Source organism: Equus przewalskii, chromosome 1 (genome assembly GCF_037783145.1).
Source record: "Equus przewalskii isolate Varuska chromosome 1, EquPr2, whole genome shotgun sequence".
NCBI classification, from domain to species: Eukaryota; Metazoa; Chordata; class Mammalia; order Perissodactyla; family Equidae; genus Equus; species Equus przewalskii.
Window position 1 is genome coordinate 156,487,058 of NC_091831.1, and position 144,179 is coordinate 156,631,236.

The 144,179-nt window shown below is 35.9% G+C and overlaps 7 protein-coding genes, 1 long non-coding RNA gene and 4 pseudogenes across 8 annotated transcripts; 5 read left to right on the forward strand and 7 right to left on the reverse strand.

The window, feature by feature from the left end:
- The first annotated feature begins 3,718 nt into the window (after positions 1 to 3,718).
- Positions 3,719 to 4,654, forward strand: LOC103541860 (olfactory receptor 11G2-like). The gene has a single exon (XM_008508754.2). The coding sequence runs from the start codon at positions 3,719 to 3,721 to the stop codon at positions 4,652 to 4,654; it is 936 nt and encodes a 311-aa protein (XP_008506976.2).
- Positions 4,655 to 23,028: 18,374 nt separating this feature from the next.
- Positions 23,029 to 24,005, forward strand: LOC103541859 (olfactory receptor 11H6-like; annotated as a pseudogene).
- Positions 24,006 to 36,886: 12,881 nt separating this feature from the next.
- On the forward strand, positions 36,887 to 37,417 carry LOC139082526 (olfactory receptor 11H2-like). The gene has a single exon (XM_070614371.1). The coding sequence runs from the start codon at positions 36,887 to 36,889 to the stop codon at positions 37,415 to 37,417; it is 531 nt and encodes a 176-aa protein (XP_070470472.1).
- Positions 37,418 to 50,622: 13,205 nt separating this feature from the next.
- LOC103541857 (olfactory receptor 4F3/4F16/4F29-like) lies at positions 50,623 to 51,560 on the forward strand. The gene is given in 2 exon segments (XM_008508752.2): positions 50,623 to 51,520; positions 51,523 to 51,560. Coding segments are annotated over 2 exon segments (936 nt in total).
- Positions 51,561 to 55,990: 4,430 nt separating this feature from the next.
- LOC103541856 (olfactory receptor 4F3/4F16/4F29-like) lies at positions 55,991 to 56,928 on the forward strand (annotated as a pseudogene).
- Positions 56,929 to 72,535: 15,607 nt separating this feature from the next.
- LOC139082549 (uncharacterized) lies at positions 72,536 to 82,944 on the reverse strand. Its single transcript, XR_011538665.1, has 5 exons — positions 82,858 to 82,944; positions 82,548 to 82,610; positions 80,951 to 80,985; positions 80,234 to 80,389; positions 72,536 to 72,772 (listed from the first exon to the last, which is right to left on the reverse strand). It is a non-coding gene; the product is annotated as an uncharacterized lncRNA (long non-coding RNA).
- On the reverse strand, positions 75,938 to 76,922 carry LOC103545731 (olfactory receptor 4K15-like; annotated as a pseudogene).
- Positions 78,653 to 79,964, reverse strand: LOC103544831 (olfactory receptor 4K3-like). Its single transcript, XM_070589431.1, is given in 2 exon segments — positions 78,653 to 79,590; positions 79,886 to 79,964. Coding segments are annotated over 2 exon segments (1,017 nt in total).
- Positions 82,945 to 93,390: 10,446 nt separating the features above from the next.
- On the reverse strand, positions 93,391 to 95,605 carry LOC103542660 (olfactory receptor 4K1). Its single transcript, XM_008509598.2, has one exon. The coding sequence runs from the start codon at positions 94,559 to 94,561 to the stop codon at positions 93,626 to 93,628; it is 936 nt and encodes a 311-aa protein (XP_008507820.1). The 5' UTR covers positions 94,562 to 95,605; the 3' UTR covers positions 93,391 to 93,625.
- A 9,435-nt stretch (positions 95,606 to 105,040) lies between these two features.
- Positions 105,041 to 106,023, reverse strand: LOC103542659 (olfactory receptor 4K5). The gene has a single exon (XM_070614757.1). The coding sequence runs from the start codon at positions 106,010 to 106,012 to the stop codon at positions 105,041 to 105,043; it is 972 nt and encodes a 323-aa protein (XP_070470858.1). The 5' UTR covers positions 106,013 to 106,023.
- Positions 106,024 to 119,502: 13,479 nt separating this feature from the next.
- On the reverse strand, positions 119,503 to 120,448 carry LOC103542661 (olfactory receptor 4K15-like; annotated as a pseudogene).
- Positions 120,449 to 139,212: 18,764 nt separating this feature from the next.
- LOC103542662 (olfactory receptor 4K2) lies at positions 139,213 to 140,166 on the reverse strand. Its single transcript, XM_008509599.1, has one exon. It carries the CDS (start codon positions 140,164 to 140,166, stop codon positions 139,213 to 139,215), a length of 954 nt encoding a protein of 317 aa, XP_008507821.1.
- Positions 140,167 to 144,179: the final 4,013 nt, after the last annotated feature.

Genomic DNA, 144,179 nt, shown 5'->3' on the forward strand with positions numbered 1-144,179 from the left:
CCTCTAGAGCCACTAAGCACCTTTGTTGCAATGCTGAATCTAGAATTTCCATCCTGCATTCTCTCCTACTTCAATATCCAGAGGTGTGGGACCATAGTTATCTTTAGTAGTCAGAGAGGAAACCATCTTGGGTGGGACATGTTCTGCCACCTACAACTTTCAATCTCCCATCACTTCCTTTGAATGGAATTCCTCTCATGTCTGGGCCAACGCTCTGGTAGCTTCAGGTCATTTGGAGCCTTTCCTGTATATTTCCTTTCCTAAAATTTCATCTTACAGGTTTTTTAAAGTTTAAGTGAAGTAATTGGTAAACATCTATCTAGTATCAATCTATATTATCTCTAACAGTGTAGACAACCATTTCTTTCACAAATATTTACAAAATACCTACAATCTGCATCAGGCTGCACTGGGCACTGGGGATAAAGAGTGAACAGGAAGGACAACAAAAGCACAGACCCTGAACCAGGAAAGTACCTAGCCATTTCTAGAAACTAACAGAAGTCTAATGTTGTATTACTGAACTGTTGTGTGGAGAAGGGAAGGTGTGCATGCATGAGTGTCTGTGTGTGTGTGTGTGCGTTAAGACAGAGAGAGAGAGGCAAATCCTGATTGTTGTGGATGCTCATTTTTGTAATTTGGCTGAAAGCTTATCCAACAAATCAGTTAGCTAAGCAGAAAAACAGGCTGATTCCAGGTGCTGACTTCTGGAGGTCCCCTTCCTTTCTAATAAGGTCACTTGCTGGACCAAGAAGCCCCCATTGTTCCACAGTCAAATGGATGGTCCTTCCTTTCCCTGCCCTATAATTGCATAGAGCTGGGTTCAGCAAAGTATGGCCAATGGGCCAAATCTGGTCTACTAACTGCTTTTGGAGGGCCAGTGAGACAAGAATTTTTACATTTTTAATTTAAATTAAAAATCAATAGAAGAATCACATTCTGTGACACATGAAAGTTACATGAAATTCAAATTTCAGCAGACATAAAGATTTATTGGAATACAGCTATGCACATTCATTTCACAAAACAGCAGAGGTGAGTAGCTGTGACAGAGACTAGATGGCCTGCAAACATAAAATATTTTCAAAAATGTTTGCTGCCCTCTGGTGTAGAGGATTACAGAAGCAGGTTCCTCTCTAATGAAATGCTTGCTAGTGTCGGTATAGTCCAAATACACACACCTCCCAGTGGGATCAGGAGAGCACATGGATGGTGTACACTCTCCTACCCCTCTGCTTCTCAAAATTTATTTTATATTGGCAGTGTTTGAGTTAGTGGAGTATGTGTGCCTCCTTTGCACAACAGTGTGTGTTTGTGTGTGTGTGAGACAGTGAGTGAGAATGTGTATATTTGATTAATAGAATTATGAGATGAGGTTGGAGGTGTTAAGAGGAGTCAAATCAAAGACCCAAGTTTGGAGATTTTATTCTGTTCTCGGTGCATTTGGAAGCTAATTGAAGTCTGTGTGCAAGGGAAGGAACTGATCTGGCTTTCTTTTTCAAACAGTCTCTCTGGCTGTGGCATGCATAACAGGTTGTAGAGAGGCCATGGTGGAAACAGGAACCAGTTAGGACAGCATCACAGTGGTCCGGGGAAGAAAAGATGATGGCTTGAACTAGAGAGAAGTGAGTGGACATGAGACTTATTTTGGAGACAAACTAACAGAAATTTCTGATGAATTAGATGTGAGGGTAAAGAAAAGAGAGAAACTATGACACTGAAATAAGTTTCACCAGAAAAAATAAAGAAAGAAAATTCTTGACGCTTAATCCAAATACTAGATTGTCAAGCAGATTCGCCTTACTCCTAAAAGGAAATTTCAAGAACGCCAGCAAAAGAACCCTGGTCAAAAATATCTAATCATTATTAGTAACAATTGTTGTTAATTTACCATCATAAAGTTTCCTTCCTGTGAGTTGGTACTAGATTTATAGTCTTAATCTTTTGTAGAATCCATCAAGGACATTTACATCTAGCAAAATTCTTCTTTTGTGTCCCTATTTTTATACATTAGCAATCAATGGGCTCACATGACTTCAACATAACATTGAAAACACACCACAAAGGCCAGGACATGCTGCAAAAAAGGCTAAACACCTATTGTCTTTGATCATGAGTGAAGCTTCTACACAGGGACCTTAAAAAAATGTTAGACTATTCTGCTGTCTGCTTTCTACTCCTCTTTCTGAAAGATAAATATGTGGTTTCAGAAATTTATTGGGCCCCTTGACAAATGACTTCTTTAAAAGCAGAAAAGAAAAAGATTTATAGGAAATGGAAGTTCATAGTGCAGGTACCAGAACCCAACCCACCACCACCCCATCAACAGAGGAGTCCATTAAACCCTATTCCAGTTATGTACATTAAGAGAGTCTGAGAGATCTGTGAAGTTTGATTGGCCCCAAGAATCCCTCATGCCTTGTGAATCAGGGAATCTTGAATTTAAAATGACCAGAAAGGGTTTGGGGGGAATATGAATTGTGTCATAGTTACTCCCCTAACCTCATCCCCCTGCCACATGAACAAAATTGTATTCCTCCCCCAACACAACATTCTAAGCACTCTCACCTATACTTGAGAAGTGGTGTCAGCTTACTGCTGCAATCTTTTTGTCTTGCTCCTACAGGTTTCTCAGAACTTGAATATTACTAGTAAGAAATTCTTAGACTCCCTGGGTCCCCACACCAAATTTCAAAGGCAAATACGGGTAACATAGAAGCCAGGGTATGTGTGGGGGGACACAGACTCTCTTTATGTTGTTCATTTTACAGTTATTTACAGAGGGTTCTAATGATTCCATGGCCTGAGTGCATAGTTTAACAAACGTAGTCTAACTTATTTAGAACAAAAGAGATGCATCATGCAGATGTTCAATCTTTAAAAGCCACTGGGCCTTATGATTCTCCCAAGTAGTTACTGGGGAATGGAGTAAAGTTTTAGTTTTCTATTCCCTACAAGTCCACTGTTATTTAATAACTCTATGTTGTCAATAATCCGCATGGTGTGTATTATTGGAATAGAATTATATCTATAACTATAGACTGGGCAAATTCATGCCTCTTTTCCAGGTAAGCACAGACCTGTTTTAGCATGGCCTATTAATAATTCTTTCACCTTGGTCTACTGTGGATACCTAGGATTGCTATTTTTAGACAACAGAAACTAAGCCTAACTTCTTCCTGTTGATTTGAGTGTTTTATACATGAAATTGGTATATAATATTATTAAATTGGTAAGTTAATCATTGAGTTTGAAATAAGGCCAGTTTCAAAAGTCATGTAAAAGAAGGAATTCAAAAAGTTCTCTGAGCTCTTGTTACATAGCTACTTAGTTTGACTCAGTTTCTGCCACAACTGCAGTGATGTCACCTCTTCTGAAAATGGTAGAAATACCATTTTTGTGAGAATGGATAGATAGGTACAGAGATAGTTGATAAATAGATACTCTATTAATTGTGAAGTCTAATATAATCTTCAAACACCTCTACAACACTCCTTCAAGAACTTATCACTTCCCGTCAAAAGTTATTTGAGTCGTAATGAAACTGTAATTGAGAATAAAGAAGCAATCCAGGTCAATATTTCAGTTTTAAAGAAAAAACTAGCTATTGATATGTCTTTATTTTCTATCTTAAGATGGTTTAAATATAAATCTTGTTCTCCATCTGTTTATACAGAGCCATATGATATTTGCTGGCCCTTACACAGCTCACAGACACATGAAAATCTCCAACAGTCTCAGCAACTCCAGCACTATCACTGGCTTCATCCTCCTGGGCTTCCCTTGCCCCAGGGAGGGGCAGATCCTCCTCTTTCTGCTCTTCTCTGTTGTCTACCTCCTGACCCTCATGGGCAATGGTTCCATCATCTGTGCTGTGCGCTGGGATCAGAGACTCCACACCCCCATGTACACCCTGCTCGCCAACTTCTCCTTCCTGGAGATCTGCTACGTCACCTCCACTGTCCCCAACATGTTGGCTAACTTCCTCTCTGATGCCAAGGTCATCTCCTTCTCTGGATGCTTTCTGCAGTTCTACTTTTTCTTCTCCTTGGGTTCTACAGAATGCTTTTTCTTGGCTATTATGGCATTTGATCGATACCTTGCCATCTGCTGGCCTCTACATTACCCCACTCTGATGACTGGACGTCTCTGCACCAATCTTGTGGTCAGCTGCTGGGTACTTGGTTTCCTCTGGTTCTTGATTCCCATCATCATCACCTCCCAGATGTCCTTCTGTGGATCTAGGATTATTGACCACTTCCTTTGTGACCCAGGTCCTCTAATGTCACTCACTTGCAGGAAAGCTCCTATGGTAGAGCTTGTCTTCTCCATGTTAAGTCCTCTGCCCCTCATCATTCCCTTCCTCTGTATCATGTGTTCCTATGCTCTGGTCCTCCGAGCTGTATTGAAAGTCCCTTCAGCAGCTGGGAGAAGAAAGGCTTTCTCCACCTGTGGGTCTCATCTGGCTGTGGTTTCACTGTTCTATGGCTCAGTACTGGTCATGTATGGGAGCCCAACAACTGAGCATGAAGCTGGAACACAGAAGATTGTGACTCTGTTTTATTCTGTTGTGACCCCACTCCTTAACCCTGTGATATATAGTCTTAGGAACAAAGAGATGAAAAAGGCCCTGGAGAAATTTCTGGGGATATGAAAAGTGTTGACCAAAAAGGCTCTTCAGGGGCTGACCTGGTGGCATAGTGGTTGAGTTCAAATGCTCTGCTTCAGCGGCCTGGACTTCATGGGTTCGCATCCTGGGTGCAGACCTACACATGGCTCATCAAGCTATGTTGTGGCAGCATCCCACATATAAAATAGAGGAAGATTGCCACAGATGTTAGCTCAACAAAAATCTTCCTCAAGCAAAAAGCGGAAGATTGGCAACAGATGTTAGTTGAGAGCCAATCTTCCTCATAAAGAAAAAAAGGCTCTGGGCAATTAGAGCCCACAATTGTATTTAACTTACTTACAAACATTTACAAAAATTGTATTTAATTTATTTTCTGGTTAGAACAAATTGGTTTTATTAAGATAATTGTTCATCCTAGTATTGACTAAAATCTCAATCACCTGTGAGTATGTGTCTGTTATTTATTTCTTCTCTTGGTTCTTGATTATCTATCCTTTTTCCCACCGTGCCTCAATTTTTTTAATTGAAGGCTGAACGTTATATTTTAAGAATCCTGAAGAAAACGGCTTTAGTAACTCAACAAATGTAAAGTTTTCTTCTAGCAATAGATAGAAGTAGACCACTTTGAACTCATGTGAGGACTATTTTTAGATCTTGTAAAAGTAGTCTATGTCAGTCTTATGCTTATTTCTGGAAGATGCCCCTTACTCCAGTGTAACTATTGACCCTCCAGGACCAGTTCAACTGACCCTATCTTATCAAGAGAGTAATTAGAAATTTTCCTTCAGAAAATTCGCAAAGTCACCCGCCAGAGCACACACAGCAGAAGAAGTCTCGACCTGAATTGACCACAAAATCAAAGATTCTCCCCCTCACAGAACCAAAGGACTGGGTCATGACCCTAACTTAAAAGTTGGACTCAACAGAAATGAGCAATCCATTATTCAGGAAGATTTGGTCTTAAAATTCCTTCCCCATCATACCATAAAGTTTTAGAATCTTACCATAAATGCTTCAAGCCCTCCAATCAAAACCTGTCCATGTGCCAACCTGTTATCCCTAACCTCTTAAATGCCACCCCAAATCTTGAATTGGGGAGACAGAGTTGAGGGCACACACCCTGTCTCCCTGCAGATTCATCTCACAGAATAAACCTGGTTACTTTTCCAAAAGCTGATGCCATAATCAATTTTTTTATGTGCATCGAGTAAGAGAACCCCAATTTTGGGTGGTAAAAAATTTTGGTGACCATGAAGGGACAAAGTCCTGTGACCACCTGCCTGAAGATTTGGAACCCCCAGCAAGGTGCAGGGTTTTTTCATAGACCCTAAGTAGGCTGCCTAGACAGTTCTAGCCAGAGGCTTAGCTGATTGGATTCCTGTTTTCCTCTGTGGTGCTCCAGGCTGTAAGGTGTTTTATTTTTCTTTTGGGAGAAGAAAAAGCTTCTGGATCAAGATGTCTCTGGGCTCTAGGTGAGTAACTTTAAGAAAGCAACTGTCTTTTACCTTGTATCTCTGGTTTGATTTCTAGAAATATAAGTTTAGCTTGTATACTGGGAAATCCTGTTAGGCTAAGTCCTGAGCCTCTGGCCTGAACTCTGCAACTTAATTAGAGGCAGGATAAAAGGTTCACTCATGAAGTTGCTTCTGGGATCTAGGTAACTCCTGGCACTGGTTCTGAGCAACTCCTTGGAAACTAGCTGGTATTCGGGTCTGTGTTATGTGTAGAATTGTATTGTGTGTTAATGATTGTCTAAATTGAAATCGGCTGTTTGGGGACAAGTTTCTCAGTGACTATAACTCTCTTTAGAAATTGTCTTGTTTGTTGTGGACACCTTGGAAAGAGCCTCATGAAATAGGAATAACTGTAAACAACTGGAACGATACCCCAGGATATGCTAAAACTACAGTGCCCACTTCAGGCTCCTTTTGAGATGCTGAACTGAGAAACAAAGATTATTTATAGAGTCAAGTACTCCACCTTCTGACCTAAAGTTTCCAGAAGCTATAAGTGTTTACAAAGAACTGCAGAATCTTATCAAACTTGCTTAGTTTCCTGAGGGCTTGGCTTAATAATTGTCAGCTTGGAGGTCCCAAAAATACTGTTGGACAAAAATGCAGTTGCATCCCATTTTGCAGTAAGAGATGATTGCATGGGAATGTAGTTTGAAATCCTTTTTGCAGCTAAGGGTCACACCGAACTGCCATCAGCCTCAGGGGAATTACTTTGGCCATTAGAAGGAACTTCCCAGATAAGATAACATCATTTAAAAGTGCGCTTAAAAGTAAAGACTTCAAAATCCCAAAGTAACTTTAGTGAAAGCTTTGTTGGAAAAAGCTAATAGAAAATTAAGTTATAAAAGGTACACAAAAGAAAAACATATTAGGCCATGGCTTTACAAACCTATGTACTCTACTTCCAGAGTTAATGAGACTCTGAGAGACTGGGAGACTGCTGTTCAATACTGCCACATATAGTTACTGTTTGTCCCAGCTGAAATATGACAAGACGTTTGAAAGGATTTAGCAGTTTCTGAACAGAAATTTGGGTAAACTGGAAGCTGATATTCAGAGCCCGATAGGAATTTTCTTTGCAGGTCTTCTTCCCTGAGTTACAATAAAAGTAAGCACCGAGAGAGAAAGAAGCAGATTAGGGATAATGTAGTTGAACAAGTAGATCAACCTATAATGTCTTTTAAGTTATAACCCAACTTCTGAGAAATTAAGGGCACTTGTCCTTAAAAAAAATCCTTGCAAGACTGGAAAAAGCAGCTATAGAGGCAGTTCAGATTCTACTCATTTCCCTTACCTTCCAAAGTTCATGAATTCTCCAGGAACCATCTAGCCCATCACCAATTTCTAAAAGACTGAAGGGAAAAAAAAAGGAGAAAAGGAAAGAAAAATGACCATAAAAGTGCTTTCACCCAAAACCTATCATCTTGAGTGACTTCTCCACTGACATTAGTAAAACAGTTTAACACATAATTTGGATTCATAGAGGAGCCTTGTATTACTGTACCTGATTCATGGCAGTGATTTTAAAACAATAGCTGTAGAGTGTATGTGTGTGTGTGTATCTCTAAGTATATGTGTGTGTGATATATTATCCTCTAGATGGTATAATTTATAAAGAGGTCTATTCAATTTGCTTAAAATAAGCACTTATGTAAATATTTCTAAGTGTAATAGAAACTAACCCAAATGTCCTTCTAGTTAACATGACACAAATTAATCTTTGGTAAAGGAAAGCTTATTAAAGATTGCTGATTTGACTAAAATGGACGTGTCCTCAAAGACATCAGCACTGGATATGATGCAGACATGCAGCCTTTATTCTGATGTTTATTAGCCAAATAAGCTGATGTTATCTGTTACAGAACTGATTAACAAAAATAATAACAAAATTATAGCTCATTTTGTCTAATGTCTCGCAAAGTTTTATAGGGAATCTAAATAATTATTGGGAACAAGTAACCTAAATTGATGTGAAAAAGATAAAAAATTTGAATGAACTTAGTAACAATAATTATGTGTTATGGTGTGTGTATTTATAAACTTGCCAAGCCAAAGAATGATAATGTAAAAAAAACAGTTAATAATTGCCTCCTCTTAGTTTTCACTAAAAATGAAGGACTGTAAGGGTTAAGAGTTTTAATTTATGTATGTAATTAAAGCTACTAAAAATTAATAGCAATACGTAACTGAACCAAGTAAATTATACATAATGCTTTCAGTAAGAAGGTATAAAAGATGGAAATATTTTTTGTTTTATTAAAAAAAATAAAATTTTCCTAATAAGGAAAGAAGGCATGGGACAAATTCTGAATATAAAAAGAAAATTATAGAAAGTTTGTGGAAGAGGAACCCTGAGGAAAGAATTTCATGCATGGTCAAGTTGGCTAAGTTTACAATGAATTTAAGTAAGTAAATGAATTTTAATAGCAAAAGTAAGCTGAACAATTAAATTAAAAAGGTGCAAAATTAAATTTGATTTTCTCCCTCTTAAAAGCATAATTTCCTTAACCTTTTAGTTTGCTTTTGATTAAGAGATTATACTAGATTTTTCTTTATTTTTCAGTAAGTCTACCTGAAAGAAAGATATCCTGCATTTTGTCAAAATCTCTTATGTGCTAAAAGGCTGAAATCTCTCTATTAAGAGAATGAAATTTGTTTGTTTTTTTCAATTTATTAGCTCTATAAGTTTGCCTTTAACATCTTCTGTTGTCATTTTGGTTAAATGGATAAACAAGCATTATTTCACAGTAAGCACTGTTTCCTATTTGACCAAATGTTTTAAAATCTTTTGATACTTTTGACAAATTTCCCCAAAAGTCAAACTTTGAGAATTTCCAAAGGGGCCCTGGGACTTCTCAAAGAATTTATTCCCTCTTTCTATAAAGAGAGAGATATTAAACTAATTAGGCATCTTTAATATGTTAAATTATATGAGAAGCACTGTCAAACAAAGATGATAAACCTTCTCTTTTTTTTTTTTTTTGAGGAAGATTAACCCTGAGCTAACTGCCAATCCTCCTCTTTTTGCTGAGGAAGCCTGGCCTTGAGCTAACATCCATGCCCATCTTCCTCCACTTTATACATGAGACGCTTACCATAGCATGGCTTTTGCCAAGTGGTGCCATGTCTGCACCTGGGATCTGTCCTGTACTTGGTTCAGTTAGTATTGCTGTGGAACGTGTGAACTTAACCACTGTGCCACCAGGCTGGCCCCCTTAACCTTCTTAAGATATACTATGTGAGCAAATGTTATTGATGTAAGTGTTTTAAAATTATATAACTTTCTTAAAATTCTGATCTTTCCTTGTTACCAGCCAGAATTCTAGTTATCATTTTGAAGTATTATATGTCACAGAAATAGAAGTTTCTTTGTCAATTGCCTTTTTCAAGTCTTCCGTCATTTGCAGATAGCTGTTATTTTACTCTGATGTTTTGAAGATGTATTTCATCGTCAGAGAGATTCATGGAGAGGACTCTAACATTCTAGAATACAGGTTTCTGATAAATTTTCAGATCATAAAACCAAACTGGGTAAGAAGTTAAAGAACAGTAATATAGAAACTGATGACTTCATTAAACTGCTAAGAAAAGATCAAGAGTTGGTTACATGAAACTGAATGAACTTATGAGGATGATCATACTTTTTATGACTTCTCATTTGAAATATTGCTCATTTTTAATATTTTATTTTTCTAGATTTAAGGAAAGGTTTTTCTCTTAAGCAAACCGACTTATAGCAACTTGGTAAATTATACCTTTGAAAGCAGAATTGAAGCATTTATCTTTTTCTTCCTACCTGATACCTCCAGAATTTGGAAACACTTTGTGAGTAAGTCTTATAAGTTTCATGACAATATAGTTACTTGTATAAGCTTAATAAGAACCTTATCTCCTTATAGCAGGGCACGATAGGAAATATTGATCATATTACCAAGGCTTTGACAGGAGTGTCATATTTGAGAGAAACATGCGTAGACTCAGATGACCAGACAGCTTTGAGGAACAAACATGGGACTTTATGGAATAAAACCGCTTGGAAATATTGGCCTGGTACCTTGCTTACAGGGCTCCTATAAACCTTACCAAGTGTGTAAAGAAAGTCACTTCCTGGAAGGTACAAACAACCACAGGATATATTTGGGGAACCTCAAGAGAAGAGAGGAATCCACCCAAATCTATAGGTATTGTAGTCAAAGTCTAATCCTTAGCTGATATTTCCTGGCTGTAGGAGGACTTTAAAGTTCAATCTGAGATTCCTCATAAAAATTTCCAACAAGGCAGATTTGAAAGAGCCTATATGATCAATTACTATTCTTGATGTATTCATATAAGTAATTGAGCCAAGTTTATTGAAACTAGACATTTTGCAAACCAATAAGTCTTAATTTAGCTATCTTTGGTAAAAATGAGGGTGATTTAGGGAGAAAAAATATGTTTCAATTAAAACTATAGTACACATTCATGGATATTAGATTCTAGTTCTGCTAATTCTTTAAGGTTTTTGTTTTCTATCTGCAGGCTGAACTGGATCCTGAATTCTTCTATTCTCCTGAAATATCTGTCTACAAATCTCCAAACTAATGTTTTCAATTTTTTCCATCATTTTCATTTGGAATCATTGAGAACAGAAACCAACCTTTTTCCTGAAGCCCTGAAAATTGAAGCTGGAAAGCTTGCTATAAACTTAAGAGAGATTCATGTGCACTGCTCTATAAACCACTCAGAAAGATACCTGAATACTAGATGATATCATCAGAAACATTTCAAACTGAAAAATATTATTTGACCCTGACATCTAGAAATCTTTTTTAACTGACATCCCCCTGGTCTCAGAAACTAGTTTATAATTTGCTCCAACCATTAACTTTGTTTTTTCTTTCCATTTCTCTAAAAATGCCTCTTATTACATACCTGGTTAGTTGCTTACACAATATAGGCCTAACTTTGGGAGCCCACCTGCATCACTGTCTTACTAAGAGATTGATTCAAAGAGATGGAACAACCTATTCGCTTTATCAGGAGGAAGAAGCTAGAGCAGTCATGGCATTATATCCCTCAAGATTGATGAATGAACAACAAAAATGGGAGATTTGTAAATGCAGGCCCTCCAGGGCAAGTTCAATTGATGCCATCTTATCAATTGAGTAACTAAGATATTGTCTTCAAAAAATTTGAAAGTCACTAGCCAGAGCATGCACAGAAGAAGAAATCTTGACCTGAAACGATCACAGAGCCAAACATTCTCTACCCACAGAACCAAATGACCAGGACACGACCTGAGCTTAAAATTTGGATCCTTATCAGAAGTGAGGGGTCTGTTAATCAGGAAGATTTGGTGTTAAAATTCCTTCTCCACCTGACCATAAATGTTTAGAACCTCGTCATAAATGTTCAGAACCTTACCATAAATTCTTCAACCTCACCAATCAAAACCTTTTATTCCAGCATTTCCACATGCCAGTTTGTTCTCCCAACCTCTTGAATTTCATCCCAAAGCCTGAATTGAGGTGAGAGGTCTGAAGCCACATGCACCCATCTCCTTGCAGATTAATCTCACAGAGTAAAGCTGATGTCTTTTCCCAAGAGCTGATGCCATAACAAATTGGGGGATTTTTTGTATGTGCATTGGGCAAAAGAACCTCAATTTTGTGTTATAACATCAGGAACATGGCCTTTCAGAGATCCTGTAAGCCTGGACTGCTTCAGGACCCCTCCACCTTAATCAACCTGACTTCCTATTTCTGTACTCCTTGAACCCCATGAATCCTGAAACCTCTGCTCAGCTCTTCAGATGCCCAATTTCTGTATTCTGCTAGATTTCTTGAAATCTCTTCTTGCACATGAATGGCTTAGAAACCCCAAAAATGCCTTGAACAGATATTACCTCATATTTTGAGCCTCATATCTCTGTGGTCCTCCTCTCTGCAAGAATTGGTTCTCAAAATCCAGTAGTTTTGAGAGCCTCAAACACCAAATCCTTTATTTCCACAGTTCAGTGAAAATAGTGGTTTCTGCTAAGACTTTATTTTGCCTTCCCCCATTCTTTTCTGCATGCCTCCATATGCCCATACTCCCTAGACCCAGTGAATTGTCAAATGTCTTCAGGGAAAAACACCCAACATGAATGTGGACTTCATCTCCTTCACTCTCCCTTCTTGGAATTGTAGCCCCTAGAGTCTTGCCTGTGTTAATTAGTCTCTAGTGCCTTCAAATGGTTGCTTTATCTATTTTGTCCAGATTTTACACTTACTTTTGATGGAAGACTTAGTGTAAGACAAGCTGCTCAGTTATGACCATACCAGAAATTCTTTCCATTATATCTGAATTCCATACATTCTCACTTTTTCCTTCACTTTCAGTAGATTATCTGCTGCCATAACCATGCAAAAACCCATAAATCAGAGACAAGTGGATACAGGGACTCATATAAACACAAGTCTGAGATGTAGACCTGATTTTCTTTTCATTGCAAACAGCTCCAGATTTCTGAGGATTCCACCTTTCCAAGTGAGGTGGGGGTGTGGGGATTGCTTTCAGTAAAATAAGAAGTAAAACCAGGACCACAGAGAATAGATTTAGGCCATATCTATATAATTTTTAATGGGAGACATTCAGAAGTTGTAGATGAGTGAACTTACTCAGCATTTGTTTTAGTGCCTTGGGCTAGTTCTCCTTGAACTCCCTCCTTGGTCCTGAATGAAAGGTCATCCTATTATTGAAGTGTATTTACCATTTCAACTACTGGATTCTGCAGATGAAGAAAATGAGGATTGGGAATCAGGAGTGATTTTCCAAGAATAGTAACTTTAATGGTAAAAAAAAAAATTGCTATCTATCACCTTTTTAACTAGCCCACGTTGCTTTTTATTTACTAACTAATCCTATATTTCTATCCTTAAGACTTCTCAATTATTGGCCCATCAGTGACGTAGGACTTCTCAAGTATTTACCAGTTAAACAATGTTTGTTTCCCTAATATACATAAAGCTCTGTAAACAGTAAGATAAAGCAACATCTCAGCAGGAAAATAAGTAAAAAAATATAAACGCATAACATAAAGAAACACTCAAACATATGGAAAGAACACTAATTCATTCATTTAAAAAAGGCATGAAAACTATAACGGTGATAACAGGGAGACAATGGGCCAAAAATAGATTCACTTGTTTTAGGCTTTGGGGTAGCAAACCAATCCGTATTACCTAACCTAATTACAGTTTTAACTTCCCTCAGATATGTGGCATTTAACCAGCCAATCTGAAATTTCCTGAGAAAAGAAAGATTGGTTCCTTCTGTAGCTGTACAGCCCTCTGTGCCTGAGGTCTCATCACATCTCCACCCCATCTCTAGTTCTGGAAAATCAGAGAAGGTTCTGTTCCAAAAACCCCTAAGTGGAGCCAGCCACATGGCATAGTGGTTGGGTTTGTGCACTCTGCTTCAGTGGCCCGGGGATCTCGAGTTCAGATCCCAAGCATGGACCTATGCACCACTTAGCAAGCCACGCTATGGCAGGTGTCCCACATATAAAACAGAGGAAGATGAACACAGATGTTAGCTCAGGGCCAATCTTCCTCAGCAAAAAGAGGACGATTGGCAGTGGAGGTTAGCTCAGGGCTAATTTTCCTCAAAAAAAGCACAACAGCTCATAATTGACTCCACTCACTAGAGGTCCAGTGAGTAGCTTTCTGCATCACAGCCGCCACACCCTGTGTTACTTTAATAAGCTTTTCCTTGGACTCCTGGTAGGCACCCTGAGTGGGCTTGAAGAATGATTAAATCTCGTGCTGCCCCTGAGAAATTTGGGAAAGCTAATATTTTTCTACTCTACTGAAAACAAAGGCAGTAGGCATCTGGGTCTCCAGAATAGGCAGGCCCCAGGGAAAGGGAAGAAGTAACACAAAACAGTCTCCTGACGCTCTTCTCCTTCTAGAGGTGGTAAATCGATCCTCATGGAGCAGAGCTCACTCCCTGGAGACTCTTCTTATAATCCTTCCATCCTCAAGCAAACACCGAGAAATCTTCATTCTGTATCTAGTCCTTCACTCCTCGATGATTATTGTAGAGGAGACCACCTCTCCTCTCCAGGAAGATCAGATTCTGTCACAGAAACTTCAGGTTTGGATTCCCCTCTTGTCCATGAAAGGAGATGATATAATTCTTAGAGGAGAAAATAAACATTAAAGAGCTAGAAAAATGCCTATCCTCTAAATAAGGCTCCCTTTTCTTTGCTGAAACAATATATTATATGGCTAACAATCCTAAGCATTACTGTGTGCCAGGACCTACATAAGCACTTCCACATGTGTTATCTCATTCAGAGTTCTCTATCCTTTGGTAAAAGTATTAAGGTGCCCATTTTGCAGTTGAAGCAACTGGGAAATAGTTTATATAATTGACCTGACAAAGTTTTCACAACTGGTGGTAAGGTATGAGTTAGAATTCAAACCTAGGTTCCTTACTCCAAATCCTTTGTTTTTCTACTATTCCTTAGTTGTCTACAACTTCTCATAAATGGGAAAGTTGTTCTTATTTTCAAGAGCTTTGCAGAAATGGGACAGGTGTGATCTAATATTCAGTTAAAATAGATCAGATGGATGTGCTCCAGTGGAACCAGGCCAATAATACTTCCACACCATTGTACCTTCTTGGACTAGCCTTGAGGAAAAAGTAAAATATCAGAGAAATGTCCTTCTCTCATCTTGTGCTTTGTAGCTGGCTAACCTAGATTGGGTCTCTTCCAAAATTTCCAAGATATAATGGAGGTGGGGGTGTAGTTTACTTTGTTTGGGTTTGTTAATTAACCAAGTCTAAGCATCCTGTAAACCTAACACAGCCTTGACACCATTGTATCCGTATTCATACTCTCTCTGCCACAGAGCTTTCTGCAACTGATTCAGGAGAATCTTCCTGCTACTTTGGACAGCTCCAGCTTAGCCTTGTGCCAGGTGAACATCACTGCAGCTTTCGGCACAGAGGAGCCAAGGCATAAAAGGTGAGTAACATGGTCTTGTTAGAAATCTCTTTTTTCTCACCTACTGTTAAAATAGGTCAAACATGAAATGGTGATGGCACACAGAGAATCATTTTTCACACTCATCTTGTTTTCTAGGACAGCCTTGTCAGATCTTGAAGTTGGAGAATTATCCTGAGAGAGAGGTGGCCTGGATCTTTTGGCTTCGTGTATAATTAAGAAACTATCCAACTGTTGTTTCCATCTGAGAGATAGATGTAACTAAAATATCAACCCTATATCTATAAAGTTTTGATATCATGTGTACTTGGGGTATACGTAGAATAGAAGTAAGCATTTTAAAATGAAAAGTAGTTACAAAACATATAGTCCTACTCTCTTTTGATATAAAGAAAACAAAGCTAATAGAGGTTAAAAGACTCCGCTAGATCCACTAAGCAACTTTTTCGCAAGGTTGAATCTAGAATTTCCATCCAACTCTCTCTCCTACTTCAACATTCAGATCTTTGGGGCCACATTTATCTTTAATAGACAGAGAGGAAACCAGCTGGGTTGGAAGATGATCTATCACCCAGAACATTCAACCTCTCATTACTTCTTTTGAGTGGAATTCCTCTCAAGTCTGGCCCAACACTCCAGTACCCTCAGGTCATTTGGAGCCTTGTATATTTTATTGCCAAAAATTTCATCTCATAGGTTTTCTGAAGTTCAAATGAAGTAATTGGTACACATCTATCTGTCTATCATCTCTCTATATCTTTCATGTTTGTAACAGTATAGACAATCATTTCTTTGACAAATATTTACAAAATGCCTAGTATCTGCCTCACACTGTGCTGGGTACTGGGAATAGAGTGAACATGAAGGACAACAAGAGCATAGACTCTGAATCAGGAAAGTACTTGGCCATTTCTAGAAACTAAAAGAAGGCCAGTGTTATATTACTGAACTGTTGTGTGGAGAAGGAAAGGTGTGCATGCGTGGGTCAGTGGGTGTGTGTTTGTGTGTGTGTGTCTGTGAGAGTAGACAGAGAGAGAGGCAAATCTTGATGGCTTTGAACACTCATTTTGTAATTTATCTGAAAGCTGGCCTAACAAATCAGTTAGTTCAGTAGAAGAAGAGGCCAATTCCAGCTGCTAACTTCTAGAGGCCCTCTCCTTTGTAACAAGGTCACTTGCAGGACCAAGAAGCTTCCATCGTTCCACAGTCAAATGGATGGTCCTTGCTTTTCTCTCCCTGTAAATGCATAGAGCTAGATTTAGCAAACTATGGCCAATGGTCCAAATCTGGCCTACTGCCTGGTTTTTATGGCCAGCAAGCCAAGAATTTTTACATTTTAAGTATATGTTAAAAATCCATATAAGAATCATATTCTGTGACACGTGAAAGTTATGTGAAATTTAAGTTTCAGTGGACATGAAGTTTTATTGGAATACAGCTATGCACATTCATTTAGGTGTTGTCTATGGCTGCTTTCACACAATAGCAGAGGTGGGTAGTTGTGACAGAGACTATATGCCCTGAAAACATAAAATTATATTTAAGAAGAAGCTTGCTGACCTCTGATACAGAGCATTACAGAATCAAGTCCCTCTCTACTGAAATATTGGCTAGTGTTGGTATAGTCCAAATACACAAAGCTCCCAGTGGGATCAGCAGAGCACAGGGGGTGGTGTACACCTTGCTATCCATTGCTTGTCAAACTGTATTTTATATTTGCAGTGCTTATGTTAGTGGAGTGTATGTGCCTCCTTTGCAACACAGAGTGTATGTTTGTGTGTGTATGTGTGTGTTTGTGACAGAAGGACTGTGTGTATTTGATTAATAGAATCATGAGATGAGGTTGGAGATGTTAAGAAAGGTTAAATCAAAGACCCTAGTTTGGAGATTTTATTCTGTTCTAAGTGTATTGGGAAGCTAATTGAAGTCTGTGTGCAAGGGAAGGAACTGATCTGATTTTCTTTTTTAAAGAGTCTCCCCGGCAGTTGCATGGATAACAGGCTGCAGAGTCCAGGTTGGAAAGAGGAACCAGTTAGGACAGCATCACAGTGGTTCAGGAGAGAAAAGATGACAGCTTGACCTAGAAAATGAGAGGACATGAGACTTATTTTGGAAACAAACTAGCAAATAACTGATGAATTAGATGTGACAGTAAAGGAAAGGGGAAATATGACACTGAAATAAGTTCCACCGGTAAAAAAACCAAACATTCTTAACATTTAATCCAAGGGTTCAGCTGTTACATTGTCCAGCAGATGCTTGCTCCTAAAAGGAAATTTCAAGGAGATCAGCAAAACAACCCTGGTCAAAAATGCCTAATCATTGTTAGTAACAATTGTTGTTAATTGATCGTGATAAAGTTTCCTTCCTCTGAGTTGCTACTAGATTTATAGACTTAATCGTGTGTAGAATCCATCAAGGACGTTTACATATAGCAAAATTCTTCTTTTGTGCCTGTTTTTATACATTAACAATCAATGGGCTCTCACGACTCCAACTTAACATTGAAAACGCACTATACAGGCCAGGATATGCTGCAAAAAAAGGCTAAATGCCTAATGTCCTTCAACATCAGTGAACCTGCTACACAGGGACTCTAAAAAAATGTTAGGCTCTTCTCCTGTCTGCTTTCAACTCCCCTCTATGAAAGATAGATATGTGGTCTCAGAAGTTTACTGAGTCCCTAGACAAATGACTTTCAAAGCAGAAAAGAGAAAGATTACAGGAAATGGAAATTCTTCATGCAGGTACCAGAACCCAGCCTACCTTCCCCACTAACAGTGGAGTCCACTAAATAGGTTCCAGTTATGTGTACATTAAAATAGAGTCTGGCAGATCTGTGAAGATTTTATTGGCTGCAAGCATCCCTCATGCTATGGGAATCACAGAATCTTGAATTGAAAATGACCCAGAAATGATTTTAAAAGAACAACGTATTATGTTATAATTAGTCCCCCAGTCTTCTCGCCCCAAACCACCAAAATTGTATTCTTCCTCCAATTACATGATGAAATGGAACAAATTGACTTGCTCTGTTAAATGGTTACCCTTCCTTTTATCCGATAGAGTCTTTTGTTATTCAATTTCAGTATCCCAGCTCCATCCACTGTTACTCATTTTCCATACTTCTAAACCCCTTAAGTTGCTTTCCTCCAAATTCACCACAGTTTACCCATGTACATCTTAAATTATGTGATCCAGAACTTTTGAAGAGCTCTATATCTGATCTCTGTAGAATCAAAGAAGATTCCATCATAACCTCCATTTATATATTCATAGCTAGAGAGAAGTCAATGCCTGGCTTCAAAGCTTCAAAGGACAGTCTGACTCTTTTATTGGGGCCTAATGCAACTGGTGACTTTAAGTTGAAGCCAATGCTCATTTACCGTTTTGAAAATCCTAGAGCCCTTAAAAATTATGCTAAATCTACTCTGCCTGTGCTCTATAAATGGAACAGCAAAGCCTGGATGACAGCACATCCGTTTACCACATGTTTTACTGAATATTTTCAGCCCACTGTTGAAACTTACTGCCCCCCCAAAAAAGATTCCTTTCAAAGTATTACTGCTCATTGACAATGCCCTTGGTCACCCAAGAACTCTGATGGAGATATATGAGGTTAATCTTTTCATGCCTGCTGACACAACATCCGTTCTGCAGCCCATGGGTCAGGGAGTAATTTTGACTTTCAAGTCTTACCATTTAAGAAATATATTTTGTAAGGCTATGTCTGCCATAGATAGCGATTTCTCTGATGGATCTGGGCAAAGTAAATTGAAAACCTTCTGGAAAGTATTCATCATTCTAGATGCCATTAAGAGCATTAGTGATTCAGGGGCAGAGGTCAAAATATGAACATTAACAGGAGTTTAGAAGAAGTTGATTCCAACCCTCATGGATGACTTTGAGGGGTCAATACTTCAGTGGAGGAAGTAATTACAGATGTGGTAGAAATAGCAAGAGAAGTAGAATTAGAAGTGGAGCCTAAAGATGTGACTGAATTGCTGCAATCTTATGATAAAACTCCAACAGATGAGGGTTGGCTTCTTATGAATGAGCAAAGAAAGTGGTTTCTTGAGATGGAAACTACTCCTGGTGAAAATGCTGTGAAGACTATGGAGATGACAACAAAGGATTTAGAATATTGCATAAACTTAGTTGATAAAGGAGCAGCAGGAGGGTTTGAGAGGATTGACTCCAATTTTGAAAGAAATTCTGCTGTGGGTAAAACACCATTAAACAGTATCGCATGCCACAGAGAAATCGGTCACGAAAGGAAGAGTCAATAGATGCAGCAAACCTCACTATTGTCTTATTTGAATAAATTGTCACGCCACCCCGACGTTCAGCAACCGCCACTCTGATCAGTCAGCAGCCATCAACATCGAGGCAAGACCCTCCACCAGTCAAAAGATTATGACTTGTTGAAGGCTCAGATGATGGTTAGCATTTTTAGTAATAAAGCATTTTGTAATTAAGGCCTGTGAATTGTTTTTTTAGACATAATGCTGTTGCACACTTAATAGACTACAATGTAGTGTAAACATAACTTACATATGAACTGGGAAACCAAAAAATTTGTGTGACTCGCTTTATTGCAATATTTGCTTTATTGCAGGGGTCTGGAACCAAATCCACAATATCTCCAAGGTATGCCTGTATTTAATATTCTGATCCACAGCTTAAGCCCAACTTATTCTTCAGCTTAGACCCAGGTCCCATCATCTTTCCCTTTTCCCCTAGAGGTTGGACCAATTTAGACCTCAGTTAAAGAAATACTTTCTGAGATCTGGCCAAAGCTTTCTCATTGTTATCCCTAGATGAGGCCACTGGGAAAAGCTGGGCAACATGGGAGGGTCAGAAAGAAACCTTGGTACATTTATTAAAAAGTGTACAGGGGACTGTAGCCCAGTGGTAAGGCCCGAGTGCACACATGGAGTGCTCTGGATCACCCGCTGCAAGATGGGCTGTTGAGGACAATGGCCACGGCTCAGAATGTGTTTGCTATATACTCTCCTTTAGAGACAGGAGTATAATTGATCCTTCTCAAATCAGGAAAGACCATAGTGTCCTTTACAACTGCAGGTAACCACCTTTCAAGCTGTTTAAGCAATATACCCATTGTCGGGGCTTCAAATAAAGGCTATACTTGATAAGATTACCTTCCAACTCTCTCCCCCTTTTAGAGGCCTTCTGAGAAACTTGGAGGTGAGCATCACTGTGTTTGGCTTTGCTGCACACTTTCTCCTGCTGAAATGAGAGAACAAAGAGTTGAGGCTGACTGCATACTCCAGGAGAGAGAAACCTAAATTCGGATGTCTGCCCTCCACCAGATTCTGTAATTCTCACACAACAGCTTCAGGTAAAGTTCAGCTCAGATTTCTTGTGATGTCATCTTTACTTCCATTTCACTCATCTAACCCTATGTTGTATTTTCTCCAAAAGAAAATTTAAATGAGAATAGCTTCCTCATAATGGAAATGGGTCTGATTCTCGACTATATAGCATAGCCTCCAGCATGAGAACTGGTCTAAATAAATGTTAGGTTAAATATATTTTATTTATAAATATGTAAGTAAATTTATTTAATAAAAATAACAATATTTTACTGAAATTGAGGTGTTAGCTGAGCCACAAACCATATGGGCCAGGAACAAATTGTGAAATGACAACTTTATTCTATACCTTATTACGTATTCAAAGTCACATATACGAGATTTCCTCACCCTGAATATGGAGCAGAAGAAAATATTAGGCAGTAAGAGAAGAACATTTTTCAATTAAAGCATACTGACTACCACATAGGGAAAAAATATCAGTTACAGACTATGAACACATTTTCTTTAAGAGGGAGAAATCTAAAGCAGTTCACTTACCTCTTTAAAAATAAGATGAAAAGATTACAAAAGACATTCAAAAAATCATTTAAGGCTATGGAGAATTAGATACAGAAACAGACTGAGAGAGAAACAGTAAAATCAGCGTGTGTCCACACATACACACACTTAGAGCATGATTGTAACTTAGGAGCAATAGGAAAGCACAGGGCACAAAGCAGAGTAGACGAAGAGGGCGTAAAGAAAGATGAAGCAATTCAAAGCGAGGCAGCTTTGATGGAGCTGTCTTGGGGAGGCTCCTGTCATGGAGATCCTCCTATTTACTTGCACAGAGAGTGTATCCCCATAACAAATAAATCCTTGTTGTCTTGCTTTTGTTTTTAGCAAACTAGAAATTGCAATCTTTTCATTCTTTTTTCACTTTTTTCCTTGACTACAAGCAATTGTTTCCTAATCGGTTACTCTTAGGGCATGTCTGTTGATTGAAACAACAAATATTTAATGTGCACCTATAATACACTGGACACCATCCTAGATGCGGGAACACATCAGTGAGCAAAATAACATCCTCCTCTTGTATTCAGGTGATTTAGACAGAAAATATGTACTAAGTTTATAATACAATGCCAGGTAGTGACATGTGCTTCAAAGAAAACTGAGGCAGAATTGGGAAACAGAGTCGCAAAGACTGGGTAAATTAAGGAAGGCCTCTCTAAGTCTCTGATTTTTACCAGAAATCTGAATGAAGCGACAAATTAAGGTACGGGAATATTTGCGAGGGAAAGAGACAGACATCCCAGGCCTTGACACGGGTCACATGTGGCATAATCTAGTTCCCCCATTAGCTTGGGGGAATAACTTCCAAGACCCCCAGTGGATGCCTGAAACTGCAAATAATACTGAACACTGTATGTGCTATGGTTTTTTCTATATATATATATATATATATATATATATATCTACTATAAAGTTTAATTTATAGATTAGGTACGGTAAGAGATTAACAACAATAATAATAAAATAGGGCAAATATTAATAATATACTATAATAAAAGTTAATGTATATCTTAGCAACCTCAGCATACAATTTTTTTCTTTCTTTATTAAGTCGAGAACTTCCACCTCTTCACTTAAAGGAAGCACTTTATGACTTCTCTTCAGCATATCCAAATTGCCAGCATCACTTCTCTTGTGCTTTGGGGACATTATTAAGTAAAATAAGGGTTTTTTCAACATATGCACCATGATAACCCACGAGTCAATCTGATAACTGAGAGGGCTACTGAGTGACTAAAATGCAAGTAGCATGTACAGCATGGATTTGTTGGACAAAGGGAAGATTCATGTCTCAGGTGGGACAGAGCAGGACAGCGTAAGATTTCATCACACTACTTAGAACAGCATACAATTTAAAATTTATGAATTGTTTATTTCTGGAATTTTCTATTTAATATTTTCAGGTTGCAGTTCACCATGGATAATTGAAATCACAAAGGCGAAATCATGGATAAGGCAGGACTACTCTATCAGCGTGGTTTGTGTGGCATCAGTAGAGCGAAGAGTAGTAGGAAATGAGGGCATGTAAGAAGGCCTCATTGGTCATATAAGTTGTGGTAAGGAATTTGGGGTTTATGTTAAGCGTGTTTAAAAGATTGAGAGTAGGTAGATGATATGATGAGACTTTAGCTACTATGTGGGTAACAAATGTCTCTAACATTTAAAAATGGAAACAGGCAATTTAAGAGCCTTCTGTAGTTAAGTGAGAATTTCACAGTACCATTGACTAGGGTGAAAGCTGATGGGAATACTGAATATTTGGAACTTAATGCCTGGAGGCTTTGTTGATGGTTTGGATGTAAAGTATTGAGAGGGGTGGTAAGGTGTGGCCAAAGTTTACGTCCTGAACAAATGAGTAAATGGACGTGTCATTTAGTGATAATGCCGAAAATCTTTAATCTAAAACTATGCTGTTAATTGAATTGTAAGTAAATTCAGAGAATATCTTAATGAGATAACTTCTGTAGAGTCATTTGTAACATGAAAATGTCTTGTTATTGCAGTTTCAGGAAAGAAGAAATGAAAAGCCCAGGAGGGAATAATCACTCTGACCCTGTGACTGAATTCATTCTTCTCGGATTCCCTTGTACCTGGGAGACTCAGATCCTCCTCTTCTCACTCTTCTCTGTGATCTATGTCCTGACGGTAATGGGAAACCTGTGCATTATCTGTGCAGTGTGGTGGGACCACCATCTCCACATCCCCATGTACATCCTGCTGGCCAATTTTTCCTTCCTAGAGATCTGGTATGTCACTTCTACTGTCCCAAACATGCTGCCAATTTTCTCTCTGAAGCCAACTCCATTTCCTTCTCTGGCTGCTTCCTCCAGTTTTACTTCTTCTTCTCCATGGGCACCAGTGAGACCTTACTCTTGTCTGCCATGGCCTTTGACAGGTACCTTGCTATCTGCAGGCCCCTGCACTACCCCTCTGTCATGACAGTTCAACGCTGCATCAGAATGGGAGTTTGCTGCTTGGTGTGTGGCTTTTCCTGTATTCTCCTCCCAGTTTATCTCATCTCTCAGCTTCCTTTTTGTGGTCCCAATACTATTAATCAATTTTTATATGACCCAGGATCCCTTATGAAGTTTTCCTGTGTGCCAGCCACTGAGATCATCAGTGCCATCTTTAACTTAGTCCTAATTTCCTCTACTTTCCTCTTCATTACCAGCACCTAAATCTTGGTGATGAGAGCCATGTTGAGGGTCCCCTCAGCAGAAGGCCAGCAGAAGGCTTTCTCCACATGTGGCACTCACGTGGCCATAATGTCCCTGTTCTTTGGCTCCATCATGCTGATGTATGTGAGACAAACAGCAGGCAATCCAGCAGGAGTTCAGAAAATTGTAACTTTATTTCATTCTGTGATGACTCCACTTTTCAATCCCTTGATCTACAGCCTCCAGAATAAGGAGATGAAAGAGGCCTTGAGAAAGCTGTTTAGGATTAAAAATTGGTCAAAGACAGCCTCTGAAGAACTAGAATCCATAGACATGTAGGACACATAGTGATATAAAATTATAGGAGGTTAATGATCTTAAGTAAGTTTTAGAGACAAATATATATTCTCAAATATTTTTAAGGATGCATTTCAATGAAGCAAATAGCAAATAAGATCTTACAGGAACTTGCATAAATCATTTCTGCTCAGGCTTTGTTATATTAATATCCCTGTATATATGCATGGAAACAAGAAAATGCCAGACATTCTCAGGCATTTTTGAAGAAAAAAACATGCAACCCAGATGTCAACTGATCAGTCTCTATCTTTTTCAGATTTAGGTAAATTTGTCTCTGACCCCCAATTTTGTAGTGATTAGATGTCTGGAGTCCCCACTGTTATCTCCCTATAACTCACAGACCATACAAACATGTTCCTGCATGCCTCTCTCCTCCCACTCCGAATCCACCTGCTGTCTTGTTTTGTTTACATCAACCTGGATGTGAGACTCATCTCCTTCAATATTTTATCCAAAACCAAACTCATTCAAGCTTAGTGTAGGTTTATTAACCTGACTACATGCTGGAGTTAGGGAGAATCAGAGGAAGCGTCACCGTGCTGGACACCCAATCAATCTCTCTTATTATACCTGGTGCTGCATCTTTCTCTTCCTTCTTCATCTTCCTCCCACCACCCACAAGAGTGACCAGAACACCTTTCTCATTCTTATTCAGAATAATTTTGTCCATGTGTAGGCCCTTTGTGCTTTGAGATTCTTCCTCAAGTGGGCTTGCCAAAAAATTTCTTCTCAGAAAAGTTAATTCTTGAACAGGATGTTGAGAAAATAGTTTTCTCCAGCTGGTTACTTTTTGAGTTGTTTTAGGTTCTTGCAACTTGATATATTCCTTCTTTATCTTAGTACCACCCAGGAGCACTCAAGGCAAAAGAATAAATGCACTGAAACAGAACAGAGGTGAGACCTGGAAACAAGATTACTCTGGAAAAACTTAATGAAACAACAATAATTCATATTTTAAGTGCTTCATGCTTTTTAAAGTAGTTTTCTCCGTGTATGTGTTACAATGAACCCTAACCATACAGAAAGGATAGTGTGTGTGAGTCTGAGGATGGAAATAAGATAGTATGGCCAACATCTGAAATGAAGTCTATCACTCTCCAGTTAATTTTCAGACTCTCCTGGAATTATCATATTTCATCTTAGTAAACAAATCTTACTCTGAGCGGGCACAATCTCATCTATAGGGAAATTGTGCCCAGATCCATAGGAACACAAAAAAAATCAGATTTGCTTGTGTATCTTCATTTTAGTTATGCAAGGCAGGTGAAAGCCAGGCTCGATGTTGGGTGACAGTGTGACTTTAGTTTAAAGCTTGCATGCAGGGCCAAGGCTAGTCTATGAAGCCCTTTGCATAGATCACAAGATCATAAAGCAGCCCCTCAGCTGTGGGTCTTGATCAGAAGTGCTTTTATACACCCCCTTCCTCAGGAAGGACCTGCACACACATCATGGTGCACATTTCTGCTCCATGTCACAAGCTGGTTGACAGTTACCACTCCCTCTCTTGGACAAGCTCTTTTACTCCAGGAACAACCTGCAGAACCTTATACAATATCCCTTGGTATGGCAGGGAAAAAGGGAGTCACATGCAGCCTTCCTCACATTCTATCATTGGAAGTATTGAATGAAAGAGGAAGGCAAGTGTTTAACCCTCCAATTCTCCTAAAACAAACAGGGAGAATAAGGTAGGGATTAAAAGATGGCACATCAGCACTCATCAATTATCTCTTGAATTGAAACTCAGAAATTTGCTCTCACCCTAGTACTTATTTTTCTGCCTATTTTCTTTACCAAACACTGATAGATATTTGATGTGAATTTTCATAAAAATAATTTCAAAGAGTGATTAAAATCAATAAGAAACTGTAAAATGGTAGGCAGATGCAAAGTAAATATATAAAACATAAAAATAGTGAAGTGCATAGGAAGAAAACTTCAAATACCTAAAAACACTAAAAAAACTTATGAAGAAATGGAGATATCTACCATGTTTCTGGATGTATTTAGTAAATGTTGTAAATTTATCATTTCATCCCAAATTAATTTATAATTTAATGAAAATAAAATAATGATAACACCAAAAATCATACCTATTCAAATATTCAGTAATTGGAGATTAAGATTTATTGAATTATCATACATCCAAATTATACAATATCCTACAGATATTAAAAATCATGCTTTTTTTTGTTTGTTTTTTAAGATTGGCAGCTGAGCTAACATCTGTCGCCAATCTTCTTTTTTTTCTTCTTCTTCTACTTTTCCCAAAAGCCCCCCAGTACATAGTTGTAGATCCTTCTGGTAGTGCTATTTGGGACACTGCCTTAGCATGATTTGATGAGTGGTGCCATGTCCACACCCAGGATCCAAACTGGCAAAACCCTGGGCCACCAAAGCGGAGCATGCAAACTTAACCACTCGGCCATGGGGATGACCCCAAAAATCATGTTTTGAAATACATTTGATGAGTTGGGAAAATCCTAAGAATATACTGCTAAGTTTAATTTCTCTTTTTCCAAGATAGAAAAGACTTTCATAATTGTTTCTAAACTTATTTTGTAATTAAGAAAATACAGGAAAGAAATATATTTAAAAATATGACAGTTGTAATATTTTAATAAAATTATGGTGATTTTGTTCTGATTCTTAATGTGTTTTATAAATTACTATGATAAGCTTATTTTTTCTTACCAAAATAGAAAAATGTTAAATCCAAAGCTCAAGTCAACAGTGTTAAAAAGGCTTATTTTTTATTTCTAATGCTTCCTTCAGAGTGAAATCGGGGGTGTTGCCTCAGGAACTGAAGCTGAGTGAACATGGTGGGACTTTGTTCTGGAGTCAACATGCTGCTGGCTGAAGCAGCCGCTGAAGAACCTTCATCAGCAAAATCTGGAAAGAATTTGGGTGATAGATCCTAGCCCCAAAACTAAAATTGGTTCAGAATCAATATACTGAATGCATACCTAATACTTCAAGGACAAAATACCACATACATAAAATATACAAATACACAAATAAAATTGTCGTGTCTTGTATTTCCTATAAATGTTCTCGGAAAATTTACTTGTTGCCCTGAGCTCATTTAGGACACAAGGTTCTGTGTTGGTGCAGTGTGTGTTGGTTTGAGGACTTCATCAGTGTCCTCCCAATAGCACCAGAAGTATAAATTCATCACATAAGCAGATTAAGTGAGACAGGAATTCTCACTTGTTAGTTTTGTGCTCTTTCTTCAAACCAGTTCTCCTTTATATCATCAGAATTTCCTCTTATCTATCTCAACTCCTCAAGCTTCCTCATAAATAATCTGCCCAGGAGAATAATCTGAAACTGTAAACAAACCCCACATATATCAATCAATAAATTGTTAAGGCCACTGTTGTATGTGTACATGATAGAATGTTTTACCAATATTAAAATAATTTCAAAGATTGTCCCAAAATGTGTGTAAAGACTTAAGATATGGTATTGAGAAAAATAAGATTCAAAATTGTTAGAGTATGATTAGAAATAGATTAGGAATGGAAAAAATGAAGCTAGCTATTGATAACAATTTTATTTAGACAGACTGGTAGTGCCATTAATAATTTCTCTGTACTTTTCCATATTTGTCAGTTTTTCTTAGTTTTATTTTCTGAAATAGTCTAATTATGTATAATTTTCTGACAGTGTAAAAGCCTAGTGACAAGTCAAAGAGCAAATGTCCTACAGTGATATGATCTTGAAATGATTAAAACCCTTGTATAAGTGCAAAAGGTGTTAATAGTGTTATTTTGGGGATGAAAGTGCACTAGAAGAGGTATTTTGGGGGACATTTAGGCTACTGGGTCTCAGGCCTTTGAAGTGGTCTCCCTGAGATGGTCTTCTTCTCAGGGCTCTAAATATCAGCACTGTGTGTGGGAAAGTGACCTGATTTGAGCATTTGAACAAGCTTTATTTCCTCAATAGTTGTGTCTTTAGCTTTCTCCATATCCTTCCAGGCCTCCCTATCTGTATATCCAAGAATCTCACCTGATTTTCCTCTCGAATCTCATCTCATTCCATAACACAATGTACCTGAGAGTGTCTATAAGATCTTAGGCACAATGAATTCTACCATTTGCAACATGATAGACCTTGAAGGCGTTAGGCTAAGTGAAATAAGTCAGACAAAGAAAGACAAATACTGCATGATCTCACTTATATGTGGAATCTAAAACAAACGAACAAGAAAAACAAACTGAGAGAAAAATAAATCAGATTTGGAGTTACCAGAGGCAGGAGATCAGGGTCAGGGGAATTGGAGGAAGGTGCTGAAAAGGCACAAACTTCCAGTTATAAGATAAACAAACACTGGGGACGTAATGTTCAACATGACGACTATAGTTAACATTGTTGTGTGATACATAGGAAAGCTGTTAAGAGAGTAGATCCCTAAGAGTTCTAATCACAAGAAGAAGTTTTTTCTTGTTATCGTATGCATAGGAGATGATAACTAAACCTATTGTGGTAATTACTTCACAACATATATAAATCAAACCATCATGCTGTACATCTTAAATGTATACAGTGATGTATATCAATTATTTCTCAATAAAACTAGAAAAAAATTTTAAATGGAGTGAAGGGAACCCAGGCAAACAGTGAGGAACCAGAAGAGTGATTAAAGGACCCAGAAACTCTGAGGACTTAGGATATGGAGATCAGCCGACCAGCCCACCAGCCTTGGAAGAAGCTTAGACCTGCCCACTGTTCTGATTTTACTGCTTCGTCTATTAAAAGGATCCTCAACTGGAATAAAGGAGGAGGTGGAGAGAGATTCAATTCTAACTGGCCATGTTTGTAATAAGGTCGACAAGCCAATTCACAAACTCTACAAATGTCCTTCAATTGGCTACAGATTTCCATGTTACAACCCGCTGCCATTGTCCCTCAATACTATAACATTGGAAAACAATGAGGAAGGGCATCAGCGGAAATGAAAAAAAAGAAAAAATTGGCAAACCTTCCATACAGAAAACTATAAAACTTTCTTGAGAGAAATTCAGGAAGACAAATTAATGGAGAGATATGCCAAGTCTGTGGATTGTAAAAGTAATTATTGTGTAGATGACAATAAATTCCCCATTCAAGCCATTCCAATAAAAATTCCAACAGTCATTTTTGTGCAAATTGACAGTTGGATTCTAAATTTACATTGTAATGCAATGGGCCATGACTACCAAAAAAAGTTTGGAGAGAAATAAATTGGGAGGATTTACCTTACTAGATATCAAGACTTATTATAAAGCTATGCTAGTTAAAAGAATGTGCTACTGGTACACTATGTACAGAGAGAGGGAATTAAATAGAGAATCCAGAAACAAATCAATGCATATATGGACACGATTTATGATAAAAGTAGGACTACATAGCAGGGGTTGAATGAAGGATTATTTTACCAAAAAAAAAAAAAAGCAAAATTAAGCCCAAGATGATTAAAGATCTCAAATGTGAAAGGAAAGATATTAAACCTGCTAAAAATTAAATAGAATGTTTTCATGATTTTGACATAAGAGAAAAAGAACTAACTATAATGAGACTTGATTGATAAATTGAACACATTAAAATTAAGAACTTCTGTTCATTAAAAAATATTGAGACTGGAAAAATAAGCCACATAAATCGAAGAAAATACATATACATATATGAATACATGAAATATATGAATACATATAACTGATAAAAGGCTTACTTTCAGAATATCTTTTGTAAGTCTTTAAAGTAATAAATTCCCATTAGAAAAATGGACAAGATGCTTTAGACATCTTTTCAAAAGAAGAGCATATCCAAATATAACACAGGATATGTTTTCCTAAATATTTGGGGTTTTTTTCAAACTGACATAAACAAGACTAGCAAAAAATACAGAATAATATGGATTATTATATAGTACTCATGAGAATGTACATTTGGGCAACCATTTTGGAATACTCTTTGATGTTATCTGTTAACGTTGAACATATACATTGCCTAGGTTCCAGTAATTTCACACATATACAACATATATTCTTGCAAGCATACACCAAGAGATCTGCAGAATACTATTCACTGCAACATTTTTCATAACAACCCCAAACTTGAAACAACTCCAATGTCCAAACAACAGTAGGGTGGAGACTTATATTCATTCAAAGGTATCTTATATAGCAATGAAAATAAATGAACTACAGTTTATGAAAGACCACAGATAAACCTCACAAATTTAATTATGAACGAAAAATTCCAAACACAAAATAGATGCTGTTATGATTTCATTTATGTATATTTCAGAAACAGGAAAATTGATGGTATTAAAGATAGAGGTAACTTTGGAGAGAGAAGTAGTAAAAGGAAAAGGCACAGTGAACCTTCTGGGATGCTAGGTAATGATCTATTTCTTTTATTCAGGTGATGGTTAAATGTGTGTCTACACTTTAACAATTCAGTGAGCTTTATAATTATAATATGCATACTTTTAGGTACAATGTTTTAAAATTAAAATCAACACAAAACAAAAAACTTTAAGCTAGATCATTCTATTCTCAACTTAAACACCTCCCCTGATCCTTTCTTACAGTGAAAGCCAAAGTCTTTACAATAGCCTACAAGGCCCTAAATGATCTGCCTTCCCCTGTTCTCTCTCTGCTGTATTGTCCTACTACTTTACCCATTGCTTACACTGTTATAGTCACACTGGCTTCCTTGCTGTTTCTGCAGCATGTTTTGCTTCCTTCTGCCTCTGGTTCCTGACTGGCTATTTTTTTTTCTTGCCTGGGTTCAATTCCCCCAGATATTCATAAATTTTGTTTTCTCCCTTCAAGACATTGTTTAAATGTCATCTTCTCTGTGAAGGTTTCCTTACCACTCTTTTTTAAATCATAGTCCTCCATTCTATTACTCTCTGCCCACTCCCTGATTTATTTTTTCTCCACATTATCATCTAGCATACTATATAATTGTCTTATTTATGTTATTTATGTTCCTCTCCCTGCAACAGAATGTAGATACTGTGAAGACAGGACTTTGGGGTTGTTTTCTACAATATCCATGGGATCAAAAATAGTCATTGGCACATGATAGGTATTCAATAAATATTTGTGCAATAACTGAATGCCAATTAAATTTCTTGAACTGCCAATTATTTTTTCCAGCTTTATTTAGATATAATTGACATAAAACCTTATGTAAGTGTGGGGGACTTGCCTTGGCCACGCCAAGATATGTCTCTTTGGCATGAGGATTATTGGGCTGATTGCTTTCGATAAACTGGGACAGGGAAGGAGGCTCTGAGGGGTGGAACTTGCTTGCCCTTTGTTAGGAGACATTTACGTTTGTAAGGTAAATCTCTATCTGTAAAGGTGCCTCCCTCTCTGTACCAGGAAGAAGAAAGGGGATGACCATCTCTCTAGAAACTCTTAATCAATGGGGAAGGCAAAGACTTAAATCTGCATAATAATCTTATTCCTATTTCTGGTAACCTCCTATAACTGACTCTCCCCACCCCCAATATCCTCCTTTGTCTTTAGATATTTAAGTGGGGACTTCAGCCATTTTGGCGAGTTGCTCAGCTTGGCTGACCTCTCCCATGTATACATGTTATAAAGCTTTGTTTAATTTTCTCCTGCTATTCTGTCTCATGTGAATTTAATTCATTCTCTGGCCAGATGAACCCAGAGAAGGTAGAGGAAATGTCTTCCTCCGCTACATAAGGTTAATGTGTATAACATGATGATTTGATACACATATGTATTGTGAAATGATTACCACATTAAGGGTAGTTAACACCTCCATCACCTCACATAATTACTTAATTCTTTTTGTTGTGGGAGCATTTAAGATCTACATCCTTAGCAACTTTAGAGTACGTAATACAGTATTGTCAACTACAGTCACCATGCTATGCATTAATTATCCATCTTATAGCTGAGAGTTTGTACCCTTTGACCAACATCTCCCCATTTACTTCATCCCCCAGATCCTGGCAATCACAATTATACTCTCTATTTCTATGAGTTTGAGCTGCTTTACATAAAATGCAACTCAAATATCTCTAACAAACTATGCACATATAAATGTTTCATGAGCAAAGAATGATTTCCTGTTCTTCCAAATACACATAGGGAATTCAATGGTAGAATTTCTTATTGTAGCTATTATGGCAATCACTATTATTACTTATTATTCCCCAGGAACCTATGATAATGCACGGGTACTAAAGAAGAAGGAAAAGGTAAAATCAACTTCTACATCTTCACTATTCTTTGGGGAATACTAAGACTTGATGTTTGATTATAAGTGAAAATTCAGAAATTATCTCCTCTTTTGGGCAAATACTATTGTAGGGGAGGAAGACATTTCCTCTACCTTTTCTGGGTTTGTCTGGCTAGAGAATGAATTTAATTCACATGAGACAGAATAGCAGGAGAAAATTAAACAAAGCTTTATGAGGACCATGGCCCGGGGCCTTTCTTCCCGAAGGAAAAAAGGGCACTGAAGAAGTGGGGTGCACAGAGGGGTTATATACCCCAAACAGGATGTTTCACATGTGATTGAAATGTCCCTCCCACAATAGTCACAAGATTGCCCTGTCAGCACAGCACTTGATGGACACAGCAGGTAGTGGGTCTGCTATCTCGGAGGGCGTAGCAGGAGGCAAGTCTATTGTCTTGAGCTGGGTGGTCACAGGTGAGCGCAGCAATCAGTTTCTAGCCTAAGGAAAGATGCTTAATCCTTAAAGAAATGCCAAGGTTGGGAGGGGGAGAGAAGTTGCACCTTTATCTCAAGGGCCTTTGTTCTTGCCATAGGGAACATCTAAAGAAGATATACAATGCATGCTCAAAGGCCTCAGTCAGGCTGAATTAGGTTTACACCAAATGGCTTCCTCATGTACTCCAACACATCCCATTGCTTGCCATTTCTATTTGTCAATGTATAGATGGGAGAGGCTCAGGCAAGCTGAGCAACTCGCCAAAATGCCCAAAACCACCACCCCAAACATCATATCCAGCTAAGAGTCAAAAGAGGATGTTGGAGGTGGGGGGAGTCAGTTACAGGAGGTTATCAGACAAGCACAATAAACAAATGCAGATTTAAGTCCTTGCCTTCCCCATTGATTAAAAGTTTCTAGAGGTAAGGTCATCTCCCCTTCTTCCTGGTAGAGAGGGAGATATCTTTACAGATGGAGAGTTCCTTTACAATGTAAATGTCTCTTACAAAGGGTAAGTAAATTCTACTTTTCAGTTGCTTTCTTGTCTGCAAAGTAACTAGCCTCAAATAATCATCATGCCAAAGAGACATATCTTGGGGTGGCCAATTCCAGGCCCCCACACTATCAAATCATCAAGAGAGAAAGCCCCAAATCCCAAATGGTCCTGATGCAAGGAAATAGACCCATATAGTCCTTTCATCTGGCTTTCATTTTGACCATAAACATGTGCTTTGAAGCTGGAGAAAAAAATATCTCGTAGGTTCACTCTTTGCAATCCATGAGAGGTTACAAACTGGATCGCCCTATTTCCTGGAAGTATTTCACATTCCTTTTGCTCCATGGAGTAATATTTTATCTCCCCATCCCTGACCTTCTTCTTAGCATTCATCCAAGGACTGAGTGTAAACTGTATAACATATGAGCCTCTTGTACTCCAATTTTTTGCAAAAACAATTTAATAGGAAGTGTTTTCTTCTTATCTTTGAGAAAACTGAAAATATTTCATTAGAATGACATGCTGGCTAAAAATAAAGCCTAAAAATATGAATTTCCTTCTTGTTTCCTTGAGTTTTGGAAGATATTTTTTACTTAGTTCATATATCCCTCTAAAAGGATATATATAAAGAGATATATACAAAGAGGTTTAGGATTTCAAGTGAGGATGTCTATTAATTGACAAATTACTGAAGAAGGATTTATTTTGATGATTTTTGTTGCTTTTTGAGTAGATGCAATATGGCAAATCTCTCTTTCAAGAGATATCTTCCTTCCCAAGCCCATATATTGCTTTTCAGTTCCAGTAGATTCATGAGCCCTAGTTTAACGTGGATTAACTCTTTTTGAAGTAAGAAAAAGATTCAGCATATAAGAGATTTTGTTTCTATTTTTGTTGTACATAAAGGGTTTACTCTAAATTCTGGTGTTGCACAATTACTATCCCCAGGTAATATTCCAAAACAAGGAGGGTAAGTATCAATCAATAATGATTTGGAACAAATACTTTGTTGATGACCTTTCCTTAAGTAAAATAAATTAACTGAGATGGCTGAGACTAGGGTCCTGAGTAACTAGGACACAGGAATGTCTAACAGGCAAAGAGACAATCCACTGTAACATAAAAATATGTTTCAAACAAGGTATTAGGGGACACGATCCTTCAAAAGTCCTGTGTGAATGAGTGAATTTTTTCTTTAAAATCATTAACTATTTTAGATAATGCATAGGGCCAAGAGTTTAGATGGCCTAATTTATTACATCCATATTTATAAATTTTCAGGGGCAATGAGAATCTATAAATAGTATTTCTTCCAATTTAGATGTCATCTCAGTCATCAAATAAAAGAGTGAGCCATCCATGTGGTCTGACCTAGGACCTGATATTATCTCCCTATCCAAAAATATGTCAAGGTCCACCCCTGACTCAGAGTCTTGGATTCCCACCTTGAAAATGCTTCCTTAATGATGAGGATTTTAGGCTGGTTAATTTTAAAACTTCAGATGAGAAGCAGGCTCCAAGGAGTGGAATTTGCTTGCCCTTTGATCAGAGACAGTTTCATTTGTGAAGGAAATCTCCATGCCTCCCTCTCTGCCCCAGGAGGAAAGGGGGATGGCCTTATCTCCGGAAACTCTTAATGAGGAAGGCAAGGTCTTAACTTGTTTACTGTCTGGCAACCTCATGTAACTGACCCTCCCCCCCAAATCCTCTTTTGTCTTTAGCTGAGGATAATATTTAAGCGGTGACTTCTGCCATTTACTCAATCCGGTTTGATTCTTATCTAAAAGTTGTGGGACCGCCCAATGGCCGGACCCTACCAGCACTGGTACCATTTTAACTTTCTTTTGTCTTGTAAAGAGATAATTCACACACCTACGCCTTAAATTTAGCCTTACTCTCCACCCAACTTGGCAGCAGAAGCAGCAGCAGCGGCTCCTCCTGCCCGTGGGCCCTGTCCCCACGCAGCAGCCTGACTGCCCATGGGTCCTGTCCCCATGCTATTCTATACTATTCTCTAAATAAAAGAGCACTACTGCCAGATCTTAAGAGTCTAAGGAATTTTTCTTTTGACTCCTCAGCTCACCGACCCAGCATCACTTAATTTACTAAATATTCCTTAAAAATGCAAATTATCTCCAGGAGTGAAAAACAAATCAAAATTCAGCAAAAATGTATTAAAATTTTACTGTTAACCTCTTGATTATAAGCTCCATGAGCACAGGATCTTTCATATCTACAGCTGTTTCTCCAACACGTACAAGGCCACTTGACACAATGAAGAAGTTTAATAAATATTATCAAATCAATTACTCTGTTTAATATAATAGATCAGAGTAAGGTCCTGAGGAAACAGAAGAATTGAGTTTTGATCGAATAACAACTACTTGGGATGGAAGTAGCCAGAGAGGGAGAGAAGTGAAAAGTTTCTTGTTTCAGATTTGTTCAAATAGGAAAGGCCTGGATGGAGCTTAGTGAGATGAAAAAATATACCAAAGGTCTGTCTAAAATGGGGAAAAAGGAGCATGTGGATAAGGGCTGTGAATAAAGGAGTATGTAAATCCTCACAAAAATATAAAACCTAGCTATCTTCCCATTTTTCTTGCAGCCAACTTGACCATAGGCACGAAGTACGGGTATATCGAACCCGGCCACAGTCATTCAGACCAGCTTCTCTCCCTTAGGTCAGTTGCCATAATGGGCATATCTAGCTCGTATGCACATGGAAGTGCAGCAAAATATTTAGCCAGAGATTTAAAGGCCAAGGAATAGGACTCTTTTTCTCAGTGTGTAGTGCATCTAGTAGCCTAAAAAGGAAAGGAAGCATTTTTTCATACTAATTATTGGTATGGATACATGAAGTAGCATAAAAGACCATATATCCTGGAATCATAGAGGTAATTTTTGTTATCATTTTAAAACACCATGAGTAAGCTGGAGGAACTGAAAGTTAAAATGAACATTAATTTATGTCCTGTCATGGCACTACATTGAGACAGTCTTTTAAAATATCATGATTTAGTTTTTTATTATTGTATCAATTATAAATAATGCAGAATCAGGTATTCATAGTACTGCTGAAATAAGTTCACATGAAGAGAAATGTAGTATCAATTTAGTGCAGGTAAACAGGTGAAAGAGTAGACTACATGGGTTTTTATCAGGATCACAAAAGCTTGCATTCTTAGTATCTAGTGTAGTGTTCTTAGAAAGGTAAAAATTTGTCTCTATTTTATATTTTCCCTCTTTTCTATCCTTGTGAGTTTATAAAATACTATATGCTCAGGGGCTGAATTATGAAAGTCACAATGTCTATTTACTACTTTATGAAATAAAAGTTTTTAAACTTTGGTGTTTTCAAGAAGAATCAGCATATTCCATTGAAATGCAATAACCAATGTCATCTCCACGTCTTCCAGACTAACGAATGTGTCTGGCAGAGAAACCACCAGCTCCATTGGCCACTTTATCTACATGGGCTTTCCCTCAAGCCCCAAAATGCAGCTCCTCTACTTCAGGCTCTTCTCAGGAGCCTATATCCTGATCCTGATGCAGAACACAGCCATTGTCTGTGCTGCGAGGTGGGACCTTCACACCCCCATGTACATCCTCTGGTGAATTTCTTTTTCCTGAAAATATGTTATGTTCACAACCACCCCTAACATGTTGGCCCACTTCCTGTCCACCAGTAAGTCCTTGTCCTTTGCGTGTTGTTTTGCACGGTTCTACTTCTTCTTCTCTTTTGGATGTGATGAAGGCTTCTTCCTTTGCATCATGGCCTTTGACAGGCAATTTGCCATCTGCCATCCTCTGCATTACCCATGCATCATGACTAAACAGCTGTACACTGGCCTTGTCATCTTTGGATGGTCATGTGGGTTCATCCTCTTCCTAACCCCACTTGTTCTCATTTCACAGTTGCCCTATTGTGGTCCAAATATCATCAAACATTTTGTGTGTGATCCTGTGCCATTGATGATGCTGTCCTGTTCTGAAGACACCATCACTCAGCTCACTTACTCTACTTTCAAAGCTATTTTCATGATTGGCACCTTTCTCTTCATCCTCTGCTCCTATGCTCTGGTGATTCTGGCTGTGCTATGGATGCCCTCAGAGGCTGGCAAACACAAAACTTTCTCCACTTGTGCTTCTCATCTGGCATTTGTCACTTGTTTTATGACTCCGTTTTGGTAATATATGTTAGTCCTATATCAGGACACCCAGAGAAAATGCAGAAATTCATCACCTTATTTTATTCTGTGAGAACACCTCTATGCAGTCCTCTAATATGTAGCCTCAGGAACAAGGAGATGAAGCCTGCTCTGAGGAGAATGTTCAGGAGTGAACAATGTGTTCATAAAATATAAATGAGAGCCAAAGTCCATCTCTCAAATGCAAGTTACCTTAATAAGACATGAGTTATATATTTGTCTACAAATTCATTGTTATATTAAGAAACTACTATAACAAGGACCCACTATTGTCTTAAACACCACTCAGCACAAGATGCAGTAGTCTTATTTAAGAACAATATGTTTTAACAAGTGAATTAAACTTTATTGTGAAGTTATTATCAAGTGAGTGAAATTTTATGTACCTAAGCCCATTAATCCCTCTAAATGTAACTGAATTTCTAACAAGAAGACAGAAGTCTACTTTGTATACTGAGTTGAAGCAATTAGTACACATACGACAGATTATAGATTGCTTTGAGGATTAACACTGTAAGCCAGTAATTTTCTACTGGGACATACTGACTCATAAAGAAGATTCAGGTTTGAAGGAAGTCTCCTTGCCAGAGTGTAGCATCTGTCTTTACTTTAAGAAAACAGACGAATGGCCTTAGCTGGATGTTAGTGATTTTTCAGAGTTCACAAGACAAGGATTAGGAATTTTAAGAGTATTAGTTCCCTGCAATATAGGAAAGATAAGGGCATAACATAAAGACCAAGGCATTACTCAGGTCATAACTCACTGTAGGGTAAATCCAGTTTACACAACAGCTTCTGATACCATAAGTAGTTTAGTGTTAGTACTGTGCGACTTATTTTAATACTGCCATAAGTATCCTTAAAACTATTTCTATGAAATATTTACTTAACATTGTTGTTTTAATTATGACTTTTATTTTGTTCTCTTGCCATTTTTTTCAAACATGAGTTTTGGAAAAGAAGTGGTTGTCTTTATTCTGCTTCACATAAGAAACAAATTAAATAGTTGAACAATTGCCTGAAAAATGTTTTATATTGGAAGAAAATATAAACAATTTAGAACTTCATCCAAACTAATTCCAAAGGTAGGTTCAAACTGCTGATAATGTTAACACTGATTTTCATCTGTGGAGTTTGAGGGATGTACATGCCAGTTCCATTCATCTTTCTTAACTATATAAGAAAAAGGGGTAAGAACTAGTGATTCTTAATACAATATTGTACTGATTGTTATGAAGGTATACAGTGCCTATATTTGTACTGTCTTTAATTACTAGCCAAATTTTTCTCACTCGTCTTAAATTCTACCTCATGCTAAGTTTGCTGCCACTTGATAGACTTGCAAATTATTTGGTACGTTATGAAGCATTTCTTTAAGACACAGATCTACCTTTATTTGTACCAACATCTATTCCTTAATTCATACCTATGACTTCATTGTGGGAAGTGAGGTTTCATAAACCAGCTGACAAGGGAGGAAAAGAATCTCAGGCTTGGTTCACAGATGGATTATCTGAATATAAACTAGTGCAAGGATAAAATGTCATACTGCTTCATTACATCCTCTCTCAGGGGTGACCACAGAGTGTAGAGGAAACACTTACAAAGCAAAGAGCTGGAGGAAATCCACTTAGTTATCTAGTTTTGTATGGTGGGAGAAATGGCCTGCAATACAAGATAAGGATATCCACAGACTAATGACTGTTGCAAAAAGTTTCACTGATTGGCCAAGGGCCCAAGAGGAACCACATAGAAAAATCAGAGCCAAAGAAGTTTGAAGAGGCAGAATATGGATGGACCTATGAGAATGAGCAAAAAGTACGCAGATTTTTGTGTCTCAAATCAATGCCCCTCAGAGAGGATCCTCCACAGTGGAGGCATTCAACAGCCAGGTAGAAGGAATGAGACATCCAGGACATGTCAGGCTGCTCTGACTTCCTTCACACTGTATTATATACATTATGGGCTGAATAATTCTTTATCATGGGCAGCTGTCCTGTGCAGTGTAGACTATGTAGCAGCATTCCTGGTATCCACCCGCTAGATATCAGTAACAGCCCCTACTGCTACTGGTATGACAAGTGTGACAACCAACAATGTCTCCAGACAGTGTCAAATATCCCATGGTGGGTGGGAGGAACCACCCCATTTGAGAACCACTGGGGTAAGTAAATATATCAGTTTGAGGCTGCAGTGCAAGTTTGAGACTCTGTCCTCTAGAAAGTTTTATGCATATATAATCAATGGCCAATAAAAGGGGTTTCACCCCCAGCCACTAAAATTACAACAGTCTGTGAACTAAGAAAAGAAAGTTTGACTCATAATTTCCAGTGAGTTGCTTGCAGAATTTCTTCTTGCTGCCTCTGCAAATTTAAGTTCTACCATGTAAATTATGGTTACCAGAATTCAAGGAGGGGAAGCTTCTATGAGGGGACAAAGTAAGAGTTCCAATTAAACCTGAAGTTCTGACTGCTTCTATTTGGATCTCTCTTATTGGTGTACCAACAGACAAAGAAGGGATTCATTATAGTGGTCAGTGGAATCAATTAGAATTGTCCATAGTTGCTACTACATAATAGATGAGGGGAGTATGTTTGGAATTGAAAGCATTCACTGGAGCTTCTTTTGGTGCTTTCATGCCCAGTGATATCTTTGAACAAGAAAACACAACATATACAGCCTGACAAGGGCAAAACAACCAAGGGCTCAGAATCCTTAGAGATAAAGATCTCAGTGATTGCAGCAGGCAAGCAACTTTAGCATCTGAATTCTTCATCAACGATGAAGGACATCTACAATGGGTGATAAAGGAGGGAGAAGATGAATATCCGTGATGGTTATTCATTAGCCATTCTGCATGAAGTCATTTTTGTAGATTTCAGGCTACCAGTACCTTGAAGACACAGAAATAGAATGGACATAATACAGGAAACAAATGGATCTGAATAGCTTGAGTTGGGGACTATAGCAAAAGCTTTTGGTGTTTTGAATTACATCTATTCAGCCCAACTTTATTTTCAGTTACAGCTGCCTGGTCAATTGAAAGCTTGGACTCATAGTGATAGTGTTAACCTCAAGAGTTCCACATGTATTTTCACTTTCTGACCTGGAGCCTTCTCCAAAGCCTGTGGGGTCCAGTCAGCTAAAGAGGAAATGCAACTATAAGGACAGTAGTACTCCAGAAATGATCATCAACCTAGTGGGCAGAGTGGCCAGTGGATAAATGCCCAGCTTCTTAGACATGCTGTCAGAATCAAGTCCCTGATGCCCCAGTTGCCTACATCAGAGACCTTAAATAATCTCGCATTAGCTCTTCCTGTTTCCAAGTCTCACTCTCACTGCTCTCTGCTCCTCCTTCCTAGGTAACCCCAAATAAACCACACCCCTGAGTCTTTATCTGAAGTTCTGATTTGGGAACCTAAACTAAGACAAATATTAACTGTGATTTTTCTCAATTATGCCTCTCACGATCAGAACACATGAATGTTCCTACTGCCACACTTACACTACTTCCATCTTAGCAAATTATGTATTTGTCTTCCTTTTCATAGGCAGTCTCTCCACTATTCCCTTGAGACCATTCTCTCATATATCTTTGGACATTCTAATAGTTACTTTATCTTTCTCCAGAATCATGAACCTTAAACCTTTACCTTTCCAAAGTCTCCTTATCCAAACAGAAGAGACAGGGAAGGACCCAAGGACTGAGAGAGGGACTGAGAAGGGAAATTATCTCCCTGGAATTGACTCACCTTTAGGTGTCCACATTTTTCCTCCATAGCTAGATGACATGAAAAATAAGTCTACAATCAACTTCCACTTCATTTCTCATGCACCCCCAACCCCATGTGATATGATTTCCCACTTCCTCTGCTCTGCTGAAACTGTTTTCTTTCATGTTTCTGCAGAGAAATAACATTAATAATCATACAGATGTTTTCTTTTAGGTATAAAAAATCTAGTAACTCAGATTTCCAGATCTTCCATCACCTTCATTAGCCAACCTTATCTTACACCAGAGTAGATATGAATTTTACGTTCTTGTGATTCCCCATTAATTGAGTTTGAAAACTTCTGTTACAGCCTGGAAACAAGGTTTCTTAGGATCAGTTGGAGCCATTTATGAGCAAGAGTAAAGGTGTAAAAGTTGAAAAATACATGTTACTCTACAATTCCAACTCAAAATCTAGTTAATTTTTGATTTTTCATCTTGTCCTGGAATTAACAGATGTCTAAACTAATATTTCTCAAACTTTAATATGCATTTCAATCACCTGTGACCCTTTTTAAAAATGCAGATTCTGCATTAGTAGGTATACAGTAGGACACGAGATTCTGCATTTCTGAGAAGTTCCCAGGTGACACTGCTGCTGCTGGTCCATAGATTACACTTCAAGTAGCAAGGGTCTAGTCATGACCTATTTAAAATGTTACAGGACCTCGAGGGTATTATTTTAAGCGAAATAGGCCAGAAAGAGAAATATGTGGAAGATAAACACATGGATAAGGAGAACAGATTAGAGGTTACCAGAGGGGAAGGGGATGAGGGGGTGGGTGAAAGGGGTAAAAGGGCACATATGTATGATGACAGATAAAAACTAAAAATGTACCCCTGAAATTACACAATGTTGTAAAGCAATATGACCTCAATAAAATAATTTTAAAAAAATGTCAGAGGAGGGCCGGCCCCATGGCCGAGTGGTTAAGTTCGCATGCTCTGCTGCAGAGGCCCAGTGTTTTGTTGGTTCGAATCCTGGGCGTAGACATGGCACCGCTCATCGAGTCACGCTGAGCTGGCATCCCACATGCCACAACTAGAAGGACCCACAACGAAGAATATACAACTATGTACCTGGGGGCTTTGGGGAGAAAAAGGAAAAAAATAAAATCTTAAAAACAAAACATGTCAGAGGGGACAAGTTCCTGAATATGAAAGCCTTAGTAATATTTCAAATCAACCCACATCAATAGGAAAAAGTCAGAATTGAGAGAAATTATTGTAAATGAATGTTTCTCTCACACAGTCGGGGTAAGAGGTAGACAATGGCTGATTTATGTTCATTTCTACTGAGATTCTGCCAGCTAAATAGTATCTCTATGAAGTTATCTCCTAAAGAGCATTGATTATTATTTTTAATTAATACTGAATGTGTGGATTAAGTTCTATTAGCCACAAAATTGCTACTGTAGTAAAATATGATTTATCAAATCATTATATAAAGAACAAAAAACAGACAAAATAACACTTTATATGGCTAATTTATGTAGATATGTATTGCAATATTACAAATGAATATAAAAATATCTGTTATATAGTTGACTTTCCTCAACTATTTTTTGAAATATAGCTATGTTTATACATTCAGTCTGTATTCAGTTATTTTAACTACTTTATTTTCATCTTGTGACTATACTACAATTTATTAATCGATTTCTTCATTGACTCTTCAGACTTTCTTCAGTTACTTTTGTTGTAGTTTTGTTGTTACTGATTTTGTTACTTTTTTTTAGTTTGGGTTTTATTAATGCTGCTACTGTAATTAACATTGCTATACTGTATTTCCATTTACACATATGTGAGATTTTTTTCTCTGATATATATCAAGAAATGGAATTTCTGGGTCAAAGAGCATGACCATCTTCAAATTCTCTAGATAATGCCAGATTGTTAGGAAATGTGTTTGAAGCAATTTGCTTCTCGCCCTAAGTGCATGGATCCTGATTTCTAAATATTCTCACCAGTACTCGATACTTAAGACAAAACAGAAAATATTGTAAATGCAAATTGGGAAACTCCTTTATTACTTTTATGTATTCATTTATTCAACATGCATTTGCTGAGCACGTGCTATGTGCAAGGATATGTGCTATTCATCGAGAATACAGTGGTGAGCTAAACTGGACCTGCATACTCTTGTAGAGGTTACAATCTAGTATGAACCCTAAATCATAATTAAAGTAGCCAGATAAACAAAGATTAAATTAAAAATTCAATAGATATTATAAAGGAAAGGTACATAAAGCTCTAATACCATCCTATAGCAAGGGAGTGGGAAACTCTGTCCCAGTCTTCATAGTACAAGAGGACTCATGGGAGAACCTGGATGTGGCTTGAGTTGAAATTTGAAACATGAATAAAATTACCTAGGTAAAGGGAGATAAAGGTGGAAAGAGCATCTTTGGAACAAAGGAATAGAATGTGACATTATTTAATCTTCATTTTTGAAAAATAAAAAAAACCACATATATAAAGCATTCCATTGTGTATGTATATATATATGTATATATACAATGGAATACTTTTCAACCATAAAATAGAAGGAAATCCTACAATGGCAACGATGTGGATGGACCTTGAGGGCATTATGCTAAGCAAAATAAGCCAGACAGAGAAGACAAATACCATACATTTTTCCTTATATGTGGAACCTAAGAAGGCCAAACTCAGAAACAACGAGTAAAAAGATGCATGCCAGGGGCTGGGGGTGGGATAAATTAGGAGATGTTGGTCAAAGAGTACAAACTTCCAGCTATAAGATGAGTAAGTTCTTGGAGAGGATGTGAAGAAAAGGGAATCCTCATACACTGTTGGTTAGAATATAAATTGGTGTAGCCACTCTGGAAAACAGTATGGAGAGTACTCAAAAAATTAAAAATAGAGGTACCATATGATCCAGCAATTCCACTTCTGGGTACTTATCCAAAGAACACAAAAAAACTAATTTGAAAAGATATATGCATCCCTATGTTCATTGCAGCATTATTTACAATAGCCAAGACTTGGAAATTATCTAAGTGCCCATTGTTGGGTGAATGTTAAAGAAGGTATGCAATGGAATACTACTCAGTCATAAAAAAAGACAAAATTGTGCCATTTGTGACAGCATGGATGAAACTTATTATACTAAGCAAAATAAGTCAGATGGAGAAAGAAAAATATCATATGATTTCACTCATATGTGGAAGATAAACAAATAAACAGACACATAGATACAGAGAACAGATGAGTGGTTACCAGAGAGGAAGAGGGCTGAGGGGAGGGCAAAAAGGGTAAAAGGGCACATTTATGTGGTGACAGATGGTAACTAGACTTGGTGGTGAACATGATGTAGTCTTTACAGAAGTCAAAATATAATAACGTACTCCTGAAATTTATGTAATGTTATAAATCAACGTTATGTCTATAAAAAAAATAAGTTCTGGGGACCTAAGGTATAGCATGGTGACAATGTTAATAGTTCTGTATTATATATGTGAAAGTTATTAAGAGAGTAGATCTTAAAGGTTATCACCACACACACAAAATGGTAATTACTGAGGTTATGGAGATGTTAACTAACCTAATGTAATAATCAATTCACAATGTATATATATATATCAAATCATCATGAGAACACTTTAAACTTACACAGTATTTTATGGCAATGATATCTCAATAAAGCTTGAAAAATGTGGGGTATTTATAGGTACTTTTTCCAAAGAAATTTTAGCATAATTGGTGAATTAGATATTAAACTGGTTAATGTTCAACAGGCCATCAATAGCTGGGTTATCTGTTTCACTGAATAGAAATTACGTATGTCTATTCTGGGAAAAAATCTATGAGCAAAACAAGAAAACTTCAGTATATTCTTTAATCAATATTTAACACTGAGGTGAATTAAATATACTCTCCTTGAGTAGGCTTTGCCTTCCTATAATGTTGAAAGAATATACCCCAAACATTTGCCTCAATTTTGCACTTTTTACATACTTATTGACCTTTTAATCTTCTTCCTTTATGAACTGTCAATTCATTCAACTTTTGGCTTTCTACTGATTCTACTATATTTGAATTACTAGAGTAGAAGAAGGTATATGTCAGCAATTATTAAATTATACTCTATTATTTAAAATGTATTTTATTTTAATGTTTTACCTTTAATATATTTAAAATCCAGGAAAATTGTATTTGGGGACTTATTTGGAATTAAATTATCTTATTGTGCTTCTTAATTGTGTGTCCTTGTATTAATAGTTTTTTGGTGAATTATATTTTTCAAATTTGCTATACTCTGACAATTCTTTTGGTTGATTTCCTATTGTTTCTCCAGGAAGCAAAGGGTTTGTGCACACATCTCTCCATCTCCATCTCTGTTTCCACCCTGTCTCTCTTCTCCTAATCTGTTTCTACTCCAGGTGTTCACATCCTTCTTCATTCTTCTATGTCTTTCATATTTACTCATGCTTGCTAATCTTAATTGTCATTCGTATCTTTGAATACACAGACTTAGTTGACAAAGTGTGTCAAGATTTCTAAGTTCTACAACTGTTTTTTCAGGTAGGTTTTGGACTTTTCTCCATTTAAAAATTAGAAAATACATTTTGTCCATTAAATATCCCCTGGATCATATCATAAAATAAAGATTAAAAGTACCTAAGAAATAAAATAATAAATCTTTACTTTTTATAAGAAAATTATATACTTATTTTCTCCCTCCTTATAATCCTATGAGACAATTCCCTTGGCCTGATGATCTCAGTCTGAGAATCCCAGAACTCTACTGCATTACTTGGTCACCACCTTTTATTATAGCTAATTAGTAACCTCTCTCAAAAGGGCAGTGTTTTACACAGATTCTTTTCCCAGAGAGGGTGATGGGAGGATGTGGACAAAGCTTATGCACAGGAGAAAATTTAGCTTGTGGAACTTCTCTGACTGTCCGACCATGCTGCCATCTTGATCTTTTGCTAGATTAGGTAGGTGGTGACGGTAAAGAGGGGTAGAGGGGTTGGTGGACTATCCTCTACTACAAGAAGAATTTCCTTCTCACGTTCCCATGCTTCTATAGAGGAAGAACGTGACAATGTGGAGCAGAAATTGTGCAGGAAGGAAGGAAGGGGCAATTGTATAGAGAAAAGCACATGAAAGAAAGTGAAGTTGATTTTTAATGGGAATCCAGATTTGAGAATTAATATATGGGAGAACGATAGTTACCATAAGTTTACAATTACTGCCCCTGCTTTTAAGATCTCTCATCCGTATTCTATTTTCTCCATACGTCAACTCATCTTTGGTTTCACTTGTTGTATTAGCCAGTACGTAATTTGGTCAGACAATTTCAATGTGACGGTTAGCCCTTATGGATCTCTGTCTCTTTCAATACTTCATTCTGCTTACTATGCCAAACAAATATACTACTCTAAAGTTCTGAGCATTAAGTTCCTGGGCATTCCTGAATGGCTGTTGCAAAGATATTTCAGCTAGGTTTCGTCCAAGTTCACAATGCCCATCTTCTCCAAGATTCTCACAGTTGATTGGAAACTGTGTATAGATTTCTGCCATTCTACAAATTTTCTACACATATTATATTTCCTTCTTTTCCCACTTTTTCCCCAAAACGTCTTTCTTTATATCGCTGAAATTGTCATTTGTAATTTTGCTTTCTGCATTTTGTCACCATTGCTTGCCTCCCTAAGACCTTGATTCTCTGTCTACTGTTTGATTTCACCTGCTCGCTTTAATGGTACCAATGAAATCTCAGTCCTAAATCCATGCCTTTCTTAGTCTTTTCCTGTTTGATCATTCTGTAGCATATGAAAGTGGCAGCTATTACTTACTTCTTTGATATTCCTTGCTCCCTTGTTTCTTGTTATTTGCACAAAAACAGGGCTTTTTAAAGGCAGATAATATGTAAAAATATTAGTAATAGTAATATAATAAGGATGATGACAAATACTATGTATTTGCTTTCTTTGGCCATGTATGGTTCCTCTATTAACCTTCCTTTGTTTTTTATATGTTATCCTTTAAGTAAATATTTCTCATGACTTCAAATTTGGGATGACTTACAAATTTTTGTTTTGTGATCTTTCCTACCTGTCAATTATTACAGCTTTTTATGAATAAATAGCCCCCTGATTTTGCTGAATCTTCTACTGGCATAAAAACCTTGGTGTATTTTGGTTTTTTTCCATTCTAATCAGCAACTTCCTTTCCCGGTCCCCTTAACTTGTAGTAAAAATATGAGGATTTAAGTCTTGTCTCTGCCACTAGTAGCTATGAAATCTTGGGTAAGTTAAATTCTGTAGGTGTTAAATGTTTATGTGGACTATTCTTCTGAGTAAAATAGAATTTTTTAAATTTTTTTCACTTTTACAGTTTTGAGATATAATTGATACACAACAGTGTAAGTTGAAGATGTACATTTTTTGGAATTCTTTTTTTAAAGTTTTTATTAGATATAATTGTTTTAGATCATGAACAAATAACCATATTTGCATGATAGAGTCAAAACAGCACTGTATTTGAAATCCGAAGTCCTGATTTTTGGTTCCAAACTCAGTATTTGTATGTATTTGGGTAACTTACTAACCTTTCTGAACTTGAGATTACTCATCCATAAATGAAAATAATTCCACTGTTGGACATATTTATCTAACAGGTAACTATAAAGATCAAATATGTGAAAGAACTTAGTAAATATGTACCACACAAATAATGTATTTTTTCCAATTCTAAAATTCTGTCATTATTTCAGAAGCTTTTAAAATCTGGTGAAAAAATATCTTTATTGTCTTCACTGCCTTTAAGAACAGCATGGAAGATGGGTACAAATTGTGCCATGAAGCCTGGAAGATAAAAACTGTCTAAAGTTCATTGCTATGCTGGCCGCTATTGAATCTATTGCTCCTCTCTCTCTTTTTCTGTCTCTCTCTCTCTTTCCTCTTTCTCTTCTCCTTTTTACATGCTTCTTCTTGTTTTCTAAATCTTTATGAAGTTAAACTATGGATCATGATAAGCCTTGAGGTGACATTTTCCTACTTCCCAGTTGGAAATTTATAGCAAGAATATCAGGCATTCTCTTGGGAGTGACTGGGAAATATGTTAATGTTCAGTTTTAAATTTGGAAATTTCCTATGCATGCTGGACATAATGGAAAAAGATGGCAGACTAGAAAAACATGAACTGTGGAAAATTATGGACCTGACGAAATGGTTATATCAGAGAAGTGTTATTAACTAAACGATCTAGAAATCTTTGCTACTTATTTCATTTTGTATTTTAGGAAACACAAGAGCAAGAAGAAATAGTTCTTACCCTCCTTAAACTTACAATATATTTGAGGAGAGAGAATCTATAAAATTAAAACAATTGAAGAATTATGATGAGGAGCAAAGGCTTTGCCCTAAATAAACACCTTCTCAGAATACCTTCCCCTCTCCTCTTCACTTATTAAACTCCTACCAAGTTTTCAAAAACTCACATCAAGTGCTTTCTCTTTCGTAAAGTCATCTCTGAAGTTCCCAGGGGACTCTTATGTGGCCTTTTGGGCCATAGATCTTCTCCTATGGTGCAATATATTGTGGCTTATTTTTATGAGGGGAATTATTATTTTTCAGTTCAAATTTAAGTTTTCTGACTTCTAGGAATAAGAGAGGGGAGAAATTAATGTAAAATGGTGGAAATGGGATTTTGGTTTGCATTGCAAGGATTACTCGTGATTGGAAATCTTCTGTATTGCACTCTCTAATCTGTAACTACTAGATAATATTGCTATTGACCACTCAAAATGTGGCTAATACCAATGAGAAAACAGATTTTTAATTTCGTTTAACAACCACGTGTAACTAGTGGCTACTGTTTTGGACCGAGTAGATTTAGAGTTTGGCTTCTCTCTTCTCACTTTATTATTTTTCTAGTATGTAACATCTGAAGCCATATGTTGGCTAGAAAACCTAGATTATCTGTCTATGACTAGTTGTTTGTCCCTCACTGAACTTCTATTTTCCCATTTGTAAATGATTAACTTGGACTAGATAATCACTAATAAGATTTGTGGGATAGTAGTTTTATGACCAATTTCACTCATCCTGTACAACTGAGATGTGTGTATGTGTGCGTTTATAAACACACATAATAAAAGGCAAAGCTTTGGGATTCATTTTTTTCTATTGCTATGTGTCTCTTGCTCTTTCAATTCCAGGTTTGAGTCTTTTTGTGCATTCATATACCTTTATTTTACAAGCCCGATACTGTTTCTGCTCCAATTGTTCTCTTTTCTCAACTCCAACTTTGGTAGCATATCTAAGTATTATGAGAGCAGAAGGCTTTGAGACACAGAATTATTTAACCCACAGGCAAAAAAGTATATCTGCCATGTGGTAATAGTCTATTCCCTGCAAAAATGAGTAAGAAGTAGATAAACTCATGTGGTAGCCCAGATTCAGTCAGACTTGGCATTGGATCTTGGACACTTGGGAGGTTTGAACTAGAAAGATGAGATAAGAGGGATTAAAAAGCTAGGGGAGATGAGGAACAACTATGACATTAATGTGCATTTCTTCATCCCCAGCAAACTCTAAATGATTGGGACGCCAATAGCTATAAGCAGGGCTCAGAAATGTCAGAGTTTGTGAAGAATCTGGACAGATAAATCAAATTGGCTTCCTTAATTTTTTTGATTCCCTATAGCCTCCCATCCCCATCCCTTGCACATTTTGGCCATGTCCTGGCTGCTAACCTTTCTTCTAGGTACTCTCATAATTCTGGAGGACCATGAAAATACACCATGCCATTGATATCTGTTCTACACTTGCTTTGGCCCTATCATACTAATGAGTCACTTCTATGCCCTTTGCCAGGTTCTTTAATGGTCACAGCTACTCTGTAAGATTTGTGTGAATTGCTAATGTCATTATAGGTAATGGTGTGAAATAATTACAAAAGGTATGTTACGTGCCTGAGGTGAAGTCAGGTTAAGAAATGAGACAGCTTCATTGGCTGAAGAATTGTTCTATGAATAATTTAAAAATAGAATCAGTGAGTTCTGGCAAATGCCATCTCCACCTCTTCTTTCTTTTTTCTTTGTGTTGCACTGTACCATGTTCCCTGCTGCTGCCAATGCTTGCCATTCACATCTATGATGTTTTCATATTTGTTCCATTCTCTTGTTTATAGATGAATAATCCTGGAGGCCATGGTGATAGGAATATTGCATGTGGAAGTGACTCAACTGCTTGAGGTACCACAGGCAAAATGCTTACTCAGTGATGATATGGCTCTGAGAATGAACTGAGAGGATATATAATCTTCACAGTGTGAATGACCTTGAATAATTAATATTTATGATATAGAACATTATTAACATTCCTATTTTAGTTTATTTTTTATTTTTTTTATCTGGAAACATTCCAGCTGATAAATCAATGGATGGAACGAATCACTCTGTGGTGTCGGAGTTTGTGTTCCTGGGACTCACCAATTCCTGGGAGATCCAACTTCTCCTCTTCGTGTTCTCCTCCACATTTTATGTGGCAAGCATGATGGGAAACTCCCTCATTATGCTCACTGTGACCTCTGACCCTCACTTACACTCCCCTATGTACTTCCTATTGGCCAATCTCTCCTTCATTGACCTGGGAGTTTCTTCTGTCATCACTCCCAAGATGATTTATGACCTTTTCAGGAAGCGTAAGGTCATCTCCTTTGGTGGTTGCATTACTCAGATCTTCTTCCTTCACGTCATTGGTGGTGTGGAAATGGTGCTGCTCACAGCCATGGCCTTTGACAGATATGTTGCCATATGTAAGCCTCTTCACTATTTGACTATTATGAACCAGAAAATGTGTATTTTGCTTCTGGTTGCTGCATGGATAATTGGCTTGATGCATTCTGTGATTCAACTGGTTTTTGTTATAAAATTGCCATTCTGTGGCCCTAATATGTTAGACAGCTTTTACTGTGACTTTCCTCGGTTCATCAAACTTGCCTGTGCAGATACCTACAGTTTAGAGTTCATGGTCACAGCCAACAGTGGCTTTATATCTCTGGGATCATTCTTCATATTGCTTATCTCCTACATTTTTATCCTGATCAGTATTCGAAAACAGTCTTCAGGTGGCTCATCCAAGGCCCGCTCCACTTTGTCAACTCATGTCATGGTGGTGATTTTGTTCTTTGGTCCTTGCATCTTTGTTTATATCTGGCCTCACTCCACATCACACCTAGACAAATTCCTTGCTGTTTTCGATGCAGTTCTCACTCCCTTTTTGAATTCAGTCATCTATACATTCAGGAACAAAGAAATGAAAGTGGCAGTGAAGAAGTATGTAATCAACTTATTATTTACAGAAGGATTTCGTAAATGGCAAAAGTAGTATGAAGTTTCCTTACTGACTTGCAGTAACGTTAAGTTTCTATTATTTCAATATCAGGAGTTTCCAAGCACCTTACTAATATTTAGGTGTCCCACACTAAAACATCATGGTTCTTTTAAAAATCTTAGCTGAGAAATTGTGTTTCTGCCTATGGTTGCCTATTCTTCTACCCAAAAATAGACTAGATTGTCTAATTGTCTTCAATGACTATTAGATTGTCCTCAATTTTTTACTCCTCCTTGAAAATTCTTGCATATACCTCTTTCTACCTTTCAGATTACTTCCCTTATAGATTGGTATATTTGGGATTAATAGGGTGTAATAATATTTTAAACCCTTTATTTGTATTGTACTTACTCCCCAAAGTTTTGTACCTGCTGAGAAGCATTCCAATACAGTACCTGTCCCAAAGCACCAAATATGATCACCTATTAAAAATGCTTGTCACTTTAAAAGGAAAAAAAAGATAGAATCTTGTTTTAAATTTCTTCAATTTTTGTAGGATTTTACCTCTTCAAATGTTATTAATATGAACTCTTTGAATTATGTGTCTTAGGAATCCAATCAAAACGAGCTTAAAATAAATAAAACAAAAATAAATTTTCAGTTTTTCAAGAGCAAAAAGATCTAGAGATCTGTTATATAGTGATATGAATATAATTAACACTATTGAACTGTACAGTTAAAAATGGTTAAAGTGGTAAATATTCCTAGGTGTTTTTTTACTACAATTAAAAATTAATATGTATATATTTAAAAAGAACCTATTGATCCAGGTTATTGAGATGTCCAATAGTGGAGCCAGCTCATGGACTCCAGTAATGCACTCAATTTCACATTTTTAGATTTTACTCTCTCATTCACTCCTTTTCTCTTGATTTTTTTCTCCTTTTCTTTTTCTCCTCCCTCTTTATATTTTAACTCTGGTTACAGTAGTCTGATTTTCGTTTTTTGCACATGGATTTCTTTATGTACGGTATGGGGAGAGGAGAGATGCTTCAAATAACTCCAAGTTTAAATCACTCCAGCAGAGCAATCTCATAGAAAATAGAAAGATTTTCTTTCCCAGCATCTTTTTTAACACAATGAAAGGATCCTAACTGGCATTGCTTTAGCTCCATGACAGGTTTCTCATAGGCCTGGTCTGGATCACATACCCACGCCAATGGGCAGGGACCAAGGTTACCTGTTGACAGCTCCAAAAAACTAAATGAATTTGAGGAGGAGCATTTCCCAAATAGGGGAGGTAGTGTACAGCCATCAGTGCAAGGGGAAAAATGATTCAAGGCAGGCAAAAACTTTGTCACATATGTTTTTTCTTATTTGAAATAGAAATAAATTTCTTTTGCTGAAGAGTTCTTACTCCCCATCCCCATAAGTAGAATATCAGTTTTGTCATATGAACTTACCAGTCCCACATATATGCTCATTGACACTAACTCCTTTATCAACATATTTGTATTCAAATGTTGCCCCCAATTTTTCCTTTTAATTTTAGCTATCATATTCTGCAATACTAAAGCTGTGGTTTTGTGACTCCAAGTCCATGAAGCTGTTTAATTGTGACTTCATAGTTTTATTCTTACGAGGCCTTTTTCCATTGCAATACCTAATGAATATTCATGAACGTGTATTTCTAAAACAGTTTATCTCCCTGAAAATTATTTTCGCTGTAAAAAATAGGAGAGGGTCTAAATTTTTCAAATTTGCTTATTAATTTTCTCTGCACCATTTAGTGAACAATCATTTCCCTTCTGATTTTTAACATGTTTATACTACATGGTTACATAAAATATGGATTTTGTCTCTTCTGAGATCCAGAATCATACGTAATAGATGTTCTGACACCTCCTCTTGGCTGCCTTGTACATCCTTTGACTGAATAGGTTCAAAACAGTCCTCACGATCATCACTGAAAACTCTGTCCTGTCCAATATCATCTATCCAGTCATGAAAACAAGATACCCAAGAGTGATTCTCTCTCATCAATTCCTCCTCACCCTTTTCCCTCTCTCTCAATTTTTTATTCATGCAGCAAATATCAAGTGCCTAATATGTGTTAGGCATTGTGTAGGCTTTTGGGATACACCAGTAAACAAAATATAAAAAAGAAATAATTTCTACCATTGTAGAGCTTATATTCTGGTAGAGCTATCCAGATAATAAATTATAAGCAAAATAAACAAGCAAGTTTTAAAGTACGTTAAAAAGAAATGAGTGCAATAACAATGTAATAGAGTAAGTTAAGATGAATCTGAAACTCCAGAGTTGGGGGAATAGGTTGCACTTCTAATTAGGGTAGTCAAAGTAGGCACCATTGGCAAAGTGTCATTGAGCAAAGGTTTGATATAGGTGAGTGAGTCAGCAATGCAGAAATCAGGGGAGAAGGCAGAGGATATAGCCAGTGGTGTACTCCAGAAACAGCAAGAAGGCCAGTGCGACTTTGTTACTGTAAAAAAGTGGGAGAACTGTAGGAGAATATTCAAGGAGGTAAAGGGATGCCAGATCATGTAGGATCCTGTAGACCACTGTAAAGAATTTGGCTTTTACTCTGAGGAAGGAAGGACCATTCATGGATTCTGAGCAGCGAGGTGACATGATATCTCTTACATTTAAAATTAAAAAATCTTGAAAACACAACATACCTGAATGGATTTCAGACACCATAAGCATGATGATATCCAATTCAGAGCAGATTATAATAAAGGAAAGCACTGAGTACTTTAAAAGAATGGAGATACCACTGAGCAGAAAAAGGGAGTATGTGAGTGAGGCTGAGGCACTGATGAAGAAAAACTTAGTATTTCAATGTTTCCAAGTGCTGGCCATAAGCACCTTAATATGTTCAGACAAGGAGAAGCTATTTGCAGGTGTATGCCACATCCTTTGTGGTGATATAGCATATGCTTTAGCAGAAAGTGAGATGAAATCCCAAATATTTGTACATATATTAGGCCTGGATAAAAGTCTTGCAGGCCAAGTGAAGGCTCCAGCGGGAACTTTATTGAATAATGTAGTCAGTAGATATTTCTGTAAAATTTTGATAAAACTCTTAAAAACTAGGAATATTCAGTGTATGAACTTTGAGGATATTATGGTAAGTGAAATAAGCCAATCACAAAAGACTATATGATTCCACTTATATGAAGTATCTAAAGTAGTCAACCTAATAGAAACAAAAGGTATAATAGTGGTTACCAGGGGCTGGGGGGAGGGGGGAAAGAAGTTGTTTAATGGCTATAGAGTTTCAGATCTGCAAGATGAAAAAGTTCTGGAATTCTGTTTCACAACAATCTGAATATACTTAATAGCACTACTGAACTGCACTCTTAAAAAGGGTTAATATGATAAATTTCACATTGTGCATTTTTTACCTCAATAAAAAATGGGAAGATTTAGAAGAGCAGTGAATTTGATCTGACATGATGAAAAAGAATGAAATTCTATCCTTGATAAAGCCCATATTCTCCCTCTTTTACTACTCTTGCCTGGTTCTGATGTTTCATAGTCCTCATTTTTATTTATCTTAATGTCACTCTGCATACTATTCTACAGTTTGTTTCTTCTTAATTCAGTTCAATCTCATGTTTCCAAAAACTCTCACTCTTAGATGGTGAGCCATCAAAGTTTTCCCATAACCCTTCTCTCTGAGTGTAAATTGTATGGAGAGAAGAATATGAACATGACCCTAAAAGGGAGATGAAATGTGTTGACATGAGAAATTAGGGTAACATATAATATGTTTACCTGTCTAGTTTCCCTTTAAGGGTAATTAAATAAATGTATTTCCACTTACAGTCTCTCTCCGTTTGCGAGTAAGTGTTCTATCTTGCTGTATATTCTGTTTCTTGCTGCTGGTATCTGTGAAGGTTTTCTTCTTGTCTATTTATCCTATTAATTTTAGGATCTTAGGGCCTTTGCTGATAGTTCCAATCATGATTTGATCTCTTAAGTTGTGCCTACATCACCACCATCGTCATCATCATCATCATCATTTCGCAAGAGTGAAGAATTGAATAACCAGGTAGTTCCCATTTGTAATGTCAACAGTGCAACATAAATAATTAATACTACTATCATCCCTAATAATCATAGTTTTTTTTTTTTTTTGGATTGACCCTAAGCTAACATCTGTTGCCAATCTTTTCTTCTTCTTCTCCTCCTCAAAGCCCCCTAGTACATAGTTTCATATTCTAGTTTACATCCTTCTGGTTGTGCTATGTGGGACGCCGTCTCAGCATAGCCTGATGAGAAGTGCTAGGTCTGCACCCAGGATCCGAACCAGCGAAACCCTGGGCCCCAGAAGTGGAGCACGTGAACTTAACCACTTGGCCATGGGGCCAGCCTTAATAATCTCAATTTCTTTTTCATTTTCTTAGTTCTCATAATTTCAGCCACAGCTCAGTTGGTTGGATCAATGGATGGAGGGAATCACTCTGTTGTTTCTGAGTTTGTGTTTCTGGGACTCACCCACTCATGGGAGATCCAGCTTCGCCTCTTGGTGTTCTTCTCTGTGCTCTATGTGGCAAGCATGACGGAAAACATCCTCATTGAGTTTTCTGTGACCACTGATCCTCATTTACATTCCCCTACGTACTTCCTACTGGCCAGTCTCTCCTTCACTGACGTGGGTGCCTGCTCTACTTCTTCCCCGCAGATGATTTATGACCTTTTCAGAAAGTGCAAAGTCATCTCCTTTGGAGGTTGAATCACTCAGATATTCTTCATCCATGTCATTGGTGGTGTGGAGATGGTGCTGCTCATAGCCATAGCCTTTGACAGATATGTTGCATATGTAAGCCTCTCCACTACATGACCATTATGAGCTCACGAATGTGCCTTTTGTTCCCGGCTGCAGACAGGGCCCTTGGCATTAATCATTCACTTTTCCAACTAGCATTTATTGTTAATTTATCCTTCTGTGGTCCTAATGTATTGGACAGCTTTTACTGTAAACTTCCTCAGCTCCTTAGACTGGCCTGTACAGATACCTACAGATTGCAGTTCATGGTCACTCTCAACAGTGGGTTCCTTTGTATTAGCTCTTTCTTAACACTCCTCATCTCCTACATCTTTATCCTGTTTTCTCTTTGGAGGCATTCCTCAGGTGGTTCACCCAAAGCCCTCTCCACTTTAACAGTTCACATCACTGTAGTATTATTTTTTTTTGTCTAACCATGTTTATCTCTACATGGCCACATCCAAGTTCTCAAATGGACAAATTTCTTGCTCTTTCCGATACCGTTCTCACTCCTTTTCTGAATCCAGTTATCTACACATTCAGAAATAAAGAGATGAAGGCAGCAATGAAGAGATTTTTTCAGACCATTAATGATTTTTAGAAAGATTTCATAAATAATGTTATGAGGTCTTTATCCTGATCATTATGTAACCTGTATCCAGAATTTTAGAACTGGCTTCTTTAGTGCATCAGCAATTGATTTGGTGTTACCACACTCCTAAAGGATGCTCATCTTCCCTAAGAACAATGAAGATTTGGACAAAATCTTAATTCAAAACTTATGTTGATTCATATGATGTGGCATATATATATATATGTGCTAATTATAGTTATTCCTTTATAGCTGGTTTCATTGCTTTTTTTCTCTCAAGATTATCAGCTTATTATTTTCTTTAATTTATCCATGTATTTTCTTACAATCTACCTCTTAAGGTAACCAAGGTGCTAATTGTTCACTTTGCCGTTGATAATCTCCACTTTTACCTATAATGGCTCTTTTTCTTATTCCTTTAAAGAGTTGCAAAACATTGATAGCTCGTCCAAGTTCTTCAGGCTTATTTTAAAGCCATCAATTTTCTTTTTATGATTTGGAGAACATAGTCAGCAGAGAAGTTTTCTGTTTGGATTTTTCTTCCAATAGTTAAAAACAGTCTGACTTCAGACCAGAGAAGTACTAATCTCTCATGCTTCATTGTGTTCAGACTTCCTGCCCTTTTTCTCACTATTCTTTCTCTTAGATAATTTCATCATGGTCACTCAATATTTTTTCTATTGGTAATAATAACCCTTATGGGGAGAATTTTGAAAAGGTTAAACTAATGACACCCAGTGGTTTCCTTTCATTCACATGCATATGCATGTTCATGAACCAGTAATTTATTCATTCATTCTTCTGCCCCTTAAAATTATTTTTTTGTTTATCATATGTATAGAGTTGTGCTTACGGTTTATCTGGAATTGTTTCTAGGAAAACATGGAAACACCTCACAGTGTATGGCCTAGAAGAGTAATAATTGGAGAGAGATATGAATCTAATAAATATAACATAACTTATAGAAGATTTTGTAGCACTTTGTAAAAATCTAGTGTGAGATTTCCAGTCCTGGCCAAATATCATAAACTCAGGATAGCCTATTTTTCCCATTAATTACATCTAAACAATCCAGAAAAAATACAAAAAAAAAAAAACAAAACAGCCAGAGGCAAGAAAAACAAAAGTAAGGAAAAGCTGAAATATTGCAGAGAAGAATCAAAACTTGAAGAAGCAACCCACAAGTGGGTGAGTTTTTTTTTTTTTTAAACCTTTTCTCTCATTGCTTTTACCTGAGAACAGACCCCAAAAGAACAATGCAGGGCTATTGTTGCCATGATACGGGCAGAAAAAACTCTAAGAGAAAACCAAGCCATCTGGCCAGGGAACCAGGAAAGGTGGTCTCTGCAAGCTGGAGAGGGTGGGGGAAATATTTTTTGTCCTCTCTTTTCTCTCTTTGACCTATCCTAGAGCAGCCTTTGTTTCAGAGCTATGGCAGTGGAGCAGGAAGCTAAAACTCTGCGAGATACCCCATCCTTTTGGACAAAGGAACTGAGAGAAGGCCCCTCTGGTATGAAAAATGTGAAGGAAATTCTCATAATTTTTTTCTGCCTCTTTTTTCTTGCCACATAATCCTAAAGACAGAACCTAGTTATGGAGCTACGGCTCAGCAGAATTCAGCCAGTTAAAACTTCAAGACAAATTCCATGTTTCTGGTCAGATGGTGATCAAAAAGAGTCTCACAAATCAAAGAGTGTGTGAAAATTCTTTGAGATGAGACATCTGGAGAAAGAGATCACCTAAATCAGTGTATGCACCTGCAGACATCCAAGGCTGGTTCTTGAGCTGCGCATGCATGAGAAAGACCAAAAGCAGCATAACAAGATCTTTGTGAACTTATCTATGGTATAATTTTTTACCAAAATATCAGGCTAACCCATGAGTGTGACATGAGTGTGGCAGGCTCAAAGCAGCATAGCAAAAACTTTGAAAGCAGAACTGACATTGGAATGACCACCAGCAGAAGGTTCAATAAAAAATTCTCCAGAGGATTTCAACCAGAGTCTCACAACATAATATTCAAAATATCTGAGATAAAATCTAAAATTATTTGACATACAAGAATCAGGAAAATATGATCAATTCCCAAGGGAAATGATAATCAACAGACACCAAGCACAAGATTATTGAGATGCTGAAATTTTCAGACAAGTACTTTCAATCAACTATTATTACTACGATTTATGAGGAAAGGTAAAGAAGTCTTAAACAAAGAGAAATATAAACATTCTCAGCATAAATATAGAAACTATAAATAAGAATAATATGGAAATTTTAGGACTTTAAAATATAATATTTGAAATGAAAATTTATAGGATGAGATCAATAGCAGATAGAGATGATGAAAGAAAGAGACAGTGAACTTGAAGATAATCAATAGAAATGGTCCATTCTGAAGAACATAGATTAAACATATCCATTCTCAAAGCACTGGCCCAGTGGCATAATGATTAAATGTGTGCATTCCACTTCGGCAGCCTGGGGTTCACAGGTTCAGACTGGGTACAGACCTATAAACTACTCATCAAGCCATGCTGTGGTGGCATCCCACATACAAAATAGAGGAAGATTGAAACAAATGTTAGCTCAGAAACAATCTTCCTCAAGTAAAAAGAGGAAGATTGGCAATGGATGTTAGCTGAGGGCTAATCTTCCTCACACACACACACACACAAAAATCCACTTTCAAGAACAGAGATTAAAAATATTTTAAAAGAAATGAACAGATTCTCGGAGACCCAAAGATAATATGAAAAGATCTAATATTCCTTCCATGGAGTCCTAGAAAGAGAAGAGACAGAGATTAGTATTGAAAAAAAATGCTTGAAGAAATAATGGTTGCAAACTTTCCAAACGAATTGAAAGACATAAATTTACTGACTCAAAAAGCTCAGCAAAATCAAGCAGGATATACTCAAAGAAAACCGTGCCCAGAATCACTGTAATAAAACTTTATAAAACTACAGACAAATAAAAATTCTAAAAGCAGTCTGGAAAAAAAGACATTACATAGAAGGTAATGATATAAATATTGGCAGTTTACTCAGAAAAAAACATAAAGGTCAGAAAGCAATGGAACTTCAGGAAGAACAGGAATTGTACCTCTCCTGGTAAATAGAGATTATTTTTCTCCTCTTAAGGACTCTAAAATATGTATGAATGTTAAAGGTGAACATTATAACATTGAATCGTGAGATTTTCAGATGTGGGATACTCACATCACAGAATTTGTAGATTTAACTCATGTGACAGCCATAATATAAAAGAGGAAGGGTCTTGAGAATGATGGTAGGTCCTTTACATTTTGCTTGAACTGGTAAAATATCAAGATTAAGTAGACTATGAAAGGTTAGATATGTGTATTGTAATCTCTAGAGAACCACTAAACAGCTACACCACCCACACCAACAAAGAGATATAGCCAAAAAGTCAGTATAAAAATTTAAGTCAAATGATAAAAAATATTGAAATAATCCAAAAAGAGACAGAAACACTAAAGAGAAGAACAGAAAAAGAGGGGACAAACAGAAAATAAATGATAAAACAGTAGATCGAAATGATCATATTAATAATTTCATTAAATATAGAGGCCTATATACTAATTAAAGACAAGCATTATCAGATTAGGAAAAAAATAAATATATCTACGAGAAACCCACTTTAAATATAAAGACACGTATATGTTAAAAGTAAAAGGATAGGAAATACGCCATGTAAATAGTAATCAAAAGAAAATGGGAATAGTTAAATTAATAACTAACAAATTAGACTTCAGAACAAAGAAAGTTACTAGGGATTAATATAGACATTAAATAACTATAAAATGATCAACTCACCAAGAAGGCATAAAAATCATAAATATACATGCCCTTAATTACAGAGTTGCAAAATAGATGAGATAAAAACTGATAGAATTGAAAAGAGAAGTAGATAAATCCACAGTTATTCTTGGAGACTTAGAGAATTCTCAGTAACTGATAAAGGTATACAGAAAAATCAGGACACAGAAGACCTATATAACCGTATCAAACAATTTGATCCAATCATCATTTGTAGCACCATCTACCAAACAACAGCAGAATATACACTTTTTTCAAGTGCACCAGAATATTCACAAAGAAATATCATATTCTGGACCACAAGGCAAACCTTACCAAAGTTAAAATAATTGAAATCATACAAAATAATTCTCTAACAATAACATAATTAACAATTTATTTTTACATGTTAAAAATAAATAAAATGGCATCTGGAAAATCTCTAAATATTTGGAAATTGAACAACACACTTAAAATAATACATGGGTCGGAAAAGGAAATCATAAGGGAAATTAGAGAATATTCTAACTGAATGAAAAAGAAAATAAAATATCAAAATTAATGGAATGCAACTAGAGCAATGCTTAGAGAAAAGTTTACACCATTAAATGCTAATATTAGAAAATAAGGAAATTATTAAACCAATATTCTACCTTAAGAAATTAAGAAAAATGAGCAAATTAAATACAGATAAACAGAGAAAAGGAAACAATAATAATAGTAATAGAAAAAAACTTGAAAATAGAATAATCTATAAAGTAATAACATGGAAACCAAAAGAAGACTTTTGGAAAATATCAATAAATTGAAAAACTTCTGACCAGACTAACAAAGAGAAAAAACAGAAGACTAAATAATCATTATCAGAAATGAAAGATGTGACCTCACTATATACTTTGTGCATATCAAGAAGATAATAATGAGATACTACAAGTAACTTATACCCACAACTTTAACAATTAAAATGAAATGCTCTAATTCTTGAAAGACAGAAAACACCTGGCCTGACTCAAGAAGAAATAAATAACTTGAATGATCTTATTTTAGTTAAGAAAAGTGAATTCTTCGTTAAGAAACCTTCCAACAAAGAAAACTCTAGGTCCAGATGATTTAACTGGCATATTCTATCAAACATTTAGAGAAGAAATAATATCAATTTTTCACAATATTTTTTGGAAAATAGTAAAGAAAGGAACATGTTCCAACTCAATATATGAGTTCATCATTACTCTGATATCAAAACTGTACAAAGATCTTACAAGAAAAGAAACTACAGACTAATATCTACGATAAACATGGATACAAAAATGCTTAATAAAATAGAAAATCAAAATCAGACATGTATATAAAGGATAGATATATCATAACTAAGTGGATTTATCCTAGGAATAAGAGGCTAGCTCAACGCTTATATCTCACTTGAAAGACTAAAGAAGTAATCATATGATTGTCTTAATAGATGCAGAAAAAACATTTGACAAAATCAAACATGATTCATGATAAAAAAAAAAAAAAAAAAAAAAAAACCTCAGCAAAAAAGGACTGGAAGGGAATTTCCTTAATCTGATTAAAGCATCAACAAAAACCTACAGCTGACATCATACTCAACGGTGAAAGACAATGCTTTCATTCTAAGATTGGGAAGAAGACAAAGATGTGCATCCTTACCACTCCTGTTTACCATCACACTAAAAGCCCCATCCAGTGCAAAACGGCAAGAGAAAGAAGAGAAATGCAGTTTCCAAAGGAAAAAATAAAACTGTCTCCATATGCCAAAGACATGACTTTCTGTATAGAAAATACTAAGGAATCTCTAAGAAAAGGTCCAAAAACTAATAAGTGAGTTCAGCAAGGTCACAGGCTTCAAGTCAATAGGCAAAATTCGACTTTATTTCTGTATACTGGAAATGAACAGTTGGAGACCAAAAATAAATTTTTAAAGATCCCATTTATGATAGCATTTATAAACATGAAACCTAAGTAAAAATATAACAGAATATGTATAGTAGTAATTACAAAACACGATGCAATAAATCAAAGATATAAATAAATCATACATTGGAGCACTCAGTATTGTTAAAATGTCAATTCTTGCCAAATTGATCCATAGATTCAACAAAATCACATTAGAAATACCATCAAAATTTTAAAGATATCAACAAACTTATTCTAAAATTTGTACGGAAATGCAAAAGAGCTAGAATAGCCAAAAACAATTTTAAAAATAAGAACAAAGTTGAATTTCAAGATGTACACATAGATCAATGTAACATAAAAAAGAATCAAGAAATAGACCCATACAAATATGTGCAAACACAATTCAATGTCTTTTCACAAATCGTGCTGAAACAAACATTTATATGCAATAATTGAACCTCAACCTATATCTCACGTCTTACACAAAAATTAACTTAAAATGGTTCATTGAACTAAACGTAAAATCTAAAACTATGAGGATTCCAGAATAAAATATTGGAGAACATTTTGTGATCTTAGGTTAGTAAAGATTTCTAAGATATGACACCAAAAACATTACACATAAAAATTTCATAAATGGCACTTCAGCAAAATTAAAAATTTCTCCTCTGATAATGAAGTGGCAAGCCACATAATGGGAGAAAAATATTTGTCCATCATATATTTGAGAAATGACTTGTATTTTGAACCCATAAAGAACTCTCAAAAATAAGAAAAAGGACTGAATTTACATTAGCAAAAGATTTGAACAGATACTTTAACAAAAAAGATATATGGATAACAAACACATGGAAAGATTCTTAGCACTGTTAGTTATTAATGCAATAAATGAATAAATAAGAAAAAAAGAAAACCAGGTAATTTCAAGGGCTCTTGAGATTGAGAGCATCTAGAACTGTCATACATTATCAATGGTAATGCAAAATAGTACAGCCACTTTGCAAAACCAATTGGCAGTTTCTTTCTTTTTTTTTAAAATTATTTAATTGAGATCATATTGGTTTATAACATTGTGTAAGTTCCAGATATACATTATTATATTTCAGTATAGACTGCATCATGCTCACTACCAAAACTCTAATTTCCATCTGTCATCATACATATACGGCCCTTTATTCTTTTTGCCCTCCCCTACCCACTTTCCGGCTGGTAACTACCAATCTGTTCTCCTTAATTATGTGTTTGTTTGTTTGTTTATCATGCACATATGAGTGAAATCATATGGTACTTGTTTTTCTCTGTCTAACTTATTTCATTTAGCATAACACTCTCAAGGTCCATCCATGTTATTGCAAATGGGATGATTTTATTTTACGGCTGTGTAGTATTCCATGGTGTGTACATATACATAGATATGTGTATGTGTATGTATGTATATCTATCTATCTATCTCACATCTTCTTTATCCATTCATCAGTTGATGGGCATTTGGGTTGCTTCCACTTCTTGGCTATCATGAACAATGCTGTGATGAAAATAGTGGTGCATACACCTTTTTGAATTAGTGTTTTTATGTTCCTTGGATAAATACTCAGCAGTGGAATGGCTGGCTGTATCATATGGTATTTCTATTTTTAATTTTTTGAGAAATCTCCATACTGTTTTCCGTAGTGGCTGCACCAATTTACATTCCCACAGCAGCATATAAGAGTTTCCTTTTCTCCATATCCTCTCCAACAGTTGCTATTTCTTGTCTTTTTAATAATAGCATTTCTGACAGGTGTGAGGAGACATCTCATTGTAGTTTTCATTTTCATTTCTCTAATAAGTAGTGATGTTGAACAACTTTTCATGAGCCTATTGGCCTTCTGTGTATCTTCTTTGGACAAATGTCTATTCACATATCCTGCCCATCTTTTGATTGGGCTATTTGTTTTTTTGTTGTTGAGTTGTATGAGTTCTTTTTTTATATTTGGGATAAAACCCCTTTGATTTTCAAATATTTTCTCCCAGTGAGTGGATGTCTTTTCATTTCATTGATGGTTTTTTTTTACCATGCAGAAGCTTTTTAGTTGGACACAGTCCCATTTATTTTTTCTTTTGTTTCTCTTGCCTTAGGAGACATTGTATTCAAAAAGATACTGTTAAGACCAATGGCAAAAAGCAAATAATAAAAATCAGAGCAGAAATAAAGGAAATAGAGACAAAAAAATAATAGAAAGAATTAATGAAATTAGGAGCTGATTCTTTGAAAAAGTAAACAAAATTGACAAACCTTTAGCCAGACTCACTAAGAAACAAAAAGAGAAAGCTCAAATAAATAAAATCAAAAATGAAAGGATAAATAACAACAGATATCACAGAAATATAAAGGATTATAAGAGAATATTATGAAAAACTATACATCAACACATTGGATAACCTAGAAAAATTAGATAAATTCTCAGAATCATTCAACTTTCAAAAACTGAATCAACAAGAAATAGAGAATGTGAATAGACCAATCACAAGTAAAGAGATTGAAACAGGAACAAAAACCCTCCCAAAGAACAAAAGTCTAGGACCAGACAGATTCTCTGGTGAATTCTACCAAACATTCAAAGAAAATTTAATATCTATCCTTCTCAAACTATTCTGAAAAATTAAACAGCACAAGAGCCTTCTTAACTTATTTTATGAGGCCAACATTACCCTGATACTGAAACCAGATAAGGACAATACAAAAAGGGAAAATTACAGGCAAATATTACTGATGAACATAGATGCAAAAATCCTCAACAAAATATTAACAAATCAAATACAACAATACATTAAAAGGATGGTATACCACGATCGAGTGGGAGTGATTTCAAGGATGCAGGGATGGTTCAATGTCTGCAAACCAATCAATGCGATATACTATGTTAACAAAATAAAGAATGAAAATGATATGGCCATCTCAATAGGTGCAAAGGAAGCATTTGACAAGATCCAATATCTATTTATGATAAAAATTCTTAATAAAAATGCATATAGAATGAAAGTACGTCAACATAATAAAGGCCATATATATGAGAAACCCACGTCATACTCAATGGCGAAAAACTGAAAGCCATTCCTCTGTAAACAGGAACAAGACAAGGATGCCCACTCTCACCACTCTTATTCAACATAGTACCAGAAGTTTTAGCCTGAGCAATTAGTCAAGAAAAAGAAATAAAAGGCACCCAAATTGGAAAGGGAGAAGTAAAACTGTCACTATTCTTGGATGACATAATTCTATACATAAAAATCCTAAAGAATCTACCAAAAAACTATTAGAAATAATTACCAAATACAGTAAAGGTTCAGGATACAAAATCAACATACCCAAATCATTTGCATTTCTATACACTAACAATGAAGTGACAGAAAAAGAAACCAAGAAAAAAATCTGACATACAATCACAACAAAAAGAATAAAATATCTAGGAATAAATTTCACCGAGGAGGTGAAAGATCTACACACTGAAAACTATAAGACATTGAAAGAAATTGAAAAAGACATGAAGAAATGGAAAGATATTCTGTGCTCCTGGATTGGAAGAATAAACATAGTTAAATGTCCCTATTACCTGAAGTAATCTACAAATCCAGTGCAATCCCCATCAGAATCCCAATGATATTCTTCACAGAAATAGAAAAAAGAATCTTAAAATTTAGATGGAACAATAGAAGACCCTGAGTAGCCTGAGAAAAAAGAAAAAAAGCTGGAGGTATCACACTCTCTGAATTCAAAATATACTGCAAAGCCATAGTGCTCAAAACAGCATGGTACTGGCAGAAAAACAGACACACAATGAAACAGATGAATGAAATAGAATTGAGAGCCCAGAGATAAAACCACACATTTATGGACTGCTAAACTTTGACAAAGGAGCCAAGGACATACAATGGAGAATGTAACAGCACTCCTGTTATAGAAAAGCTGCCACAATCTGCTCCCTGGCTCCAATTTAAGCTCTTCCCTTGTACAAAATACATTCACCTATTCTCCAAATTCCCCAAATCTCATCTCCTTATAGTATCAGCTCAAAATCCAAGATCTTGCTGTTTAAATTAAGTTTGGATGATGTTTCCAGGTATGGTTCCTTAGACACTGTTGTTTGAGTATGATTCTTCTTGATTTTAAGATAAGTTATTAGCTCCCTGTCCCCACACATTACAAACAATGTCAAGATATGTATAGGGTAACAATGATAGAGAATTTTTTTCAGAAAGAAGGAAATAGTAGAAACATAGCAGTCACTGTTGTGTTTTACCTGGTTTGTTGTTTGTCTAAATGGGTACAACAAATTAAAAGGGGCAGGGTAATTAACCATGGAATTTAAGCTAGGAAAGGAAGGAAGAGAGGAAGGACATCGGGAGGGAGGGACAGGAAAAATATGGTAGGATCATTGCATTGAAGGTCTTACTGGAGCTGACTAATTCTTAGATTTGAAACATTAGATGGAGTGACTGGAACAGTAATTCAATCCTTAAATCCATCATCGAGTACTGTTGATTGTCTCTCCTAAATATATTGCAAATCTATTTACTTCCTAAACTCTCATACCTAGTTTGGCATCCAAATTTCTTACCTTAACAAGTATGTTGCTTTCTAACTGGCTCACTTGCATCCAGTCTGAACTCCTTCAAATCCGCTCCGTACACTGTAGCCAGACTGATATTCATAAATGTCATCTGGTCAAATCATCTTTCTGCTTAAAAATCTTCCTTGACTTTTCATTCTCAGAAACAGTCTCCCACTACTTATTTCAGCCTTATCTTGTATAATATTCCCCTCATTTTCTCACAATGTGGTCTAAGGCTCAATGCCCATGCCCCTCCAGTCTCAAGGGAGAGCACAATTGTTCCCTTTGCAGGCACTCCTTTGTCCTCCACTCTTAATTAACTTCTATCTATCCTTTAGATCTTAGATCCTGTGTCACTTCTTCAGGGAAACTTCCCCTGATTTCCCTGCTTACATCATATTCTTCTATTATAATAATTTTCACTTTATTGCAGAGTGTTGCAATTTTACATTTGTTTGTATGATTGTTTAATTAATATCTGCCTTCTCCCACTTGTCTGTAAAACTCCAGGATGCAGGAACTATACATCGCTGGCATGAATTCAGCACAATCCTGGCATAGGGAGGGGTGCTCAATAAATATTAGTAGACTGAATGAATTAATTAGTTTATGCATCTGCTTTAATCCCTTTATTGTATTAAGATTTCTCTCTTATGATGTTTTACTTTTGTGTATGTATATTTTCTTTTAACACTTTTGAAGATTTATAGTTGATTTTAGTTATTCATTGTATACAATGTAGTTAATTCTTTAAATTTGTGTTACCATCAATGACAGTATCCGTTGACTCAACGATATGAAATAGAAAGAAATTAGTATACTTCCCTTTAACCCTTTCCCTCACTTCCCTTTCCCCCTTTCATCACTGAATTTTATTTGATTTTACTATTCCTAGTTCTTCTAATGATTACCCTTGTACTTTAAAATACTACTTAGTTAATCACTCTTAAAATGATCTGTCGATTCTCTCCCACCTTGAAAGATGAGGAAACAAGAATTTTTCAGTGGAACTATTTCTTTTCCTTTTCCTTTTTTTAACTAAGATAATTGGTTTTTTTATACTGTCACGGTTTCTAACATTTGTATTCTGCTCTTTAACCACAATCCCCAGAATTATTTAATACTAAGCCTCGTAATTCACTATTACTATGTTCTCTCTATTCACTTTTTGACTAGTATAGTTTATTTTCTAATAGTTTGTTTCAGTAAGCCCTCATGGGAACTATATTTCCTAAGCTTATTTATTTTGGGGAGGATAGACTGTTTATTTTGTGCATGCAGAGTCTGGTAACTTCAGTTGGATCTGCCCTGATGTGGCCTATGCTATAACGTTTTTACCCCCCTAGGTCACGATAAGCCCTTTAGTCTGTGGGTTCAATTCTTCTTTCATTTTAGAAAAGTTTTCTTTTATTTTATCTTGAATTATTCTCCTTACAAATATTGTGAAATCTTCTTAAGGAACACTAATTTTTCATTTGTTGGATCTTATTTTAGTCTATATTTTTTCTCCAAATTTTTTAAACTCTTTCGTTTGCTATTTCATTTTGTTCAGGATATTTAAGTCCCCGCTTTTTTCCTGATTTTAGTAATCTTCACTTCTATCATGCTTTTTTTAATTTACCTCTTGAATTTCTCCAATTTACTTTTCATCACTTTATTTTTTCTTATTATTTATTCCTTTAACTCATTTCTTCTAAGTGTCATTTTAGAAAGAAGGTATATATTTAAAAATTTGTAGCAAATTTGCTCATACTTTTCACTATTTCATGGCATTGCTTGCTATTATGTGTAGCTATATATGTTATTTCCTTTTCCCTTTTCATTCTTCTTGAAGTATTTTCGTGTAGGTCATCACCTGCTTTATTAATAGCAAAAATTATTTCAATATATAATATTATTAATCTTTGAATATACTAGGTATTTGAAAGGATATCACGGAGGAGGAGCTAGAGGTGACAGTGAGGTATGATAGAAGGCAGCTGGGTTTTGGAATGTTGTCTCTAAAGCACCTCTCTTGTTGGGGTGACTCTCTCCTGGGCTTCTCCGCTAACCACTGGCTCAGAGCACAGTCATATTTGTTAAGTTTTGTCATGCGTCTTGTGATTTATCCTTTTCCTCTCACTATATAATGGGAATTGTCAGTTGTCTGGCTGCTTCCCCCCTCTTCTTGCCTTGATTTTTTCTTCCATTACACCACACACATGCCCTAATTATTCCAAAGCCGTTATACCAAACTCTTTCTAAGCACCTTTCCCCTGTCACTCTGTGGAGTGAGGTTCACAGACTCTAATATTCCTGCTCCAGGTCAAGATCACTGGTTTTACTCTTAGCTTCTCCACCTCTTTTTGAGACTGCTGTGCTTCCTGACTAGCTTGAGATCTTCAGAGGCATTTATTTTATCTTGGTCTTCACTCTTGTCCTGTTTCAATGTTTATTGCACGTAACTTTTTCTTCATGTGTTGTGGTTTGGAATTGTAGATGTATTTCCTGATCTTTTGAAGGATGGAAATCACATTTATATTTCCTATCCTGGTATAAAGAAGAGAGAGGAAGGGTCCGGCCGGTGGCGCAGTGCTTAAGTGCACACGTTCTGCTTTGGCGGCCCAGGATTCGCTGGTTCGGATCCCGGGTGCAGACATGGCACAGCTTGTCAAGCCTTACTGTGGTAGACATGCCACATATAAAGTACATGGAGATGGGCACAGATGTTAGCTCAGGGCCAGGCTTCCTCAGCAAAAGGAGGAGGACTGGCAGTAGTTAGCTCAGTGATAATCTTCCTCAAAAAAAAAAAATGTTGGGTAATATTGATTTTTCTGTAATTTAAGCAAGTTAACTGTAGGAGAAAGAGAAGAAAATTTTCAGAAAGTTCTAAATTCATATACAGTCCAACATTTTAATATCTGTGTAATTTTAGTTGAAAAATAATTTGTCTGAGATTATGTGGCAATAACACTACCTACTTCACAGTGTGGTTGCAAGGATTCAATAGAATATGTATAAAAGTGTTATATTTTTAAAGTCAATTTAAATACATTTCCTTATACAGTCTCTCTACTTTTTTCATGGAATGTTGTGTGGTTTTATCTCCATGTATTATTCTTCACAGTTTTTAATATATTCTATGTTTAAATTGAATATTATTGTGGTAATCAGTATAGAAATGATTAAATGACTAAAAATTTTAAAGGAAAATTTTTTAATATTGCTCTGGAATTCACCTTTAATCATCATAAAGTAAAGATTTAATGTAGCTCTAAAAAATGGCAAAAGGCCTCTTTGTCATAAGAAAACAAAATGTCTCTCATTTCTCCTTATTAACAGCTTCTCAGCTTGGCTACACTGGAAAGACTGAAGACTGAAACAACCACAGGTGATAATTCCCCAGGTCAAGTGATTTATTTGGCAATCCCACATCTCCGCAGCATCACTTGGTCACTACCCCCTGGGGCTGTAATTAGCTGCCACTCTGACTGTTTTATACAGCTATTTGTGTATCTATAATGATCCTCCATAGGATACAGCTGATTTGGGGAGAACTGTATCTATCTGAATCTTTAATGATGCTGTTCTATTAGCTCCCTTGGCAAAACAGGTTGGTGGTAGGGACAGAAATAAAATCTATAGTGAGCAAATCAGCAAACCAAGGTTTCTATGTTCTAGGAATGCAAAAATTAAGTTTTCCATAACTCCCTGTGATGTCAGCCTTCTCTATGGCAAGTTGTGCTAGCAGTAGAGATGGAGGATAGAACAGAAATCAGGCCCGTGCAGGAGAGTCCTTGTGTATGGACAGTTGAGGGCCTGAGTAGGGGAAAGTGCACGTGTAACCCTCAAAGAATGAAAATAAAGCTGTAGAAGAATATCAGAGAAGACTCAGAGTTTATTTTATGACTACTCATCTTCATTCTCAACTTTCCCAATTGTTGGCCTCATTTTTTTATTTTTATTTTTTTGATCTCATGTGCTTTTCTTTCTGGCCTGTTATTGATGGTCAGCTTGGCCACCTGTTCGGTATATCCGATGCCTAGAAACCTTTTATCCCTTTGTACTCTTCTGTTTCACCTGCGATTCCACTTCTCAGTGGTCATTATCCTAATGGTTACAGCTCTTTTCAATTGATTTCAATCTGCCAAGCATTACTGGTGTGTGTCACAGCAGAGAGGCATGTAGGTTCTATGAAAACTTAGTCATCTAGCTCCTAATGGGGACTTTTCATTAATTCATTCTTTGACAACTCTATCACATTCATTATTTTATCTGCTAATTAATGAACCCAACTGATATTTATAAATTCTAAATATTTAATGTACAGCAGTGTGACTATGGTTAATAATGTTATACTGTACACCTGAAATTTTCTAAGAGAATACATCTTAATTGTTTTAACCATTAAAAAAAGAAGATAACTATGTGAGATGATGGAAATGTTGATTAGCTTGATTGTGATAATCATTTCACAATGAATATGTACAGCAAAACATTATGTTGTACACTGTAGATATATACAATTTTTATTTGTAAATTATACCTCAATAAAGCTGGAGGGGCCAGCCCCGTGGCTGAGTGGTTAAGTTCAGGCACTCTGCTGCAGGCTGCCCAGTGTTTCATTGATTCAAATCCTGGGCGCAGACATGGCACCGCTCATCAAGCCATGCTGAGGCAGCATCCCACATGCCACAACTAGAAGGATCCACAACTAAGAATATACAACTATGTACTGGGGGGCTTTGGGGAGAAAAAGGAAAAAATAAAGTCTTTAAAAAAATAATAATAAATAAAGCTGGAAAAAATTAATTAATGGTAGCAAATAGTGGGAGTCAATTAGGTAAATTACAGATAAACAAGAAAGGAAGGAAGGCTAGAGTGAAACTTGTGGTACTAAATTAGAGTCAGAGACATTAACACGAATTAATGTTTATCTTAATATACATACAGGTTGATACAGAAACAATGATAGATAAGTGTGTATACATGGATTAGTATACATACATATGTTACCTAGTTCTGTCTGCTTAGAGGGTATAGAAGCAAAGACATCCCAGTAGCCAGGAGCACATACAGTGCCCAGATCTTGGTTTCTAAATACCATTCTTCAGTAAAAGGAGCCAGAGCTGCTCCTTGGAGAAATGTCTGATTCTCGAACTGGGACAGGAAATACAAGATGAGCCTAGAGCATTTTGTCGTTCCAGAAAATAAAAAAATAATCAAAGAACGTTGTTCTGTGACCACAATACATTTACACTAAAAGTAAAAAAGTAATATAACTGGAAAATGCTTATACATAAGGAAAAATAAGAAGTACACGTTAAAGGCCAAAGGAAAAAAAACTTACAAGTGGAAATTAGGAAACATTTTAATATAAATAATAAAAATACCACCCATCAAAATTGTGAGAAATAGCAAAAACAAATTAATATTCAGGCTTATATTAGAAAATACACACCTTAGATTGTGTTTCTCCAAAAGCAGAATCACCTACGACATAGTCTTGGGCAAAGGTAATATATTTGGGATGTCATCCCTCTAAGGAGGAGTGAGGGAGCTGTAAAAGTAAAACATGAATGAAGAAAACCTATAAGAAGTTTATTAATGAACTAGTTACCATTAGAGGAACTGAGCTTCAATGTTTCTAGAAGCCTCAGATGAACCACATTCAATGTGCCTCATAGTAGCCTAGATATTTACCCACTGACTCCCGATCCCACAGGTTGAGGGTTGCCTCCAGCGTGTTAACTGCCTCCCAGTTCTGGCTATGCCTATGCAGGTGAGCATATGTCCCTAGCTTTAGAGTTATCCCAGACCCAGCAAAGCAGAGCTATTCTGCATGATATACTTGATGTGGAACACTGGTTATATGAGTAAAACTCTCCACTGTGTTGGAATCATGTGGAGCAAAAGGTTGTGATTCTGCATGTGAAAACTCTTTGCTACTTCTTGCATTGCTAAGATCTGCATGTGCCTCACAATAAATTCACTCTGTCACCGACTCTTCAAGGAGATGATCGATAATACATTAAGAAAAAAAAAAGACCACAGGTGGGTTGCTGGAATAAATTAGGGTACAATACTGTAACTGTAATAGTTACGTAATTTAAATCCATCCCTTCCTTCCTTTACTGTCCATGCTAGATTACTTTCACCCTTGATCGTTACTTCAGCTGGTCCTGGTTAAATGCCTGATCGGATGATTTAAATCTTTGTCATTGAGGCACGGTCAGTAAGCTTCTTGAAACTGATTGTTTACTGTTTCACTGGACAGAGAAGCACCAAGAGACACCCCAGTGAATCCTTAAATTTTGGTTATATTCTTTGCAGACTGTGTTATATAGCATCAACTTTAGCTGTTCATATTAATCATGTCTTCAGTCTTGCCAATAAAGTGACTCTTTTTTTTGGTTTCTAGTCAATCAGCATGGAGATTCCAGTGTGACCAGGTGGTGGTCAAAGACTTTGTTCAGCGGAAATCATATTGTATTTCCTAATGAAAATGTTATTCCTCCAGCAATGGATCTTGAATCAAGGAAAGCCTGTAATTGCAGTGACAGGAAGCAAAAACATCACAAGCAGATCACCAAGAAGGATGGAAAGGAAGGACAATCTTAAGTCTACTGTTTATTTCCTAGAATGCATATTTTAGATACTGATAACACACCAAAACGTATTAACTGTACAATAAATACGAAACATCTTGGAGTTCATTATCTCCAAGCAATGTGTAATCACAATGCTAGCCTCTTTCGTGAGCCTTTAATTAGGCATTCAATTGTTCTTTGAGGCTGGAATCATTCAGTAAAATTGGATCTCATGGTCCTGTGCCTACTGCCACAATCTTTTCACTGTAAAATGTCTTCCATGCCAGAGGCAATCTTTGTGGAATCCTATATCCATAAACTGTACACTTTCTAAGTCCTAGGATAGTGACCCTGGCAGAAAGCTTGCAAGCAGAGAAGGAAAACTCATATCCAGAGTAGAAGTCAATTCAATAAAGACAAATCACTGCCACTTCTGTGAAGGAATTTATCTGATGTAATTACTTACCCCTGAATGGCAAGTTTTCAACATCAATCTCTTCTGCTCACAGGTAAAGTTTTAAAAGTAATTGTGGCAGTAGTGAGAAAAACCTAATGAAAGGGAGTCCAATGCTTGGGCACATGCATAGTCTAAATTCCAGTTCCGTAACTGTTTCATGCATGTGTCCATTACATAAGCATGGCATTGATACAGAGCAAAAATTGGCTGGCCTTTCCCCAGATCTTGATTGCCTTCTCTGTGGAGGATGGTGCTCGGTGGGCATTGATGTAAGAACTAAGATCCATAAATTTTGTGCTCATTCACCTAGGTCTATTCTCATTTTTTTTCCTTGATACCTCCTTTCTCTGTTTTTCCAATGTTGTTCTGCTATGGCCCCTAATAAGCCAATCAAACCATTTTCCACCATCCAGGAATTCATGTTTGTTTTTACCTAAGGCCAATTCCCCATCCAAAGTTGATAATCAAGTAAATGTTCAAGGCTATTCCCACTAAAAGGATCTCTCCTCACCAGTGTTATATTTGGTCACCTTGAATGGGTCTATAATGTAGCAGTAGCCCATTTGTTGGCATACATCAAAATGTAGTAAGGTACAATCTGCGAGCCAAAACTGAACTTTCTTCTTCTGTCAACTGGTCACAGCAAACCTAGTTGGAGCCCCTAAACTTGAGCTGTAGGAAAATTGTGTATGTGGCAGAAGTAGATGATGTGGGAGCCAGGAATAATTGCTCATACAGATTTCTGGTGCCTTTAGACCTGCTTCAGCCTAATCTCAGATGCACCAGTTATAACTTATGATGGTTTGGTGACCTGATTGATAAAAATTGTGATTTGTTAAATTATGGGAAGTCTTAGTAACATAGTCATTTGTTAACCCATGGTCAGGAACTCAGTTCTGAATAAGGGGGCCCAATAGCATCCTAGGAACTGCTTTTCAGGCAGTCGGGAATGCTCTGCTGGAGAATGCAGCATTTTCCTTCAGAACCCTAAGAGTTAGCATTGCACTCATCTATTTGGCCTTGCTAGAGAATCCACGTAATGTAACTTGCTTCTCATGAATACCTCCATTTAATTGGATTTCCTTGTTCATAACACCCTAGTGGCAGGGAAGTTTGCACTGAAGAATGGACTTGGTTCAGGAAAACTAGCAATCCTGGGAGTCACCGAACAACTAGTCAGAATAAAATTCACAGTATTCTCTTGTGATAGAAGGGAAGTGAACATAAAACTGGGCCAAACAGTAAGTACAACTTACTATTCTTCCAATTTAAATTTTTTTAAAAAAATTGTATTGTCTTTTACACATACAGTAAAAAGCATTCTATTGGTTGAAGTGTGAACAATACATTTTTCCACCCACAGAAGGTCTAATGTATTTATATTTTATGAGTAAATCACATTGTGCTACTGGCTTCAAAGTCAATAACCCTTTATCCTAAAATAAGCTTAAATTTTAAGAATTAAGGAGGAAAGGAAGTCAAAAGGACAACTAAAACACAATGGAAGGAATAGAAGATTAAAATTGCTAAAATTCATTATGCTTTTCATTATCACCATTAACCCTTAATTCATGTTACTCAATCCTTCCCACTGGTTAAAATGATTCGCTTTAACATCACAGAGATTCCATAGATAAATATCTAGAAAAAAAGCTTCAGTGTTAACAATACTGTAAGTTTAGCTTGTTTCCAGAAAAAGTACATTTCTTATGACTGCAGAAATGTGGCCAGGCTTCAGAGATTGACACTTCAGTTTTGACATGGCTGCCTTCACTTCTTTGTTCCTTAGGGTATAGATAACTGGGTTTAAAATGTGAGTAAAGATGGTGTAGAACACAGCAAGGACTTTGTCAATTGAATAACTGCTGGAGGGCCACACATAGATGAAGATGCATGGTCCAAAGAATAGTGTGACCACTGTGATGTGAGCAGTCAATGTGGAGCGGGCCTTTGCCATGCTAGCAGATGAGCGATTCTTAACTGTGATAAGTATAACGGTAGAGGAGAGAACCAAGAGGAGGAAGGAACTCATAGAAAGAAAGCCACTGTCTGCAACTATTTGTAGGCTGAAAACATAAATGTCTATTCAGGCCAACTTGGTCACTAGAGGGATATCACAGAAAAAACTGTCTACCTAATTCAGACCACATAAGGGCAAGCTAACAGTAAATGCCAACTGGCTAGTAGTGTGAACGTAGCCTACTAACCAGGAAATGAGGATGAGAACAATACATACACGGCAGCTCATGATTGTCATATAGTGGAGCTGTTTGCATATAGCAACATAACGGTCATAAGACATGGAACACAAGGGACACCATTTCACTGACAGTGAAAAGGTGAACAAAGAAGATATGGGCCAGGAAGGCATCAAAAGAAATTGCCTTGCACCCAACCAGAAAGTCTGCAATCATCTTTGGAGTAGCAAAAGGGGCAACACACATATCCATAAAAGAGAGTTTTGTGAGCAGAAAGTACATGGGAGTGTGAAGGCGGGAATCTGAAGTCACAGTGAGGATGATGAGAAAGTTGCCCAGCAGTATTGCTAGGTAAAGTAGTGAAAATATGACAAATAAGAAAGATTAGAGTTCCTGGGAATTAGGGAGTCACAGCAACAACAATTTGGCCACTCAAGAATGATTTGTTTGATTCATTGATTTTGGAAGTGACTTATCTTCAGTTGATAGCTGAAGTTATCAGATGTTAGCGCAAGGCTAATCTTCCTCAAGCCAAAAAAAAAGAAAAGAAAAAAGAGGAAGATTTGCAATGGTTGTTAGCTCAGGGCAAATCTTCCTCACACACACAAAAATATAGATAATTTAAGTTTCCACTGGCTTGCTAATCCATCTCTCCAAATGTCTCATTTGTATGAAACAACAGTTGAACTTTCCTGGAAATCAATGCTTGGGGTATTATATCATCGTTATGGTACTTAGCAAGTACTTACCATGGCACGTAAGCACTTACTGCACGTGCCTACAAGTTAAATTTTTGTTACATTGACGAATATGGTCAGAGATAGAACAATAATTGCCTTAAGGACTTGTGGTCTATTCGAAGTAATAAAAACAAAAACACAATTACGTCTTCAGTTTAAAGACCACAAGTTTGAATTGAAAGCTAGAACAAACAGAATATACTCTTCCTGGCATGAATTCAGAGATGCAGTGATGACAGTGACAGATCTGTAACTGATAAGGGACTGAATCAATTGTGTTCACTTTCCTTCTCCTATTTGTTCCATGATTTGGTAGACTGCTTCTGGAATTTCACTTAAATTTTGAGAAAAATAAGTATGGAGTATATTTTCCAATTACAAATATCTGTGCTTTCTGTGACCACTTTGAAATTTAAACGCTCAAATGAAATTAAACAAAATCACTGACTATTCAGATATTCTGCATCATTTTCAACTGATGGTAGGTTTATTATCAGAAGTGTAAAGACAGTCTATATGTAAGCGCTATGATATTTCTCCCAGAGGGTAGAAGAATACTCTCGTAATTTGAACTATGGACTTGGTGATATTTATTGATGTGTTATTTGTTTCAAAGCCAGTTCAGCAAAACTCAGTGCTATAATTTATACTACACAATTCTAGGTATTCAAAATTTAGGATAAAATATAAATGTAATAAAAATAGATTTTGTAAACATTAATGCCTTATTTATGAAGGTGGAATTTTTACAGCCTATTTATAGGAAATAAGCTATTAGTTGAAATAATTATGAACTATAACTCATCAACGTAGTCTTCATTCAGCCTGTCATGTCAAAGCAGATTCTCTTTTTAACTCAGAGAATGCTAAATTGTTCTCTATGCTACCCCAATCAAGACAGACATGTTAGCCAATCTTCTTCAATATGGAGCTGATTTTAAAATGCTACAAGATTTTTTTTTTTTTTTTTTTTTTTGCTGAGGAAGATTCACCGTGAGCTAACATCTCTGCCAATCTTCCTCTATTTTGTATGTAGGTTGCCACCACAGCATGACTACTGATGAGTAGTGTAGGTATACTCCCCGGAACTGAAGTCAGGCCACTGAAGTGGAGTGTGCCAAACTTAACTACTAGGCCACAGGGCCAGCCCCCAAGATACTTTTTTTTTAACAATGCCTATATAAGGGAAAAACACTACTTAGGAATTTTAATGTATGTAATTTCTATTTCAGGGAAGGTGAAGTGAGACACAGCATATTGGAACTGGTATCATAATCTGAGAATCTACATTGCATTTACCAACTTTAGATCACCAGATTCAGGTGTTCTAATAGTGAAAGAAATTGTGATAGAAACACACTAGTACCTATCATACATCTGAATTTCAAAGAACAAGAAGTAAGGATTTGTGCTACTTCCTCACATTGTCTAAAAGACTTGCTTGGAACCCACATGTCAATTCCTTAGTTTCTTCATGGCTTCCTTTACATCTTTATTCCTCAGTGTGTAAATCATGGGATTGAGGAAAGGAGTGAAGACAGTAAAACACACAGAGATAAATTTATCAATTGGGAAGCTTTCAAAGGGCCAAATATAGATGAAGATTAATGGACCAAAGAAGAGAACCACAACAGTGATATGGGCAGACAGGGTGGAAAGTGCCTTGGACATCCCACCAGAAGCTTGGTGATGGACAGTAACAAGGATGATGGTGTAAGAAATAAGCAAAAAGAGGAAACAGATGAGTGAGAGCAGACCACTATTGACGAGCACCAGGATCTCTAAAACATATGTGTCTAAACAGGCAAGTTTGAGCACAAGAGGAAGGTCATAGAAAAAGTTGTCTACCTTGTTGGGTCCACAGAAAGGAAGATTGACTGTGAATGCCAGGTAACTGGCTGAGCGCAGGATGCCAATGGTCCAGGAGGCCACCACCAGAACAGTGCACACTCTTCAGCTCATGATGGTCATGTAGTGCAGAGGTTTGCATATAGCAATGTATCTATCATAGGCCATGGCAACAAGAAGTACCATCTCACTACCCCCAAAAACATGCAAGAAAAATACTTGTGACATGCATCCCTGAAAGGTGATGGTCTTGTGTTCACTGAGGAAGTCTGCAATCATCTTGGGAGTGGCAAATGTAGCCTGACACATATCAAAGAAGGAGAGATTGCTAAGAAGAAAGTACATTGGAGAATGCAAGCGAGAGTCTGTAATTACTACGAGGATGATAAAGATGTTTCCCAACATTGCAGCTCCATAAAACACAGAGAAGATAAAGAAAAGGGAGAGTTGGAGTTCTCGAGAGCTAGAGAGACCCAATAAAATGAAGTCAGTAACGACTGATGTATTGCTCCATCCATTAACTGAATCTGGGCTGCTAAAGTTATCTAGAGGGAAGAAAAATAATGAAAATAGATAAGGAAAAGTCCTTTACCATTTTGATAATGAAATAAATGCTTGAGTTCTGATAACTATAAAAATAATGTGACAAGGCTACAAGACACTGATTATTTACATTATTATTAGGAACTGATATTTTCCTTGCGATTACTTACATAATTATATAAATTGTTCTTTACTTTTGCATTTGGCTTGGCATGGTCGATAATAGATAGATAGAAAGCTAGATTTATCTAACTAACAGATGTCAATACAGAAAGAAGCAAGAAGTTGAGTGTTTGCCATTGTAGTCTATCATGTTTGTGTAGAAGTGTGCAAGATCTCGGGCTGGCCCAGTAGTGCAGCGGTTAAGTTCACACATTGTGCTTCTCAGCAGCCCGGGGGTTCACCAGTTCAGATCCCTGGTGCAGACATGGCACCACTTGGCACGCCATGCTGTGGTAGGCGTCCCACATATAAAGTAGAGGAAGATGGGCATGGATGTTAGCTCAGGGCCAGGCTTCCTCAGCAAAAAGAGGAGGACTGGCAGTAGTTAGCTCAGGGCTAATCTTCCTCAAAAAAAAAAAAAAAAAGAAGAAGAAGTGTGCAAGATCTCAATAGTACTTTGAAAGTCATATATACTGTACTTACACATTCGAATTACAGATAGCAGAAAATGAGCCTGGTGCCTTTTACAGAATCTTGAAGGGAGAAGAAATTTAGGACAAGTGTAAAGAGATGGAAATCAGCCCAGTCACGTTGGTAAAAGACATCAGAGAAATGAGTGAGATGTGGCCATGTAGTTATCTGCAGTAATAAAAAGAGAGAATTTAATTTTCAACAAGTTAAACTAGTGTGAACAACAGATTGCATTCACTTTTCTATATTAAAACAATCAAGTTGTATAGCAGGGAGTTACATGATGTGGCAATGAAGAAGTGTCTTCCTAAAAACTCAGAAGCATACATTCTTTTTAGTCAAAAATGATTCTCTTCCTCTCTTTACTCTTCCCAATATGGTTTGCCATTTACAGCAGTTGACTTAGATGTTATTTAATATGACCAGCTACCTGTTCTTCAAAAATAGGGACTGAACACAATTTCAATTAGCATGATATATTTCTAAATTAAATTTATATTTGCACTACTTATTTTTGATGATGATTTCTTAACCTCTTCTTTCTCTAATGAGGCTAATATCACAATAACAGAAGTGTTTTTCAAAAGCCCATTGAATAGGGCTCTTGAATATTTGATGTAATTGATTCATTCAACAAATAAGATAGATTGTTTACTCTACACCATGAACTTTTATGGGCTCTGGAGACAAAGCAATGATTGAAAAAAAAAAAAAGGAAAAAAATCCCACCTTTGTGTAGCTTACATCCTAAGAGGGTGGAGGGGCTGGCAGAGGAAATTAAAAATATATAAGTAAACATATATATTATGCCAGCTAGTTATAAGTGCTATGGAGGAAATAAAGCAGAGCAAAAGGATACAGACTAACCAGATGGTCAGAAAAGGCCACACTAGACAGGTGACATTTCAGCAAAGACTGAGGGAAATTAAGAGCAAGCCTTGAGGAAATCTTCTTCAAATAAAGGGAATAGAAAGTACGTAAAATAACTTATTTAGGTGAGATAAGCATTATCTTGGGAAATATCAGTACAGTTTTAGCAGGTTTATTATAATTAAATGAATGGAATGTTAGCTTTTAACCTTATTATGAAATTAACACATGCACAGTTGGCTTTTCTGAACAGTATTCTACTTCACAGGCTTAAATACTTCAACAGTTTTAGGGAACTATAAATTCAGTATTAAAATAAGGGTACATATTAAAAACTAGCTTTTTTATTTTCTAGAATGAAATGTGGATATAAACTTATTTCTAAATTATGTATTTCCCTATATATCTGTATATATAGAATTTGAAAAGCAATTTTATATATTTTCATATAAATGCATGGTGCTAATTTTATCATTTAAAATAAAACTGAAATGATCTGTGATTTCCAGGAAGAATCCTTTAAAATGAACGTCATGGGCAGATCTCAGAAGCTGGGAAGAGCTCCGTGTGTGTCTGTAGTCACATTTGTGAGAGTTGAGATATACTATTTATTTGCGGCAAGATTCTCCCTTATTGAGACCATTTAAAAAACATAAAAATTGCCGACTACTTTTTTTGTATTATTCCACAGAATTTTATGCTTGTTAAAACATCATCTTCCCATACTGTAGATATGCATGTGTAAGGCTTGACAAGAGTTTACACAATGATAAATATATTAAAGTTTCTAATCTTAAAACATTCCACTTTGTCTAAAATTAGTTTTATTGAATTGACTTAGTTTTATTCTACAAGCACAGGCAGAATTTCTCTAAAACCATGTTAAAAGTATTTTTTCCATATTAAGAAGTAATCATATTCCTCAGTCACAGCTGTGTCACCAGCCAGTCTTCACAGAAAGGCGAAGAGCGAAAATTTCCAGAAGACGCCATAATATAAAGAACACATAATTTGAGAACAGATCTGGGTTTCACTCCTGGCTTTACTACTTACTCTTTGGGATAACATTTGTTCATTTATTCCAAATTATTGAGCATCTACTATGATTATGTGCCCAGCATTCTGTAGACCTGGGAATACAATGATTAAAACAGGTAGAATTCTGGGCTGGCCCAGTGGTGTAGTGGTTAACTTGGCATGCTCTGCTTCAGGGGTCGGGGGTTCAGAGGCTCAGATCCTGGATGTGAACCTACCGATGCTCATCGAGCCATGCTGTGGCGGCATCCCACATAGAATAGAAAAAGACTGTCACAGATGTTATCTCAACACACAGATGCTAGCTCAGCGACAATCTTCTTCAAGCAAAAGCAGGAAGATTGGCAATGGATGTCAGCTTAAGGCCAATTTTCCTCACACACACACGAAAAAGGAGAATTCGTGTCCTCATGCAACTCACCTTGACTCTCTGAACTTTTGATTCCTTGTTTGATATAGCATACATTTGAAACAGCTGTGTAAACTATAAAATTATAAATAAATATCAGTTGTGTTAGCATATCATTATAATTAAAAATCACATAGTAAAGTTTTACTTCCATTCAGATAAAGCCAATCTGAATGGGAAAATATCTGCTTCTTACCAAATTAGCAATCTGTGAAACTTTAAAACACCAAAAATAAGATTAAAATAAAATATGTTTGAAATATTTTTTCTATAATTTATTGAAACAAGGAAATGGAAATATGACAAAAAGTAAAGCAGATACCAAAAAGAAGTCAGATAGGATTCTTTCAGTTCTCTGTGTTTTCACCTGTAGCTATTTCCGGTCTTTGGAGTTCTTTATCTCTAACCTGTTAAGGGAAGAAAGTATGGTAAACCAGAGCTAGATTTATGTTCCCAATGGTTATCACTATGAAAGAGAAGAGAACATTCTTTGATATTTCATTATGAAATCTACTTCAGATTTAGAATATAGACTTAAGCAGTGCCCTGTCTTGGACATCAGGGTATCCCAGGCATAATCTTTCCTTGGTCACAGACTTTGAAAAGCAAGCAACTGTTGGTCTCTACCTAAAATAGAGATAAACTGAATGTGAAACCAGCCTTCCACTTAAACAGAAAAGGGAAATTCATATGTAATACTTTCTGGATTCAGAAATTGATTTTTCTGAGCCAGGTGGGTCAACTAAAAGCATTCCAGTCAAGATTAAAGAGAGAAGTAAACTTTACAAGGCAAGAGGTCAAATTGTAGAAGCCTCTCCTTTAGGTCAAACTCTAGATTACTCAGATCAGATTCAGAAACATAATAGTTTAAAGGTTTTTGTGATGGTAACGGAGATGTGAGACATGAAAAGTATCAATCAAAAACATGAAAGAGAAAGAAGATATCTTGTCAATAAAGATAACTATATTTATATGAGTAAATTGGTTTCTTGCCTCTGTGTACATAATTAAACTGGATAAAAGGTTTTTGTCATGAATGACTTGATTTATCTGCCTTGTGTTGATATGTGACTACTGATTACATAAATATATATGTAACTCTGATGCAAGAGAGTGTAAAAGAAGAGAAGCTAGAAAAGGTCTTCAATAAGAAAAAAAATTAAATTATAGCATTCTATGTTTGTAAAATGCTGGGAAGAAAGAGCTTCTGCCAATCATAACAGTCGGTGTTTTGTTAGTCAGCTTCATACAAAGCACTGTGCTGAACACTCCATCCATTAACTCATTTATGCCTACAACAGTGCTGCAAAGGAATACTATTATTAGTAGTAGAAGAAGTCAAATCTTAGTAGTAAAGTCAGTGTCACAGGACACACTGTTATTCAACAGGGTTTTGCATATTCAAAAAACATGTACTTAACCACCATATACCGCTTAATTAAAGACCCGATCACTGTGAACCTGTATCTGAGGAAGTCTATCTAGTCATTAAAGTGACAATTTTGCCCCATTCTATTCTCTACCATCATCTCTGTTTTTTCAAAACTATACATCAATATGCTCACCTTTACTTGGGTTTCTCACTCTATCAGCTGTGTTAGCAGTGACAATAATCAGACACGGCGTGATATTTTGTCAGACTTTAGAATCTCATGTATGAAATCCAAGTTCTCATGCCCGAGAACCCAAGTCACCTTAATTCTAGTAATACTTTTAGCCCAGAATCCCTTTAACTCTCTGAATGATAACATCTATATTTAATTTTTTGCATAATGTGATTATATTCTGCATACCACTTTTGAGAGAAATTCCAGGGGAGTAATAACAGGCTGAAGAAGAGAAACTCCTAAAATCCATTGTTTGTTTTTACTTTTAAAAGAGTGAGTCACAAGAGCTCATAAAACAAATATTTAAATACCAAACCACAAGCCCAAAAATCTCAGATAACCAATCCTGTGGATTGCAACAGTCAATTAAAGAACTTCCTTTGTGAGGTGAGATAATCTTGCTGTGGGAGTTATTAACGCAATTTTGGTTGCTTTTCCCAAAAACAAGATGGTAAGAACTTTTAAATTATTTTCCTTTAATTGCAAGTGAGGCATACATGACAAGGGGTGAATGTAGATGCAGAAGCTTGCAGCTACATTTACTCTTATTTAACGATTTGTTTCCATACATGTGCCTTCCTTTCCATTACTTAAAGTGACTATGCCCATAAGCATATGCCCAGATGCTCAAAGCCTGCAGGAAATCATATCAGAAGAAATGTAAATCTGGCAGTAGGCCTAAGAGAATTATTATTTTGCTTTCTCTAATCCTTTACTTCTTCCTTTTCATGAAAATATTTATGATTAAGTTTTTCAAACTCCATACCACATAATATGCTACTAAAAAATCCAGTATTCTAATTGCCATGCTTGGTACCTGACCATAAATTAGAATCAGAAAAAAAGCTTAGCTGGAGTTAAGTGGGTAACACCGCTTAGATATACACATAGCTTTCTTTTGGCTGTTGTGAAAAGACATCTCAGAGTAGCAGAAGGAGCAAGAAGGTCTACGGAGAAGAGCAGGTGACGGAGAGAAAGCAGTTAATATTGAGACACAGAGAGAGCACCCAGAACGTTTGGGGAGCCTAATCAAAGAGACCAGGCTTCTCTGCGTTCTCTTCTAACAGACAAAAGAGAGATAGACATCTTCTCTTTAACATTTCACAGACATTTCAATTCTTCTGTTTCCAAACCGGTGTTTACTTTACTCTGCCTCATTCCAGCTAATGGCTTTTCCTTTGACCCAGTGTTTTCAGCCAGAAACTTAGCTCCTTCCTTTTCCCCACTCCCTTTCCAAATCCTGCTTTGTTTTCCTCCAAAATATTCCCAATTTATCAAGTTATATCCATTTAACTCTCCTAAGTGTTCATTATCTTTCTTCTTAAGTGTTTCAAAGGTCCCCCCTTGTACCATTGAATTTTTCCAATCTATTCCTCCAGAGTGATCTTTAAAAGTAAAATAAAATCACTGTGAATCAAACAACTTTAAAATGGTGAACATGTTCCATTGCTCTAGAAGTAAAATCCAGTCACCTTGCTGAGTCCTTGTCAGGTTACATTTTACCCACTAACATTCCACTTCATCTCTTCTTGCTGTTTTCTCAGGGACTGAACTCCCGCTCTCTTTTCCTGGAACACTCCACTGCTTTCCACTTCAGGGAGTTTTTCCTTCTCTTTATTCTATCAAATATTTTTTACTTGGGCTCTTCACATGCCATACCCTTCTCATTTCTCAGATATCAGATGCAAGTTCATTACACAGAGAAGCTTTTTCTGGGCAACTTACCCTTTCCCTGTACTCCTAATTTTTATTTTTTTCATCTCATGACATTATTTGCTCCATAAGACTTATTACGTTTTAAATTTTTTATTTATTTGTTTGTTTACATATTGGTGCTTGTTTATTCTTTCCTCCTCTCCATCCCAAGAATGTAGGCTCCATCGGTGCAATGATTGAGTCTCTCAGCATCATTATTGTATCCCCAGTAATTGGTACAGAATCTAGCAAATGGTATGTACTCAAATGATAGTATTGATTCAGTCAATAGTTGATTGTATAAGTGACCACTAACGGGTTATTTTCTACTTTTAAGAAATGTTATAAAGCTTTGTCTTTTTGAGAATGTTATATAAATTGGATTATACAATATGTTTTTACTTTACATTGTCTTTTTTTACCCAACATAATTATGAGATTCATCTCAAGTTACTGCATAAATCAATAGTTGGTTCCTTTTTATTGCTGAGTCGTATTCTACACTGCCTCTGGACTTAGCCATGTGTCTTGTTTTGTCCAACGGGATAACAGCACAAAAATGTTTCACATTGGAGATACTCTTTCTTGCCACTATTGAAATCCTGAGGCCTCCATGTGAATGAGCCCACGCTAGTCTGCTGGGAATAAGAAGCAATAGTGTGCTGCAAATATTAAAGAACTGATTCTGGGTAGGGGTAGGGAGGCACAGAGAAAGCTTGACTTATAGTTTTTCCCAGTGTCTGTGGTGTAAATGCTCCTACTGTGGTTGATTTTAAGCCACCAACAGTCTAGCAATCACCTTACGAACTCCCTAATAATTTAATATTTGGCTCCTAAGGGCTGGAATAAGCCAGCTCTAGCCATATGTCTAGAACCTCGTGGCAAAATAGGAGCTAACTTCCTTTACAGAACATTTTTATTTTAGAGTTGCCTTTTTATAAGATTATTTTATTGAGGTCATACTGGTTTATAACATGTGTAAATTTCAGGTGTACATTATTATATTTCAGATTCTTTACAGACTGCATTGTGTTCACTACCAAAAATCTAGTTTCCATCTGTTCACCGTGTATATGTGCCCATTTTTCCCTTTCGCCCAACCCCTACCTGTTTCTCCTCCGGTAACCACCAGTCTATTCTTCTTATTTCTGTGTTTGTTTGTTCATCCTCACATATGAAGCTATTATATGGTATTTGTCTTTCTCTGTCTGACTTATTTTCCTTAGCACAATAGCCTCAAGGTCCGTACCTATTGTCACAAATGGCACGATTTTGTCTTTTTTACGGCTGAGTAGTTTTCCATTGCATATATGTACCATATCTTCTTTATCCATTAATCTGTTGATGGGCAGTTAGATTGCTTTCAAGTCTTGGCTATTGTGAACAATGCTGCAGTGAACATAGGTATGCATGTATCTTTTCAAATTAGTGTTTTTATGTTCTTGGAGAAATACTGAGAAGTATGGTATTTCTGTTTTTAATTTTTTGAGAAGTCTCTATACTCTTTACCAAAGTGGCCGTACCAGCTTCCATTTACACCAGTAGGGTATAAGGGTCCCCTTTTCTCTACATCCTCTCCCACACATCATATTTCTTGTCTTCTTAATGATAGTCGTTCTGATGGGTGTGAGGTGATATCTCATTGCATTTATTTTCTATTAAGTAGTTTTTTTATTGAGGTTATGATAGTTAACAACATTGTGAAATTTCAGTTGTGCATTATTAGTCAGTCATCTTCTAGGTGTGCCCCTTCACCCTTTGTGTCCACCCCCTCCCCTTTTCCCCCTGATAACAACTAAATACTTCTCTTTGTCCATGTGTTTATTTATCTTCCACATATGAGTGGAATCAAACAGTGTTTGTCTTTCTCTATCTGGCTTATTTCACTTAATATAATACCCACAATGTCCATCCATGTTGTTGTGAATGGGACGATTTTGTCATTTTTTATGGCTGAGTAGTATTCCATTGTGTGTGTGTGTGTGTGTGTAGAGATAGAATTTAGTTACCAATTCTACTTGCTGCCACTGGTGGGAGGGAGAAGGAGCTGTGTAATCTGTTCCCACCAGAATCCCTGCCATTGGCTCTTCCTGACTGAGCCTGGGCCACTCCTTGAGATCACAGTTGTCCTGTTGGGACTCCCATCAATTGTGGGAACAATCACATAGGGGCTCTGGGTTGCTGCTGCCTGCTCCCACAGACCCACCTAGACATGCTTAGGGGTCTTAGCAGTGTTATGGGCTTTTGAGGCAGCCAGGAGCTTGTTTGCCCAGACTCACAGCTCTGCTGCCATCTGGTACTAGGTTGTACCAGATGTTGTGCTTGTTGATTGTGGCCTCTCCAATGAGTCTGAGCCTGTGCCACTCCCTGGGACTGTGGTGGGGTTGTGGGCTCTCCCACTGGTGAAGAGAGAGATCACCCAAGGACTCAGGGCTGCTGTCACTTGTTTCCACAGTCCCACCAGTTGTATTGCCCCTTTGGGGCTGCCTTGCTATGGTGGACATTTGCGGTAGCCAGGGACACGTTCACCCAGCCTGGAGATACACCACCATCTGTTCCTAGGTTGCACCAGCCTTTGAGCTTGGTGGACATGGCCTCCCCAATGAGATGGAGCCCAATTCTCTCCCTGAGGCCATGGTGGGACTGTAGAGTTTCCCACTGGACCTAGGACTGATCAAGCTAGGGCTCAAGCTTGTCCCCACCCACTCCCATGGTCCCACTGGATCTCACTTTCCCCATCAGGGCTGCAGCAGAGCTATGGGCATTTAAAGCAGCTGGCGATTTGCTCACCCAGCTGTGCCACATCAGCTCTCAGGTCACACCAGCCTTTGTGCTTGGTGGATGGGGCCTTCCTACCAGGTCTGAAGTGCAAGTCATGTCCTGGGGCTGCAGAAGGACTGTGGATTTTCCCACTGGTCCAAAGAGCAATCATGGGGGGCTCACAGCTGCAGTCACCTATTTCCATAGTCACACCAAGGCACTTGCCCACCCTTGGGGCCACAGTGGTACTATGAGAGCTTCAGCCAGGAGAGAGTCACTCATGGCTACTGGGCTGCCTGGGTGCTGGAGAGTTCTCACCTATCTTCACTTCCTCCCCAGGGGTAGTTCATTCACATTCTGATGTATAGCAGCACGAGTCTCTCAGGTGTCCCAAGGTGCTGCAGAGTATCCTCCATTGATCAGTCAATGTCCATTTAGTTCTAGTTTGAAGGGGGAGAGACAAAGAAAACTTCTCACTCTGCCATGTAGCTGACATCACCTCTCTCTCATTGTAGTTTTGATTTGCATTCCCCTAATAATTAGTGATTTTGAACACTTTTTCATGTTCCTGTTGGCTGTCTGTATACCTTCTTTAGAAAATGTCTATTCATATCCCCTTCCCATTCTTTGATTGGGTTGTTTCGTTTTTTGTTGTTGAGTTGTATGAGTTCTTTATATATTTTGGAAATTGACTCCTTGTCAGATATATGATTTGCAAATATTTTATCCCAGTTGTTACGTTGTCTTTTCATTTTGTGGATGGTTTCCTTTGCCATGCAGAATCTTTTTAGTTTGATGCAGTCCCATTTGTTTATTTTTTGTTTTCCTTGCCTGATGAGACATGGTATTCAAACACATATTTCTAAGACCTATGTCAAAGAGCATACTGCCTATGTTTTCTTCAAGGAGTTTTATGATTTCAGGTCTTACATTTAAGTCTTCAATCCATTTTTATTTAATTCTGTGTATGGTATAAGATAATGGTCTACTTTCATTCTTTTGCATATGGCTGTCCAGTTTTCCCAACACCATATAATGAAAATACTTTCCTTCCTCCATTTTACATTCTTGGCTCCTTTGTTGTAGATTAGCTTGTTGTTGTAGATTAGACGTGTATTTTTACTTTCAGGCTTTCATTTCTGTTCCATGAATCTGCATGTCTGTTTCTTGTGCCAGTACCATGCTGTTTTGATTCCTGTAGCTTTGTAGTATCCTTTGAATTCAGGGAGTGTGATACCTCCAGCTTTGTTTTTTTTTTCTCAGAATTGCTTTGGGTATTCAGGATCTTTTCTTGTTCCATATAAATTTTTAGTTTTTTTGTTTTATTTCCATGAAGAGTTTCCTTGGGATTCTGACTGGGATTGCATTGACTATGTAGTTTGCTTTGGCTAATATGGACATTTTAACTGCTTATTCTTCCAACACAGGAGCATGAACTATCTTTCCATTTCTTTATGCCTTCTTCAATTTACTTCAATAATGTCTTATAGTTTTCAGTGTACAGGTCTTTCACCTCCTTGGTTAAATTTATTCCTACATATTTTTTTCTTTGAGGAAGATTAGCACTGAGCTAACATCTGCCACCAATCCTCCTCTTTTTTGCTGAGGATGACTGGCCCTGAGCTAACATCCGTGCCCATTTTCCTCTACTTTATATGTGGGATGCCTACCACAGCATGGCTTGACAAGCAGTGCATAGGTCAGCACCCGGGATTTGAATCAGCAAACCCTGGGCCGCCAAAGTGGAATGTGCAAACTTAACCACTATGTCACTGGGCCAGCCCCTTCATTCCTACGTATTTTATGCTGCTTGTTGCACTTGTAAATGAGATTGTACTTTTGATTGCTCTTTCTGCTAGTTCATTATTAGTGTATAGAAATGCACCTGATTTTTGTATGCTGATTTTGTATCCTGCAACTTTACTCATTAATTATTTGTAATAGTTTTTGGTGGATTTCTTAGGTTTTTCTACATATAGAATCATGTCATCCACAAATTGTAACAATTTTACTTCTTCTTTTCCAATTTGGATGCCTTTTACTTCTTTTTCTTGGCTAATTTCTCTGGTTTAAACTTACAGTAGTATGTTGGATAAGAGTGATGGGAGTGGGCCTTGTCTTGTTCCTGTTCTTAGAGGAATGACTTTCAGTTTTTCACCATTGAGTATAATGTTGGCTGTGGGTTTGTCATATATGGCCTTTATTATGTTGAGATACTTTCCTTCTATACCAGTTTTATTCAGAGTTTTTATCATAGCTGGATGTTGGATCTTGTAAAATGCTTTCCCTACATCTATTGAGGTGATCATGTGACTTTTAGTCTTCATTTTGTTAATGTGGTTTATCACATTGATTAATTTGTGGATGTTGAATCATGCCTGCATCTTTGGAATAAATCCCACTTGCTTGTGGTATATGATCCTATTAATGTATAGCTGTATTTAATTTGCTAACATTTTGTTGAGGAATTTTACATCTATTTTCATCAGCAACACTAGTCTGTATTTTTCATTTTTTGTGTTGTCCTGGTTTTTCTATAAGGGCAATTTTGGCCTCATAAAATGAGGCAGAAAGCATCCCAACTTCTTCAGTATTTTGGAAGTGTTTGATAAGGATAGGTATTAAATCTTCTTTGAATGTTTCGTAGAATTCACTAGAGAAGGGGTCTGGCCTTGGTGAGGAGTCTGGATTAGATTCTAACAATCCTTCCACGATAAAGTGCTCTCTATCCCTCCCTTCATCTGGGATGCTTCTCTTCCTTGTAAATTTATCAAAGCATCAAATGATCCCTAGTTGTTTTTTTATAGCTGTATAGCATTCTTTGTTATGTACGTAATAATAGTTATTATATTATATATTACATATAACATATATTATATTATATAAAATATATATTATAAATATTTCAGGAGTCTATATTGATGGACACTTCTGTTCCTATATTTAGATTTTTGGTCAATATGTTGTTCTTCAAATCAATGCTTGCAATAAATATTATGTACGTATTTTGTTTTACATGTGTGAGGGTTTCTCTGTAAGATAAAATACTGGAAGCATAATTATCAATTCAAAGTTTAAAATTTTAATAGATATTGAAAATTCGCCTCCTTATATTCTACCAAATTAGAGATTTAATAACAATGTTTGAGGTTCTCTGTTTTATCAGTCTTATCAACACGTTTACTATCAAACTTTTAGATCCTTGTCAGTCATGTAGGTGAGCAAAGGAAATTCACTTATACTTGTGTTTTCTTACATGATCGTTTTAGCATTTATTCATATATTCAAGGGTCACTTGCATTACATTAATAATAAACTGCCTGTTCATATACTTTGCTAATTTTTCTACCAACTTGTTTGGCATATACTTATTGACTTGTAAGAGCTCTTTACAAATTTAAGATATTACCCCTACAAATAATACTATTTTTCATCTAATTTTTCTTTTGTCTTTATTTGTGATTGGTTTATTAAAAAAAGCAAGAGCTCTGTGGAAAATTATGTAGTCAGATTTTTCACCTTTTTTTTTAATTTTGTGACTTTTGGATTTTTTTGTCAAACTTAATGTGATAGGTTATGGCCATGCCTGGTCACTAAAAACCCAAATAGACACAATGGTGAAGTATGAATTAAAAAGTGGAAAAATGTATCACTGGCACTATAAAGAATTGACCAAATCAAACAGTCACTTTTAAATTCTAATTTGCCTCCTCCTCCTTCCGCTACTTTCCCTACCTCTCCCTCCATTTCCCACTTCCTCCTTTTACCCCGCCTATCTCTCAGTATGAAACTACTGAGGATTAAGGCAGCAAAATGACTTGGGTTTTCAAAGGTACTTTCAACACCTCTCTATTTTCACCAGCAAGGCAGAGTTAAAAGGAAAAATTATTACCAACAATATCATGACTGCATTAATGTTTATGGTATATTTAAAATATTTTTGGCAACATATGAAAATATATAATACATAGTCAAGTTTAAAAGATCATTATCACATTTGACATTGTACAAATGAAATTGACTAAAAGTTTGAAGTTTCAAAAAACCTTAGCTGAGTAGTATCATGCTGCAAAAAGACTATGTGTCCATATCCAAAACTTAACTTACATTAAGACTTAGCATGCAGAATTAATATCTATGCAAATAGCCACGAACTTATGTCTTACAGTATAATTAAAATGCTGAATCCAAAGTGATGACAGTTGCAGGCTTTCTGTTTTCTGTTAAACAATTCTTTTTCTCATTTTGGCTAGCAAATGAAACAGTAGTTAATAGATTTTTTAATTTTATTGTTAGATTACTTGAATTTTACTTTGCCTCTTCTGTTTTCCAAAAAGTATGAAGGCATTGGTCTCAGATTTGGTCCTCAGCTGCACATAATTTTTGTTACATTGTGCATTTGTATGCTTTAGGTACACATGGAATTAAATTTTCTCTGAATTTAAATATTCATCACCTGCCATATTTGCAAACAATTTCAGAGACATTTGCAATTTTCTATGGATAAGGTAGAATTCATTATAACCAATTCATCTTACTTAAAAATAAGTAGACATGGAATATTGATATTTATGCTGCTGATAGCACTAAATATCTAGAAAAAGTTTTGTAATTTGTGATTGCACATCAAATAATCTAAAAGAAAACAGAAAAAACTATTGTAACATAGAAGTAGACAGAGAAAAATCACAAACAATCAAATATATAACAACCAAATTGTGAATAGTCCAAATATGCAATACACAAGGAAAAGATAAGAATCTCTAAATTCTTTATAAAATATTTGAGGAGTACTAAATATTTTCAAAAGAACTTGTATTTTAGAATTGTAAACAATGAAAAATTAGTTAACATTATATTTAAATACTAAACCAGGAACTAATTTTATGCAATTCCCTTGCACTTAGGACAAAAATCCAGTTCGATAACTCAATAAACCATATCATTACCAAAAATAATTGGCATGACGCTATGATCCAGTGAAGACTCTTCATTCCCATTCAGGATTATGTTCCCTCAAGGTGATCTCTAGATTTTCCAGGAGTTCACATGACGGTTTCTCAACTTTTGCATGGCTGATTTAACATCTTCATTCCTCAGAGAGTAGATGATGGGGTTCAACAGGGGTGTACAAACAGTGTAGAACACAGAAAGGAACTTATCCACAGAAAGTCTGCTAAAAGGCCATATATAGAAATAAATGCAAGGCCCAAAGAAAAGAATCACCACCGTGATGTGGGCAGTTAATGTAGAAAGTGCCTTAACCGACCCACTGGAAGACCGGCGTCGCACAGTGATCAAAATGATGGCGTAGGAAATAATTAAAGCCAGAAAACAGCTCAATGATATCAAGCCACTGTTAGTTAGGGTCATGATTTCCATTTCATAAGTATCCATGCAAGCCAGCTCTATCACCAGGGGAAGGTCACAAAAGAAGCTGTCTACCTCATTGGGGCCACAGAAAGGCAGGTCCACTGTAAAAGCCAAGTGACTCACAGAATGAAGAATACCCACAGCCCAGGAAATCAACACAAAATTTATGCACAGTCTCCGATTCATAATTGTGCTGTAATGCAGGGGCTTACAGATGGCTATAAACCTGTCATATGCCATAGCTACGAGCAACATCATCTCACTCCCAACAAAACTATGAAGAAGGAATATCTGGGCCATGCAACCATCAAAAGAGATAGTCTTGTGCTCAATAAAGAAGTCCACAAGCATCTTGGGCGTGGCAAAGTTAGATTGGCAGATATCAATGAAAGAAAGGTTGCTGAGCAGGAAGTACATGGGAGAGTTCAAATGGGAATCGGAGGAAATGATCACAATAATCATAATGTTGCCCAACACTGATGTCACATACACTATAGAGAAGAGGGCAAAAAAGAAAAGCTGAAGTTCCCTAGAATTAGAGAGTCCCAGAAGCACAAACTCAGATACCACCGATTCATTTGTGTGAGCCATGTATCCAACCTACTGCCACCTAAGTAAAAGAAAATCAGGACAATATCACAAGGATTGGCACCATATCTAGTATATTTACAAAAGAAATACGATAAGCTTTCAATTAAAAGTCCATTTAATCTAATGAAACTACATAAATAACCAATTGACTAATATTTAACTCCCATGACTGCTGCAAAAAGTGGGAGAAGTATGAAATAAGAGAATTAGATATGAATCCTGTCATAATTAGGAACATAGGACACACATGTTAAAAATAAATTATAAAGTCAGAAACAAACAGTTTCAAGAAACATTTTTGGCTGCGGTCCTGTGTAGCCAACAATACTCAATAAGTATTTATTTACAATTATACTAAGTAAGTGTTATTTAAACTAAAATTTTTTAAAAGCTTGGAATTTGCTAGCCAAAACTGAAGGAAAAGACTATTTCAGAGAGGGAGAATAACAGGAATACAGATACAAAGGTGAAAATATGAAAGACATATTCAGGAAGCTGTTAGTTGAGTGGCCTGACTGGAGGAGGGCGTGCTAAGGAACAATGAAAATGAAGTTGGGAACAGTAGATTAGGAGCAAATTGTGGATGCCATTAGCCTTAAATGCAAGACTAAGCGGACTAGATCAATGTTCTTGAAACTGAGAATCATAAAGTGCTTGACAGTGTTTAAGAAGCTTGATAGAAGCAATTTGCTATAATATGGAAAGAGGAGGCAATGGTAGAACTGTGAAAGTGTCTATGAAAATCAAGAATGAATGTTTCTTTCATCCTTTTAATAACAGTTAATCAGAATTCCCTTTCTGTCACATAAAGACCAATTATGAATGAACTACCACTGTGTTTTCAGTCTCTTCTGATTCTGCCTTTTTTTCTTTTCCTAAACACTCCTGACATACCTGGACTTATCATAATCTGTAACACCTTTCAGAAACCATCCTTTCAGAAATTTTCTATATGACAATATGTGGGGCATTTTGGACACACAATATATTTTCAAAAAGGAAAAGTTAAGTAGTGTATAAATCCCCTCTTGAATGTTTTTTGACTTTTTGCTTTACACATTGGGCACTACGTGGCCACTTCATCCCAGAGGAAAATCCCACATAACCTCCAGCAGTTCAAGAAACATTTTTGGCTGCGGTCCTGTGTAGCCAACAATACTCAATAAGTATTTATTTATAATTATACTAATTATAGTTCTGTGCCTTGTAGTCTTCAGTGGTAGATATAACTAATATAATAAATATTTAAAACTGTAATGTAAAATTGTAGAGGTAACCATAAATTAACCAATTAAAAAATGTTTAAATTGTTACAGGCTTTCATTATGTAATTTTAACCCAGTTGTTGAAGCACTAAATCATACCCTTTCAAGGGCTTCCATCTTTGCATTTGAGTTATGATATCTAGATTTATGAAGAAAGCAGAAACTTAAGTTACTCAAGAATATAAACAGATCAGTGAGGTCTGAACTGACCTCAGTAGGAACTTCCATCATGGGATTCTCATCTCCATGCGGAAGATTTGGGTCAATGCTGGCATGTCTGTCTGATCATGTATTCACATGGGCAGGGGAGAGAAGCAGGCAAACAAACATTGAAAAAGAAAGAGATTCTGACTTCTCAGACTAAAAAAGATGCTAAAGAGCTAGACCTATTAATTTTAAAAAGATAAAATTTGATGCCACGAGAGACTTCTTATAGCATTCACTCCATTGTGTAAGTTTGTCAAACATTATGGTAATTTAGTAGGATAGCATTAAAGAGAGAAGGAGAGAGAGAGAGAGAAAGGAGGAGGAGGCAGAGAGGGGAAAAGCACAATGGTTAACATGTTAAATAAAGTTAGTGGTATTAACACAATTTTTAAAGATCATCTTATGTTTGAAAACAAATCCAAATTTCCTATAAATTCCATCTTTCCAATATCTAATAAATAAGTTTAGTCAGTCTTCACTTTTCAAAATATAGGACACAACCAAAAAATCCTCTCCACACAGATTTTTTATGCTTTCTTAACTTAAGTAGAACACACAAGGTTCAACATTATATCTCATTTTCTTCTTAATAATTAAGATAGGTAGTCCTCAATACAGATAAATAACATTTGCCGTTAACTAGCTGTGGGACTGACCTTAGAAGACAGAACTAGATTATGTCCAAGGCTATTTTCATCTCTAAAGTTCTAAGTGCAGAGGCAATTACATTATGGAAACGTGGAGTTTATAAAAGTCACTCAGAATTCCCTGGACTATGCACAGAGCATTCAGAAGCTTCTTCATTAATGAATCACTCAGTTTTTCATCTCAAATGTACTTCAGAGATAGAAATATTTTCAGATCACAAAATACTTTTTAAGGGAATTGTCCAATCCCAGAGTAAGACTAAGTTTGATACAGAAAAGTTGATCTTACAGTAATATCCGTCTCTAAAAGGTCAATAAAACTCCAAAGCCATAAACATGCTTAATTTTTCTTTTCATAATTTTGTCTTATAATAGTTGATTACCTTTAAGCTCAGCAGCAAAAAGAATAAAAGATACCCTTATTGACCATTACTCCATTTTGTGTAGCTACTGCTTCATTCCAGGCAAATTTTGAGTCAGTAAATATTTGTTTAACAAATGGCTAAATATTCTCTGAATGGAAAGCATAAAAAGGGTCAGAGAAGGGACAAATAACGGTTAGAGTGGACTTCCTTTTGTTCATCAGATACTGATCCTAATATTATCAGGGCTGCCTTAAACCAATGCAGTGAGAGAGTCAAGTCTAAAGAAGAGTGGAGAGCAGGAATTTGCCTCTTCCAGATGGAGTTTCCAATTTGACTGAGGTAACAGTAACGTCCCTTTTGCTATCTTCTAGTTGCTGATTTTGCATCTACAAGACAGTTTACTAAGTATTTGTATAGTCCAAACAATATGTTCAAATGCATGTATAATACTTACACTTTTAATAATATCTGCCAGTCTTTGAGTTCTTCCTTATTTTCTCCAAATTTGGTGCCTCACAGTTTGTTTCTAAGCTTCCTACCCTCTGCTATGAGTCTTCATACCAAAAAATTTGCAATATACTCTTGAATTGATGCATTTTTGACTTGTTCCCTGCATTAAGTTGTGCAAAAGTGAGCCCCTCAGGTCTTGCCTTGAGGTAGTGAGGGCTCTGCTCCTCTTGCCCTCAACCATATTACTATATCCTCAGGTGAGGCAATATAAAGCCTTTCATCCTCATTCCAGGACACTGATTTCACTGGGGAAGTGAGAAATCACCCTTTAGAGATCTGATGTCACCCTCAGTAGAAATAATTATGTTTTACAAAGTAATATTTCCAGGAATGGAAAAGAAAAGAAAAAAGTTTTTTTTTTCCAACTGGTTGATATGTAGGAAAACAAAAGATTATTTGATTTTCACTGATTTCCAGTCAACAAAGTGATTTTTCAACCCCTAAATTTCTTCCAAAAGAACAGTCACACAAACTCACAAATGATGTAATTGGTTTCCTCCCATCACAAGTTGCCCACTACTGCCCAAGACAGTTTAATCTATGGTTAGAGTGCTCAAATGGTTCTACCACCTGTAGTTTTATAGAAAAAATCTATTGCAACTTCAGCATGATGGTTCTTCAAATATTTGAAGGTGTTCTTACTTCTTCTCCACGACAAATCTATTTCTCCCTGAAAATATATCAACAGTATTTTAAACTATATTTTCTGTAAGTTTTCTAGATTTACAAAAGTTGTGATGTAGATGTAAGTTTCAAATGGTCACCTTGAAAGAAGGAAATTGAAAATATGATTACCTGTCACATGTTAACTGTGTGTGTGTGTGTGTGTGTAAAATGTTCACATATTTAAGGATGTATGTACAATGGCACATATTGCAGTATTGACTGAAAGAGACAGATACTGGATAACACCTAAGTATCTATAAAGCTGAGAGTTAAGAAATATAGTATTTTGGTGCAACAGAATACATTCAATGATTAAAATTATTAAATTATTTTTGTAGATGAATATGTATAAAATTTAATAACATAATGTTGAAAAGAGTAATCTTGGTGAAATTAATATGTGCACGTTTTTACATACCAACAAAATATGCACATATTTATGAAAGGAAAGTTTAAAAATATCCATAGGAGTAATACAAATTCTAAACTGTGAGAAGGAAATATAAGGAAAGGGATCAAGAGCTGTATAAAAGACACTTAAACAGAATCAATAATATTGCAAATATTTTTAAAAGTCTAAAGGGCCAAATATAAATATTTACTATATACATAATGATACAGTTAGGAAAATTATTTTAAAATTTTATTCTCTATGCTTTTATATCTTGAATATTTGGTGTTAAAAGTAATTTTCAGAAAATTAGAAACAATACATTTTAATGATAAAAACTTCATAAAATTACAAAGAAAATATAATGAAATGGTTCCATCCACAATAAAAACAACAAAAAGATAAAACATAAAGTTTCTTTCTATTTCAAAATTTAAAAAGTCAATTAATTTTGATTAAATTAAAATTATATAAGAGAACTAGAATAAAATGGGGGAAATATTTTTTATAATCTTCGAGTTTGCAAGTCTTTTCTAAGCATGACATTTAAGCCATATTGGAAAAAGGATTTGTTGCTTTATAGCATAATCCTTTTTAGCTTTGGTATATCAAAGAAAAAGCACAATAAACATTAAATAAAAACGGCAAACTAAAAAATATATGCAACAAATCTGATCAACAATAGACTAATTCCTTATAAATCAAAATACTGTTAGAAATGAAAATAAATATCAGTAACCAAGTAAAAAAGTAAGCAAAGGTACACACAAGCAGTTCAAAAGAGCAGAAATACTCTATAACAACTCTGCAACAAAAATGAGACCTTTTTCCCTTACAGATTGGAAAAGCTTCAAAATAATTAGAGGGAATTTGGAGAGACATGTACTTTTATTCATTGTCAATGAGAGTCTAATTAGAAACATAATTTCATATTTTGCTGAATATATTTAAAGCAAAAAACCCACGATATTCTTAGCTCAAAAGAGAAGACATAAAATGCTCAGTCAAAAAAAACTTTTCATTATTATTTAAAGAAATAAAAAATAAACAAAAAAGATAAAATTGAAAAACAAGGTTTTTATTGTCAGTTAAATTAGCAAAGATGGTAAAGAAAAGTCATGCATATTCAGACATTGAAAAGGATTAGTAAATGTATAATTGAAGTCACAGAAAAACACAGAGGAAAGCTAAAGCAATAGTTGAAGAGATACTGGCAGAGAGTTTTCCAAAACTGAAGTAGATGTCAAGGGATAGAATCAAAAAGCTCTATACACCACTAGCAAAATAAATGCAGGATCATGGTACAGCCTAGAACTGCTGGAGCAGGAAGCACAAAATCCAAAAGTAGGTCAATGGGAATTACGCAGAGAGGTCTTAATCTTCTATTCTTTCTTTCCTGGATATGAGTATTTGTAACACAGAATTACAAAATAACTCTTGGTTCAATGCGTATTTTACATCTTGGAGTTCTCCATCTCAACCAGGTTGCATGTAATCCCAATGCTAGTCTCTTATCTGAGCCTTTAAGAGGCCATTTCATTGTTCTTTGTGACTGGAAGCTTCTCAGAAAAGCGGATCTCATGATCGTGTTCCTGTTATGACACCTTTTCACTGTAAATCCAATAAATTATCCTTTTTTCACTAAATATGTTTATCTGTAATTCCAGAGGCAATCTTTGTGGAATCCTATATCCGTAAATCAAATACTCCGTAAGCCCTAGGATAGTGTCTTGGAAGAGGGACTGCAGGTCAGGAAGGAAAACCCATATCCGGAGTAGGAGCCAATTCCAATACAGACAAATATCTACCCACTGCATGGAGGAGGGGGTGAGATGTAACTGACTTGCCATTGAATGGATGTGGCCTCTCTGGGGAATGGCGCGGTATCAAGTTCTCAGCATCAGTCCCTTCTGCTGATCAAGCATCAAGGAGCTGTAACAGCAGTTATGAGACTAACCTTGATAAAAAGGAGTCCATGCTTTTGTTATCAGATGGGCAATGATGTGAGATACAAAAGTCTACATACTTTGTGCCCACTTACGTAGGTCCATCCTTATTCTTCTCTACCAGACTACTTTTCTCTGATTTTCCAATTTTGATCTTTCAAGACCCCTAACAAACCAACAAAGCCTTTTTTCACTATCTAGGAATTCATATTTATTTTTACTTATGATCAAGTCTCCATCCAAATTTTATAACTAAGTGAAATGTTTATGGTTCTTCTCAATAATATAATTTTCCCTCACCAGTGGCCATTAGGGTCATCTGAATGGGCTGTAATGCAGCAATAGTCCATTTTTTTGGCTTGCACCAAGACCTAGAATCGAGCTTTCCAAAGAAACCCTTCTATGAGGCCACAAAATTGAACTGAAATAAAGGTATTGATGCAACAGAAGTAGGTAATATGGGGTTCTGGTCAACCCGTTTGAGCTCATTTCCTGTGCCTTTAAATCTGCTTCAGCTTGCTCCCAAATGTACCAATTCCAATATATGATGGCTTGTTGCTGTGCAATCTAGAAATCATGACTTGTTAAATAATACTTAGTTCATGGTGAGCAGTGCTAGTCACATTGTTACTTGGTAACCCATGGTCAGGAACTCAGTCTCTGATAAAGCCCCATAACATCCTAGGATTTGCTTTTCAATCAGCAGGTGGTTCTCTGCTGCAGAATGAAGAGCTTTTTTTCCAAAATCCTAGGAGTTAGCATTGCTACTTAGCTAATTGACTTTGCCAGAAATATCTACACAATGTCCTTATTTATCATTGATATCTTGGTTTCATTCATTTTCCTGGTTCATATAGACTGAGTGGCAGGGCAGCTTACACTGAAGACTGGAATTTGTACAATGACTCACTAAAAACTGGAAATTCTGTGAGTCAACCTAAAATTGAGCCAAAGCAGTGTTTACGAGACAGCTTTATGCTGCCTCCAAAACTGGAAGAGTCTGCAAGCACTGTGTGTCTTTCTTAGCAGTAAGACGTATGAAACAAAGTCACATGTGTTTTATGTTATGAGGGGATTATGTAGCACATCCCAGAGTATTATACCCTTTAAAACCTGAATGATTTTGCAGATCCCTCAAAAGTTTACAGGGATATCAGTTACCCTCTTTTATGTCATTTTCAGCTCACAGGTCCAATCCCTGTATGCTTTCAATGTAGTGGACTAGCATGATAGACTATCAATTATCGTTAACGTTAAATTCCTCACAGACTATATTGTGACAGAGAGCAGGAGAGTTAACATAGAAATGGGCAAATTCTAAATGTTTCAGGAGGTTAGGGAATGACTGAAGTAATTTTTTTAATTGTGAAAATTCTATCACAAGATAGAGTTGAGAGGTTTTCTTAAACTATTTGTTGGCACTTCAGTTCCTTTGTGGTATCTTTCATGTATTTGATCCCAAGATAAAATATATCAGAATTTCAAGATATTGACAATACAGCATATTACGTGGCAAAGACATTCTCCAAAGAAAATAGTGACGAAACATAAATTTTGTAAAAAAAGCGAAACACCCTTGGTAAAATACTGGATCTTGACTCTGCTCTGAGATTCTACCACTGCCTCCTTTTGATCCTCTAAAGACAATCTTGAAGTGCCTTTGCAATCACCTACTCTGTTTCTCCTGCATGTCTCTGCTACTCTGCATTCCCGGAAATTGTACCCCTGCTGCTTTCCTCTTCATCCTGTGACTAACTTGAATCATATTATTGCCAGTTGTTTAAACTTAGTGGAAGTAAGACTTCTTCACTTTTTATCCTAAGCTAGTGTCTTGAGGTACGCTTTCCACTGGCCATGTCATCTTCTCTCCAGAGTCTGTTACATGACATCAGCTCCTCTAAATAGCCTCTGAGTTATGCATTGTTTCTGTTCCTTGTCTGAAGTACTCTTCATCCACTTACTAAGTTTTTTGACAAGCAGTTCAAGATACTTTCCTTTATATAGTTTTCAATTAACTAAAGTTATTTCACATTTACTAAAATGTTCACTTATTTCACCATTTTTATACAATTAATTTTTCTGTCAGTTTCTCAGTGATGCAGGAAAAACCTGTAGAAATCTGTGAAACAGAGAGAAGAAAAGAGGAATTTTCGTATTATCCTATCACTTTGCAGTGTGCATATAAAAAATGTTTATTACCAAATTATATATATATATTTTTTATTTTAGACAAATTATAGCATGGGATTCTACCTTGCATCATGTTTCAGTTCTAACTGAAATACAATGTTATTCGCCTTGAATAGTTTCCCTTAGAGAGAAATTAATTTAAAAATGCATTGGTGTTTTGGCTCCCCTGGTGGTGTAGTTGTTAAGTTCACACGCTCCACTTTGGCAGCCTGAGGTTCACGGGTTTGGATCCCAGGTGCAGACCTAGACACCGTTCATCAAGCCATGCTGAGGCAGCATCCCACATACAAAATAGAGGAAGACTGGCACAGATGTTAGCTCAAGGACATTCTTTCTCAAGCAAAAAGAGGAAGAATGGAAACAGGGCTAATCTTCCTCACCATAAAAAAAAAGAAAATGCGTTGGTATTAGTATTATGAATGTCTTTCTTTGTTTTTATTAGAACTAGAGGAATTTGAAATATTTCATAGGAGAACAAACTTTGTTAAAGTCTATGAACTCTTGGCTTTATTTTTTTGTTTGTTTGAATGTTAGGAGTCCCTAAGTAGCTCATAATGAGTACAGTTACCAGATTACATAATTTCTGAATTTTTTAGCACATTGATTTTCATTGTTTGCTAGTTTTGATGTAACCTTTTTATAAAATGCCTAGACAGAAGGCTCAATCTCAAATTAGAGCAATTAATTAACCCAGCATTGAAAAAAGGGAGACATTCACAAGCTTTTTAATGAATCATACTTCCCTAATGCTTTGGTACTCTAGGCTGATTAGAAGAAAATCATACAGTACAGACCCTTATTCAATAAAAAGAACAATTGTATGAGCCAGGTCTCATTCCATGAATGGAATACGAGCAGTCTGCATGGTATAAAGTCAGGGGACATTGGTAAGGTCTCTTATTCCTGCCCTGTTCTAGATCTCATCTGCCAAGTCTCCTCTCTCTATTGATGGAATTGTTTTCTAAAATTAGAAAGAAATGAACATGTACACGTTTCTGGGAGAGCTAACTAATGAATTTAAATTTATGCTAAGATGTAAATTACTGTTCTGCTAACCTTACTGGAAGGTATATTTTGAGAGAGTAGAAAAGAGCAAAACAGACCAGGTCTGAGAAGAACTAGAATGCTATGGAGAGAAGCAAAATTTGGGTGGTCTGGGGTGGAAAAAGAGGAAATTCCCAAGGTTTCTAAAATATGTTCTTTAACATATGGTTTTGATGGTTCTACTAGGGATGGATTCAGAAAAGATTTCCTGGACTTGGGAAAATAAGAAGACAAACAACAAAGTGCAAAACCGGTGTTTCCATTCTTGTCATAAAGGAGAGACCAATGTTTATGTATTTGCCTTTTAATAATTGAGGGATTTGGGAAAGCAAACTTAAAAACTTTAATTAACATGAATACATCCCCTAATGGTCCCTGGAGTCCAGAGTAGAGTTCCAGCTGCGGGGTCCTGGTTGCCAACTGGACATGCCTTTAACGTTGATTCATCATAACTAAGAACTTCACGTTTGGTTCAAATGCAGAGTGTTGCACAGCTACTTGGAGCACAGACTAAAAAGTTGGTGTTGAAATAATTCAGTTTTAAAGATTTCCCTCTCTCTTTTATGACTCATAATTTCAGAGGAAACTGGAATTATCTTAACTGATCAAAGAAAGGCCATTAAATGAAAAATTTGAAATGCAAGCTCTTAATTACATATCATTTCACACTTTAAAGCACTGTTAGATTTTGGAAAATAATATGGCATAGATGTAATTGATGTTGAGGGAGGGATCCCATAACATAAGAATCTCCACTTAGGTCCATACACTTATCTTAAGTTAGTGGAGTGGCTGTCCCCTGGTTGGGAAAATTCAGTTTCAGATTCTTAAATAATATTCACCTATACAGATTTTTCAGCCATGAAATCTCCTGCTTGAAAAATTAGGAAACTCATAAGATAAAATGTCTAAATTTATGCCCAACAAAGAATCAGGTGCCCGTCCTGTTTTTCCATCATATTCATGTTTACCTGCCTTAGCTATTGCTTTAGCAGCAGTGGATGCATCAATACTATCCACATTTTATTTCCAGAACCAGTAATCATATGATTTTTATATTTTTTGATATTTAGTTTTTGCTTAGGTGATATCTGGAAAAAGACTTTGTTATTTGGAAAAAGATTTAATATTCATTAAATACTCTCTATATCAGCTTCTTCATTATTTTTATCACAGTTTAATATGCCACAAGAACACATTGGAATTATTTATAGAGTATTGATTTGAGGATTTTGAAGGAATTACGTCTTAATAAAAAGAACTCCTCACTGCTAGTGGCGTTTCAGAAATTTTCTTGGGCCTCAGGTAATGGGTCACAATTTTCCTCATGGCAGCCTTCATATCTCTGTTCCTTAGTGTGTAAATAATAGGGTTTAGAATGGGGGTGAAAATGGTGTAAAATATGGCAAGAACTTTATCCACAGGGTAGATGGTAAAAGGCCACACATAGATGAAGATGCAAGGTCCAAAGAATAATATCACTACGGTAATATGGGCTGCCAGTGTAGAAAATGCCTTGGCCATTGTAGCAGAAGACTTAAACCAGACAGTGACAAAAATAATGATGTAAGAGCTGACCAAAAGAGAGAACGTGCTTAGGGAAAGAATCCCACTATTGACTACAATTAGTATCTCAATGGTGTAAGAGTCCAGGCAAGCAAGTTTGGTCACTCGAGGAAGGTCACAAAAAAAGCTGTCTACTATATTGGGGCCACAAAAAGGCAGGTTCACAGTAAACGATAACTGACTTACTGTGTGTATCAAGCCCACAGTCCAGGAGATCATTACCAGGACAGTGCACGTCCTTTGGTTCATGATGACTACATAGTGTAGGGGTTTGCATATGGCTACATATCTGTCATAGGCCATGGAGACAAGTAGCACCATCTCCCCTCCAGTGAAAAGGTGAATGAAGAAAATCTGGGCTATGCAGCCACTGAAGGAGATAGTCTTGTGTTCACTCAGAAAACCTGCAATCATCTTCGGGGTAGCAAAGGAAGCCTGACAGATGTCCACAAAGGAAAGGTTTCCCAGGAGGAAGTACATTGGGGAGCGCAGGCTGTTATCAGAAGTGACGGTGATAATAATGAGAAGGTTTCCCAGCACAATGACCACATACAACGTAGAGAAGAAAACAAAGAAGAAAAGCTGGAGTTCCTGAGAACTAGAGAGTCCCAGCAACACAAATTCAGACACCACTGAAGAATTGGCCTTACCCATGGATGCAGGCTGAAGATTTGCTCTGAAACAATCCTAAAGGAAGGGAAATAGGGAGGGATCAGAATTACCAACTAAGAATAATTTTAACATGAAGGATTCTGAGATCTCAGATGTGATATGTATTTTCTGAGTATAAAAATTTTGAAGTTATCATGAGAGTATATCTGGAAAGTAGGAAAGAGCTTATGAGAATGTCTAATGAATTCGATCATTCTCATTATAACCTCTTGAGTTTGTGGATAGTCTTAATAACCTGTTACACAGTAGTAAATAGCTCACCCATGAGCTGACTTGTGATCACAAGACTAGAGGGGTGACTTAAAGCCACCTCCAGAGGCCTCCTAGATTGGCAAAAATAATTTAGATCTGTTGGTCTTGTGGTCATTTTATCAGTCTTAATTTTAATGAATCTTTAAATATAACATTGTCTTTTACTCTACAGGAGAGGTCACGGCTTGATGCTTACTGTGTGATGTAAAGGCATACTGATTCTCTGACTTCAGGCTAATTATTTTTTCTGAGCTTTAATTCCACATCTAAAAAAGATGAGAGGTGTTAAAAATACCTACTTTACAGAAAGTTTTACAGCTTCAATATGATAACTGGTGGCATTCTTCTATCAAAGTAATTGTAATACAATAGGTGTTCTTAATGTGTTAAATATCCCCATAGAAACAAAAATTTACCTTACTGCTATTGCAGGAATCATACACAATTTAGGCAATCTTACTAAGGAGATACTGTTGAATATACATTATTTAGATCTATAGTTGCAAACTAGGTTGTCAATTATTCTTCTGTATAATTCCTTAAAATTCATATTATAACTTTATCTTAATTATCTCAAACTGATCTTCTTTGATTATTTGAGAGCAGTACCTAAGTTCTCCATTTTATTTGTCTAACAATATTAGATTTAGGCTAAATTATATTTCTTGTGTTTAGTGTTCTCCATGACCTTATTAATATGTCTTTATAATTAATAAAATAGTAGTTATTTTAGAAATTTATTTTTGTTGGCACAGAGATAAAAAATGATTGAACTATAAATGCCCCATGCTCCTAAAAATATATTTTGCTTGGAATCAGAATAACCCTAATATTTAGTTCAAATTTACAATCTCAATTTTTTTTCCTATAAAGATACACCCCTGTTATATAAATCTAATTTCCGAAAACTTCGAAGAAGTTCTGTTTTAGAAAAGTTATTAGTTCTGACAATTAACTGTTGGTCACAGTCATAGAATCTAAGATTGCAATGGAATCCTAGCTCCATATAAGAACACAAACCTCTTCCAGTGCAGATTTATTTCATTCAAGAAGCCAAAGTATTTCTATGTGCCTAGAATACAACTCTAGCCCATCATTTTTTTCTGCAGCTTTAATGAGTTGTAATTGACAAATAAAAGTTGTAAATATTTAAGATGTACAAATTGATGTTTTCATACACGTATACATTGTGAAATGATTACCACAATCAAGCTAATTAAAACATACATCACCTCACATAGTTACCTTTTTGCGGAGGGTGAAAATAATTAAGATCTACTCTCTTAGCAAATTCCAAGTGTATAATACATTATTATTAACTGTAGTCACCCTGCTATACATTAGATCTCCAGAACTTATTCACCCTGCATATCTGAAAATTTGTACCCTTTGATTAATCCTGTTTTCAAACCTCTCATTTAGATGGATGCAATTGCCGTCCACACAGGTAAGTTCTCAAGTGGAGAATCATTTAGTACTCTTATCGAAAGAATGTTCAGAGAAGCATTTGACTGATATACATTTTGGATATACATTATTGAGAACTCTAAAGTCAGAGCAAAAAATTAAGATGATCCATAAAAATTAAACAAATACATTAGTAACAATGTTTATAATAATTTCTAAGAGAAATAATTGAGAAGATTCTTAAATATATTGTAAATTATTGATTTAAATATTTTTAATTTTTATTTTTTTTGTTTATTGCCCTATCCCACGTGTGACTCACCTTCTTTCTGTTTCCTCATTTCTAAAATAAAGTTGTTCTTAATCAAGTTTATGGATTGTTATGTAAAATGATGAATTCTAACTAATGAAATGTTTAGTATATGAATGTAATGTGTATAAACTAAAAAGATGAGGTAGATTTCTAATGAATGATGAATAATAATTTTAAAATCTGGAAAAGAATAGAAAAGAAAGCTTTGATTTGATGGGATCTTGCTAGATAGTACCTATCATGTTAGATGTTTGTGTATATGTTGTGTCAAATGATCTTTACAACAGATCTCTGGGGGAGGCATTATTATTTCTGAGCTGCAGAGGAGAAAACCAAGGATCAGACAGTTTATTAATCTCCAGACAGTCAGACAGCTAGTAACAGTTGTAAAATCTTAGTGGGGATTTGAAATCAGATAATAAAAATCATATTTAACATTTACTAAGCACCAGCAAAGTGCCAGGCACTGTTCTAAGCACTTTATGTATACTAATTGAAACTTCCCATAATATTACATGGTAAACATACTTATAAATTCCATTTTACAAGAAGAAATCAGAGTCACAGAGATGCTAAGTAACTTTCTTAGAGTTACATAACTAGCAAGTCAATAGAAAGTCAATATGCTAGAATTGTACCCAGACCTTTGCTTCCAGAGCTCTCTCTCAAACACTACATTATACAGTTTTACATCTGAATGATCTGAAACCCATACCATTTGCATGATGCTACAATTGGAAAGCTCCTCAATATATGTCCTTGATTCTATTCTTTCCACCTACTGGGAAAGATGGGTGATTCAGTTAAGCCACGGTTTCTCAACCTTGGCACTATTGAACCTTGGCATTGGATAATTCCTTGTTCGGGAGGACTGTCCTGGGTACTGTAAGATGTTTAGTAGCATCCCTGGCCTTACCCACTAGAAGCCAGTAGCACTTTCCAATTGTGTCCCAATTGGGACAACTGAAATGTTTCTAGACATTGCCAAATGTCCAGTGGAGTCGGGGGCAGAATCACCTAAGGTTGAGAAACACTGAGTAAAGCCCTCTTTAGCTGGCATTTTCAGTCTCTCCCTCTTTCATGTTACCGTTTCATCTATTGACAAAGTACTCACTCTCACTCATCAGAAAAATAAGAAAGATAAAACAAATAAACGAAACTCTCCAAATTTTTTCTACCCTCTTTAGTTGTGCTTTTTTCTTAAATTCTCCTTTCTCTTACAGGAAACTTCCTGAAGGATACCTATATGTTTCCCCTTTTCTTTTTTCTTCCACCTATTCGGACCTTAACACACTCGAATATGCCTTTTGCTCCCACGGTCAGGGAAAGTTTTTTAGCAAATTTCCTCGAAGATCTGCTTCTGATAGCTAATTTTGTCATACTCTTAAGTGAAACAATTCCTGGTTTTCCTCTCGGATTTTTTAATATTGTCTCTCTTCATCCATACACTGCCCCTCACAAGTAGATTTCCACTTAGGACCTAGCCTCTAGATTTGCAAATTTGTTTCATCTCCTTCTGCACATATTGTACTTTTTTTTTTTTTTATCTCCTACTCTACACCCTTATTAGTCTCTCTTCTTCTCTCCTCCTTGTTCTCCCTCTTCCTTTGGCATGCCATTCACCTCTCTGGCATTATTATCACCTATGTCTGATCATCTCTAATTTTCCAACACCATTTCTCACCACACTCCAGTATTCCAGAAACTGTCATGTTTCTGACAGTTTTATGGATGTGAATATTGCATAGCCGTTCCAGACCTCAGTTCACAATTTTTCTCCTCAATTCTGCTCTTTTTTCCTTTAAACTTTATTATATAACTGTCACTATTATTCTTCCAGGTTGTAAACCTTACTTTTTCCTGGACCTCACTCTCCCACTTGTAACACCCCATCACTCCTTGAAGTAAAAATTAGGTATTAAATTTAAAGTCCTCAGCATGACAGCCAAGAATATATGTTCTGGTTTTACCTATACCATACACTATTCTCTGGCCCAAACCAGACTATTCAAAATTTATTAAGCTGGTAAACACTTCCTATTCATTTTCTCATGCTCTTCACAGATGATCTATTCCATGGCAATTGCCATCTCCTCCAAAAGCCTTCTCAGAGGCTTAAGTTGAAATTTCTCTTTTTCCGAATGTTGCTGTAGCTCTTTGCTTACACAAGTATTATATGCTCTCCCAAGGCAAGAGTTTTTGTGCGCATATTATTTCCTTACCACATTGAGAGCTCCTTGAATTCTTGTGTTTCTCATGTATCATTCCTGGGATTTGGTATGGAGATGTGCATGCAATAGATTCTCCACAAATGTGCTTTAGTGCAAATTAGATACATTTCACCTTATATCTGTCATTTACTCAATATTTCTGCCTTCTAATCTTCTTGTGCAGAGGGCTTACCAGCGAATGGCCTTGAGCTCTGCAAACCATAAACCACTACATAAACTTCATTTCTACATGGAATAGAATATTTCTTCTCATTGGTAGTACAAGCTCATACTTAAGTCATTAAAACTGGTACCAATAATCAAACCAGCAAATGGAAAGTGAATAAAATAACCCTTTTGAATTGAGCATAGAAAAAATTGTTTTTATGTTATATTGGAAATAAATTATATTGTGTTTGCTAAGTTTTAAAAAAGTGATATAAATAATGAGAGTCTTAAAAAAGAAATTTACACTCTGTACTTCTATAGAATTAAATAAATCCTGTCTGATCCGCTTTAAAAACAGAGTAAGTAAAATAAATCATTAATGCAAAGATATACAACTACAAACTAATAACCTGAGTTTTGTATTAAACATTCCTAGGATTTTCTTTATATATTTACTACATAGGCATGCATCCACAAAGAAATATATATCCTTGATTTGCATGTTTATTTAATTTCTTTAGAGGATATGTAAGAGTGTCACATAGATTTTTCTAAGTACAATTAGTTTGTCATAATCTCCCCAACAATACTTCATCTTCTTACATAATTTCTCACAAATTCTCCCAATCATGCTAAGACACATGAACATCCTCATCTTGACTCACTTTCATTTACTTCTAATACATTCTCCCCGTTTGTGGATTCTCTTTAAGGCACAAGATAGTAATTGAATACATAACTGGATACAATATATTTTTAATGTACATCTTTTTCAGATATAACCTACCTGACATAATGCATATCAGAGACATAAACTGAATTCTTCAAATTTCTATTGTGGGGTTATTCTCTTCCAAATAGTGATATTTATAGATGCCCTTTTCTTTTGTCAAATTGGAGTAGTAGCATTGTTTTATCTAAGTGACCAATTGAAGCTTTGGAGATTTAGTAATAGATAGCCAAAGTTCATCTTCCAGTGGGGATTATTAATACCTTTCACTACATAATCCCATTGGAAAAAAGTAAATAACATCCCATATTGTTGACAATTACACTGAGGACCATGGGACCATAGGAGAAAGAGGGAGGGTTATTCAGCTCTTGAGCAGTAGATGAAGTAAAGTATCTTCTGTGAGTTCTACACAACTGAACCTGCTACTCCAGGGAAAATGTGTGGAAAAGTACATTCTCTGACTTAAATGCGAAATGCTTTCACTTGGGAATGGAAGGACATGCTGTGTCCTTGCTACTTGAGCACCTGGTGATTTGGAGGAACTTAGAGGACATGGATTCTTGTTCTCAGTTCCATCAATAACTAATACATTATTGGATAAATCACTTAAATCTCTGAGCCTCAGTTTACCCTTGTGTAAAATAATTTTTAATACATCAAGTACACTGAAAACAAAAACTGTTAAATCAATATCTTTGTATACAATATTCAACTTTGCCAAATTTGTAATTTTTTTATTTTTAATTTTTATTTTTATTAAGAATAAAACATTGTGAAGGGTAGCAGAATATGCCACCCCCAAATAAGCCACTTTGGCATAAGGATCATTTTGAACTGAAGGCTATTGAGACGTGGATCCAAGAAGAGCTGTCTACTCTCCCTCGATCTGTCTAAAAGAAGACACAAATTTTTGTAAAGGTGTCACCTCACCCATTCCCTCTCTACCACAAAGGACAGAAGTTAATTACCTGAGACAACTCTAGATCCTTATCAGGCCAGAGATGGCACCAAGGAATCCATATAACCAACTTTTCTAACTAACCTTTATCTTCTGTTAGGTCTCCCCTATATCTACCTTCACACAGCTTGCAGTCCTGGAAACTCCATCATTTTCCTTTGTCTTGTCACTTCTCTAAAAATGTATTGTTCTTTTGCTAAGATTCAATATAAGCCCAAATTCTAATCACTCCTTTGAGTTACTCATCTCTGGAGGCTCCCTTGTGTATGAGTGATGCACATCATCATAAACTTCTGTTTGTTTTTCTCTTGTTAATCTGTCTGGTTAGTTTAATTCACAGGAAACCAGCCAATAGGTCTAAGATGGGTAAAGGTAAAAAAGATTTTTTCCTCTCCTACAATTGTTAGTTGAAGCATCTTATATAACAGCCCAAACCAGTTTTTCAGATTTAACTCAATAATCTGAGTTTGGTATTTAACATTCCCATGATTTTTTTAAATAGCATTACTATATAGGGATATATCCACAGAGAAATATACAGTCTGAATTTGCAAGTTTATTTAATTCTTTTGCAAGTTGTTATTTTCCACTCAATAATTTGGGACAGTTATAGATAGTGACATACATAGTGTTAGTTCTTTCATTTTAATGCTGTAGTTCTTTCATTGTATGAATGTATTGCTTATTTGTCCATTTTTCATGAATAGACATACAGGTTGTTTCCTATTCTTGCTATTATAAACAATGTTAAAATGAACATCTGTGTGAATAAATATGTGCTAGACAAAAATTAACTCAAAATGGATTAAAGACTTGAATGTAAGACCTGAAACCATGAAACTTCTACAAGAAAACATAGGCAGCATGCTCTTTGACATCTGTCTCAACAGCATATTTTTAAGTACCATGTCTGACTGGGCAAAGGAAACAAAAGAAAAAATAAACAAATGAGACTACATCAAACTAAAAAGCTTCTGCATAGCAAAGGAAATCAACAACAAAATGAAAAGACAACCTAACAATTAAGAGAATATATTTGCAAACCATATATCAGATAAGAGGTTAATATCCAAAATATACAAAGAACTCATATGTCTCAACAACAAAAAAACCAACAACCCAATTAAAAAATAAGTTCTCCAAAGAAGATACATGGATGGCCAACAGGTACATAAAAACATGTTCAACGTCATTAATTATCAAGGAAATGCAAATCAAAACTACAATGAGATGTCACCTCACTCTGGTCAGAATGGCTATAATTAACAAGACAGGAAACAACAAGTGTTGGAGAGGATGTGGGGAGAAGGGAACCCTCGTACACTGCTGGTGGGAATGTAAACTTGTGCAGCCACTATGGAAAACAGTATGGAGTTTCCTCAGAAAATTAAGAATAGATCTACCATATGATCCAGCTATTCCACTGCTGGGTATTTATCCAAAGAAGTAGAAAACACAAATGCATAAAGATACATGCACCGCTATGTTCTTCGCAGCCTTATTCACAATAGCCAAGACTTGGAAGCAACCTAGGAGCCCATCAAGGGATGAATGGATAAAGAAGATGTGAGATATATGCACAATGGAATACTGCTCAGCCATAAGAAATGATGAAATTCAGACATTTGTGACAACGTGATGGACCTTGAGGGGATTATGCTAAATGAGATAAGTCAGAGGAAGTCAAATACCATATGACCTCACTCATAAGTAGAAGACAAAAACAACGACAAACAAACACACAGCAAGAGAGATTGGATTGGTAGTTGCCAGAGGGGAAGGGGGGAGGGAAGAGGGCAAAAGGGGTGATTAGGCACACATGTGTGGTGATGGATTATAATTAGCCTTTGGGTGGTGAACATGATGTAATCTACACAGGATTTGAAATATATTATGATATGCATATGAAAGTTATATATCGTTATAATCCAATGTTACTGCTATAAAAACAAAAATTAAACAACAATAAAGTAAGTACTAAAAGTTCTCCAGAATGTATTCCTAGGAGAGTAATTGCTTAGTCATAAGGAACACAAATCTTCAACACTACTAGATATTTCTAAATTATTCCACAAAATGGTTTAACAAGTTTGCACTTAGTTTCGGTTATCAATTTATTGCTTCTCAGCTTTAAGTGCAGCCTTCATTGTGTTCAGCAATGAACAATGAAATTCCTTTAAGGATATCTCCTTTAAGGTGAACACAACGTTAAGCTTTCACTAGAGGCACACAGCGGGAGGGAGAGACTCTCCTAGTGGTTCAGGCGTGGGCTGGGGTCAGCAGTGTGGATGTGAGGACATCCAATGGAACCTGCCCCAGACATGGACCCAAAACATGGTCCAACATGAGACCTTGTAGCCACAGGTGGTGATAACTTTCCACAGTCCTCTCCCCACAGAAACCAGGGACCCTACATTCTGAAGCATTTCTGCCCATGCCAGCACCTAAACTCCCTTTGCACACTTAATCCATCAGTTGCTGATCACCTGCTCCCTGGCCAACACAAAGGGTGGCCTATTGCTTGTCCAGCAATTTAAGACCAGTTCCAGCCTGGCCAAATCATTCACCTGTGAGGTGAACCGAACTCCTCTAGTGAATTTGAATCCATTTCAAGATCGTCCTTCCTTGGGTATTCTCCCTCTGCCATAGGGCATCATATAGAGTTTCCTTATATCTTAGTTACTCTTTTATTTTAGTTAATATGTCTTTATACTAAACTTTTAAACCTGTTTTGTGGGGTCTGTCTTACAACTGAACTCAGATGGCTACGCACTTCTACCAACTGTGTATAAAAGCTCCAGTTGTTCTACACGCTTGTCAACACTTGATGACATAAAATACACTGACTTCTACCAACTAAGCACATGCTCAAAGGTATACTCTTGTAACTCCTCTCATAAGTTATTACACACTTAAATTTCTTCTGTGGAATACCTGTTTTTAACAGTGTCATAAACTGTTAATAATGGTCTTCCTTGTTCTCAGAATGCAGGTCAACTCTGTTCAGTCAGGAGTATACCCATCTACAGGAAATAAATTGTAACGTGTCTAAATTGATTATGCAACATCTTTCTCCACATGTTCATTAGATCCACTTTATTGTGTTTCAATTGTTCCATAGATTTAGCAAATTTTGCTGCTTGACATTATTTTTTAAATCTCTGATGATCATTGTGGGATTTCCCACTTTTTCCTTGTAATTCACTTTATACATTTTGAGGCTATGTCATTGAGTTTATACAAGTTTGGGAGGGTAATATAATTCTGGAGCACATTTCCTTTAGCAATATATTCTCATTAAATTTTTTCCTAATAACATATTCTGCACTAAAATACCTTTGGTTGATATTAGTAAGCCTGATGTGCCTACATCAGCTGTCTTTTGTTAGTGATTTTCTGGTATATTTTTCTCTCTCTTTTTTTTCAACTTTCTATTACCAGATGATTTAGTATGATTAAAAAATAAAAGTTTATCTTCAAAAATAAAAGCTGGTGAATTAAATCTCACTCTTCAATTCTCCCCTCCTCACTGTCTCTTTCTCTCTCTCTTACTTGTATTTATTTTTACTATCTTATGCTTTGCTTTTACTATGTTTCTTTTCTTCCTCATTCTCGTCTTCTATTAAATGGACTGAGTTTTGTCTCACTTTTATTTTCTTTGCTAGTTTGGAAATCATATATTCTATTTTTATTTTAAAATGTGGCTGCCCTCACAGTTTTAAAATGCATACATAACATAAGGCAAAATTAATCAATATCTTTATCCCCCCGCCAAAAAAATACAAGGCCTTAGGGCTCTTTAACACCATCCCTCCCCTCGCAGCTGAGCTAACACAAAAGACTGTGTTGTCAAGTCTAACTACCATGAATCCAAGAACTTACCCAGTATCATTCTTTACCAATACTTTCAAAAACATGGGCCATCGAGAGGCACAGACAAAGCAGGGAGAGGTCTAGAACGTCACAAACAGATTCTTAGGTCTTTCCTTCCACATCTCACAGCCTCTCTTTGGCCTAGGATAACAAATGAGGTCACCAAATGAAGTTTTGCAAAATTACCTGACACAGCAGCAGGGTATTTATTTTATGAAATAGCTCTATTTTATACCCCATGCTTAGGGAGCTGTGCCTCATAAACACATAGTTACTCGATTTACAAACTATAAGCAATGGTTTATCAGAAGCATCCTTTTTTTTTTTTTTTTTTTTTTTTTTGGTGAGAAAGATTGTCACTGAATTAACATCTGTGCCAATCTTCCTCTATTTGGTATGTGGGATGCTGCCACAACATGGCTTGATGAGTGGTGTGTAGGTTCACGTCCCGGATCTGAAATTGTAAACCCAGGGCTGCCAAAACAGAGTGCGTAAAGTTAACCACTACGCTACCAGGCCAGCCTGAGGCATCCTATTTTAAGACTGAATCTTATTTAAACTTTCTATTTAGCTGGCTTTTTTTTCACATTGTTCTGACAAATGAAAACAGAGGAAACAGTGCCTTGTCACTGCCAGGCAGAAGTAGAAGTCCAGTTTCCCAACTCTGCTTCTGTCAACACCCAACAATAGGTAAGGAGGCTTTTAGTACTGTTGGGTGGGAGTGAGAGGTCTGGCTGCTCACTAGGCCTCTGTTGATACTTCCCTGACTGGATGGGGTAGGAGAACCTTGTTACTGCTACCCACTTACACCATGGGAGGAGGTGCTGATTATGGTCTCACAAACATGGAAGCTCTGGCTCCCTACTTGGCCTTCTCTGACACTAACTCAGGAGTGTCGGGGCAGTGGGGTACTTGTTACAACTTGTCTGGAGATAGATGTCTCAGCTATCCACTTGGCCTTTGTTGGTATTAGTGAGGTGGGACCAAAGAATTTTTTTGTGGTGTTTGGTTGAAGTAGAGACATTTTCTAAAAGTTTTCTGTCTTGCCAGACTTCCCTTTTCCTGTTCCTTTGGCTAGAAAGAACAGGTCTTTGTTGGGGCTTTTTCTTGTCTGCTCTCATTACTGTTTCTGAGTTGTTGGCTTCTTCAGTCAGTCATGTTGTGTCATTCCTTGGGTCCCCATCCAGTCTACCTTCTTCTCTCCAACTCTCAGAGTGTTATAATGTTTTTTTCTATATACATATAATGTACAATGGTTGTAATTATATGTGGCAGGAAGAATACAGAAAATTAGTCTACTCTTCTCAGGAGCAGAAGTCACTTGCTTTTCTTTTACGATAGTAATATTTTATCCATTTTTATTTGCTTAGTATATTTAGTTATTTGGAACATATTTGATCTACAATACATTTCCAATAGATTTATTGCTGATTCAAGAGGGGAGAGGGAAGTTAGCCTACTGTTTATTTTGTCTGCTGACTCTCATTCATTTTGGATAAGCTCCTCATGTGTTTCACGAGTTTGATTGTGAACTCAGGTTCAACAGAACTTCACGTGTCTAAATCCTGTGTAGCCAGATTAAGGATGTGACCCTTCAGACAGGTTCTGTTCTTGCTTTTCCAAATTTCAATAGCTTGGGTTCCTGATAGCTTATGTTGATTTTTTCAGGTTAAAACTCTTCTGACCATGCAGAGAGTATAAAGTCAAACTCCAAACCCACATGTGGGCAATCCCATGATTTTAATTTCCAAGATGAAGCAATTTTTCTATTCATATGCTAGGCCAGTGAGGATATTTTGGCCTCTTTCTTATGCTCTTCAGTACCCTCTTCTAGTCCATGTCTTTACTTAGAGTCCCAGATCCAAGAGATCCAACCCTGCCTCATACTTTTTCACAGATTCCCCAATGACCAAGCTCTTCCCATCATTTTCATTCATGACTTGCAATCACTTCCCATAGACTTTCCTCTCCCAAGAGTTCCACTACTTCAGACACCATGAGGTCATTTGTTTATTTCAGAGAACATATCCAGAATTCATAAGTAGTTTTATACAAAAGGTTTTAGATTACGTAAATTTCAGTATTTTCAGCAATAGAGGTATAATCTTATTTTTCTAGTCCACAGATATTTTGCAGGGATCAAATGAGATGATATATAATGATACAATTTATGTTACAGTATGATTATTGAATATCTGTTTGGCTTTATCATCACCATCATCATATAACACAGTCCTGTAATAGTTTTCTTTTAATTCTATATTTTAGAAAAGAATCAACAGAGTCTTACAAAATGGTAATGAAAGAAAAATTGACTCAAAAATTGTTGGAAACATAATTGATATTAAATTTCTATTCCATACTACCATTTCTTCCACACTATTTCAAAAACATAACTTGCTTTCGATGAGTGGTTTTTCTTTCCAACACTAGAAGTCAGAAGTTGAAGTTAGTTGTATTATTTCTTCTACTTCCTGATTATGAATGTGCTCAACTCACTAAGTTCTACGACATGGCTCTCAGTTTTCTAATTGGTGAAAGAGGAGTTAGACTATGAGTAAGAATTAAATATTAAACTTAAGTGTGAAAATGTAGCCTTCTTCTTCTGAAAGTCAAAACAATAATTTTATACTTTTAGAAAGCTTTGAAAAAATGTGTTCTGAATTATGTTTTTATTGGTTGGTGTAGATTAGAGAGCATGACCTGGCGGTTGGCAAGATAATAAATACATAGGGAAAAAACACATGTTTAGTACTGTTGGTGAAAACCATCTACATATATAATGGAGAGATATCCACTTTTGTATGTAGTCATTGAACCACTAACTTTGAGTGTCAATTCTGAACTTTAATTTAATACACAGATATAAAGAAACCTTAATTGTGGGCTCAAGTTTTAGCATTTGCTGTATGGTTAATGTAAATATATTAATCTATGTGGTTTCTGAGTTCAGATAATGAGTTCAGCAACATAATCTATTTGCTTCTTGGTCCCTACTTTTGTATAGTTTGTAGCAAGAGTTTAACTTGGAAGAAATATCATCCCTATAATCTAAAAAAATCTCAATTTACTTAGTTCCTTAGTTCAGAGAGAAATAATTTGAATAGCAAGGAATATAAGTGTGTGTTTGTATATATTTAGAGAGTGTGAGAGACAGAGAGAATGAGGTCTATAATCAGAAGACTTATTCTGTTAACTAAAACTGGTAATAAAATGGTAAAATTTATGACAATATCCACCTCTAATTTGTGATACCAGATAAGATGATGACTGGAAAATAACTGCAAATTAATCACTATTCTAAAATTTAAAATATTTAAATATCTCACATTACTTTTGTATTTTGTACATTTATGAAGTTGATTGGAATAAGTATGAATTTGATAGACATATTTTATAGGAAAAGAAAAGATTTGTATTACTATAAATAACTTTAGTCTGAATCAAATAAGAATTATTTCACAAGCAAATGACAAAGAGGACAATTCTCCTGTTATCTAAGTTGGGTTGCTTGCTGTTATAAAAGCAAATACTATAAAAAGGAAGAGCTGTTATTTATCATAAGGGAGATCTGGGAGACTGTCAGGAACTCACTTGTCGACTCCTTAGTTTTTGCATTGCTGATATTACCTCCTTATTTCTTAACGTATAGATCAAGGGGTTTAAGCGAGGTGTGAAAAGAGTATAAAATATTGAAAGAACATTATCCACTAGGAGGTCACTAAAAGTCCAGGCATAAATGAAGATGCAGGGCCCAAAGAAGAGGGTCACCACAGTGATGTGGGCAGTCAATGTGGCCCTTGGTTTGGCCATACTCCCTGAGGAATGCTGTTGCACAGTGACCCAGATGACCATGTAGGAGGTCAGCAAGAGCACAAAGGAGCTCATGGCCAATAGACCACTTTGAAAGCATCAGTACCTCAAGAGTAACGGTATCCATGCAGGCAAGTTTGATAACCAGGGGAGGGTCACAGAAAAAACTTTCAATTTTATTGGGACCACAGAATGGAAGGCTTACTGTGAAGACCAACTGAATTACTGAATGCACAACTCCAATGAGCCAGGAGCCCACCACGAGGCTTGTGCACTTGCTCACACTCATGATCGTTGTATAATGCAAAGGTCTACATATGGCTACATATCTATCATATGCCAGAGCCACAAGGAGCATCATTTCATCACCAGCAAAGACATGCAGAAAGAATATCTGGGCCATGCGGCCCTCAAAAGAGATGATTTTATTGTCCCTAAGGAAGTCAACAATCATTTTGGGTGTGGCAAAGGTGGATAGACACACATCAATGCAGGAGAGGTTACTGAGGAGGAGTACATGGGTGTATGTAGAGCAAGCTCAGAGATGACCATAAGCACAATGAGGAGGTTCCCCACGACAACGGATAAATAGAAAAATGTAAAAAATGCAAACTAGTAAAGTGGTAGTGTGAGAACTTGAGAGATTGTGCAATACAAATTCAGTCACTCTTGAATTATTTCCTTGGTCCATGATTTCAAATTTCTGAAATGAGATCAGCAATGTTCCTGTAAAGTGATGTGGAAATAACATCATAGGATTGTGAGAGTAAATGAGCAAAGCCAAGCCTAGTATCAAATTCCACTCAACATACTTATGTACATTAGATCCTCATTAGCATACAAAATACACATTGCACGCAGTCATTTATTTTGCAATGACTCTATAACCTTGACTTTCATCTCTGCATCCCAGCATGATAGCTAGATTCCAAAAATACAAGTTTCTGCATCATTCCCACAACTTTAAATTTCCTGATAAATAGGAAATTTGAGCTCTAGAGTCATACTGACAGGTTTCAAATGCTATCTCTCGTAATTCTTAGTGATATGACCTTGAGCAAGTTAATTAGACTCTCTGTGCTTTCATTTTTACATCCGTGAATTGGGGGAAATAATAGTATGTGGCCCACAGGATTTTTGTAAGGATTAAAAGAGTTATAATAGGTGAAATATTTGGAACAGTACCTGGCCCATAATAGATATTCAATGGATGTTAGGTACTATGCCTTTTTTCCACCTACGATGAAAATATTTGCATGTGTAAATTAACATAGTATTTAAAATATCAAAATATATACTTATCCTACTTAAGAGAATGGCTATTTCATGTGCTTTAATGGCATCTGTAATATTTGAGTTAACAATTACTATCACATTTTCATCTTTCTAATTTGACAGTTCCTAATTTAGACTCTTTATAAATGCGTAATGGCTTTTCTTCACCAGTGACTCTGAATTTGTCTGAATTTAATAAATTTAATTTTTGTGCTTTTCATTAATTATCAAGTACAAAAAAGGATACCATATTTGCTAATATTATCAATCTATCTTCCCTATCAATGTATGTAAACACATTTTAAGATTCTGAAGGAAGAAATCATAGTCATTCTATGATTTTTTTCGTAGTGCATTACTCATAGGTAGTGTCCAAGATTTGTTGATCCAAATATACAAAAAATACAATTTTCAGTTTTATGTCAGCTAAAAGAGAATTGTTTTTATTTTACAGGCTAATTACCCCTGTGTATTTTGCTGAGAACTCTAAAAAAAAAACCCTGCTTCTTAAGAGTCTCTGATTATTTTCTCTGAGAAATAGACAGTTCTATTTTGAAAAATTGTAAAGTTTGAATTTAGTATGAAAATTCATTTATTAAAGATAATTATGAAGAAAGTAAACAGGATGTGTAATAAAGAATGCCTAACTGCAACCACATAAGGAACCATACCTTTAGAAAGGTGATGTCCAAATATTTTTCATTGTACTCTTCTAACAACAGAAAGATTTTACCTGTAAATTATGCACATATGTCACTACACTAATATGTTACATGCAATACAAAGTAAAATTGAAATTTAAGAAAGAATCATATCTCATAAATGGAAAGAGAACTCTAAATATTTTTCTCACACTCAAGCAGCTTATCTGCTTGGGTGTGTATGCCCTACTTTGGATTCTACTGATTAAGAAAAATAGGTATCAACTGGAAGAAAATATTTGCAAATCATGTATTCAATAAGGGGTTAATATCTAAAATATATGAAGAACTCATATGCCTCAAAAGAAAAATCAAATACCCTGATCAAAAAATGAGCAGAGGATACAAATAGACATTTTTCCAAATAAGATATACAGATGGCCAATAGGCACATGAAAAGATGTTCAACATCACTAGTTATTAGGGAAATGCAAATTAAAAATACAATGAGATATCACCTCACACTCGTCAGAATGGCTCTCATGGAAAGAAATAAATGTTGGAGAGGATGTGTAGAAAAGGGAAGACTCATACACTGCTGGTGGGAATGCAAACTGGTGCAGCCACTATGGAAAACAGTATGGAGATTTCTCAAAAAACTAAAAATAGAGATATCATATGATCCAGCTATTCCATTTCTGGGTATTTATCCAAAGAAATAAAAACATTATATCATAAAGATATGCTCATCCCTATGTTCACCATAGCAATATTCACAATAGCCAAGACTTAGAAGCAATCTGTGTCCATCAATGGGTGAATGGATAAAGATGTGGTATATATACACAGTGGAATACTATTCAGTCACAAAAAGATGAAATTGTGCCATTCACAACAACATGGGTGGACGTAGTGGGTATTACACTAAGTGAAATAAGTCAAACAGAGAAAGGCAAATACCATATGATTCCATGCATCTATAGACAATGAAACAAGAAAACAAACACATATAATATGCAGAAAGATTTGTAGTTACCAGAGGGGCAGGGATGGGGATAGAGTAAAAGGGGTAAAGGTGCACATGACGATGACGGAAACTAGACTTTTAGTGATGAACACGATGCAGTGTATACAGAAGCTGAAATATACTGAAGTCACCTGAAATTTATATAATGTTATAAAGCAATGTGACCTCAATAAAAAAACCAAAATGAAAAAAAATAAAAACAAAACAAAATGAAAAAAAAAAATGAATGGCTCTTTTCCTAAAGAGAAATTTCCAAAAAAGCCTGTCTTGGGGAATGTAGGCAGCTAACTCATAGCATGTAGCACTCCATTTCAGGAAGAGAAGCCAAAAAGTCTTTGTAGGGCAGAAAGGTGTTTTCCCACCTTGGACAAAATAATCAACTATAGTTCTTCTGTCTCTATTTTCCTTTGTTCACCAGTTCAGTGGCTCTCTCCCCTTTTAACTCTTCCGTCTTAAGAACCCGAGGTAATCATGTTCCTTTCTGCAGACACCTAGTGAAACCTGTAGTCAGACGAAGTAATATTCTTAACTGTCCAAATCTCTGTTACTTTATCTAGAATTAAGGAAAAGTACTAGAAGGGTCCACAACTCATTTGCTAAAATCACCTGTATGAGAATCTCCTATTATTGTTATATACATAGAAAAGCTTATGAAGACCTACCCCAAAGTGTTAACAGTGGTTATCGGTGGGTAAGAGAATGCAATAAATTTATTTATTACACAGTTCTGTATTCACTGGGTTTTTTGCTCTGCAATGAGTGTACATAATCTTTTTAATGAGAAAAACAGTAAAGCTCTTTTTCTTTTTTTTTGAGGAAGATTAGCCCTGAGCTAACATCTGCTGCCAATCCTCCTCTTTTTGCTGAGAAAGACTGGCCCTGAGCTAACATCCGTGCCCATCTTCCTCTACTTTGTATTTGGGATGGCCTGACAAGCAGTGCGTAGGTCTGCACCTGGGATCCGGACCAAAGAACCTCGGGCTGCTGAAGTGGAATGTGTGAACTTAACTGCTGCACCACTGAGCCAGCCCAGTAAAGCTCTTTTTAATTGATGTTTCTATTTTCTAATTTAGAAAAACCAAATAAGTAATGAGATGAAATAAAAATTATCTTTAATGATAACACAAACATAATAACAATAAAAAATATATATCACTTTAAACACAGCACATATTATTTTATAACCTACCACTCAACAACATATAAAAAATATTTCCTATGTCACTATAGTAATTTTATACCAGCTTTTTTATGTATTTGTGGTATTTTATTATATGAATGTTCTCAATTTTCACTATTATTAACATACAATAACCTTGCTTTTGTTTAGTTAAAACTTTATGGTTAGACATAATTATTTATTTGGGGTATGTCAGAAATGTTTAATTAATAACACCAAAACTTATCTCACTAAAATGATACATGAGAATGTCCATTCTTTACCTCTCCCTTTCTTCATAAGACTGTTTATTATAGTTTTTATTTTTACTCATTTGCTACATGAAAATGAATCTTATTGATTTTTAACACATTTAATGTTTATTAGTGAAGTTGACTACTTATTCATGAATTAGTCATTTGTATTTTTTTACTTCACAATTGCCTGTCCATGTCTTTTGCTCATTTTTCTATTGAGTTCTTCATCTTTTTAATGTATACATATGAAGACACTTTTCAGATTAAGATATCTTTGTTGTGAATATACCACAAAAATTTACTTTGCTCTTTTTCTTTTAATTTTGTTTATATTTTCAATAAAATTGCTAAAAATGTTTAAATTAATTAAGACCTATAATTTTTCTCAAATGGTTTCTGCCTTTGTACTTTTGCTTAAAAAAATTTTGTACAGGTATATTCATTATTTCAAAAATGTAGCAAAAAGTGCTATCAATTAATAAATTCAATATTTAAAGAAAACTTTTTAAACATTGATGGCTGTGGAAAAGGTATATTAATGAGTACTTAGGAGTGAAAGTTTGAGCGGTCTCATCTTCAAGTGCCACCTTTATTGGGCAAAGGAGGGTGCCAGTGTTGTGTGGGAGCGGTTGTGAAAGTTTGCATTTCTATGTAAATCAAAGCTTTATGCTAAAGAAAATGAAATTTCTCATGAAAATTACAACTATCACTAAAAGGTCGAAAGAAGATAAGGGATGAGGATTTTCTGCATGCTTCTTAAATAACTCCATAACATTTTTATCTCATATAGCTGATGTCTTTTCCTAATACCAGGCTAAAGAATCTTATAAATAAGCTAATCTCTTTTGCAAGTTGTTTATAATTGGAAATATATTATACCTAGTTTTAATCTCTTAAAATAAGCCTAGCCTTACTATTGAGAGAAAGATAAAATTCCCAGAGTTTCCATTGATCAGAGGGCAATCTAAGACATTCTTATTTATTAGCCAAGGGACAACCAAATCCCAACTGATTCAAAATAAATATTAGCTTAATTTACTAAAAATTTGTTTTGCTCTTCATTTAGCTGCTATTTAAGATAAGAAAATTAGAATTACAATCTTTCAAGTGATTGAATTTGATTGTAAACTCCGTGAGAGAGGGAATCAAGCCTTTTGTCCTCATCACAGTTAAGTTTGTTTATAAAAGGTACAAAAATATTTGCCAAATTAGTAAACATATTAAAGAATGATCACGTAAATAACTATATGCATGAATGAATGAGCACAGTAAAGTTTTAGAAGGCAGAATAATTACTGATTATAAACTATTATATTGTCATTCTGTCATTTATAGAAAAACAAACCCACAGAGGTAATTCAGTCATATGTAATTAATTAGAATTTTTGAACATCAAAAAATGAAAAAACATTTTAAGTACAATCCACATTCTGTCATCTTGAAACCATGACTTCACTGAAGGATGAAAGAGAGAAAGAAAGAAAAGAGGGAGCAAGAGCATTTTCAGACTGATTCTATTTCTTATATAATTCTGATAATTTGCAGAACATTAATGAACACATCCAAGCTCTAAAATAAAACTCAATTTGATTCGTTTATCTTAGCATTCATCAGAATAGTCTTACTATTTTGCTGCTGGCAAATAATGTAAAAATAAATACAAAAATGGAGACACTAAAAATCTCTAGAGCTAGACCCAGAGCTGTTTATTTAAGAATCCATTTTACTTATTTATTTTAATTCAATTTATTTAAACTTAAAAAAAGCAAAAACAAAAACAATTCACTGATTTGAAATAGAGAGCTTTGAATACCACAAAAACTATTGCATATTACTGAGTGAAATTTCATAAATGTAAAGGAACAAATAATCTTTCAGTACAAACAGACTTCTTGGACCACTCAGTCCTATTATTCCTAAAAAGAAACCCCACACAATGCTTAGGGTGTAGAACTAGGAACCAGACCTAATCTGAATCTAAATCTCTGCCTTTGGTTATTTAATGTTGAGTAATTCTGTAAACTCTGCACCCTATAAACCTAATAGGAATCTTAAGGGAAAACATATGGATGTGTCCTTCTGTCCCAAAGTTATTATAAGGTAAATTAAAGGTAAAAGAAACAAACAAACAGAACAGAAGAAAACTTCATAAGATGCACGCTGAAAGGCGTGTACAAAAGAAGATGGATTTTCAAACTTTTCCTGATGAAAATAAGTTAGATTGAAATTTTTATGTATGTGACTCTTTCTGAGCACTAAATTATAAATACTTTACTCACCAATAAGCTGAGTCACTGAAGCCTGTACACAAATAACATAAGATCTCTGAAAGTATAGAGCCTGAAATAATCTCTATAGTTCCCTCTAAATAACAATGGCACAGTGCACAATGTTTGTAAATTACTCATCAATAATTTTTCAATTAGAATATCCAAAAATGCCAAACAATTGAAATAATTTAATATAATCATTTTCCTTCTTTCACTAATTTGTCCACTTGGAAAACCTTTTTTGGTTTCCTCCAGTTACTTAGAAATGATGCTATGAGTCTAACGAATGCTGTTTTTGTCTAGATGTGGACTGGGCTGGGAAGAACGGCAATAAATATGAAATGATGTCTGTGTGCTTTTGTAGAGTCTCCTCTACTCACTATTTCAGAAGAAAAACTTTAGAACCAAAAAATTTCAGCCCAAATATTATAGAAATTGATTCTTAAACCATTTTATGTCATACCCAAAGTCAAATTTTATGCACCAGACTAACATATGCAAATATTTTGTGGTTGAGGCAAAGGAATCTCAACAAAACTGTAAGTTAAAACATCATGAGCCATTGCTCCAAGTTTCTTTCTCTAAAGGTCCCTTAACATTTTCCAGAGAAAAAAATCCAAAGCAAATGGATCAAGTGGTTGACATAAAATAAACATAACTGATTCAATTATTTACAGAGCTGAAAAAAGTTGAAACAAGTTTTGGCTTCTCCCAAATTAAATGTTCCTTTAAGAGAGCTGCATCTGATGTGTACATGTTTTTGAGCTGAGATATCGTAACTATAATAAATATTGACTTAGGCCAATTGCCTCCTCTTCTCAGCTCTCTATTTCACCTGTTTCCCTTTGATCATTTTTCCATTTCATTCAGGACTGAGGATGGAACTGGGACTATGGGAAGATAAATGTGTCCCACAGTGATTCTTTGTCATTAGATGTTTGCTGGCTTGTTGAATAGGGAAAATAGCTGAAGTCCAGAGATCCAAACCACTTTCAACTTCCTCTCAACTTCCTCTCAACTTCCAGAGTTTCTTCTCTGTGTCTCAACTACTATTGCTTACTTGTGCTATGTTTCTAATAGATTTAGGGAAATTTTGACGTGTACTGATTTCTGAAATACTTCAAGAACAATTGAATTGAATCTTTAGTGGTATTTCCCACCTTAGCAGAGAACATCTGATTCCCCCACAATGGGAATGTATAATGAATTCCTCTTTTAATCTTTACTGTTAAATATCACTAATAGAGCATCCAATGTGAATATATTTGCATTCTTAGCGTAAATCCTACTTAATTATGATGTGATATATGAGAATATCATAAACTGGGCCATGTGCTAATTTTTTATGTAATATTTTTGCATATAGGTTTACAAGTGAAGTTGGCTTACGAGTATTTTGCAAGTATTTTGAAGTTGTGTTATCCACATACAATTTTGGTATTGAGACAATGATAGACTAGTAAAATGAGTTGGAGTATTCATAAAAGTATTTTTCTACTCTAATATCTGTTCTTTGAAGGTCTGAAAAACTTTGTACATAAACTTGAATACATCTTGTGTCTTCTAAGGGTTACATCTTTAACATCTTTTTCAATGTATTCCATAGTTATTGGCAAACTTCAGTTTTCTTCCTCTCCTTAAGTAAATTTGGCAACTTATGCTTTCTTAGGGAATTAACAAATTCATCTGGATGAATCTTTTGCTATCTGATTTTACATAACATTCTTTAATTGTTTAATCTCCTCAATATATAAATTTAGGGCCATTTTTCTAATCTCCAAAGATTACTTGTATAGTCTCTCTTTAATTTTAATCAATGCTGGTCCTTTCTTCTTTCCTTTTTCTTTTTTTTGCCTCTCTAAGAACTATATTTTGATTTCAGTGATAACTGCACTAGATTATTTGGTTTTTTTTCAAGAACTCCTGTTTTAAAAGTAGAACTTCACTGAAATATCATCTCTCATTTATCATATTGGTAAAAAATCAAAAAATTAACAACATACTCTCTTTACAAGACCATGAGTCCCTCTCACATACAGCAAGCAGGAATGAAAATGCAGCAACCATTATAGAAGTGCATTTAGCAGTGTCTAGAAAATTATATATACAATTGAAAATTATATATACAATATATATACAATATATACAAGTTGTACTTGGCAATTTTACTTAGAAGAATAGGGAAAAATGCCCATGATTAGGCATATGTTGATAAGTGTTGAAGTTGGGCAATAACTGCAAAGAGGGGAGCATATGGACATTTTCTCATCTTTTGTATTTTTTTTAAATATCCAAACATTAAGAAGTTAAAAAATGACTTCTGTCTTTAACTATATACTTTCTCCATATTATATAGCTTATTGTTTTATCCTATCACATGCTTCTCTAATCGAATGGCTGGTTACCTTGAAATAATTTCATAGCAACATATTACTGTATTCCTTCATCAAATGGTCATTGAATACTAATTTTTCCCAGTTACTAAACTAGGAGTTGGGAATACATTGCGGTATATGATAATATAACTGACTTCACAGATTTTATATTTTAAACCAGAAAGTAGATCACCTGACAAGTAATCAAAGTAAACTTGTGCCTGTTTTACCATAGGAGAAGTAGAGAGTGGTATGAGTACATTATGGAAGCTGTTAATCTTATCTAAAAAAATTTGTGGAAGGTTTCAGTTGGTACATAAAGGATGAGTCAGAGTTGGCCAGGTTATGGATCCTTATGTTTCTAGATGGGGATGTTTTTAAGCAGAAAAAACAGCCAGTGTCTGTATGTCAAGAGGTAAACTTTTGGTGAAGGTGTAAAATTGAAGAACTAAAAGATATGTAATATTGCCGAAATCTAGAGTATATATGATTTATCTAAATAAGAAATATTACATAGTTCTAAATTTCTCTAAGAACAATAAAAAGCAGTTGCATTATTAAAGGGAGTAACATGATCAGCTTTGTATTTTAGAAGCTTTTCTCCATGTGGAATATACAAAATCAATTACAGAAAGGCAATTCCTACTTATCAAATGGATGAATAAAGAGCTCAACAAATTCCCCAAAAGTAGCAATAAAACTGAACAAAATTGTCAGAAACAACTATTTCAGACTTGTGGATAGTGAATCAAATCAGGCAAGAAACTGAGAAGCATTTATTTGTGAAAGACTCTGAACATTAGATAAGAACACTAGAAATCTGTGATATTTTAGCCTTAGACTTCTTACATTATCACAACCCCCACCATCTCCTTCAGCATATAATTCTATGAGACTGGGGCACATTGTGGAAATGACCAGCTTTATTGTCCAAGGTTGTTGGCTTAACTTGGAGCTGAAAACAGAAAATCCAGTGCTCAGGAATGTTGCCTAAAATAGTAATGATCTTGCTGATAAAATATCAGGAAAGTCCAATATTGTAGGTAGTCTATGTTGATATATTGGAAAGTACAAGCAAGAAACTGGCAGACTGGCCAGAAATTTAAGAGTGAAATCTGATAAATCAAAGAGTTACATGGGGCCTTGATAAGCTATCACATATCCCTAGAGATTAGAACCACTATTCATGTGCACAAGACTGCATGCATGCTCCAGAAAGGCCAGAGAGGGCCATAAGTATCTACTTGCCCCTAGATGAATGCAAGCTCTAGCACACAGGCAGAGGTGACATGAGGAGACTTGGCAGGAAGTAAATCCAGGATGACTTGTAAACTGTCTGCCATTAACAAAAGATGAAAGACTTACTGGCTCAAGATGATGAACCACAAACTCTGATCAAGAAGTGACCTTTATTACATCAGGATTAAAAATAAAAACAAGAATTAACAACAACAAACCTGATCAGAGATATCAGTAGCAATATACTTCAGGAAAACAGACTATACAGAACTAGTCCAGGTAAGTTGCTAAACAAATAAAAATAACAAAAATGATGTAATAACAACAATAATAATTCCTTGGAGGGAGGGGATAAGAGTCAAAAGTTGCTACAATATATTATCTAAATGTCCACTTTCAAACACACAAAAAAGAGACATACAAAAAAATGAAAAGAAAAGAAAGTGTGACTCAGACATACAAGAAAAAATAGGAAGAAACAAACAAAGCTTTCAAAGCTGACACTAAAATATTTTGAAAGAACTAAAGAAAACCATGTTTAAAAATTAAAGGGAATCATAATGACAATGGTTCACCAAATAGAGAACAACAGTGAAGAGACGGAAATTATAAATAAGAAACAACGGAAATCTTAGAGTTGAAAAATATAGTAAGTAAAATGAGAAATTCACTAGAGGAATTCAATAGCAAATTAGAAGGGGCTGAAGAAAGAATCAGCAAAGTTGAAGATAGATGAATAGAAATTATCCAATCTGAAGAACAGGAGAAAAAAAAAAGGAATGAAGAAAAAGGAACAGAGCTTCAGACCTGTGGGACATAATCAAAGTATACCAACATGCCAAATGTAAGGGGAGGCCCAGAAAGAGAAGCTACAAAGAAAGGGACAGAAAAACATGTGATGATATAATACATGAAAATTTTCCAAAATTGATGAAAAACTTTAATCTTCAAATCCAAAAAGCTAGTATCCTCATTGAGTTTGAGTATTAACCTTAATGTAGAATCATGGAGAGAGCTGGAGAAAATTTCATTATTTTCTGCTCCTATACTTATAATTTTTATCCTTCTACCCCTTTATCTTTCAGTTTTTCTCTAATTTCTTATATAGAACATCAAGCTTACTGTTTCTTTCTTGTATTTCAACATGTTATGACTAGAAATGTTCTTAAGTTTTGATATGTAGTCTCTTTGTATTACTCAGTTCCACATGCTTTTGTCATTGCCATTACAAATTTTCTTCTTTTTTTTAACTCATCGCTTACTTATAAAGCTTTTTTTCTTATTTAAAAAGGTTCAGGGTTCAATTTTTTTTGGAGGGGACTTGGGTAAGGAAGGACTATTTATCATTTCATATTTGTATTGCATTGTAATTAGATAATGCATTGTGTAATTATTTAGCATTTATGGAGACTTTATGGCCTAAAGATTAATCATGTTTTTGTAAATGTTACATGAGTTCCTGGAAACAGCACACACCCTTTAAGTTTGGGGTGCAGTGTTCCTCAGATGAATCCTAGCAAATCTGTAAGTAATTGAGAAAGTGTGTTAAATAGCTACTTGGGCTGGGAGAATCTACATAGTCATCAGAAATTAAGAAAAAGGGAAAAAGTAGGCACTTTTATTAATGTTTATGTTACCATCATTGTATTGGGGTTGTTGGCAGGTGTTAGCGGGAATAAATTTATAGAAAAGGTGGAGGTATTGCTGTGTGAACTGAAAGTGTTGACTAGAAAAGGAAGAAGGTAATCTTTTTTCTCTTAAAGCAGGTATGGTTAGGAAAGAGGATCGATCAGGTTAGAACATTAACCTGATTCAATGTTTGAAAGTTTATCTCATTGTGAAATATTTTCACTGCAAATAAACTAGGAAATGAACCAATAGCCCAAAAGGCAAAGTGTGTGATGTAAGCACATTTCCTTATCTCATTAGTCAGAAACAGCCATCCCCTAGATGACAGACAATGGGCGAATGATCTGGTTCAGGGAAAGCCCTGAGTCTCTGTAATTGGGTTTTTCTCCCTTTCTTCTTGGGTGTGTGCTTTACTAATGAGATTCAGGCAATACAGACACACAGAAAAGCTAGCCTCTATCTGCCTTATTTGAGCTAGTTCACAATATATTAGCATATTTCCTTTCTGTTCCTTTAAAGTAAGAAAAAGTTAGGTAATCTCTTTGTACCATAACTGTTTTGATTGTTTCGGTACAGACTCCTTTTTCTCCATGTGTGAAACTCTGTGTGAAATGAGAGCTGGGGATCATGCACCAATAGGACCCCAGAATCCAAATAAGGACTCTATTTGATAAGAAAGCAGTACAGTTACAAGAGCTATACCTTTCTTGAAACAATTTTAAAAACTTAAATAGGTATATTGATGATAATCGAAATAATTACATGTTACTCCTGAGGGACATTTTAATTTAGGTAGATTTAAGAATTTTAAAGAAAATTTGGAAATGTAAATGTCTCAGAAATCTCTCAGATTTAATGGAATCCTATTTAACTGGTTGAGAGACGACTATTATAAATACCAGGACAGTGTCTTCATGTCTCCCTTCCAAAATTGAAAGATCAGTCCCAAACTCCTAATTTGTAATGCTCTAGGCAGAATAAAGATAAGTACAGGAGCTGGCCTGTGGCATAGACATTAAGTTCGTGCACTCTGCTTCTGTGGTCTGGGGTTCACGGGTTCAGGTCTGTGCTGGTTTGGATCCCAAGTGTGGACCTATGCACTGCTTATCAAGCCATGCTGTGGCAGGTGTCCCACATATAAAATAGGGGCAGATGGGCACAGATGCTAGCTCAGGCCTAATATCCTCAAAAGTAAAAGAAAGAAAGAAAAGTACAGGATTTTGAAGCTTCAGATAGAGTGCTTACGAAAAGAGCCATAACTTAAATTTAAGATACTCAAAGAAATAAAAAGATAGCCAAAGAATTTCCAGCAAAACTGACTTTCAGGTTTAAAGAACCAGAAAGACTGTTGTCAACATGCCAGAATTCAGGGAATGTGGTCCTCAAGAAGACTTCCTGAGGAAACAAGTTTCAGACAACAAAAACGACTAAAGACATTGACTACAGGCTGTGATATTGAACAATAGTTACTATCACTCCAAAAAGAAAGACAGCAAGTTATCAAATTCCTCTAGATGAAAGAACATAACACCATCTATAGCCTATCCTGCAAAAAGTATTAAACCAAATATGATCAAGTCTCTGGATCACTTATTTGCAGAAAATATAGAGGAAAGATGTACATGTTGAATTATATTGTATGCATGCAATCAGCATATTCCAAACTGTGGGAGATCCTGCAGGATAAACAGCTCAAGTTCCTCAAAACATAAATTGTACAGAAATGGAAGGGATGGTGAGAGGGAGACTTGTAGGTTATAAGAAAAGGGAATAAAGTGGACAAGATGAAATTTGAGTGTCTCAGGATGTATACTTGGGTATACATGCATACATAAAATTGTAAAAAAGTGCAAAGAATTTCTTACTATAAAGTCAGGGTAGTAGTTAATTTTGGAAGAGAGTTGTAATTGAGATGGACAAATGCAAGGGCTTCAAAGATGACTCGCAAAGTTCTATTTCGTAACCTGAGATATGGTTGTAATGTTGTTTGCTTTATGATATTTCATTAAGCTATACATTTTGCGTATTTTTTTATCTTAGTTTTACTCTACAATAAAAGGGTTATGGCTATTAAAAATGAATAGTAATATGATGGATATTATTGATCAATTCGGCCTCCAATCCACCCTCCTTTAGGATGTTTTCCATTGCAGAAAAAAACCTTGAAATCTAACAATTGCTTCTTTTTAGTCAAGGTTCCCTATGCAAATTAGGTTCCACCAATTAGGTGCACCAACATGAGCTTTAGAAGACGGGGGAGTGGCAGAGGGCATGTACTGATGTAATCACTGCTAATGAGCAAGAGGATGAGATGTGAGGGAGAAGTGATTGTGGCAGCCAGATCTGTACTCCAGTGACTATGCACCAGCTACAAGGGTGTTGAAGGTAGCGAGGCAGTGTCAGTATCATGGAGGTTCTTTAACCTTAAGATCTCACTACTGGAGTCTATTCTGGAACCCAACAACTCCAGTAGCAGCCTCCTCCTACTCCTCCTGCTCTTCCAGTGATTTTGTAAGCATCTAATGCACTGTGTTAAACCTGTTTAATGCAACCAGTAGTTTCTGTTTTCTTCACTGAAGGCCAACCAATATACTTATACTCTGACAAGAGAAAAATTATTAGAGATAGATACATAATTAAGTAAAAAATTCTGAATTTAAGTGCTATTTCTAGTCTCAGTCTAAAATATACTTTCTCCTTTAAATTTCCTTTGGGGGGCGGTGAGTGATAAAAAAGGGGGAAATCTAGGTTTTATTGATGGTTTCAGAGTTCCAGCAGAGTTACAAGACAAAAAAATAAAGTTAGGCAAATTAACAACAGGCTTGCAATTAGTAGTCATGAAAAGGCTACTGGGGAAAAAACCTGGAGCCTCCTGGCCTAGATGCTTTCTTTAATAAAAAAGTAAATTTTAGAAAGAGAGTTAAATGTAAATCGGTATACTTCTTCTCCTTATATCAGCAGTGTAAATTATCAAAGTAAAAAGTAAAAGTGCAGCCATGATATTTTAGCACCTGCTAGATGTTGGGATTTATTTGTTTATTCATTTATTTAACAAAAAAATCAGAAAAAAAGATAAAATGGAGCCAGCCCTGATGGCCTAGTGGTTAAAGTTCAGCACTCACCACTTCGGCCACCTGAGGTCACTTCCTGGTCACGGAACCACATTATCTGTCTGTCAGTTGCTGTGCTGTGGCAGCAGCTCACATAGAAGAACCAGAAAAACTTACAACTAGGTTATACAACCATGTACTAGGGCTCTGGGGAGGAAAAATAAAGAGGAAGGCTGGTAACAGGTGTTAGCCCAGGGTAAATTTTTTTAAAAAAGATAAAAATGTCACTTAAATTATACTAGCAACCTTACAGAAATATTATGTTAACCCATGATCCAAGTCACAAATTCAATCTCATTTGGATGTTTGTCCTTTTAACTCCAGCGTAAGTTGTACCTATTTACCTCACAGGTATGACCAATAGGACTAAAAATAATTCACAACAAAAAAGTCCTGTGACCTTTACAAATTGATCATCATAACAGAAGCATGTAAACTGGAAGACTATCAGATTGCTTGGTGGATTTCACTGAAGTCTGAGAGTACATGCAAAGAAGTTCACGTGAATTAGACTTCCATGGCTGTTTTTCCTCTATTTTTCAATCTGAGTACATGTATCCAAAAATCACCAGGCAAAATAATGACAGGGAATACACAGGGAGAGAAGAAGCTTATTCCAGCCTCTTGTCAATTTTGCTTTGACATTTTTGTCCAAATGTTCATTTGAAAAGCAGGGTTTCGTAGGTAATTTTTAAAGTTTGAAAACACTTCCATAAAGAGTCTGAATATGTTCAAATGATGGCATCTACCAAGAACTTCTTCCATTTGGCAGCAGAGTCCAGTGATCACATTATACCAGGTCCTTATCAATGTAGAAAAATATTTCACATAAGAAAGTTGGTATCATATGAAATTTTACTTATCTATCTAAGTAACTAGTTACGAGTATATGCATCTATCTATGTCTTCACCTTAATAACATGGAGGGTCAAACATCATCCTTCATATTCTGACCAAAACTCTAGTGAAAATCCATTCTAAAATCAATAAATCAATTTAAAAATTACTCATTGTAAAAAGCAATCACATACTGACTAAACAACAATTTGGAATTTCTCTTGATCTACAAAAATTATGAGCAGTGAGAAAAACAAGTTTCTAGAAGCTTGGATTAATATAAGAACCAAAGCAGTTTTCTACTCGAACTTACTTTTAATTTTCCAAATTAATCCTGATACACATTAATTTTATGCACACTATGAAGACTCGAATATTCAAAATTTATAAAATAAAAATTTACCTTTCAAATTAAACATGTCAATCAGCAGCTCAGGAAAATACCAAGCCCCTTACACAAAGATATCCAGAGTTGATCAGATAATAATAAAATAACCAGCGCTTATTGAACATATATTATGTACTTCATATGAATAACTATTTTATTCCTCAAACAACACTGCAATGTAGATACCATTATTATCTCCTTTCATAGGTGTAGAAACTGAGGTTAAGAGATAATAAGTTTCTTATCCAAGTTTACACCACTAACAAATGGTAGAACTGACATTAAACACTAGGGAAAAGATGCATGAACCTAAGACTTTTACTCCTGCACCCAGGGTGGGTTCAGCTTGTGCAGAGCCTAAAGTTATACAATCTGAGGGAAGTTCCTTAAGAAAAAAAGTAAACATAATAAATAAATGTTAGTAGTGTCCATTCCAAGGTTTTGGAGGAAAACCCTGCAAGGAAGAGGTATGAAACTTAGGCTTCAATATAAATCCACCATCGTCACTCCAAATAGCATTCTGAAGTCTCCTTCAAATATTTTTGGAAGTATACATAATTCACAGTTTTTATTGCCTTTACACATATCCAATTGGTTCACGTATTACAATTTACATTTTATCTGTTTTTATCTATACCTGATTTTTAATATTTTTTTCATCTGCAATCACTGTGATTAATTTTACAAGACAACTTTTTACAATTTTTGAAAGCTCATAGATTTGGCATTGCCAAACTTCATGGGTCTTCAAACACCTGAAAGAAGATGAAGTTGCTTGTCAACATAGTCATCTTGTAAATTCTCCATATCTCAATACTCCTACAATTGTCTTAATGGAAATTTAGACCATTTAAAGCTATCCCTGACCTGGTACATTTGTATTAGCTGGTTTTTGTCCATCTTGCATGTTTTTCAAAACATTATTCTGCCTTTAGCTACCTTAGTGGCAAATAGCACCATCTTACTGCTGCTTTAGGAGCCTTTGGCCACATCCCTGCACTCACCCTTGATAAGAGTATCAACAGCATGTTGAGGGGCTATGGTGACAAAATCAACCATCTATAGCTCCTAATTAAGATTTAAGTGTTTATTTAATATGTAGACATATCTTGTATGTTGACTCCCCATTCTCTGTCAGGGAAGGTAGTTGGTACTTCCCTTCATCTATGGAAGTCTTCCAGAGGCTGTCTATGGTCCTTTTCATTCTCAGCTACAGAGTCTTACTATTGTTCTAACTATGCAATCCCATTATTGACTTGCCTTACAGAGTCATCTGCTGATCAGTTACACCTTTGAGGGTTTTGGCAAATAAATGTCCTTGAGTTTTAGAACTCTCCACACAAGCACTGAAGATTGATGGCATCCCTTTAAAAAGACTTGACACTTTTATATTGCAAAACAATATACATATAATTTAAAAAAATATTTTCTGTTCAAATAAACATTTGAAAGAATTATTTGGCGTATTTCTAATACATCAGCTAAACATTTTCTACATAAATAAATTCCTTGATCCTGAAAATATTTGCATATGTAACTGAAACCAAGAGAAAGTTCAAACACACAACCTAAATTGGTCCGTCTGTATCCCTATTTCAATAGAATTATGTCATTATTTTATGGATATAAGGATGTTTAATTCTCATGTTAATGCTGTAGACATTTTTATCCAACTTCAAATCTGTCTACGTTTTAAACATAATATCTCACACTTTTAAACCATAAAATTTTTCCTTGTTTGTTTAATACATTAATGAAGAAAATAAAAAGCACACGTTGATGGAGAAAAAACACATTCTTCTTACCATTTTGCTTAAAATGAAAAGTCAGGAATATCTTTTTCTTAACTTCTCTCTCATCAATGATAATTAGTGCAAATATAATTCTTAGTTTTCTCTGTGTACTCAATAATGCCGGAAAAGAATAACAACTTGATATTTATCAAATACTGTGGTTGCAATAGATCTTTCCTCTCGTGGATACAAGTCGGATGCTATACTGGACACTATATTTCATAAAAATCATTTAGTAAATTCCAAATAATAGTTACTTCTTTAATGTTTGCCATGATTTAAAGAAGAAGATTGGCAAAGCAAAGCACCCAGGAGAATGATTATACATGATCTTGAATGCTTGCAATTCCTGTACTACCAGTAGGTGGTGGTGATACCTTGTGTAACTTAAAGGTAATTTTGAACCTAGCATTCTTACTTAAAACTGTAAAAATACTTATTTGTATACAGAAACACACATTACATTGACAGTGTATTACTAAGCACACATTTCTTATTTTTGCATCCAAATATTAAAAGGAAAAAGTAATTTAACCAAAGTGTGAAGCAATAGAATACTTTGAAATGAAAGCATAGGCTTGCCACAAATTCACTTGTCATTAACTGTATTTCCTAATTTAATTCTAGTTTTAACATTCCAGGCATTAAGCTGACATAGTATCTCTATGAAACAAAGTATACTGCTTTGAAGTTTACTTCATAACGCTTTCTGATTTGCAGACTTCCCCAGCCTCTTTATTCACTTTGCATTATCAGAAGGGGTTATCATGGCTGTATTTCTTTGCTTATTAGCCAAAGCGACTGGTGGAGACTCCTCTACTTACAGCATTCTCTTTGGACCTCATCAACACTTGTATGAAGTACATCCAGGGTTTTCTTTAATAGAAGAGATCACAAATTGGTTTAAATGTTAAGTACAAATGACTCAGAGATACATGTAGAAAATCATTGTCTAGCTGTCAGAGCTACTCCTACAGCAGTAGGGAGTTTCTAAGGTTTATAGCAATCTTGCTAATTTGTCATACTTCAGGGACAACTTTCCGAGTAACTCAGCTGCTAGTTGTATGTAACTGTCATTATCTCCAGTTCTGCTTAATCTATACTTTCTCTTCTCATTTTTCATTCCTCTTTTCCAATGAATGGAATACTAATATTGAATTTCCTAACTGGGACAGTCGTTCTTGGCATTCTTATAGATCTTCTTTTTTCCCGGGACAAAATTGTTTCTGCCAGCTTGCTTTTCTGAAATTTAAAATCTATTTTAAACATATGCCTGAGACTAGTTTTAATGTGAAATTATCTGTTCCCTCACAAATTTTGGCAATTACAATGTGGTAAGAACTCCAGAAATAAGATCCTAGCACAGCACTGAAACCAGTGCTGTGTACACAAAACCTGTGGCACTTAATGCCTAGGAAGTTAAAGCTAGAAGTTATCTATAACTAGAAGGTATAACTATAAATAATGTGAAGGAGTTGCCTTGTTGGAATTTAAAATCCTTTTCTTCAGTTTCCTCATGGCTGTCTTCACTTCTTGATTCCTCAAGGTATAGATTACTGGGTTCAGAATGGGAGTAAAGATGGTATAAAACACAGACAGGATCTTGTCTACCAGAAAACTGCTGAGTGGCCACATATAGATGAAGATGCATGGCCCAAAGAACATGAAGACAACAATGAAATGAGCTGTGCAGGTAGAAAGAGCCTTAGACGATCCTCTCGAAGCATGATGCTTGATACTAACCAGGACAACAACATAAGAACTGAATAAAAGAATAAAGCAGGACAAGGCGATTATACCACTTGTTGAGATCATAAAGAGACCCAGGACATAAGTATCCACACAAGCCAGCTGGAATACCACAGGAAGGTCGCAGAAAAAGCTGTCTACTTCATTGGGACCACAGAATGGTAATGCGAGAGCAAATATGACCTGGCTCATTGAATGCATGACTCCCACAACCCAGGAAGCCACCACAAGAGCAGCACACACTCGGGGACTTATGATTGAAGTGTAGCGGAGAGGCTTGCATATTGCAATATACCTATCAAAGGACATAGCCATAAGTAAAATGATCTCAGTCCCAGTAAATAGGTGTAGAAAAAATATCTGGGTGATGCAACCATCAAAGGAGATGGTTCTGTGTCCAGTGAGGTAGTCTGTAATCATCTTAGGGGTGGCAAAGGAAGCAAGAGACATGTCAATGATGGAAAGATTGGTAAGCAGGAAATACATAGGAGAGTGTAGGTGAGAGTTGGCTATAACTGTGATGACTATGAGGCTATTACCCACCATTGTTGCCACATAAAACATTGAGAATACTATGAAGGAAAACATCCGGAGCTCCCAGGAATTAGATAGTCCCAGCAAAACAAATTCAGAAACAGTTGACACATTAGCCACATCCATTGTCCTGATTGATATGTGGACGCCTGTATCAAAGGAAAAAAAAATCAAGAGAAAGTATGATTCTATTGAAGAAAAAATTCCGTTTACAAGAATCTACTTTCATAGATTTTATTTCCTCTATGAAAACTTATGTTTACCATTCTTTCCATCCTCAAGTGGCATATTGGTTTGAAAGATAATTATAGGATATTGAGATCATAATGAAATGCCACATAAATCATGGATGTTCAAAACAACACTTTCCTTTCTGGTACTAAATGACAATCAAATTGAGATTGTAGCATCCTGAACAGATGTCCTCATGTACTTATTTGTACATCCATTTGTTTATATAATTCTAAAGATAGTAGTCAACATTAAGTAAGCACTTACTCTGGGTTGACAATGTGTTAAACACACACACACACACACACACATTTAGTCACTTAGAATTCATCAATAAGGATATCTTTATTGAAAGAACATATAAAAATTCTATCACGTATAAGTGACATGGGCTCTTAAGCAACATTATAGACAGATTTCAATGAACAGTTGCAGAACTCCTGTAAATTTCCAGAAAAGAATCATTAAGATATCCACAGATAAAAGTTATCTCATTGAAACCCATCAGAAACACAGAGAAAATTAGTTTTGCTGATACTTAGCCAGTGGAAGAAGACTGATTTATTATCAAGTTTTACTACAACATAGCCATACAGCCCAGGGAAAAGCATTTAACTTCTTTTCTTCTTAATTTCTTTTTTGTTAAAATATGAGTCTGTTCTTCCTACAAATACTTACAATTCTTTGACTTAAAATTTGACTGCTGTCTCCTAAAGAATGTTTCACATCACTTTTATGGAAAAGAGCTCAAAGATCAATCTCTTTAGTCACATCCTGTTTGAAATCTCCCTTCATATTTGCCAACATACATAAACTGTGTTCTTCATCTCAGCTACATGGAATAGGGGTTAGGGGATGGAAGTAGGAAAGGCAGACATTTACAAACTTTCAGTAGAATTAATTTGTAAAACACTTTTGCTTACCAGATCTGTAGCAGAATCAGGGCTTTAGACTATTTGGAGTGTTAAGTAGGCTCTGACAGAGAGCATATCAGAGGTAATTCTAAGTCTAAATAAATGACCTAGTTGAGTCATTAGTTGTTTAGCAGCTGTAGATAAAATGGATGTTGTAGGGACTTGGGAATTGACCAAGAAATCCTCTTGCAATGGGATTTATTAAACAACAAAGATGGTATTATTTGGTTCACAATAGGAAGATATTTCAAGAGGCTTATGGGAATTTGCAATGTTTGTTTTTACCTGGACCTGAAAGATTCAGGGAATAGAACTTGGGAAAGCTATCATTTAAGAGGTAGCAGGAAGTATCAATGAATTTTAGCAAGCATTTGGTTATCTAGTCCTGTCCCAGAGGCACTGGAGAATAAAATCCAAAAACCTTCACTTCTGCTTCAAGTAATTTATAGTTTCCTTGGAGATATTGAACAGTCATAAATAAATGAAACAATTGGAGAAAAAAGTGCAGCCAAATAAACCTAGTGTTCAGCCAATTCTCAGAGATCATGAATGAACTGGATTTTAGATAAAGGAAAATGTATAATGTGCTTACTTAATCATGAAAGTGTTTTCACAGCAGAAAAATGTCATGAACTTGACCTAGAATGAAAATTGAAATTTTGATTGTCAGGAAAAAAAACAGTGTATGTGGGGAAGAAAACAGTGCAATTTATTTGCAGGAGTAAGTATTCAGTTAGCAGATTAGAAGAACAAAATGCCACTCTAAAATATAACTTGATGTGAAGAACTACAAAGAGCCATTTAAGATTGCAGGCAGAGTTATGATGACGTGACAATAATATTTTGTAAAGATTTATCCAGATGGTTTGGAGAAGGGAGAAGTTAACAGCACAAGATTATTAAACGAAATAGTTGTAAAGAGATCATTTTGACTAAGGTACTGGCAATGTGATTGTGATTGACAAAATAAGAACTCCAAGTAACTCTGTCGCTATGAATTATTTATTTATCAAATAATAACAATATAATTATTATCCAGGGGCAGCTCCTATGGTAGATTGCATTTTTAAATCAAAATTGGCTATTTTTTTCTACCTGGCCCATCATTTCAGGGACCCTCTATTGCTGTGGGAGAAGTATAATTCCAACTTTATTTACCAAAGTCTTAGATACATGACTTGCTTTATTCAATGCAATATGAGCAGAAGTTTTAAGATTCAATGTGTGATTCCACCATTGCTCCTTTTCCCTCTGCTTGGGTCCCAGATAAAGGGATAGGGTTGGTGTGCAGGCTATGCTTATGGATAGCAAAACACATTTTTGCACATAAAAATTTATTTTTGGATCTAAAATCATCAAAACAATTTGTTAGAAGAATACATCTGTTAGGCTCACACTGTTTTCAACATTCACATAAAGCTGTAGTAGTCAACACAGTGTGGTGTTTATTTAAGGGTAGACAAGCACATGAATGTAACAGAATGGAGGGTCCAGAAGAAATACACAAATACAGTAAGTGATCTTCAACAAAGCTGCCAAAATAATTCAGTAGGAATGAATACCCTTTTCAACAAAGAACAATTATTCTTTGTTAGACCAATTGGATATTCGTAACTTAGGAAAAATTTTTTAAGAAAAGACAAAAAACATTTGAAAAATTGATAACTTGGACTAAATCAAAATTTAAAACTTTTTCTCTTTGGAGAGTGACCATTAAGTAAATGAAAAGGTATGCCACTGACTGGAAGGAAACATTGTATGAAGAATACAACAGAATGCAATTGCAACTCTCATATACTGCTGATGGGAATGCAAAATGGTATGGCCACTTTGGAAAACAGCTTGGCAATTTTCATAAAGTGAAACATAGGATTACCATATAACTCAGAAAATTTCTCTTAGATATTTACCCAAAGGAAATAAAGATATAAGTCCAAAAAAAGATCTATACATGAATTTTCATAACAACTTTGTTCATCATAGTCCAAAAGAAGAAAAAAATAAATATCCCTCAACTGGTAAATGGATAAATTGTCATATACCCATATAATTAAGTACTACTCAAATATTAAAAGGAATAATGTACTGATACATGCAAAAACGTGAATGAATGTCAAAAGCTTTACACTAATCAAGTTTTCTCATTCTCAGCACTATTGTCATTTTGGAGCAGATAATTGTTGTAGGAGGTTGTCCTGTGCATTGAAAAAGTTATACAGCAGCCTTGGCCTCTACTCATTAGATGCCAGCAGCACTTTTCACCTATCTAAGCCATGACAATCCAAAATGTTTCCAAGCATTGCCAAATGTTCCCTGGGAGGCAGAACCATCCCTAATTGAGAACCACTGGGCTAAAGTAACCAGACACAAAAGGCTATACACTGTATAATTCAATTTATCTGAAATTTCTGAAAAGGAAAAATTATAGTTCTAGAAAGCAGATCAGTGGTTTCCAGAGTTCAGGGTTAGGAGTGAGGGGATTTGTGGTAAAGAAGTATGAGTAAACTTTGGGGGATGATGGAGATTATGCTCTATCATGACTGTGGTGGTAGTTGTATAGCTATATATATTTGTGAGAACTAATTGAATTATACATTTAAATGTAACTTAGTCCCCAATACAGCTGATTAAAAAACAAACATATCTTATGTTTATTCAAATAGAATTCACATACAAAATAAAAGGGAAATAATAGCTAAGTAAATATTTGCAGTACATATCTGGGAAAATTTTTGATATCTCTAATATATAAAGAACTCCTATACATTGAAATGGTTCAATAGGAAAAAAAATACTGGCCAGGGAAACTAAATAGGCAATTTCTAGAGTAAAATAATACCTAATAACAAATAAACCTATGAGAAATATTTAACCTCATAAATGGCCAGAAAACTACCTATTATAATACAAACCCCATTTTTGCCCATCAGATTGATCAAAATTTAAAAGAATAAATAAGGGATATTTTCATGTATTGCTGATGAATGTATGGAT

Coding starts and splice junctions, on each gene's coding strand:
- LOC103541860 (XM_008508754.2), top strand. CDS start 3,719: ATGAAAATCTCCAACAGTCTCAGCAACTCCAGCACTATCACTGGCTTC.
- LOC103542662 (XM_008509599.1), bottom strand. CDS start 140,166: ATGGATGTGGCTAATGTGTCAACTGTTTCTGAATTTGTTTTGCTGGGA.
- LOC103542659 (XM_070614757.1), bottom strand. CDS start 106,012: ATGGGTAAGGCCAATTCTTCAGTGGTGTCTGAATTTGTGTTGCTGGGA.
- LOC139082526 (XM_070614371.1), top strand. CDS start 36,887: ATGTTGGCCCACTTCCTGTCCACCAGTAAGTCCTTGTCCTTTGCGTGT.
- LOC103542660 (XM_008509598.2), bottom strand. CDS start 94,561: ATGGCTCACACAAATGAATCGGTGGTATCTGAGTTTGTGCTTCTGGGA.